Source organism: Astatotilapia calliptera, chromosome 22, assembly GCF_964374335.1.
Source record: "Astatotilapia calliptera chromosome 22, fAstCal68.1, whole genome shotgun sequence".
Taxonomy (NCBI): Eukaryota; Metazoa; Chordata; class Actinopteri; order Cichliformes; family Cichlidae; genus Astatotilapia; species Astatotilapia calliptera.
Genome location: NC_137442.1, coordinates 10,258,356 through 10,400,719, shown reverse-complemented (window position 1 = coordinate 10,400,719; position 142,364 = coordinate 10,258,356). Strand labels below are relative to the sequence as shown.

The following is a 142,364-nucleotide window of genomic DNA, read 5'->3' as shown; positions in this document are numbered from 1 at the left end:
TCAAAATTACACATTGGCACTCAAATGACATTTCGGAGCCAAAATCTTTCACTGTGTAAGTTGTTGAGAACATGAGGATGTAACAGTCAGTGAAAAATATAATTTATTCCCTTTAAGGGCTTAGATAGATCAAATATAAGATTTTCAAAGTGTTCCCTTAATTTTCTTTATCCACATCCTTTGACCTCAGAGGGTTAACACACAGCTGAACATGCCTGTAAACACTGTACATTGGCTAGGAACACTGTACAAGTGTTAAAAGGCTTAAATGTTTGATACCTCAATACCAGTTTTACCATTGCTTATAGAGGGAGGGAGGGAGGGAGGGGGGGGGGGGGGGAGTGTTAACACATGACATTTATTTTGGCATCACCAGACTTGTGTAAGAAAAAAAAAGTCTCAGTTTTGAAGGCTGCAGTCAACCGAACAAAGTCCTGGCCGACTGAAGTATACCTACTCTTCAACCAAGTGTTTGGGGCAGTGGGTGTGGTGGGATACGCTTTACCTCTACATTTAGTAAGTCTGCCACAGCTGCTTGCATTTTATCCTAAATGAATTTGAAACAGACATAGAAAGTCATTATTTGCAACATATTCACTCTGTAATGGTTCACTTTTAGCTAAAATCTGGGAAACTGTCAGTTTAGATAGGAGCAGGAAGCCCATCCAAATTGGTCTGGGTCCATCCTTGCTGCCTCTGACAGATGATGGGGCTGTTGAAACAGTGGTCAAGTACAGATACATAGTTAAATATCTTCCTTCTTTTATGCTAAAGCTCAATGTGTTAAAGGCAAATGTTGAGACACTGTAGTACAGACTAGTTAACCATTTCTAAAGATATCATGCTGTTGAGCTGTGACATGCAAATTACTGACAAATTTAATGAGTTTAACTTAATGTGGCTACAACTGTAACAACATCAGTTGGTTTGCTGCCAATTCTGAGTACAAGTTCAACAAGTTGATTCACCAATTAAAGCTAGCAGTATCTAGGTTTGCCTTGAAGTCACCAGGGCTGGGTGAGTCCATAGTTGTGGTGTGGGGGGTGTTTCCGAGGTAGATTGTTACCCTGCTGCCAAAAATAATGACTTGGTCCCTCAAAGGCTAGTGCCAATTTGGTCAGTCATGTAAACGTATTGCGCGCAAAAAAATATAAATAGATTTAAAAAAAATAATAAAATCAGAACTTGATTCTTTTTAAATTGCCAAGAAATAACCGGTTTTCTTATATTGCTTCATGTCAGGGGTCCTAATGAGTAATATGAGTATAATGAGTATTGCATCCACTTAAAGAGACACCGAGCACTTCCAGTTTCAGTTGGGTTGTGACTGGAAATTCAAAGGGAAGCTTTCAATTAAGTTAATAAGATTTGCCAAAGGCCATTAGGAGCTTTGTTCTTCAAACTGAGTGGCCACATGGAACTTCAGTCGAATGCCAAAAGTTTAGTGGTTCTCCATCTCTTTTCAACACAACCTGAAAAATGTATTTAAAAAAAAAAAAAAAAAAAAAGATAAAAATACATATTTACAGGTTGTTCAGACTAATAAAAACTTCAGCGCATATTACACAGAAAAAAGGCGGCACGATTATATCACATTGAATAGAATGAAATGTGCGCATTTCATTCATACAAAGTGATCACAGAAATTGGAAAAAAGCTTTCTGTATGCATTAAGGGCACTTATGCTAGAAGCTGATTAGACTCAATATCCCAGCAGGCAAATGGCCAAATCATTCAGTGTTCTTTCAGGATCTTGGGTTTATGACGCAGTGTATAGTTGAGGCAGTCAGAAGTGGATTTAAGCTTGGCACAGGTACTCCCCCCCTCCCAAATGAGAATATGCCTCTTTTTTTTTTTTTATAAAAAGTTTAAAAAAGGCGCCAGAGAACTCTACGAGAAAGCTGGCCAAAGACTGAGCCAATATTTCCCCACAGGGATGATTAAAATTTAATCTTATCTTAGCAGAATCATTGCACACTGCCAGTGAGTGGCGAGTTTTAATCCAGCCCCTGTAGTATTTATATTAACCTTCTAATTTTCATATGAAAAATAGATTCACATTCACTCCACAGGCACAAACAGTGGAAGTGAAGACTAATTTTACTTTATTCCTGCATGGATAAGAGTCTTATCGTCTTCCGGTTGGCAGCATTTCCATTACCCCCCACCTTTACACACAATCCTTGAATCCCAATTCAGCCTCACATGCCTTCCCAGGCAATAGTCAAGATATTGAAGGCGAATAACTTATTGCTATATGGCTATTTATTAAATTCCTTATTTTAGCTAGGTAGATGCAAATGATGCCATCTAGCATCACAGATCCTAACAGAGCGGTAAACAAATTGAACATATCCAGGCTTTCATTGCATTAGCTGACTTGACACAACCTAAAACACCAGTCAGAGATAACAAATATCCCGACGGTGGGTATCAACTTTGTTAACTCAGGGTTTTTGCGCCTCACATAAAAGGGGTCGTTTGATGGGTCATTTGACTCTTCCTCTGCACAAAGTGGATCAGCTGAAGCACTGTCTGAAATCTATAAAGAACAAAAGAAATAAGTGAAATGACACACTTGCTACACATGACAGTAATGTGGGAGAAAACTGCTAACCTTGTGATGTGATCACCACAAGTGCACAGAGTGCTAAAATGTATAACCTCAAGTTGATTATTTTAACCACTCAGTGCATTGTTACTGCAGCCATTTACTTCTAAAAAGGCAGCTGCACATTAGAGTTCAGAAACTTTAACATGCATACATCTAAACAGCCACATTTGACTGTCTTAACCTTTAAAAAAAAAAAAAAGAAAAGAACAAAAAAAAGATGTGGAAAAATCACTTTGATTTGTGAAATCAAAGTGAAATTGAAACAGCTGAATGTTCTGTGATTAACAGCCTACAAATGTGGCTGATTATTTTAACTACTCCAATAGCAGCTAATGGAACAGATTCATTCAGTGGTGTTGGTTAAGGCACAACTTAAAGCATAATTTATGGTCGAGCAAATATGTCCGTCTGTGTAGACGTTACCACTCGTACAGCGGGGGAGAGGGGCTTTCACTCACTGCAGATGGGCTCCCATGCAGTTCTCCAAAATTCAACTGCACGTCGCTGGAAGCAGATGCTGTATGCCACTGCCAATGCCGACTGCTTGACAAGTGAGCCGGAATAGAGAAGTGAGCGACAGCGGAGTTCACTGGGAAAAACCGCAAAACAACAACATTTTGCTCTATATTCATGCTGTACTTTTTTTAATTAAAGACAAAGCATGAAGAGTACCGACAGTGGCTGCAGTGGAAACTTCATGTTTAACACTCCGTTTCACTTTAGCAGTTTGTATGTTGTAACTTCGCTCTTCTCCACTACTGGCTGACGGACCAACAACAGCACAAGCAAGAGTGGCCCGCAGACCGGCTGTACCACATACTTTGTACACTGCTTCCATACACAGAGCCCTCTGCAGGCAGATGGGCCATCCCCAGACCGCCCGCTGTCTGTGAACACGCTCTCCCTGCTGAACCATAAATTCTGCTTCAGTTGCTTATATACACTGTGTTCCTCCAGGAAACAATCAGTTACAGGATACAGCAAAAAGATGACAAAATGAAGATTTAAAACCAAAACTAAATGCTTCTAGCCAGGTCAAAAGAGCCACCTTCGTGACACTAAAAACTGACTTTAGGCTTCTCAACTTTAGATCCTCAAATGGCTGATTTGAAATTCAGTGGGCATATCTCAGTGGTCCACAGGCTCCTCATCTCATTTCTTCCACTTACAAAAGCAGTCAATGCAATATCATTTAGATCTTTACATCCTGAAGCTGTCTTAATGAGGGGAAGAATATGCAAAAGGAGACACTTAATAGACATCTGAGATGCACCACAGGATTATAACATGGGAAAGGTCCAGGTCTTACAAGTGTGCATATGTTAAAGCCGACTACTGTATCACCTATACTTCCAGTTTAATGTATATGTAATGGGTATACTATTCAGCATGTACTCAAGTCATTAATCACTTTGGATATTTTAATTTAACTGTATTTACAAGATTATAAGCATCTCAATCCTTAGCTGTAAAACCTCTGCAAACCTGGAACATCCCCATGTCACAGCATTCACTCTGAAGCCCCGTCCCACGCCCACCCTGTGCATTCCCAACGGGCTTGCGCCCTGAGAATGCAGTCCCCTGCCCAGTACTCACCCTGCCACAGTCCCTCCCTGTGTCTGTACTCACCCGGCCCCCATACTGTAGCATGGGTGCTGGGAGGACACGCCCTGTCACCTCTGTCATGTCATTATGCACAACAATGCCAAATTCCTTCAGGTAAGGGTCGGGGCCCCCGACCATGCTGTTACTTTTGACCTGAGAAAGAGAAAGGAAGACCAGTTCAAAGGAATCACAATACAATCAACCTGCCAGGGACTGGCATTTGAAAATGTACAGATAAATCTAGTATACTGACAATGACAACTGTGTTCATTGTCCCTTTTAAATAAATACACTCAAGTCAGACACTCAAATTTCTAATTTTCCTTTAGACATGGTTGGGTTTGAAGCAGTTGCTATAACTAAGCAAACAATTAAAAATACAGCATGATGATCCAGCCCCCAATGCCTCCTCAAACAGGGAACCAACTCTCACCAATCTGCTGATCTCTTCCTGTCTGTCGGGGGCTGAACGAGCTGTAGCTTTAATCATGGTTGATGTCTGGTTGTCGGTCAGTTTCTTGATACAGCGCTGGCCTGCTACTATGTTACAGACCTGCAGGAGGAGGAATGGGCATTTCATTAATTAAACAAAAATCAGATAAGAGGAGCAGCAGTGGGCAATCTGAAAAGGAAAAAATGTCACAACTTTTTATTAATTTTATTATTATTATGGGGCAGGGATAGCTCAGTAGGTAAAGTGGTCGCCCCATGATCGGAAGGTCGGCGGTTCAAATCCACTTAACGGCTACCCTGAGGTACCCCTGAGCAAGGTACCGTCCCTACACACTGCTCCCCGGGCGCCTGCTTAGTGGGCTGCCCACTGCTTCACTGAGTGAATGGGTCAAATGCAGAGAAAAACAAGTAATTTCCCCATGGGGATCAATAAAGTATCCATTAATATTATTATTATTATTATTATTATTATTATTATTATTATTATTATTATTATTATTATTATTATTATTATTATTATTAAAGGTATACTGCGTGAGAACATTTTCCATCTCCCCCCCCCTCCAAACAAAAAAAAAAAAAAAAAGGGGGGGTTTCTCACCTCTAGGGGAAGGTAGGTGTGCTTCTGTTCCTGTCCTACTTGCAAACAGGGTAAGTGTGGATACTTGAGCTGTAGATTGTACTTCTGCTTGAAATACTGAGCTACTGTGCACTCCATGGCCTGGCCGTTCTCAAGCTGTAAGGGGAACCTGTGCATAAATGGAAAATGTGTGCAAGCCACATTGAAGTCTCCGTGAGTATGAATAAATAAGAAAATGTTTGCCTAGTTTAATTCTACATTTACAACACTTATATGACTTTGGTACACTTTACTACAGTGCCTTTGCTGATGAGTGCAGGATTGCTACTTACGTCTGATGGCTGGCAGGTCGGCGCGTGACATTGCAAACTCGATACTTCCTCTTCATCTGACCACAGTGTGTGACCTCAACTTTCAAACCTGTTTAACAACACACCAAGAATAATTGCAATGTCTGGATAAAAAAAATAAAATAAAATGTAAAACACATTACTGTGTTTGCCTTTAGCAGGTTTAGCAGTCTGGTTTTTTGAGGCCATAATATCAATGCTGACACTCCAGCTAGCTATGCCTTTTCTTTAGACAGAAAAGTGTGCTTATACAAGCCCCACAGAGGCTAGAGAAGTGAAGAACAAAAAAAAAAAAAAAGTTTAATTTCAAGTTTAACTATCTGGTTCTGAATTTCAACAAAAACATGTCAGCAGCTTCTGCTCTTTGTTGTGCAACTACCAGTTACAACATGTGAGGCTAAAGAAAGATCAAAACTGGTCAAAGAAATGTTTCTGTATTTTTGCTTAAAGAGAAAGTACTTTGATTTCCGCCAGTTGATTTAGATATAGCAGGACTGCATGACCCAGTTACCAGAGTGGATTTCTTTGTAACTTTTTATGGAGTGCGGAAGAGTTAAAGAGTCTAAAGTCATTCATAACGTGATAATGTGTGTCACTGACCTCCCCGGTCTGGCAGATTCTAAGCTCTTAATTCAGTTGGTGGTTGTGAGTGCTCACCTCTTATTTCCTTGGTGAACTTGACACGTTGTGAGTCAGTCAGTGGTTTGGTCTGTTCATTGATGTTTTGTATATCAAGCACCTCGCACATGAACTCGATCACAGGCTGAGCACGGTAGAAAGCAGTAGCTGATACTGTTAAGGAAAAAAGAAAGTTATTCAACTGGTTTTATAAATCAGTAACTGAGGAAAAATGAATAGCAGTCAATACAGAAAAGCAAAGCTGAACGAACCAATTAAAAATCCAGACCCGACAGAAATTTCTTTGTCAACTTCGCTATTTAAAGACCAAACACATAACAGCCTTGTGTGCTTCTGTGAACCAATACCTTGAGCTGTACTTTACAGGTGCAAAAGTTCAATGGAGATACTTGTGTTTAGGGCACCTTTCACTTTTACCCTTAATTATCTACCTTTATTTACCTTTTCAGATTCATATTATAAACACAACATGATTTGTAATGCATCTTATAAAGCAATATATTATGATGCTTTGCTAACATACTGAAACTTCATATGAATTGCATTGTAATACTTACGACTGTTTCCGCCCAATCATTTCTTTACAAGTTTTTACTAAAGAAAGTCAGTGTTTCTAGTCTAATGGGAGTCATGACACTGTACGAAATATTAAAGAAAGTATTCTAGTTGTAAGCACTTTCTTATTTCATTAGGCACATCTTGCTAGTACTGTGGTGGACCCCGTTTTTAATTCAGAACTGTTAATTCTTGGTGGCAAAGATTCAACAAGGTGCTGGAAATATTCCTGCAGCATTTTCATCCATAGTGACATGATAGCATTGCACAGTTGCAATTTGTCACTGCATCACATCTTTCTATTGGGGATTGGACTGAGACCCACTAACTGAGGCCATTTGAGTACAGTCAACTCATTGTCATGTTCAAGAAATCAGTTTAATGCAAGATTCGAACTCTCATTCAACTGTCACGGCAGAAATTAAGATTGATTGATCAAAGCAACATTTTTCCAATCTTTTGTACAGCTTCAGCAAACCTGTGTGAACTGCAACCTCAGTTTCCTGCTCTCAGCTGACAAGAGTGGCACGGTGTGGGTTTTTTTGGCTGCTGTAGCCCATCAGCTTCAAACTTTGAAGTGCACTTCCTGCTCTTGTTTGATAACAAGTGGTTATTTGAGTTACTGTTGCCTTCCTCAGCTCAAAGTAGTCTGGCAATTTTCCTTTTACCTCTGGTATCAACAAGACATTTTCACCCAGAGAACTGCCATTCGCTGGATATTTTCTCTTTCAGACCATTTGCTGTAAAACTAGAGATGGTTGTGTGGGAACATCACAGTAGATGAGCAGTTTCAGAAATACTCAGATCAACCCGTCAGGCACCAATAACCATGCCACGTTCACTCATGCTTGTCACTTTTCTCCATTCAGACACTGAACTTCAAGAGGTACTCTTGACCATGTGTACATGCCTAACTGCAGTGATATGCTGTCAAGATTGGCCAGTTAGATATTTGCTTCAATTGGCAGTTAACTGGGTGGCCAGTGAGCATCCTTACATCACAGAAAAATCTCATTTTGGATGTTTTCAAATCAATAAAATTTCAAATCATAGCTGCAGAAAAATCTGTTTGTACCATCGATGTTGAGCATCATGTTCCACATGGCAGGACGGACAGACTGATGGAAACCAAACCACACCTCCCTGCCTCCACCAAGAGGATGGTAGTAACCCTCCGGAGGAGAGAAAAACGATCGCCCCACTGGAGTGTACCTGTGTGTAACCGAAAAACAAATTTTAGGTTTTATATTATCTAATTTTTGTATTTATTAACAAACCAGATGTTCACTTAACCATTAAGGTATATTTTTAAAACATGCAATAAAAAAAAAAAATCCAGACGCATTAGTCTGAAAGGCAAAAGTGGGCATATGAGCATGCTAATAACTGCTCTATTGATCTGGATATTTGTAGTACAATGAATTCTTGATATGTTTAAGTCCTTCTCTTCTAAATACATCTGTGTTTACATTACTAAGTTATAACAGCTTTCAGGGAAAATTTAAGCCATTATTCTGACATTAGATTACATCAACAACACTGCAGAAAAGACGTGAATAAGCTGGTGATGCGTTTGTAAGTCATGGGTGAAAAGCCGTACCTCATGGAAGGCAGATGCCTTGTGATGACATCCAGAGCCTGAACGGAGTCCTCTGGCACCTCGTTAAGGTGACCCGACAGGGCTTCCAGCAGCATCTGAAGACTCACCACAGAAACCCACTGCAAGGACACCTTGAACGTCTGATCTTTCCCCTCACCAGGTAGGGTGACCTCCAGATCCACCTGAGGGCAGAAGAGGGCCAAGAATGATGAAAACAAAAGCTCAGCGAAGGGACATTGGTTGTAGAATGTGTGACAAGGGGTGATCAAAAAACCCAGAAATGCAAAACAAAGAATGTAATCATTTTTTGGATTACAAATAGATGAGCTAGAGTCACCAATGAAGAATCAAGGGGTATAAACCAGACAAAAACTGAAGGAAAGGACTTTAAGTTACCAAAATAAAGCAAATGAAATGTCAGTAAGTCATAAAAATGGCACCAAAACACTTTAACTGGTCATGCAGATATTAGTAACCCACTTTGTATTACTGAGATCTCATTTCCACATATACTGGCCAGATACAAACAGATTAAATTATTGGAGTGAAATTTATTGTTTCCTTTAAACATAAATTTTCATCATCAGGCTTTTTTGTCAGCTTAAATTACATAGTCGATGAAATATGAATGCCTGCATACTGCATTTTCTATTAGAGGTCCTATCTAAAAGACCCCTCAGACCAGCACAGATCGCATTCCTGTTCCAGACTTTCCTAGAAATCCAGTTGGAAACCTTTCACTCAATTATGTAGTCTGCCTCCTTAAGCTGAGCCAGTAACCCATTTAATACGCCTGCCATTTCCTTCTTAAAATATGATCTACAATCACTGAGGTATGCCATTAAATACAAAACTTATCCCTTTATGGTGCATTAGAGCTGACAGTTTATGTGCCTGAAATACCAACCCTGTCCCTCCCTATTGGCAGTGGATGTGCTGTGTACATGTTCCTCTTCCCATCATAGCCAGGCTGTCGGTCACCAAAAATCTGCATCTTGAAATGCCGGACCATGGTATCCACCACCTCCCTACAGAAGCGAGGTCCAACAGGATAGTCAGGGCACATAATCAACATTCAGAGACATTTAGGCAGTCTGGTTGCAAAAGCAACAGATCAAAACGATCAGTATCTTCATGAATCTTTACCTGTTAACCCTTCGTGGTCGTTTCTCAGGCTTGATCTCAATATCATAGTGATAGACATCAATCTTGGGAATCTGCACCTGGAAGTGGTTGGCAAGGAGCCGGATGGGTTTCCCCACCGTGCCAAGGCCGGGACGCCGTGGAGGCTGAAACAGAGAGGTAGGGGCGGGCGGGCCTGAAAGGAAAAGAGTAATAATTTGCAACACAATAACAATAAATTGATTCCCTAACGTCCACATTTGAGACAAGTCTCATTTTAAACTTCGCATAAAGCACATTTGGCATTTAACTGTTTATAAAAGGTGGTGACAGCTTGTTTAGCTTGCCATTAAATGTCATGTCTGATGGATGAATGTGCACTGCGCAACGCCAAGCTCATTGGAAACTGTCATTAGTGACACCTGCTTGAATGCACTAAAATGGTCTCGAACCCTGAAGGGCACATGCATGCTTTGATTGATCCGTAACTCTGGCCCCTGACCTACATGGGTCAACAAGGGGCTGGCGAAACAATGACCTCCAATTATCCTTCAACCCGCCCACTGCTCCACCCAGACACACAGGGTGCCCACCCTTTACGCCGAGACAAAGACAGCGCTCTTCTCAGACAAACAGCAGTGGGACCATATGGAGGGGTGCCATGCGGACAGTCTGGGATTACCGTTACAGTCCGCATCCAACTCCCATACATACAGAAACGTACATATACACAATTTACGCTAGTACATGAGCCTCAATTTTAATCATAAAAGCCGCAAGTACCGAGGAACACAATATATGCACATATACGTGCACAAGACCTCAAGCTTCCTGTTACAGTGAACCCAATAATGATTCATCTCTCAAATATCAACACTACTGATTTGCATCAACACGGGAGGAAGGAGGGAATGTGGTGCTTATTCTGTCAAAATCATCAGCTGATATGGCTAGCCAAGCATTACTTGGCACAAGAGCGCCTAAAAGGCTTAAAAATCAAATATCCTAATACAACTCTCTACAGGAGGGGAAAAAAGCTTTTGAATGCTTTAGCCAAACTAAAGCATGCACAAAATTTAAGCACTTAAAAGGAAATATATATACTTATGTGTAAATATAATAAGTGCTGGTAGCACCAAATGTTGCCTAATGCTTTTGTCAACTGCCAGCTAAGGGACTGCGGGGGTCCTCCTAAACTCCGTGCACCCACACGCTCCAGTTAACAACTGAAGCGTGAGAGCACAGACAACTGAGACCCTCCCCATCGCTTCCTAAAAACACGCTTCCCAACATGCCCTCATCTAGCCTGCGCACCCCAGATCACCCTCCTCCCTCCTCTATTCTACCCACTCCTCCTCCATCACATGAACAAGCCATTAGTTCTTATGAAACATTATGTTTGACGATACGTGCTCAAGTAAGAAGCCATTTGTTGCACGTCTGCTTTTCTCTGCCACGATCTGGAAATACTCTGATGAGTCATTTAAATTTGTCCTACTGGCCTTGTTACAGATAGCAACAAAAGGCATACCAAATGTTCCACATTATGCTTGAAGCTACACGTCTCTGCATATGTTGTACTCATCATTTGTGTTGGTGTATGTCACAACTTACAGGCAGGATAATTTGCTTATGTAACATTTTGTCTCCAACGTGGGATTTTGTCACACTTGATCCTTCAGTTCTGCAAAACCAACACCTTTGATGCAGCTGTGTTTTACTAGGGAAGGAATAGTCCTCATTGAGGTACTTTTATTCATTGCTGCCTTATACTATCATTTGGCAGCTCCAGCTTTTCAGATTTGTTGATGCATATATTCTAAAGTCAAACCAATGTAATAAAGTACAACTTTTGTAATTTAAAACAGAAAAATATGAATGACTTGGCAGAAGTAAAAATGGATTCGGTGAATCTTATATAGCACTTTTCTACTCTGACTAACCCAAAAACTCTATGCTCTATATAAACTCTAACAATCACACACATTCACTGTCCGATGGACACATTGGAGAGCAACTTGGGTTAGCATTTTGCCCAAGGACATTTGGCATGCAGACTGGAGGGATCGAACCAACAACCTTCCAATTAGCAGATGACCTGCTCTAACACCTAAGCTACAGCCAACCCAAAGACATTGTAAGGCATGTACAATAATTCCTTTAATGCAACAAGTAATAATGACACATTATAACAAACACAGCAATAGAAAATGGGCCCATTTGCCAAATTATTTTAGTGCAGGCTTAGCATGGACTAAATTTCAGCATTCAGCCATCTGCATAAATAATCCACTTTGTGTCTATGCAGCTAACAGACGACCTGCAGTCAACTGCAAAAACAACTTCTATTTCGTCTACCTTTGTGCATATGCGCAGATACCTTTGCACACAGATTTCTTTTGTTTTCAGCCCACTGTGTGAAAGTAGCAGAAAGTGTTTTTAGTATAGACATGATGCACAGCAACTTTGAGGGCTTCCTCTTCCACCAAAAACAGAGCTGTGCCTATATTTAGCCTCCTCAGCTGCTACATTACTACACTTAGAAATGTGTCTCAATGTGAAATGCCTAAAGTCATCCTTCCTCCACAACCACTCTTCTCTCCACTAACACCCCCCCCCCAACTTGACCCAACATGAACTTTAAAATTGTAAAATATGAAAAGCACCCAGCACGAGATAGAAACTGATAGTTTTGTCTGACCAACTGTCTAAAGCGCAGCTATTTTCCAAGTACTTGTAATCCAATAACTAACAACTTATAGCAAATCTGAGTGTAACTGCTGGCTTTGCTGCCACAGGCAAGAAAAATATAGATCTACTTTTAAATTTAAACATAAATAATTAAGTTGGTATTGGATGACAATCCTAAAGTAAATCCGTTGGGCATGTTTCTTTGCCTTTAGACAATAATTCTGATGGCAAAGGAACCAAGCGGGACAGGCAAACAAAAAAAACAAAAAAAAAAACAAAAAACAAGTATTGGATGACAATCCAGGCGACTGAACATTATACAAAACTTAAGCCACACATGTGGATAACACATTTCACTTTAAAGAACTTCTAAGTAAACATGGTCTTGTATTTTGTGAATGTCACAAGCTCATTCTCAGTAACAGCACTTTCAACTGCACAAGGGGTCGCCACAGTGGGCAGCTCCAAATGTTTGATTTGGCAGTTTTTACACCAGACGCCCATCCTGACACAACCCCGACGGGATCCGTCTTTCCTCCTGGGATCACACTGGGGTATCTCTCTCTTGTCTGGCAAATATGTAAACCACTACACTATGGAGCTACGAGGCACAGTTTCAATTAAAAAAAAAACAAAAAAAAAAACAACCCAATATTTAATACAGAGCCTACATATTTTAGCAAACCTGTCAGCTGCACTAACACAAGACAGCAGTGACAATCTGCACAGGTCTTTTAATTCATTTTTTCAACCAGAACATTAATGAAGTACTTAAACAGTGCTGAATACCATATAAATAGCAGCTCTCACATTTACAGCGAGCTTCCTCCATAATTTGTGCTTCTGCTCCAAATGAGACAGAGTTGCATCTACTTTGAGTCACAGAGGAAGTGAAATTAACTTTCCCCCCTTACACACAAAATGACAGATGCACTAATGGCAAACAAGCCTTCCTTTTCAAAACTTAAATCCAAACTGACCATAAACATTTCGGCCTCCCTATCTTACTGTAACACCCCACCCCCAACTCTTCACTGATCTAATTTAGACAAACCATTAGATCGTGTGCAGTGTACTCACACTTTCTGAGTAGGGTTTCCTACTAATGCACTGTAGAGCCTACTAATGCTATGCATGTCCCTGGTAACCACAGTGGAGCATAGACAGCTGGGCTTAAAGCTAAGCACGAGGATGATGGCTTGGCCCTGCGATGAGTCAGAGACTAAGAGCACCGAACAGGGAGTACACTGACGCCCACACCTGAAAATCACCCGGATTAAGGTACTACACCGAACAGGAGAAAGAGGAGATACATTAAGAAAGGCTTAGTGACCATTCACAATGTAGAAATATCCACACATCAGTGTAGAGATGTGCAGAAGAATCAGGCGAGCTGACTTAGATGATTTTAAATGTAACACAGGATGTCTTACTGACCATGTTTACCATTACGAATTAATGCATTTTCCAAATGGGATCTTATACTTCTACACTTCCTCTCAGTTTCACTCAGTGTCCTCCAGGCTTTTGTCTTTTCACTCATCTCTGCATACTCATGTTGTGTGACTCCACCACAATTTCGAGACAACAACAACCCAATTCAGAATTCTGTCACTGAATAGGCCACTCACTGCTGCATTTCACACCTCTAAGAACAGACAGTTGACCGTCTGCTTTACATCTTTCCTGTGTTTGAAGACATCCCCACCACTGAACAAGAGTATTGTTGAAGCACGACTAAACGGGAGACAGCAGACACACAGACTGGGCTACAAGACATTACTGTAACTGTAATTTAGAAGAGTTAAAAACTGCAACTAAGGCCGTCACAATATTAAAGCTTTGCGTTTATTTTGGTCATAAAGAAAAGAACGCGATTAGATATTAAGCATGTATAGAAATTTTGAAAAAGAGTCAAACTTATTTCTAATACATTCAGATTTACTTCACACCTGCACCGTGGCCAGTTTGCATTATATTATTATATTATTATTAATAATTCAATATTAATAAAGATTAAGCACTGCCTTTGAAAAGGGCAGCAAAGCTTTACAAACATGCCAAAAAGAGAAATTCTAGAGCAGTGTTCACAGATCATATTTATATTCATCACAAAAAATCTCATTGTTACGTCTGCATCTATGAACGTGTAAACAAAGGCTTTGATAGAAAATCTCAATTCAAACTCCACAACCTAAACACTTGCTGTAGCAAAGTACACACAGCAGGCACAATAAGCAATCACTAATGTATAATAATAAATGCTGATTACTTGGGAGTCATTATTTCATTTCATTATGTGCAGCAATGATCCAAACACACCCCTGAAGGATAGATAGGATGCATTGTCCCCAATAAGCCTGGACCCTCACAGCTTCTTGCATCCATTTAACATTTTCTGCAGGAGCACATTTCCTGTTTAAATAACACATCTAGTGCTTCCTAATGCCACTACCTTTCTTCTGATTCTTGCGGGGAAATGTGTGGTCATTTAGAAAGTCAATAAATAAATAATAATAATAAACCATGTCAATGCTGTCGCATGAAGACTTTTCTGTTGAAAGATGCTTCGTTTATGAAAAGGCGCGTTTCCCACACACAAAAAAAGAACACAATGTCTCCAGTGGGGTGGGGGGGAATATGACCTAAACATATTTTGCAGCTTTGTGACAATAACACTGCATATTGGACTGATGACCGCACAGGTGCATGATTTGACTTCCCACTGCATGCCTTTATTGCATCAAAATACGTGCCTTTGTTATCATATAGGAGACTATAATGGAGCTGGCCTGCAGATCTGATCGATAAGAGCGCCATCCATCCCTGCTGTGCTCTCACGGGCGCATGGCTGCTGCCCAAGGAGAGGCGCGCAAACCGATGACCACCTCACATTAAAAAACCCACAAAATCACCACATCTGCAGAGTAAACGTGTTTTGTTGGCATTCATTTTGTCTTCCCAAACCATCGCTGTCATCTTGGACGGGCGGGGAGGGGGGTGTAAGAGACGAGCTTGCCTGCTCCTGATGGCGATGCAGGCAGATTTATATGATTTAACTGAGAGGGGGATTTTGCAAAAACACGTTACATTCCGCCGTATTTCGACGCAAACGCGCAGTCCCCTTGAAACAATCGGGTCGTAAAGGCGTGAAACGCCGAATAAACACAGCGAAACCAAACAACGTAAACATAGCACGACGCGGAAGGAAGGAAGGTCCCAGTTAAATCCCCACTCACACAATGCCAGCCCCGACACGACGAGTAGAGCGTGCCTGACATAAATATAACCCTCGGACACGGCGGGAGAGTGGATAAAAACAACCCCCTCCGGTACTAACAGGAAGAGGAGCCCCCCTTGGTTCGATGTAATTAACGTACTACGAGTACGTACACAAACACGGGCTTGGGCCTCGGCTTGTTTTCCCGTCACAGCGAGGCCTCGCTGCAGCCACGGCCCCCAGTGAAGCGACGCATTTGCGCACACGCGCCCCACACACGGCTCGCGCTCACAGCTCCTCGCTCCGCTCTCGCTTTCTTAAAAATCCTTACCGGGTCCGAGCGCTTCCATGGCCGAGGCCTCTCTCTCCGTCTCTGTCCCGGCCTGGCGGCTCCGTACCGACGCTGAAATTGGGGGCGGTATCTCGAAGCTTGAAAGTGGCTAAATTTAAGAAACGGGAGTATAGATAGACGCGTGGACGACTGCTGACTGGGCTGACCTGAACTGAGCTACCGCCGCTGCCGATGCTGCTGACGGTTTAGATATGCGCATGCGTCGGTTACAAGTGGCAAAATACACCGTAGGCTACCGCAGAGATGCAAGCAATTGTTTTTACTAGTTATACTCAAAATTTCTTTGTTTGGGAGTTAAAATTAAATACAGCTTAAACAATATAGCATCAATAAGTATAATAGCATTTTTACACTATACAAATTACCCTTGTATTCATTCATTTTTCTATTATATCTTCAATTCATTTTCTCATTCATTCGACGCCTGAACGTCTCCAGTGTGGGATTAATAAAGTTTCTGTCTGTAAGCAGAGTATATACTAAATATTTGTTACACCAAATAAAAAAGATCAAAATTTCTTAATGCTTAATTGTGCTGTGAGACATCAAAACATTTAAAGCAAATCTTGTGTAAGTTTTTTTGTTTTGTTTTTTTCAAACTGAGAAACTTTTTAAGTGATACTTTCCAAGCAAGGTGCACATGCCCTGCTTTATTTTATCTGAATAAAGCAGAATAAAAGGTAGCAGCTTTTCATCAGTTTGTGTTTTTGTTATTTACTTGGATTATATCATAAGAAATCTTATTTTTTGAGAAGGGGTTAAGACCCCCAAACAGGTTGCTGTTCGAGTTTAAGATTTAAATTTGAATGTTTTTGTTTTTCCTTTGAAGATTTAGTTTGGACTTGTAGAAACATGGTCACAAAATAAAAATAAAGAAGAGAAACCCAAGGCAAGATATAAAATCTGGGCATCCTTACCTCTTCTAAATCCAAACCGGTCTTCATACCTCCTCCCTTTTCCGTTGCCTTGCTTTGGTAGTACATAACGCTCCAGGAACCGCCTTAAAATATAACCGTATTTTTTCTGCAACAACTCCCAGTTCATGGTTTCTGCTGTCAAGACGCTATAATTGGACGATACGCTCAATAACAGCCCCACACGATTCTCGCTCCGTGGTACCAGCTCGTTGCTCTTGGGCAGTACCATTGTTGCTACTCTACCTCCTCCAGTAGGATACCTCCACACTGAAATAAAAACCTGCGCTTAAACCCCTGCTATATACCTTTTTTCACCTGGACACGCATGCGCAGTTGTCTTAAGAAGTCACATCTGAAAAACTTTGTGTCAATAAAACTGAAACAATATTAGAATGATAAAATGTTTTTTTAAATGCTGTAAATTGGAAATAAAAACCTAATGGCCAAGTATGTGCATTCAAGAAGTAGGACTCCAGTTTGGTTCTTGCTCTCTGTGCAGTGGTTCAGAGTGCAAGATGTCGAAATAAATTCGCTTATTGGTAAGTACATTTGGAGTGGAACATTGTGTTAGTGTCAGTTGTTGATTGATCATTACGAATCATCTGTTCAACTATATAGCAGAGCTGAAAAAACTGATTAAAGAATCAATGTCGCTTGTTGATTAACCTGGAGTATCAGCCTTTGGGTGGGGATGTGGGGGTGGGGGTGTCAGTTTCGGGGGTTATTGTTTGGTCTAACAAATGAAACTGTGGGATACTGCTAAAAATCCAAATGTTTCATTCAACCTTGCAAAAGACACAAATGTATTAAGCTGCAAAAACCTGGAAAAAATACTAATTAACAGAAGTCAAGGTTATGCAACTAATTTTGAGAAACAGACAACTCTTGGATTGGATTAATTAGTATCAACAAAGCGCCGACTTTAACACTTGATTGGGGAATAGTGGGTTTGTAAGTAGAATTGCACAGAAAAATCTGTGTAGATGGACAAAAATGTGGAGAAATTTAATGGTTTTGAAATGTCTGGGTAGTAGGTCTTTAAAGAACAAATAAGCGATAAATGATTAAATAAAGATATCACTCCATTATGCAATGCCATTTTCCTTGCAACGGGACAATGGAATAGTTGCAAAACGGTGCATTTTCAATAACTGTGCTTTATGATTAATTACCATTACAATAAGTGTTAAAGTTGTTCTGATATTTGGAATTTTTTCCTTTTTGTTTCTTCTCCAGCAACAACCCCCACCCGCCGGAGAGGTCCCGGGGATTAAGCAAACGCTTTTGCATTGCAGCGTAGTCAAATTAGGCGGGACAGCTGCGCCAAACAGACCAATAGGAAATCGAGAACACTGTGATTGACGTTCCGGTGACGAAAAACTGTGGGCCAGCTGTCACGGCGCGCGAAACATCAAAATTTCTATTCGGTGTGTATGGAACAGGCGGGAGGAAGATAACTTTTCCGGCTAAACGCTAACTAAATGTCAATTAAAATACAGAAGCACCACTGGTCGCTTTGACTTGTCCACGTTTTTCTGTGGCTAACACGAGAGTACGAGGTACCGTCTGAGCCTGTTTATTTTGCAAAAAAAGAACGTAAACTAGCCAGCGGACAAAGATGAGCTTGCTTTCTCAACAACAGGTCAGGCAATGCTTTGGTTTGTCAGTGATTATCTTGAACATCTGCCTAACCTTTCTAGACTTGCATATATCGCTCTGTTTGATTGGGTCGTTTTTGTTTGGTGGAGATTGGCAAGATCGAAAGAAATATGCTAACTGCACATTTCGTTAGCCACCTAGCTTCCTGGCTAGGTTAGGTTTAGCTCAGCTCTTTTGGATAGTGATAACTGGCCTGGGCCTTTAAAGCGTGTCAATTTGACATTTTAATTTTAAATCCTTTTGTTAAAGTAAGACCTAGGTGACGGACAGCCTTATCTGTTGCCTGAATGGTGATAATTAGAAACATCGAAAGGCAGACATGCTGCTCATTGTTTGGTTTACTTCAAGGCGCCAGTCCTGTCAACGAACAAGCGTTTCGCTGCTCAAAGTGACAAAAGTGACACCCATCCTCTGTGTAAACACCCTCTCCTCTGTGTTTTTGTCAAATGCAGAAACATGCTATCCTGGGGTACTTTTTTTTTTTTAAATTAGCTATGCAGCAATTTGGGTTGCCCTCCATTTGAAACGAATTCCTAGTGTTACTAGATTTAACAAAAGCAGTCCCACACTACATGGATCTCAATCAAGTAGCCTAAACTGAACTTCTACCCTTGCCTTAGATGAACTGTTTTTCAGTTGATACTTAACCTCAAGTTTTTTTCCACTAAATACCTTTTACTCCCCCCATGCAGCAACAATTCATGTGTATTGTCTGCTACTGTATGCAGGCTGAGGCACTCCCAGTTGTGGCCCAGACTGCAACAGAGAGTGATTCAGACAGCGGGGTGGGCTCACCAGCAGAGGAGATGGCTACAGACACCTCTAACAAAAGAGAAGGTCGTTCAGGTAAAGCAGCATAACAATGAGCCACTCTGGCTGTGTAAATGAGGTATGCATTTATGCAACTGCCTGTGACACCAGAGTAGGCAGAGAAACACTAGTTATCATAATGAGCCAGTCTGACCAAAGAATCAAAGCTGCAGTGCTTTAGAAAATATACATTCAAAGGTTATAAATGAAAGCAAACCAGTATCTAAAAGATGTCCAGTTTCCAAAGGACCAAATTTATTTGAAAAATAATAAAGGCAAAGAGTAACGTATCAGTCCAAGGGAAATTCTGTAGGAAATAGTATAAATACTTTAATAATGAAGTATTTCACTCTCCCTGGACTCATATTTGTTTTTCTTCAGAAGGGTTTATATCAAGGTGTTCTGTATATAATTGTCCTGCATATAAGAACTCTTGGTGCTCACTGAAGATGTTTTTCTCTTCCATCAAAGAAATTTCATCAGGGCTGTGAGCCAAACCACTCTCTGAGGACATATGTTGTTTTTGACTTCTGCTTTTTCTCCTGCCTTGAAGCTCCATTTCCCCCTTTTTTATTTTGTGACCAATATGTCCACTCTCCCACTTTAACCACATTAAGTTTGCTTTACCTGTCTCTTAACTTTGTCTCCAAACTACTCAACTTGCAGCTTATCTGTTTAGTCACTCCCAGAGGCCTGTTTCATGTTGAAAATCTCTTATTTAAATTACAAAAAGACATTACCGGTACATTTTTAAAAATACCTTTTATGTTTTGGTCTTCCTTTTTTATTTTTATTTCATTTATTTATTTATTTTGGTTAAACAAAAATATGCATTAGAATAAAATTCTACTTGAATTTATTTTTCTCACTGTTTAGTGCAAACTCGAGTATTTTGTTTCATTACACATTGATATGAGCTGGGATTACCACTCTACCATTTTCTACCATTTTCATTCTACTCTATTCTAATTTTCTAAATTGGTTGGTTTTGCTGTCTTATTTATCAGATTCTGATGACGACGAAGACATCACGGTGCACAGAAAGCCTCACCGTAATGCCATTAGAGACAGTGACAGCGAGGAAGAGGCGGCAGCTGCAGACAGCAGCGTACACATGGCAGAAGCACTAGTCTTATCTGCTCCCAGTGGAGAGGAAATGGAGACTAAGAAGGAAAAGGGACGACAGAAGTGCAAGAGAATAAGCCGAGCTCCTGTTGATAGCGAGGACAGTGAGCCTGAGGAGGAGAAAAGTGGAAAAATGGAGGAGGAAGAGGGGAAAGTGGTGAAGAGGAAAGTGAAATCCACAAAAGAAGTGAAGGAAAGAGAGAAGAGCAGGAGACATCATGAGAAAAAGGAAAAGCGCAGCAAAGCGGTGGAAAAGCTGAAGAAGAAGGAGAGGTTCTCTGAAAGGGATGAGGTGAGTTCTTTAGTGTCTGAACTCTTTTTGGCTGGTGTTTGATACATCAAGGGTTCTCACACACATGGGCAATAATCCGTCCTGTGGACTGTCTCAGCCCGGTCTATAACATATTATTAAAACTAATAAAATCAATAAAAGGTAGAATTATGTTTTTGAACCGCAAAGTGAATGATTGTCAGCAAAGTGGACTACGCTTACATAGGTGAAGAAAGATTTTATGTCAAGTACATGTTAAAAGTTATATACCATTTAAGTAGATTTTTTTAATGTAATCATGTGGCCTTTCGATCACTTTATTTAAGTCAGTGTGACCAGAAAAAAGACAAAGATGGCGCACTCACAAATCCTCAAATGATTGTATTAAATGTGTTGTCAAAATTAGTTTTTCAAACATTATTTTATCTCAAAATTGGAAACCTTTGACATTTAAAAAAAAAAGTATTTATTTTTTTTATGTCCCAGTCAGATGATGCTTTTCAGTGCATGTCCAACTACTAGGCCAAGTAAACAGATCTGCTTCTGGAAGAACTTTGTTGTCAGGAAGAAAGGGGGGAAAAACACTTCCTACCACATCAGTGTGATGATCAAACTACTGTTGTGGAAGCATTTGTGTTTTGGTTCCCCGAGCACTATAATAAGGTTTAAACTGCAGATCAAACTGAACAAAGTTTTAAAATTTAGATCTTGTGTGTTGTGCAAAATGTTGAAGCCATAAAAACAGCATACAATTTGGGTAATGTGTGTGCAACTAAAATCAGCTTTACTCCCATTTCCTCAGGAAATGCCTCATCCTGGGACCCTGAATGACAGTGGATGTCCGCTCGGTGACACAGAACTTTTTGACAATGGTCTGGATGATGAGGAAGAAGAGTCTCTGGATGCGATCCGTGCTGCGGTCAAGCAAAAGATGAAAAAACATAAGGTGCAAAAACATCAAGTAGTTTAAAAGAGGGGCTCTCCACCCATTTTCCATCACTATAAAAGATAAACATTTGGAATTGGTATCATTTATGTTTGGCCTTTGACTTATTTCCTTAAGAAAAATTAAAACAGCTGTTGAATTTATGTCAGTGACTTGAGATAAATTTAAATCCTTCAATTTTATTGTAACACTTTGATTTAATGTTGTGGTGAGAATAGTTGGACCATGTTGGGCATTGTGTCCTTTTGTTTCTATGTTACTACAGGATCCCCTCTCCAATGAGGAGGAGGATGAAGAGGTGCCAGAGAAGCCCCAGCGTGCGGTATGCAAAATCAGAAAATAAATAAATAATTACTTTAAATTGTAAGCAGTTTGTCATTGCCACTATGTGACTCTTTCAGGAGAGAAAGGCTGCACGTGCCAGCAAAGAGGCGATGAAGCAGCTCCACAGTGAGTCTCAGAGGCTGATCAGAGGTCAGTTGATAAGACACGTTTATTTAACCCATAAAGTTTTATTGTGGGTAATAATTTGAATAGAGGATGGTATTCTAGTTTTCTTTCCATACTTGCAAACATTTCTGGTTTTTCTGGTTTTCCCGTACTTTAAAATCTTCTCATGGTGCCCATCTTGCTGTTTCTCCTGTGTATTTACACTGCAGTGCAGACTTTATTATAAATAACTGAAGTAGATGCATCTTTAAGGTTTTAGTTTATTCTAAACCTTAATTGCTAATTTCATTTAAAGAAAATGGAATGAATTTCACCATCTGATGTTGACTTTGGTAAAGGTGGATAATTTTTCACTTATTCAAGCCACTAGAATCAATAACAAGTGAAACATTGTAAATATTTTCTGTGGAGATTATTGCATAGATGTTGACAGGTGTAATTTAATGACTTATCTGCTACTAAAACTGCATTCTTCTGCCTTTTTAGAGTCTTCTCTTGGCCTGCCCTACCACATCCCCGAGCCAAAGACCATCGACCAGTTCTTTAAGAAGAGAGCAAGGCCAGAGGGTCCTGTCATGGCATTGTTGAAGTAAATACTAACATGACATTTAACACATTTCAGGTCAGACACAAGTCATGTAAGGATGGCCGCTGGACCTGCTCATTTCACACAAGTGCAGATTTAAGTAACTGTACTTTGATTCTGTCAAAGTAAAATCTTTACATTTATAAAACTCTTTCTGCTTTTAGATCTGCAAAGTACTCAGAAATGATGTTGGAGACACCGTCAGCTCCTCCACCTTCTGTAAACCCACCCAGCAAACTGCCATCCACTGAGCAGGACTGTAACTCTTCTTTGGATATGTCGCCCAATCAAATCCAGCCTTTACTTCAGCCAGCAGCAACCTCATCCCCGCAAAAGCAGAACCTCAACCAGGCCGGAGAAACTTCGGTTACCTCGGATCCTGAGCAGGAGTCAGGCCCAATGCTTTACCTCTCTGAGAGTCTGCAGGACTCGGTCACAGCTGATGCTGAAGACAAGCCTGCATCTGACTCAGGAGAGGAAACCTCAGCTGCTCCTTTACCACAAAATCCAACTGCAGCAACATCTGACTCTGAAACCCTGCAGAAAGAGACTGTATCTAGGGCTGTGGTTGATCCTGCAGCTCCTCAGTGTTTGAGTGCTGATTCAGCTACAACAGAGCCCTCGGTACATCAGCCTACCAAACCGAAGAAAGACAAATTGACCAGACTAAAGGAGTTGGGACTGGATCCGCCTCCTATTGCAAAATTGTGTCCAGATGATGGAGCTTTTGTACAGCTCGACCCTCCACAGCTTAATCCTGGTGAGTCACAAATATTTCCCAATCTCAGCAAGAAGACATGGAGAATCAAGCCTTTTGATCCTTTGCCATGGTCACTGTGATAAATTAGGTGATTTGACTTCAAAATGTGCATAATCTCACGGGGGAAAGAAGTACTAGCAGGCAACTTTTCCCAGGAAAAATATGTGCACGATGTTACTTCATTTCATCTAGCTACACTGGCAACATCCTTCCTCTTTGTTTTTATCATGTTTATTGTTCTGAGCAGCAGAAATCTGAACACATGGCTGAGCGCTCTATGGTTTGGGAAGGCAGAAAACAATTAGAACATACTGTCCTTCTCTCAGGACCTCATAACATGTCCCAGATGCAGTTTTAAATCCTTTGAAACATGATGTGAGATCAAACGAAGTGTTGTGCACTACAAAATTTTTGTCCTCATCAAAAGCAAGGCCCGATGTCTTCTGTGCCAAAGAAAACCTCTCTTACCTCTCCTCTTCTTCAACTAGGTGTGGAGGCTCTGAAGGAGCGTTATCTGCGTCACATTATTGCACCCACACGACCCCAAGGGGAGCGCACTTTGCAGCTTGACATCATCCGTAAGGACAGCACCCCATCTGGCCAGGAGGAGCTGCACACGGAGTCTCTCACTGTGACTGTCAAAGAAGGAGCAGAGGAGCCTGTGACCACTAAACCAGGTCTGGATATGTAGAAGAGATAGAAATTATACAATTTTAAATTGTTTAGCATTTCTGTGAGTGTCATCATTTCACTTTAGATTATATAATTGATTGAATATAAGTAGTTATGATGGGCTTACGTTCATTAACCACAACTACACGTGGATCAGCTGGAAATGATATGACTCCCTTGCTCATCTCTGTGTAGGAGAGAAGCTGCTGACTCTGAAGCAGCGCCTGCAGCTCGCCATGGCCCAACGGAGAAAAGAGGAGAGGGTGCGCAAGGCCGAGCTGAATCGCCTAGACAACGAAGACTGTGGGGAGGATGAAGAGGAGGAGGAAGACATGACGGATGAGTCAGAGGAGGAAGAAGTACGTGGATGATTTTGTTACGCTGCACAAATTTTTGCTTTTACCCTCTTTGCACTTGCATCAAGCTGTTCTTCTGTTCCTCAGGGTGTCGATGACTTATTGGGAGGTGGTGATGGTGAAGAAGACGATGTGAAGGACAATGAAGATGAAGAGGAAGAAGGCAGCATGGCTCAGAGTATGAGGAGCCCTTCTCCAGTGGCACTGATCGGACCCTCGCCAACTCCCGACCTCATTAACACAGATGGCACTCTCATGCTGTTCCCTGGAAACTCTTCCTCGCGCACCGGGTATGTTTGCAGTTTTGTAGAAGCACTTTTAAAGTCTCTTATATTTGGCTGCAAGATGTCACCTGCAGCAGCTTGTTTAATGGATAAAATTAAAAATATTTTTGGTTTTTCTTTTTTTAGTGATGGTGTAAGAAGGTCTGGGCCTTCTGGACATGACAGTGGCAGTAAGATGGGTGGGTAAAGTGGAAGAGCTCCATTTAGTTTGACCGTATTTCCTCTTTTTTTTGTTTTGTTATTGAGAGAAATTGAAAGTACACTCTTTTCCTCTCCTCTCCCGCTCGTCTCCAGAAGAGGATGACTCCCTGTCCCTGGTGAAGGACAACAGCCACAACAGCAGCTTTGAGCTCCCAGGGTCCATGATTACATCATACCAACCAGTGAATAACCAGCGTGGCACAGGACGAAGTGTCCTCAACTCGTCCATTTTCCGCTCCCCTTCACCGTGCCTCTTCAGGCCGAGCTTCCTCGGCTCCGCCTCAAAGGTGAGAAGAAATGTTTTTCATTCACTCTAATTATTGCAGCATCAGACAGATTTCACGAGGGGTTTGAATTTGGGCCAAACATGCCCTTGGTTACATACATGCATATGTAGTTAAGTCCAAAAAAATTGACGAATCAATAAGGCTCAGAGAAAATCCACGAATAAGACTGTATCTGCAAATAACCAAGAGCTCATCTGCAAGTGCATTTTATACAAATAGAATAAAAGAAAATAGAAACCAAACTACACATTCAACATTAGAATGAGTACTTATATTTTACTTTTAAAAAATTCTCTTTCAGAGTTCAGGCAAGCTCTCCGAGCGTTCTCTTTGCCTCCCTGTTGAAGACTCCCAAGACCTGTACGCACCTTCTTCTCCCAGTGCAGATTCAGGCCCCCTGGATGGAGCTGCTTCTGGTCCTGGTCTAGCAGGTGACTCTCAGGGTCGTTTTTCGCTTGAAGATGATGCTCAGTCCCAGTTACTTGACGCAGATGGTTTTCTAAATGTGGGGCCGCGCCCCGGTGCACCCACCTCTCACAAGAGGCAGCTGATCTTGGGCAGCCTGGATGAAAATGCAATGGATGCACACATGGGGGAGCTGTTGGGGTTGTGTTCAGGTGGTTTTGGATCAGGGAAGAGCAACTCCATAGGGGGAGAGGGCGTTGGAGCAACACAGGAGGATGAGCTGCTTGGGCTGTGCTCAGGAGCGTTTCCACCGACACAAGCTGAAGGGGAGCAGACAAAGAAAAGGAAAGAGGGAGAAGACGATGAAGACTCTGAAAATACTATGGATCAGCTGCTGGGTCTATGTTCAGGCAAATTTTCGAGTCCAGGTAAGAGTGGTGTGCATTTCTGCTTTTTTATAAATGACATTGCATCATTGCAATTTTTTTTGTCACTTCCTCTACAGCTCATGTTTTTACACAATCCTTTTTCATTTGCTGCCAAATTTAGGTTCTACTCACACAGCTTCACCATCACAAGACAGGTACGGTACAAATATCGTCAGTATCATTTTCTGGTTTTGTTAATAATCTCTAAAGTTTGATTAGTTTCCGTGATCCTTTAAGCTGCTCCTCTCCCTCATTACCCCCAAACTGCTTTGATTAGAGGATTATAGGAATAATAACTGAAATATTTACTTGCAATGTAAGATTTTCACTTTGATTTTACACTATTAAGTAGAAAGAAGTTAGAGGCTAGAGAGCAGCAGGAGGAGGAGGAGGAAGAAGAGGAGGACTGCGAGTTCCGGCTCCTATCAGATGTTGAGAGTGAGCAGGTAAACAAAGAAACAAACAAAAAACACTTCAAGTGCTTTGGATTTTTTTTTTGGGTTAAATATATAATGCAATTACTAAAGTATTAAAAATGTCTTGTGGGTGTAAAGGACGACAACGAAGATGATGATGGTAATGATGGAGAGGAGGAGGAAAATGATGAGGAAGATGAAGCAGATGCCAGCGAAGAGGAAAACAATGAGGTGGAAGAGGAGGAACTGGAGGGTGTGTTCGCGCCACGGGCGAAAAAAAAGAAGAAAATGTAAGTGAAAGTGCTTTCATGCAACGTGATCGATGGAAAGTGGCAGAGTGTTGTGGCCAAATCCTGCTGTGGGAAGATTTTTGGTGGCAGTAAAATACGTCTGTATTTGGATGTAATCCAGCAAACATGATGCTTTGTTGAATAAAGCAGCCCTTCTTATAAATAAGTACAGAATTGAATAATACTTTTCATTGTGGCCTAACTAAATGTCTGTGCAAAATTGATCTGAGCAGCAGGCCTTTTTATGCAGTTTAGAGACCAACAGATAAATGTGTTGGATGTTGTTTCTGGCTTTGAAAGTTGTTTAAACTTCACTGACTGATGGAAAAGAGTGCTTTTTTTTTTTAAGTTAATGCAAAGATTCTCACTTAAAAACTATTAGATTTTATTTTTGCCATTTGAATTAGGTCATTGGCCGCTAACCATCAATTTGCAAACTGTAGAAATGCTTAATTTTCACTGCTAATCCACACCTGCGACACAGCTTGAATGGTTTCTTGGATCTCCTTGGCAGGCGACTGACCGACTATGTGGACTCGGAGGCCGAGCTGTCTGGTAGTGATCTAGGCAGCGATGATGAGGACGGCGACAGAGGGAGCGAGTATGAGGAAGAGGAGCTTCTGGAAGACCTTCCCTCTGACGAAGAGCTGCAAAACCAAGTCAACAAGATCCACATGTGAGCAAAGACTAATTGATTTATAAAATGTCTTTTGTGTGAAGTACATCAAGCTGGAGATGAACCTGTGGCACAAAAACGATGTAAAAGTTGTTAAAATGCGTCTCTTGTTCTTACAGGAAGCAGATTTTGGATGATGACAAGCGTCGCCTGAGGCTGTATCAGGAGCGCTACCTGGCTGATGGAGACTTGCACTCTGACGGTCCTGGACGAGCGCGTCGCTTCCGATGGAAGAACATTGGTGAGTTTACAGGATGAACGATTAGATGCCTGGATTACCAAATACCGATAATGAGTGTTGGTAGGACTCAATTGGAGTAACAGCAGTAATAAAATGCACAAATCTAAATGAATAAAAACATTATTAGCTATTTGTTTCAGGTTTTATAAGAATTTAGCAGCATTATCTGTATTCAGTTAATTGCAACTTTAATACTGTCAGGACAAAATATTTTTTTAGCATCTAGCACAAGACAGTGGATGCAATATAGAAGAAAAGATAAAGTAAAAGATAACTAAATTACTTATTTTAATCAAAGCATCCTAAATATGACAAGTGATGATTTCTTCTGATTATTGGGTCTAACTGTACACATTTGTCATTGAGAGATTTTAATTGTAATTTTTGGTCCAGATGATGGTTTCAGCATGGAGAGAACTGGAGCCGAGGGCGAGGAAGACTGGGAGGAAGAGGATGATGTGGACCAGGCTGAGGTCCAAAGACGGATAGAGAGACTGGAGAGAGAGCAGTGGCTCAGGGAACAGGTGGGTTTTATGGTTTGCAGTTTTTTTGCACACACACATGAAGGAGGTGGCACTAATGGAAAAATATACATTTGAAGAAAAAAAAGTGTGATGGTTTTCGCCAAGTTCTGTTAAAAAGATTTCTTAGAAATGGGCTGTGTGCGCCTTATGAATTGGCCTCCTCTGTGAGGGCTGCTGCTGTTTTGTGTTCATTCTTTTGTCACTCTTCTCACAGTCTGAACAGAAAGCCAAAAAAGGAGAGGATTTGGAATTGGATCCAGATGATGAGAAGATTGGAGAAGAAGACAGTCAATTCATGAAACTTGCCAAAAAACTGACTGCCAAGACTCTGCAAAGAAAAGGTTAGTTTGATAAAAGTCCCCATGAGTAGAATCCCATCTACTTAAAAACACCCAGAGGAGCTTTTGTCCAGCAGTTATTGGCACAACTGTCTTGCATAGCAGGAAAAATAAAAGATTAAAAAAGAAAAATATGTGAATTAATTAATGGTAGTAGTTAAGACACACAGTCAAACTGTAGAATAAAGCCAAACAACAAGAAGCCAATCTGAGGACTTTAGGACCTATGAAGAATACAGAGGGTTTAAATCATAAAGTCAAGAAAGGTTTTAAAGTTGGTATTTTAAACTATTTCAAAAAGGATAATTTAATGACCCCCAAGATTAGTGTAGTTTTTCAGTTTGTTTCTGAATTGTTAATAGAAAATATAAGAAACATACATTTTCATCTACTCAGTGTTGAAAGTTGGGAGTACAGTTGGATAGATGGGTAGATTCAGATAATGTGCTACATGGCTGTAGTAACGACGGCACTAAAAACACCAACATGTGTCCCAGCAAACAAAACTTGACCATTCGCAGAAACAGCTACAGAAATTCACGTTCTGTAAAAGAAAAAAAAAGGAATGTAATCAGTAGCTAGATCTTTTATTTATTTAACTGGCTGCTTCGTATCGTCACAAAACAAAGTTCTACATTGAGATATGAATCATATTTAAAGGGTGTTTGAACTGTTTGCACTTAAAAGTATGAAGTTTTTCTGTACTTAATTCAACATGAAAACACTTAAGGAATTCATATGCAACACATGCACAACCACGTCATTCTTGTTAAATAAACTGGTGCTTTACTTACCGGTAAGCTAACTGTGTAACTGTTTAAACCAGAGCCGCCTGTGGCACCACAACCAGAGAAGAAGACAGCAGCAGCTCTCAATCCCTTCCAGAGGCCCTCTCAGCCTTTACAGGTAATTCAAACACCCTGTGAATAACTTTTCTTTCTTTTAATTTTTTTTTAAAAGTCTAAATAATACCTGCTTTTTGTTGTCTGTGTAACAATGTACAAAGAATTCAACATTAATCACGGCGTGAACAGTGTTGGAGTCTGCCCCACTCTGTCACTGCTTTCTTCTCTTCTCCATGCTGTCCTATAAAGAAAAGGCTAAATGGCAAAAAGATGTTTAGTTATTGCTTTTTACTAAATAAAACAAATATTTTAAACTGTCACACAGTGGGTGTTTGCAAGACTTCATCATGTGTTCGTCCATAATCTGCACAAGGCCGGTCTAAGATCTGTGTTTCTCCCAGGTGAGGAGAGGTTCTCTCCTGAGTCAGCCTCAGTCCGTCCTCCAGAAGCTGGCTTCCATCTCAGAGGGAAATCCTCTGGCCCCCAGAAACAGCCGTGGATTCCTCTTCCAAACACTCTCTCCTGAGAAGGTTAACTCATCAGAGGCTCCACAGAAACAGGTGAGTCAGAATTATGATGCTAAAAAAAACCCCAACTATTAATAAAACCCATTTCATGAGTACACGTGACAGAAGTTCAGCAGAATGTTCAAAGAGTACTTCATTTTACACTCCCAAACACTCAGCCCCACTCTTCATGTACACTGAATAGGCTCAGTTGTGTTATGTAAGTTAATATGGCTGCAGTTTTACTGCTGTAGTTATTTTTAGTTTTTTTTTTTTTTTTAAATAATCATGGATCAGTCATGAATAAAATTTTCTGTAAAATTCCCCCAAAACTGTTAAAATGAGAATCTGTAGCCTGCGGTGAAGCCTTCAAACTGCTTGTTTTGTTTGATTTTTAATCAGGTTTAAACAAAACCGGAGAGGTCAGTACATGAATAAAAATAACTGTTTAAATAGTTGAAAATTCAGGTTGAACCAAGGTTATACTTGTAAATTAGCAGAACTAGAGCTGAACTCAAAATCTCACTTAACAAAAGGAACTAATTTTTAAATGGATAAAAAAAGCAAAATGTAAAGTACTTATTCAGATTAAGTATAAAAGTGCATGTCTCCACTATATGCACTGTTATGAAGTGTTGCTGCAAAAACAATGAAACTCTGGGAACCAGTCCTGTCCTGTGTGACCATTTAATGAGCATATGTCCTACTGATGAATATTCTGCCTGACGTCAAGGATCAGTGGCCCACAGCAGCAGCATGCAATGACCCTCACTGCTAATTTGTAAAACAATAGTCCAGCATTCCTGCAGGCCCCTCTGGCTTCAATCGGTTCAGTCTTAAAATGCAAAATAAGGCTTGAATTGCTCTTTGCAATGATTAAGTACTTAAATCAACCCTTAAACTGCCTTTAAAAATAAAACAAATGAAACACAGAAGACACTTTTTCTTGCATTGTGAAATCTTGTTAATAACCATGAAAGTCACATGACCTCCAATCGATGTCTTTTTCATGAGACATTAGTGACTCCCGAGGAAAAATGTTGTAAATGTACTAAGTGGAAACTGGAAAAACAGTCGATTAACCTCTCCAAAAGTTGATTCTGTTCATCTGGACGTAGCGTTTTGTGGGAGAAACGTTTCGTCACTCATCCAAGTGACTTCTTCAGCCTCAGCTGACTGCAGGTTTCCCCAATCTTATAAACAGTACATTTGCATAATGACTGAAACCAGCCCACTGAGGAAATAATAGGCTGGGAGGTCAGTTCCTTGATCTTAACTCTATCAAGATTAAGGAACTGACTCAATAGTTGAACAGAATCAACTTTTGGAGATTTACTTACCTGGATGATATAGCATGCATCAAGAAGTCGATTAACCTCTTTAAACCACTTTAACTCACAGGCTGATTAATGTAACATACAACTAATTATAACAATAACAAAGGTGGTTTTAAAAAAAATTAGTATTAAATATAACTGACATCGTGCATTTCAATTTCCAGAGTCCAGAAAACTTTATATTCAGTTTGGGAACTGCAGGGTTTAGATCTCACCCTGGGTCAACACAACTGAATCAAATGATTAGTTCATTACCAGTCCTCTGGAGAACTTCAACACATGTTGAGGAGCTAATTTAGCCATTTATATCAGCTGTGTTGGGTCAAGGATCTAAAATCTGCATGACACCCCACCTTGATTTGACAAAAATCTCTACAATTTCCTGTAAATTCTGACCATTTGATAAGCAGAGATGTCTGTTACAGTTGAAGCCACCATGAATAAAAATATGGTCAAATTCAGGGGGAATGTTTACTCAGCCTTTAGAAGCTTTGGGGAGGCCACCAAAGGTTTAGATGGATGGACAGGAAATTGTATTGCAGCAGGAATCACATCACTGTGGAGGAATTTTGTCCCACTCTTCTTTGCAAGATTGTTTTAATTCAAGAAATCGGGAAAGGCAGCAAATGCGTTATTACCTCAAGGAGTTCAAAAGATTTCACAATAAGTGCGACTGGTCTAAAGTCGTTGGCGCCTGAAAGTCTAGGGGAACTTCAGAAGAGGAACAATTATGGACATATTTCAAATAATTCTTATTGTGTGATGGTTTAAAAAAAAATCTAGAAATTTCAGTTTTTTAAAAAGATACTTTTGTCTTCTTTTAATAGTCACACAACAGCAAACTTTCCCATCTCCTAACAAGCACAGGTGGCCTTAGAAATCAGGCTGCTCTCCTTAAAGTGTCATTTCCCAACTCTGTCTGCTTGTCTCTTTAGTGAGGTCTCGCTATTCTAAAATAAATGCAGAAACGAAATGTTTTCCACAGAGCTCGGGGCTTCTCTTAAGTATGAGAGTCATGTGAATGTGCTGGGTGAAGTCATGGTATCTGGTGTATTCTCAATATTGGACACTATGTGGCGGCAAAGCCCACATTTCTAACAGTAGATTAAAGGCTGACTTTTACACTGTCAGTCCCAGTGCACATGCAGTCACTAGCCGGTATATTGTTTTATTTTGTACGGCAGTTTTGTAAAAAGACAAACTGATGTTTGTTCCTCAGACGATGAAGAAGAGGGGGCAGATGGGGGCAGCGAATCCAGCAGCAAAGAGGGTCTGCAGAGAGAACAAACCTGCAGGACAGACCAAAGGGTCTCAGAGGAGCATCTTCAACTTCCTGGACCACTGATGATGCAGCGCACTAACTGAATGAAGATGAAAAGCTGGCTGGGAGTCCAAGTTTTTCTCCCAGCTGCTACAGAGGCAGTGAGGAGGCAGAACTGACCTTTAACTTTCAGTGTTTCACTTCACAATAAGACTGAGAAAAACGAAGCTAGTGGCAAAACTCTGGGTGGTTTCAGGATTATGAGACGTCTCCCCACCTGTGCCCATTTTGTGGTTGAGCATAAATCACCAGCAAAACACACCACTGAAGATCCTGCTACTCTTTTACTCGATGACTTGCACACTTAATCTTCCCTTGTTCAGCTCGTGTGTTCAAATATTTAATCCGTTACGCCACTAGCGACATTCATCTGATCTGACTTGACCTAATTTGGACCACATGATTGAGGTCTATCTAGAAATGTTTTATCATGTACATATGGTTTTTCTTTTTAAGAAGTAGGGAATTTATTTGTGTGATGTTTTAAATGTATTTGTTTTACAGTGTAAATAAAATATTTTAAGACATAAATCTGATTCTTTTCTTGTCTCGTTAGACCAGATTCTTGTTTTCAGTATGTTTTGAACGTCCTAAGAAGATTAAAGGAATTGCAAAGATGTGCATGTTAGGTTACTTGATTTATCTAAACAGAAATCAATGCATGGCCCCATGATAGACTGCCCACTTGTCCAGATTGTACCCCACATCTTGCTCTACAACAGCTTGGATAGACTCCAAAATTGGAGGAGCTGATTCTGATCTGCGGGGGCCAAACCTTGGTAAATTTCTTGGAGAAGCCCCTCCAGTGTGCTAATATCAGTGCCAACAACTTTGGACCAATCGGCTTCATTGTAGCATGCTGTTTCCAGCTTTTTAAATGTATCTATGTAGTGGAAATCAGTTCTCCTTGGATATTGACACTGTCTGAGATATGTGCTCCGAATTTCAGAATTTGGGAGGCCTTTTTTTTTTTTTTTTTAGTCTTGTGCTACATAAAGTTGTTAGTAGGACTTGTCTGGGTTTAAATATTTACAAAAATGTTTCATGATTTTTTTTTTTAAAATGTGTCCATGCACAGCATCAGTTGTCTAAAAACAGCAGCTAATTTATCATCTCGCAAGAGTACTGGCCGGAGATGCGTAAGACGCAGGGTGGGTGATAAAGGCTCTCTTCTACTTTATAAAACATTTACTTACAACACTGAATTCCTTACACAATAAACCCATGATTTTGGCAGCAAATATGATTGCCCTTCCTCGAATGTTCAAATCCATTTAAGCTGAACATTGAACTAAAAGGTGGAACACACTGTCAGTCATATCTATCTGTGACAGATTTCCAGTCTTTCAAGGACTCTTTTTGACTCTTCTTTTCACTTTTTCCTCCTATTTTAAAGCATAATTGCAATTTGGAGACTAATGATTTGGTAAGTGGCTAATAATAGGCTGGCATTAAAGGGATGGTCTTCTAACGAGCCCTTTCATGTCTCTCCATCTCATTAGTAGCCACGGTGATTAGCAGGAGGTCCTGGGGTTAGGATCGGTCGCAGGAGGCCCCATTACACATCATTAGGGGCCAACGCCAGGAGGGTCTGGAATGAGCCCCATGGAGGGCCCCCGCCTGCAAAGAGCTGCTGTATACCTGCAGGCAGGCTGGCTTAATCCTGGTGTTGTTATGGCAGAGAAGGCATCTTTTCTCTTTTTTTAGCTTTTGTCAAAACATTAATGGTAAGTTTGAATGTTAAAATGTAAAGGGCAGAGAATCACTGGATATATTTTCAGCAGTGAGCAGCATCCATCATCATTTCCGTGTCATTTATATGCAATTAACTGACATAAAGACTTGACTCCAAGTCCTGAGGCCCGATGAGCGGGGGTCAAGAAATCAATTTTAATTAGAATTTAATAGGAATAATGTCTGCAAGTCCTTTCTTCTTTTGCATCAACACCATAGCCTCCTCTCCAAACTGAATTTCACAACTTTGTTTAACCCCCGAGAGGGAATTACGAGGTCAGCGCAGTGAAGCCAACCCCCCCCCCCCCCCCCCCTCTCCACCCTGAACTCCACATTCACTCTACACTTGAAAGAGGAGGAAGGTTACATGTTTTGGCATGGAGGCCCAGCTTCTAAATATCTAGAGGACACGGATCTGGCGTTATTCAGATTATGAGGAGGAGAAAGGGCAGAGGGTGGAATAATTGAAGAGAAACATGAGCTGTAGCACCCAAGGGTTTGTGTGCTTGTGTCAGCACTGTACGTGTATATGTGCGTACTCGTATTTAAAGTAAAAGTGTATAATTAGAGTGCAAAGCGACCTCTGTGCTGGATTAGTGGTTCAATTTAGCACGTCTTGGGTGATTTGGCTGATTTTAAAGAGTGCTGGCTGTGAGCTGGAGGTCCAGCGAGCTTCTCTTTGCAGATTCTCTTTGCATCTCAGGACCAGGGATCTGACAGCGTAGCCCATGGGTGCTGCCGGCTGCCCTCGGCCACTGTCACAGCCGAGACTGGTGCCGGAGCAGATGTGGAGCTGAACTGAGGGAAGTGGGTCATGGTGCTGCAGGCTGTGTACAATTCAAACAAGGCCTTATTATGCACAAGGTAAGTCACGCTCCTTTTTTACTCTTTTCGTGTGTTTGTCTGTGTGTGTGTGTCAAATGAAGGCATGGCTGCTGTGTTAACATTACAATAATCTTTCTTCCCCCAGGAGGCCTCGCAGACGACCCTCAGTCAGCCGAGTTCAGTCTATCGCTCTTTCCATCAGTGTCCTCTGCAGTTGTCTTTTGTAACTTGGGTTTTTTCTTTCTTTTCGAGAGAGGGGAGATGGAAAAAGAGATGATTTTGCGTGTGACGAGGCCTTGGGCGCACGGCTGTGTTTGATGTATTTTTTATGTGCTTAGGCTACTGGTGAACGATGGGGAGGGCGAGGGATGGGGAAGGAGTGAGAGAGGATGCCTGGAGCTGATGCAGTTGAATGGGAATGTTGTTGAAGGAGAAAAGGGAGGGAGGAAAGAGATAGAAGTGTGCGTGCGTGCGTGTGTGTGTGTGTGTGTGTGTGTGTGTAGGGGAGGGAGGGAGGTTGAGTTCTTTTTTATTTTATTTCTGCCGGCAGCAACATTATGTCAGGGGGATGAGTGCAGGGAGGAGAGAGACAGCGAACACTTGTTAAGTCTGTCTGATGTAGCCTCTCTATACCAGACACACACCTCCAGAAAACACACTTACACATGCACGCACACACACACACACACACACATATTCAGACACACAGAAACCACTGCCATGCCCCTCTGATCTGACAGTTCCAAAAACATTCAGTCACCAGCTTGGAGAAAATATCACATTGCAACAAATCCTGCAGTCCTCCCTTTTGTGAGGACCGGGGGTATGATGCCGCCTGTCGGTGTTGCATTCTCCGTAACATTTTGCCTTAAACACACCTGAGACTGTAAATGATGAAGTGTGTTGTCCTAAGACTAAAACATCCCCTGTTAGCTTTATATAATATGCACTCTTATCAGCCCTGATGATGACGGTGTGTTCGGTGACTAACTGGAGGATTTGGGATTTACTGACGTGATTCTACTTACCTTAAATTCGCTTGAGTGATTTCCTCCATTTCCCAGAAAGTATTTTAACAACCACCAGAAGATGGGCATGGCTTTTTTCTTGTTGAATCCAACAAAAGGGAGATAAACTGATTATACAGTTATCACAGTGAAAGCATCACATGATGATTTGTGTGTGTTTTTGGTGAATTTAAATTCCCCAAAGCCACGCAGGGAAAAAAGTTGTGATTGTGTTGATATGCACGGTCACAAGTAAAAGTAATTAGCACTAAAATATACTCAATAAATCAGCTTCGTCATAGTATATTCAAGATAATTGTGATTTATGCACATTATTGTTGTTGCAGTGGGTGGTTTTGGTGTAGCTGATTACATCATATTGACACTCATCTGGGGAAAACCAACCACAGCATATCAGCACATATACCTCATACCAGCTGTCAAACACGGTGGAGGAGGGATGATGATTTAGACTCGTTTTAAAGCCACAGATTTGGGCACTTTGGACTCATGATGAACTCCTCTGTATACTAGAGTATTCTAGGCTCCAGCGTGTCTGCCAGTAAAAGCTAAACCCAAACTGGGTCGTGCAACAGGACAATGACACCAAGCAGAGCAGCAAACCTACAACAGAATGGCTGAAAAAGAAGAATCAAAGAGTTGCTATAATCCAGGTAAAGTCCAGACCTCAACCCAGTTGCCGTGTGGCAGGACCTTAAGAAAACTATGCATAAATCAATTCCAAAAAACTTCAATAAACTGAAAAAGAGTAGTCCAAAAAGTGTTTTTTCAGATGGTGAAAGGTCAGCCCTGCAGGTCAGTTTAGCACCCAGACTCTTCTACTACAAAGTCCTGCTGTTGTAATAGCCATAGGTCTTGCATATTTTGCTGAAATATGCAAGACCTTCCCTGGAAATGTCATCTAATGGAAGTATGTGAGATGTATATGTGATGATGTCTTTCCAGATGTACAAGCTGCCAATTCCAATAGGCGCTAATACCATCAGAGATGCAGGCTGTTGAACTAAGCACCGATAAAAAGCCAGATAGTCCCTCTCATCTGTAGTCCAGAGGATGCAGGGTCCATTGTATTTTCAAAAACAGTGTCAAATATTACAATTATACTGTTTTGAGATTCCCACATGACCCTTCAAAGGATAGCAGCAAGTGCCTGAGTCTGTGGGAAGCTGAGTAAATGTGTTGGTGACAGAGTTCTCATGACGTTATCAAGGTTCCCCTTGACTTCTGTTACCACAAACTTCTTCGTTTCCCTTAAAATGAATCTAAAATCTATCTCAGTAGATATCATATCGTTATATCTGACAGAGAACAGAATGTGTGCACAAACATTTAAACAAAAGTATAAAATTTTCATTTTTGTGTGTTTTATGCATTTCTGGCAACGCATCAGGGAAAAAAGAATAACATTTATGGTAATTTTAATGCTGTCCGATGTCAAAAGAGGTAAAAATGTGACCTTAACGCTGTGCAAAGGTTATGTATGAGTGCAATTTTGGTGTCAGTCACTGATCCAGTTTGCATCTGTCCTGCAAAACAAGACAATATGGAAACTTAGAACATCCAGCATGTGGAGAACTGACTTTTTTAAGTTTGGTATGAGACACAGATTTGTCACGGGGAGAGATTAAATGTATTTGCAAGACTTAATGAATACATAACTGTTATACCGTGAAATTCCACCAGGCCTACAACTGTAAATTACATCAATGTTAAGCTTTTTACACACTTTATTGTTTTTGTGGTTTTAATTTTGACTGAATAAAACTGTCCCTTTCTCATATACTAAAAAACTAAATATAAAACAGTGAAAGAGAGTTAGATGTTCTCTAACAATTAAAACCCCCATATCTCTTATTTTATATCTCACATATGCATAGCTATATATTGTGACTCATGTAGTTATTATGTATTTGCTGGGTGACCTCCCCCACCGCCCCACCCCACCAGCCAACCTGGAAAAAGTAAAGTGACATCATAACATAAGGGAGTTTAAACCATGATCTAAAACAGTTATAGCATGTAGCATAATACTATTTCAGCTGATAGTGCAGTTTGACCAGCTTCACATTGACATGATGTCAACAAAATGTCATTTTAACAAGAGTAAAACCACCCCCTCCAAACTCCAGCTGCAGCCAGATGTAGAAAGAGGGAGTGAATGGCACTACAGTAAAACCGTGTTGGTTATATTAAAGAGATCCTATGGATGGATTATAAACCACTTTTTAAACTTCTACATTGTGTTTATGAATGAGGATTCCCATAAAGGTACCCAAGAATTATTATTCTTTTTTGCCCATTTTGAGATGCTTTTATTTCTTTTTATTTGTTCATTTATTTTACTTGCTGGATTTCCTCTATGGAAATAAGTTTGGTAGCTACCACCCACAGAGTTACAATCCATTGTAATAAAAAGACGCTCGTTTCTGGGAATTCAGACCCATTGTTGAATAAACAACAAACACAACAGGCTTTCTGTCCGCGCACCGATTCATTCTCCACTGTTTCCTTTTTCCTTTTTCAGCCGCAGCCCAGTTTAGGAAATGCTTTTAGTCACCCAGCCTTTTCTTTTTTCTAGAGCTACCGCGTTAGACTGAGAGGAGGAGGAGAGAGGAAGAGGAAGATAAACATCACACAGAGGAGGGTCAGAGGAGGGGAAAAATTGGGAGGGCGCAGTGTCCAGCTTGTCTATCGAGCAACAAACCGGCAAAATAGGTAAGAAAAAACTGGAACCTCGTGCAAATAGATTCACATGTCTGACTTATGCAAGCGGTGAAAGGGAGATGAAGGGCAGGCTCTGAGGTTGTTTTATATGAGAAGGGCTAGAGTGGAGACTGCACAGATATGGGGTGAGCGTTACATAACGCAGCGCAGATTAAATATCCCTGCTTTTTCCTCTACATTTCTGAGTATATTTTTATTATTATTATTGTTTGAGGATGAAACTCTGAGGCGTTTTTGAGCTTTAGCAAAGAGCAGTGCTCGGATGAGGAAGAAGAACTGTCGCGTTTTAGGCTTTATCATCCTGATATTCTCCAATAAGCCGTAAAATGCAGCCACTGGGCGGCATTGGACGCCTTTTTCACGTTTTCTACAGAGCCAGGCGTCCTCATTTCAAGATTATAGGCATCCACCCAGCAGCAGGACTGCTTAGGTATTATTTTCCTTTATTTCCATCGCGCTTACGGCAACAAATATGGTGTTTTTGCACTCAGAGCGAAAAAAATACAAACCACTCGTTATCAACATGAGAATTATTTTATTCTCCCATTTCAAGCGCCAGCACTGCGGCCAAAAACGCGTCGATTTCGGGCGGTTTGTCCCCGTTCCTCTCGCCGTGGTTAGAGCTTCAGCATGCGCGCTCGCGACACCGCCACCATCGCTGTCCTTCAGCACCACGTGAGCGCGCGTGCATAGGAAGAGGAGAGGGGACTGATTGACAGCAGCCTGGAGTCAGGATTAGAGAGATTTCCATTCTGAGGAGACATGTAAATATTTGACGCTAATAGAAATGGAGTGCGCAGACCAGCCTGTAGTTATAGACGTTATAAACAAGGAAAGTGTGTGTGTGTGTGTGTGTGTGTGTGTGTGTGTGTGTGTGTGTGTGTGTGTGTGTGTGTGTGTGTGTGTGTGTGTGTGTGTGTGTTTGGCCCCAGTGGGCTAGGCATTGAATTTTCCTGTTTTTGTTTTTGTTGCTTTAGCTCATGACTGCATTTTAGCTGTTTTGATCTTTTTTAATCCTCCTCCTTTCGCCCATGAAGAACTTTTCTTTGTTGCTTTGTTCTGCTGCCATGTGATGACAGGTTTAAGCAGCTACACACTGTGCAGGCCTGCGACACAGATTTTATTTATTGTTTCACTGTGATTTGGCTTGACTTTCTTTTGTTAGAGCATACTGCACATTTCTCAATGCAACTTCTGATTGATGTTCTGTTTCTTTAACACACTAAGATGTTTTTCTGCAAAGGAAGCCAAAAACCTTAAATGTTATAGACTGAAGCTATAAGCACTAGAAACTTAACTATGGATCTCAAGTAAGTCATGTCAAGTAGATTTTCATCTTCTATCTAAATTTTTGGCTCCAGGAAGTTGGGAAACATTCAAAGTGATGTACACGGTGGGCAAATGTCCAGCGGTGCTGTGTGTAGAGGTTATTTGAAGTAAAGAATGGCACTACCAGTACTTTGATGTTATGTTCTTTGTCATTTCAGTGAGAATCAGTCGAGGCCAGTGATGCTTCATCATCAGGACCAGCCTCTGAACTCAGCCTATGGAAGCTCCAACAGTAGTTCCTCGTTCCAAAACAGGAAGTGCGACAAAGACGGCAACTTCAACTTCCTGCCAAGGAAAGATGATGAGGACTACACGGGCAATGTAGAAGGAGGAGGAGATGAGAACCGAAACCAGGTGCGGCCCCGAAACTTGGGCCCACTTGGGCGTGACCCCCCAAACTCAGGGGTTCTGTCGCCGCGCTCCCGCATGTCCTGCTGGAGCCGCCTTGAGCCTCTGCCTGAAATCGAAGGTGGGGACGATGGTTATGGTAGAGTGCCCCCTGATGGAGCGGAGGAGAGGAGGATGGAGGAAGAGGAGGGAAGGATGATGATGAACCAGGATGATGAGAAGCAAAGAGAGAAGAGGGAGCAGCAGAGGAGGAAGGGCAGCACAGACTTCAGAGGAAGACAGGAAGAGGATTATGATGCACTGCTGGACGACGAATGGGGAGACAGTGACTCCGAGTCGGAGTACAGCTACCGGTCTGGCGGCAGCATGTCTTCCCTCAACATGGAAAGCGGGGGAGAAGGGATGCTCATGGGAGGCCTGGACCGCATCGGTGTCGGGGAACCAAAATCGAGTCATCCGGAAAGTGGCCCAGCAGGAAACAGAGACCCAGCCACGAGACAAAGAAGCTTTAGCCGCAAGTCCCTCCCAGGAAGCAACCTGGGAAATCTGGAGGAAAGAGCGGAAGATCAAGACGATGATGACGATCAGTCCTCCGACTCAGACGGCGAGATGCCAGAGCTGATGGACACCGTATGGACGCTGCGGGACCGTGAGCGCTTCAAGGCTCAGGAAATGGAGAAGCACCAGGTGCAGCTGACCATGTATCGCCGCCTGGCGCTGATTCGCTGGGTCCGCACCCTTCAGGGCCGCGTCCAGGAACAGCAGAACCGCCTTCAGTCCAGCTTTGATGTCATCCTCACTCACAGGAAGGAGTTGCTGCGAATGGGCGCCGCCGCTGCCATAGCCAACACTGCTCCCGCTGCTGCTGTCAGCCAATCGTGAGAGGAAACAAGTGTTTATAAAACTGCACTTTTGCTCATAAATTTCCCCTGGAAAAAGGAAAAAAAATCTCCCATCATCCCGTCAGACATTTTTAAGCTTTATGTTGCTTATTGTTGCTCATCTTCCCCGTTTTCCCATACAGAGCATCAATTACTGTATCAAACTCATCTTTGGGCTGCTGAAGACTGGTTTTAACTTCAGCTTCTACACAAAAACCAAAATGTCACATGACTTAGGATATATTCTCATTAAAGCAATGACTGTATGAACTCTTGAGTGTTGTTATAATATGATGTTTATATCAGAAATGTCCTACATGCTGTTGTTACCTGTCTTGACCTCTGCGTAAAAAAAAATCCCTAAAAGTGTTGGAAAACATCCATGTGTTAGAGATGATTTCTACCAGGAGATGCTGTATATAATTATGATCGATTAAAAGAATAAAGTATCCTTCTATCTAATGTTTTGTGTGGATGTTTTTTTAATTTAACTTTTAAACAGCTTAATCTAGATTGAGCTCATTTCTAATAGACACATCTGAGAGAAAGACTAAGGCTGATAACTCCACTTCAAGAGCACAGAGGCTTCTTTTGATTCCTGAGGAACATTTTAAGAAGCTGGTTTATCAAAGTTCCCTCAGAACAGATATGACTAAAGAAGGCCAGTTTTTATCTTCTGTAGCTGTACTTGCTGTACTTGAAGCCTTGGGCCAATGCCCTTTGAGCTCACAATTGCCTCTTTGTCAGCTGAACAAAGTTGTTTTGTATCTGCTCATCACACGGGGCTGGGAGCCTGTGTTCTGCAGGCAGTGTGATAGCCGTGTGAGGGCTCAAGCCTCAATCTTTACGGGCTGGGCTTCCGCCGCAGGCTTTCCGAGATCATCTCACCTCTTTCTAAGTGCGTGTATGTGTGTGTGTGTGTTCAGAAAGATACCAGCCACGCTGCCACCCTGTAATCTCCGTCCTGGGCGAGTCGATGGGAGTCGCTGGAAGCCCTCGGGGAGCTTCAGTCTGCGCCCCGGGCCGCTGCGGGTCCTATCCGGCCTCGGTGAACAGACGCCGGTCCGGTTGCGCGCAGGAGCCAAACCCCGGGGCAAGTTTGGGATAATCCCCAGCTATGCCTCCAAACCAATTCCAGTTTATTTATTTTTTTCCTAGCTTATCGCTTTTCTTGGACGCGCAGGCACCGCACAGAAAGTCTGAGTCCATTTCCATATTGATCCGCTGTTCGTTGTGTTTGCGAGGCGACAAATCTGAGCGGATAACATGTTTACAGCAGAGCAGTGACTTGTATACAACGTGATACAGAAAACATCCTCAAAAAAGGGACATCTGGGAACAAACGTGCCTTTGATGGGGATTTTGTAAACCGCGGAGACTTGATTTCAAGGTAGTTAGAGGTTATAAATGAAGTGAGACAAAGCTCACGAAGATAAATGAAGCTGCAGGGGCGCGAAGGGGAAAAAAACACGGCTGATCAGTTTTACCTCGGGATAAAGGAGGGTTCCAATATCTTTAGAGCATATGACAATATTTTAGATGTGTGGTTCAGTATTAAAATATCCGCTGGTGCTAAGCTTATTAACTGTTTCCTCCATTTAAAAAAGAAGGAGGCTTTGTGTAGATTAAATGTAACTAGTGACTTTATTAATGGTTAATAAATGACTTATTATGCTTTTATTAATGCGTTGTAAGCAGTGATTAGCACGAGACAGGTTTATCTTGTCGGCCTATATAACGTTTCAATAACAACTCAAAGACGTTAAGGATTAATACAAACATTATTTAATGACGTCATTTTAACAGTAAGTTAACCAATAAAGATTTGTAAACAGTTTTTAATAGTTAGTGTTAAAATCTATCTATGACTTGTTTTTATTGTTAAACTGCTGAAAATTTGATTTTAAAAAAAAACTGCTAAAAAAGTTTGTAACAAATAGACTCACATGTTCTCATTCAGTATTTTTCCAGAAGTTCAGAGGTCAAAGTGTTCAATGAGATCTCCAATGAGACCATTAGAGTGTCCACGGCTGGAGGAGAATAAAGGCCACGAAGGGACCTGGAAAACTCAGTAAATTGTTTATTAGAGACAATGAGGGCTTTATTTTCGAGTTTCCACCGCTGTAAATAGTGGCATCATGCAATATTTCCAGGATAACGACTATTTATATCCGACTTTCATGAAAAACACTATGTAAAGTATGCAGGGTTATTATTATTATTTTTTAACTTACATTCCTTAGACTAAATACGTTCTTCGGCGTGACCGTCGGGGCCCTGCTGCGGGCGCATTGCGCACATCTTCTGCAAACTCGGTAAATCAGTCGGTTACTAAAAATAAAAAATAAATAAGTAAATAAATAAAAAAACCCTACAACAAAAACGAAACCCTGGAATGACAGGTATGGCGTTAGATGACTTTTTTTCAGAGCAAAGCTTCCCGGGGAGCAGAGAGGTGCGCACAGCTGGGCCTTGTGGCACATCCCCAAGGCGAGTGGGAGCGCCAAGAGGCTCATCTGCATTTTTCTGTTTTGTAACACACTTCACTTTTTTTTCAAACAACCAGAGCACCCAAATCCAAATGTTTTAATGTCTGATGGAAGGTTTCAGGGTCTTTGCTTTGCGATATATTTAACCCACAGAGAAAGGGTTGTAACACTTCTCCTTGAAGTTTAAGACGCTTAATCGCGAGTGTTGTTAAAAGAATTATACTGTTTTCTTCTAAATTGTATTTTGGTGGTATCATCATGTATTCTAATAGCAGACATGTGGTTACCTATAAAATACTGACTGTGAAAACAGATTTTTTTTAAATGAGCTTTTTTACGCTTACATTTAAAGACGAATGTGCACTAAAAGAAAATCTATCGATTGTTAAAATATATATTTAAAATATCAATTTTGCGGCCTGATTTTCATGCCCTTTGGTGATATATTCTTTCTCGTGTAGATTTTGGTAGCTGTGCATGTTGTGCCATCGATCAGTGGTTGCAAACCTGGAATTAACTGATGTATTTGTTGATACTTGTGTATTTTTTTTTTAATCGATGCTTTGCAGAAAACATATCCAAGGTTGCCAGGTTTGCTACACTACCTTGTGACGTTTTTTCCCTTCGAGCAACGGGCACTCAAAGTCTTTATAGCTTCCACAGCGAGATTCTTCACACCTGCATATTTTTTTGTGATGAATCATTTACAGGAAACAGAGCCGCATGTAACCATTCACAAATGTATTAGATTAGCCAACTTCTCAGCACAAAACGCGTTAGAACCTGTTAAAAATAGTATCTAATCATCAAGATGGCGCAGGGACGGAGGAAAACATCCTCCCTACCAGACTATGAAAGAAAATAGAGCTACATATACTGGGGGGGGGGGGGGGGGGGGGGGATAATTTTTGAAGGTCAGTTTAAAGATGCTCTCTAATGTGATTAACTTCAGCTTTGAGGGAAGATTATTTTAATGAAGTACAGCAGATAAAAGATGTGTGATGATGAGTCATCAGCCAGTATTAGGATAACCGGAACACTACAGACTAAATGTAGGGATAATGTGAGACACATTACTAATAAATGTGCAACTTTACAAACAATCTATGTGGGCTAAATGTTCGACATGTTTTATTGTTGTCTGTGTGTCTTTATATGTTGTGTGTTCATCGTTTCTATCCTAATAATTGTTAAGACTGTTTTTTCAGGTTCAGCTAAACATCTTTGGGTTTCACTAACGATCTTTCTTGAAGGTGTTAACTTCATTTTTCTTTTAAGGAGGGGACACAGGGGACAATATTAATACTTAAACCCCAAACTAAGTGTACATGCTACTGTGTGGTGTGAGGGAGTGATGGAAACTGTGCATCATTCTATTAAATCCAGAAGTAATTAGAAGGAAGAAATGGAACAGCAGAAGATGGGGAAACAGTACATGTAGTACAAGACAGAATTCACCACAGGGGACCATGGCAGGTCACGAGGGCAAGGTTTCACAGGCCTGCTTTAATATCCACCATTACTGTTGTCCATTTTATTTGTTTAGACTGGTAGCAAACCCACGGCATGACCCCCTGCAAAGAACAGCCTCAAGACTCTAAGGAGGGAGATTTTTTGTATTGAGATCACGAGTCTCAGGACCTTGATGTTAACTAGCAATTCAAAGAGTGGAGATAATAACCCAGCTGTCCTCGTATCATGCTGACCATTCATGAGGAACACAAAGTGTTTCGTATATGTGTTCCACTTGTCTCACAGAGGGGGATTGTGAACAGAAAGGAAGGGGGGAGAGAAAAGTATTTAAATATGTGTTCAGTTTTTTTCATCTTGAGCCAGTTACAATGTGAGACAAGGGCTAAAAATGCTGTGCAGTCCCACAAGAAGTGGGACACCTGATCACCCTGGTGGGATGTTATTAAAGGAGACCTGAATGGACTGACTTTAGATTGCCTGAGCAGGAACAAGGAGGCTCCAGCATCCACTAGGGGGGGATACTCCATCACACACCCACTCGGTTCAGACCGTCACCTCCTTTTGTTTCTGTGTTCTGACACCAGAGGTCAGCAGCGTGCACATGGATGGCTCATCCAGCAGTGTGTGCAGCAGTGGTGCACTTAATGGGGGACCACCAGGGATCTGCAAAGGAGGGTTTCTATTGGGACATATTTTCAAACAACCCCCATTTTTTATTCTTTTTTGTGGAACAACAACAAAATAAATAAATAATTAAGATTAAAAGCTCTCTTTCTAACCTTTCTACAGTTTGGGTTTAAGTTTACTTAAAAAGAAAGAAAAGAAAAAGCACTAAAATTATTTTGTAGCCAGTGCTGAATTTAACGTGTTTGCTCAGGAGGTCATGGGCTCAAATGTGGAGAGCCACACAGGAAATGCAATACCAAAAATAAAAACATTTGTGACTTCTTCTTCATCAAAATCATACGTGTAGCACAATCTTCTACTGTGTGTTTTTTGTGTTTCAGCTTTATTTTAAACATTTTGGAATCTCGAGCTGAATAAAGTTACAGGATCTGAGCCACACTCACTCGACACACAGAAACAATGTAACACCAAAGTTTGACCCAGGATTTTGTGTCATTATTTGAACACTGTTGTTCCGTCACTTATCCAAACTGATGCTCTCGTGCAGATATTTTTTGGAACTTACTTATCTCTGCTTGTTGTTGTTCGTTAACACATATTTGTTTTGGCCCTTCTTCATAAATCTGCCACGCGCTTTAAAGTAAAACTGCATGGATGTACCCAACAAAAGGTCAAACTCATCATATCTGATCTTGAATAAAAAGTCAGTCCAAAAAAAAAAAAGGATGTCAAAAGTGAAATGATGAATTAAACCAAGATGTACTAACCAAGTGTAGAGCTATTAATTGAAGCACTGCCTGGGTTATTAATCCCATTTTAGATCAATAGGCTGTTTTGGTGCTATCATCTGTGCCACTGTTGGTTGTTTACTCAAGAATATGATATGGATTTGCTCTTTTTTATTATTATTTATTTAAATAATCTCTTATATGTTATACTTTTTTAACTGGTTGTTGTCTAGAAGGTTCATATCCTAAAACATACCATTTTTTCTTTCTTTAAATAATAAAAACAAACAAACTGTGGATCCAAGATTTTTTTTTTTAAGGAAATAAAAGCCAACACAACAGCATTTGTCCCCCTTGTTGTCCTCATCAGGCCTGCAGTGGATCTGCGCCCCACAGTTTGAAAACCACTTGTTTACCATCTCTTACGAATTTACTATTGTTGCATTTTATAAATTGAAATGTAATTTTTACACAAGCAAATATTAAATTGTATCATGTTTAAAGGGAACCTGAGCTTGTTTTGTTTGTCCATTCGGTTAAATAAAAAGTTATATAAAATTAAACAAATACCAGTGCTCTTGAATACAGTTACATTATAACACTGATCCAAACTATCTCAATTTAGAGCCAGTGACGTTAGTGTGCTGTATTAGTTAAACAGTCCTTGTGATTTATTATCTGATGGTTACAAAATCTCTGTCAATACAAGAGCTTGTCAAATATCAACAAGACACTGATAAAAACAAGTAAAACACTGTGTCTTTTGCCTGGATTCACTTTATTTCTGGACTCTACTGACAGCAGCCCCCTGATGTTTTGTTCATTCATGTCTGTGTAAAGCTGTAAATCCTTTCCTGCTGTCACATTTACCTCCCTGTGTACGGTAGCTACAGAGACTCATATCTCTCTTTCCCGACACTAAAATTCCCCACAGATTAAGATTCCTCAGGACAGGATCTGCAGTCTTGTATCCAGATGCCCTTGACATGCAAAAGTTCGGGAGTCCCTGCTGCAGCCACGGCTTTAGCTGTTGCATCGGGCTTTTTTTGAACACAGAAATACATATATACCCTATCATACTCTCTCTCCCCTTCTTCCCTCTGCCTGATGTAGTGTGACAGTGTGTTCGCCCGCAGCACTCTGCTGGCGTGGAAACAATCAGCTTTGACAGAAAGGGGGTGGCGGTGGAGGGGATAGAGGGAGGCAGAGGAAGAGGGAGGGATGGTGGGTGAGGAAGGGTGGAGGGGAGGCTGCGGCCTGAGGCCTGTGTATGATGAACTGGATAGAAAGACCCGTCATGAGAAGAGAAACAACACACAAACATAATAGATAGATAGATAGATAGATAGATAGATAGATAGATAGATAGATAGATAGATAGATAGATAGATAGATAGATAGATAGATAGATACTTCCTGTTTTTGTCTTTTCCTCTGTCCTCACTGTTGCCTTGATTGAATTCACCTGTGCCTTGTTATCCCTCTTTGTGTGTTTTTGTTCTGGTAGGTAACTTTAGTTAGTCTTCTGTTTTTGCTGTTTCTCTGTATTAAATAAAGTGTCTTCTTCTTTTTGTCAACACTTGGGTCTCCATTATGGACCTTATTGCCACCTTGATATTGATATAAAGAAAAAAGATACACTCCTGAGTCCAGCTTATTTAAGACATAAAAATACTTGTTTTATGTTTGTCCCTTTTATAATCCCTTCATCTCTTTTCTGAATGTTTATGTTGTCCCAGCCTTTTCTGTTAATTCGTTCATATGGGTACTTTCAAAGCAATATTACTCTCAAGAGACCCACACCTATGCGTAAATTATCAAATACCCTAAAATGTGTTAAGTATAATTTAATGAGTGTGGAGAAACTCTCTGTATGAATTACAGCAGAAGTTTAATTAAATGTCTCAGTGTGTTTAACTATCAGTTATCATTACTTTACTCATTCCTGCAGAGCCCAATTATTAAATTTAAATAATTTACAGTCTCATTAACAATAGATTTACTACATCTAAATGTTCCTGGCTAAGTTCACACTGCAAACCTTTGTGCTCATTTCTGATTTATTGCTCATATACGTTTTTTTCCCCCCCTTTTGCTTTGCTCTTAATGTTGTTCTTGTCCTGAACTATTCTGCAATGTGCAAATGAGCAATACTGTCACAGAGATCATGCTGCTTTGCAGAAGTCAGTGTGCAGCGCTGTGTTTGTAAGAAGCCAGTGAATTTGTGAGAAGGTGACAACGAAGATGTTAATTATGGCTTGGTGTTCCGGTAAGCAGGTGAGTGGGATCATCACATGAATGGCTGCCACGGCCAATCAAAATTGTGGATTTGATCCAAAATTTTAGGATGTGACTTTCAACAAGATTCAAAGGAAAACTGTCCATTCAGACTTTCCCTCGGCGATGATGGAGGACACAACAAAGAACGTAAGTAAACTGAAGGTTTACATACACAAGGAGATGAGGGCGGAGTGGAGACACATAGGGAGAAACACACAGCAGAACTGAATCTAACTGAGGCAAGGGATACACAACTAAACATAATGCACATTAGCGGCTCTCAAAAGCAGGAAGTCTCAACACTGAGACAGACAGCGACACAAAATTGACATCAGTAAACAGACATGGCTGACTACACACAGGGGACGCTGGGGAGGACACACAGAGAGGAGAATTAAACAAACTGGACACGAAAGGGAACAAAATTAAACAGAGAAATGAGATCTAGAAACATGAATAACTAAACTAGGAAACAGTGGAAATACTGAACCAGGAGACTAAACAATGAAAACTAGAATGCAATCATAATAACTCAGAAACAGGAGAGAAAAAACATAGGAATCATAAAAATTCACAGAGGTGATTCAAAGTGGTTACCATTCATCTGTTTTATAAAATATAAAATATATTGAATACACAGTGATAACAGTGAATACAAAGGACAAAAAATATTCTAAAGAAGAATATTCTTTATCCACTGCTTCAACAGTGTCAAAGTCCGGGCACTGGGGAGGCCAATTCATGACTGATAATGTTCCACTGTGTGTTTTTCCATCCAGATATGCTTTTACTACAATCGCAGTGTGTTTGGCATCTCTTTCATGCTAGAAAATGAAGCTGATGTCAATCAGAGACTTCCCAGATGGCATTTCATGCTGGAAATCTGATAATACACTTTTGCTTTTACAATTCCATCAGTTCCAACAGATCCCCAACACCACTGACTGAAACATAGCCTCAAACCATGATAGATCGTCCACCGTGTTTTACAGATGGCTGTATCTTTCTCTAACGATTGAAACCAAAATGTTCCAAATTGGATTTATCACACCGAGAGACCTGTTACCACTGATTTTCAGTTCAGTTCTTGTGTAATTTCGCATACCCCAGCTTTTCGCCCTCTTTCCCTTCCTGTTTCCCTTCCTCTTGACAGCCACCCTTTTTTTTCCTATTTCTTAAAGACATGACTTTCAGATACTGTTTACCTGCTGTAGGTAGTTTTTAAAGGCTGTGTAGACACAACACTGGGTTCCTTTTTACACTTGAATGAATCACAGCTACACATTCCTCCGAAAATGGTGACCAAGGACTGGACTGAAAATAAGTGATAAAGCAGCCAATGTCTAAGAAAACCTTAAAAACTTTTGCTCAAGACCACTTAAAAACATTATAAGAATGCCTGCCTCTGTAAAAGCAAAACACATAGAAATGAGGGGTGGCTTAAGACTTTTGCACAGTACTATAGCTGGATGGATTGACGAGTTAAGTTTAAATATACAAATAAAGCATGATCTAAATCCTCTGCACTACATATTAGCAAACAGTAAACATCTACTGATGTGTTGTAACAACCTGTTGAAAGGCGCAAAAAACTTCAGATCATTTAAGGCCTTCCTGACCTGAGTGTCGCTCTCCCACTTGACTCTCTTTTCTGATTTAGTTAAAGCCATCAGGTCCTTTAAGAGGGTCTCTCTCAACCTCTTCAAACATCTTGTCAGGCTCTGATTCCAGGACTTGAAGCTTGTGTGTGAAGAGGGGTGTGTGCGTGTGTTGATGGTTCAGCTGCCTCGTCTGCTATAACCAGCTAATAAATATGAAAACAGCAGGTTAAAACTTTTTTATTCGTCCCGTGCCTGAAAGGATTATACCCTTCTATAGAGTCCCGTGAAAAATCCCCCAAACCTCATAATGCCCAATGTTGTCCCATAAAACTGTGTTGAACAAAAGATGGAGAAAGGGGGCTTTTTCACGCATAAGGGGTTTTCTCAAGAGCGCATTGAGAGGAGCCCCGGCCGGGATCCGCCCATAGATTATCTGGCTGTCGGTGAAAGCCCGGCTGGGAGAGGCAGGTGCGTGTGCCAGGCACAGGGGGGTCGTGGGGGCCCGGTGACCGAGCAGAGGGTGGTGAACTGTGGGGAGTGCTGCGCAGCTGCCAGCAGGAATGTTTGCAGATTGTCACTTCCATTTAACTTGCTCTTTTTCTCTCCTCTCCACCCACCCACCCCAGCCTAGAGATGGAGCTGGTCTCCCAGGTTTCCCTCCCACCTCCGAGCCGCAGAGATCGGACTAAACGGTGACACCACGGCCACAAAAGCGACAACCGGCGCGGGTCGTCTCCGCCCCTGCAGCGTGAAATTGTGGATTAAACTGATAAGGAGGAAGAATGATACTGATCCCACATTTTTTGAGGGCGCTTTAGAAGGCTAAGCGAGTGCGATGTAACTGGTAAAGCAGGGTTAACACACTGTAGTCCCCAGAGGCTTCTTTCATACAGGTTATTGGATTTTAGGCTTCTTTTTTTTTTGAAGTGCAATCTTCAACATATGGTGGCCTGTAGACAGAACTGAGGCTCTTTAATAATGCAGCTCATAAATTTATCTCTGCAACTTTGCCAGAATTTACCAAAATAAAATAAAAGATGCAAATTGCATGTCCCCTGAACTCAGAGAGCATTCATTTGTCACGTGGAAGCATCACCTCTTATCTTTACTTTCATGCATTCGCAGGAAAAGCCTATATGCAAAATTAGGAAAATGCATTTATCACAGAGGATAGTCGTCCGCCATGTTGACCCACACAGGCTGCATCTTTGCCTGGAAATGGCCCTCTTTGCACCCTACCTTAGTCTCTAATCTCTTCAGTCCAAACTGTGTCCTCTTTCCAAACTGTGGCCTGAGGCTACGTGTGGGTCCTCAACATAATCCCCTTCAAAACTCTGCAGTCCCTGTTATTCCACTGGGGTTTGGCAAAAGTGCTTCATGTCAGAGCAGCACAAAGCTCAATGCTTTTTCACACCATCTTCCAGCAAAAAGGGATTAATGTCCTCACCATTATGAATAATGAGAATGAATAACAAACAGCTCCCTATTTATCCCACTCGATTAAATAAAGGAAAGAGTGTCCTTGTGCTTTTTTATTGAACTGTCTTGAGGGTGCGTATGGAGGTCGCATATAAATAAAAGAAAAGCCTAAAAGCCATAAATTTAGTCAGCATGTGATGCTTCAAAGTGTTTGCACTGATTTCATCTAGTGACTAATGTCTCAGCCAAGAAATTTGATTTCTCCATATTTCTGTACACAAAGAGCTCAAGAAAATGTTACGTAATTCATTGTATTTAATTTGATAATTTGACCCTGAATTGGATAAGTGATGGAGAATGGATGGATGGATAATTTGACCTTGCTGTGTATGGCTTTTAAAATAAAAAAATAAAAAAATGAAATTACTGATGATTATACTCGTATTTTTTTTTAACTTGTGTTGTTTAATTTTGAGTCTAGCAAAGTGGCAATATGAAAAAAAAAATGCTGGGCGCATGAGTGCGCATGAGAATTTTTCAAATTAGTATCAAATAATCAGGTCAGTGTATGCTGAAGTAATCTACCTGAACCAAAAGCTCAGGCTCAGACATCCTTTCTGCTCCTGACTCTGTTTGGTGTCAGAACGATGTGAAAGGAGATATCCCTAATATAGATATCACTGCAGTAATGCAGATATCACTCAGGCACAGCGGCTCCACCTGTTCAAACCTTCTGTTTGTGAGGAGCAGCCAATCAGGAAAAAAGTTCTCTTAAAGGCAGAGTAGTTTAACTGAGGGCATATCTCAGAAATAAATAATAATCAATAAGATGACAACCCATAAAACTAAAAAAAATCCCTAATTTTAGTGTCAACATTTGCCGTTTGTTTTTCCTTAAAGTGTCTCTTCTGTATCATACTTATATTACATTTATTTTTCACTTATGGTCTCAGATTATCCAACAAGCACAACTCTGCACCAACATCTGCCAAACAGACAGTGATTCATGGAATAATGAATGAGAGAAGCATTTCTCTTAGGAGACATAAACGATGATCAATGTGACAAATCAGCTTTAATACCCCCCCACCCCACCCAAAAAAAGGTGGAATAATGAACACTTTGAGCCGTGAGTGACAAAACATCTCCTCTGCATCTCCTTAAAGTGCCCCCTGTGCATCGTGACCTTAACATTTCGCTTCTTCGCATCTGTTCCTCCTCTTCTCCTCCGCACGCACTGGATCACAGCTCCTTTACCACAGCTGCCAGAGCGGACAATGGCGGCTCAGAATGAGAATATGAAAATGAAATATGAAACAGTGGTGTGATAAACTGGTAGATAATCATCTTTTCATTAAACTTTCATCCCCAGTGACTTAAAAATTCAAGAGCCCAATTACAGAGCTTGTATCTCTCTTTCTCTCTCTCCCTCTCATTTCTCCCTCACTCTTGCTTTTCTTAACAAGAGCAGTCAGGGAGAGGGGGTGAGTGGCTTAAGGGATGAGTGAGAGCATCATTATGAAGCGGTCACGGGGAGGATGGGAAGGCGGGGGGTGGGGTGGGGTGGTGGGGTGAGATGACCCATCGTCCTGAGTGGAGGACAGGGAGCAGCAGGCCTGATTTTAGCCTGTCCAAACATGGAGGAAGAGGAAGAAGAGATGGTGAGAGAAAGACAGACAGACATGTGGAGCGTACAGCCATGCGGGTCTGATGGATGGATGGATGGATGGATGGATGGATGGATGGATGGATGGATGGATGGATGGATGGATGGATGGATGGGTGGTGGTGGTGGGAGGCAGACAGGCACACAGACGAGCTAAGAGGAGTATAGATTTTCCAGGCAGATAGTGGAAAGATGTGTGCATCCTGATGAGTGCCACAAACAGGGCGCATGACTCTCTCGTCTGCCTGTTTCTGTGTTGTGTGTGTGTGTGTTGTGTTTATGTGTATATCTGTGTGTGTCAGTGTATTAGCAGTCAGAGCACTGAAGCCCACGGGCGATTCCTGTGTGTGCTTGCGATAAAGGGAAAAAGGGAGGAAGTATAACGGGGGGGAAAGCGGGGCGTAGAGGCGGGGGTGAGGGGTGGGTGGGTGAGAGTAGAGATGAGGAAGTTGGATGGGGGCATGGGAGGAGGTGGGGGGGGGGGGGGGGGATAGAGAAAGAGAGAGAGAAAGAGAGCATCTAGCAGAGCATTGAGCTTCCTCTGTGCTGTCAAAGCCTCTGGATCATGTCCCCATCGGTCTCTCGCTCTCTCTCTCTCTCACACACACACACACTTTCCCTCACCCAATTGCTCTCTTTCCCTCAAACCAACCCCTCCTCCCCTCCCTCTCATGAAAAGAGTGTCTTGGCAGGGTAATTAAGAATGGCCTCTAAACACAGGAGTATGGCAGGAAAGCTCCAGATGAAAGTAAATGATTAAAATAATTACAGGCTGAGAGCTGACGAGCCGGAGTGTGGGGTGGCCGCCGGACATTTGTCGGTAATTAGATAATTAATCTGAATGCAAATGATGAGCCCTAACGAAGCAGTCAAGCTGAACCAGCGACAACTGCCGTGAGTGAAATGTAAGGTGGGGGGGAGAAGAGAGAGGGAAAAGCAGGGGAAGAGATTTGGGCTGGGTGGAGAAAAAAAACAAAAAGAAAAATATGAATTTTAGTATAAAACCTCCTGAAAGTCAGCATGAGCAGACTCAACTGCAAGAAGAAGAAGCAGCAGCAGAATTGCAAATCAATAAGTGTTTCTGGCAGTGACGGCGGAAAAACACCCCCCACACCTCGCCTCACTCTGTTTGTAACTTTCACTCCTAATGACAAGTAGACATGAATATCTTGTTAAAAATATACAAAAAGGCACAAGCCATGTGTTGTGCAAAAAATAAATAAATAAAAAATGTCTGCACTGAAACACCAAATGAAGGGTACGAACATGAAATGGCACCTGAGGAAGAAAACAGAGCGCGCTTTGCACACCCTAAAATGCGTGAGCAAATTGTGGATTTACTCACTCGCTGCAACACATCCAAACACACACTCGTTATATCTCCGCACCTCTTCCTCATACACACTCTCAAATACTATCAGCAAGTGTATGTGCTCTAAGCGGAGGTAAACACTGAACTTCAGAGCTTATTCGGAGGCAGGGTTGTGTTTTTTTTCTCTCTCCAAGGTTGGTATCTGTGCAAGAGTGTGGATCACATCTTTAAATTTAAATAAAGATCTTCGGGGTTTATTCATCGCGATTCTGAGCAATAAAGCTGAAAGTCTTACAGAATACAGCAAATATTATATATTGCTAAAGATGTGGCAATTCTGTCTTCATTAACAGCAGTGGGCATTAAAGCACCCCACAGTATTATAATAAATAACTTCCTGAGTGGGCAAGAAAAGAGCTTGAAAAGGTAAAGCTGTGATTATTTTAATGGTATTAAGAATCTCATTTGAAATCAAATAAATAAAACAACTCATGTGATGCAAGTGATGGTGATGGTTTCACATTTTGCAAATTCCACCACCAAGAAGAACACAAACACGCCTTCCTGCAAAACCTTTAACTGTCATAACTTGCAGGTTTTACATAAAATATAAATACAAACAAATCTTTATTAAGGCTATACAGGTGAATCAAGAAGCAGCAAGAGATAGCATAAATTTATAGGGTACACACACACACACAAGTGGGAAACAGGCACACAGTTGGAACTATTTAAGATGATAACAAAAGAAGAAAAGCACACAGCAAAGCTACAGAGACAGATTACTAACAAACTAAAACAGCAACTAACTAAATGGAGAAATTACATGGCACAGTTGAATACTTGACATACTTGAGATGCTAAAAGAGCCTAATAAATTAAAGCACGAGGGATTAAATATCTAGAACTAAAGAGAACTAAACTAACCAAGCAATTCAAAAACTAAAGCATAAGAACAATTGAGAAATAGAAGACTCAAATTAACAACAAAATAACCAGAAAAGCACAGACCATGGTGTGAATTTAACTGAAAAAGCCAAATTTGTCTTTTATTAATGGTTTTCTAAACTCAGTGAGCACAACAAGGGCAAAAAATGACTCCAAAATTGTGGCTAAATTGTGGTTCACATTGAAATCTAATGAAATAAAGAACTTTCAATCCCAACTGTTAGTGTTCAGCATCTATCAGTAATCAAGGTTTCGGTGCTAGGTTAATTCTAATACCTAAACACCAAAACATTTCAATTGCCATCATGTAGAAGGGGACATGGGGGAGACAGAGAGACATGTTAAAATAACAAATAACATCCACATGAATACTAAGACTCTTTGAATGGTAAGTTTCCCATCAGACTCCATTTGGAATTTTAAAAAATAAGATACTGTTTGGATTATAACATTATACAGAATACTTTTGTGTTTTCCGACAGTCCTTAAATTACATATTTGGCCTGCTGTATGTGTCTAACACAACTACACAATATAAGTCATCCACCAACTCACCTGCTTGATCTTCTGTAGAAGCCACACAATCTCTGTCTCCTGCAAACAACCAGGTCTCCAGTCTTCACTGTCGTCTGATGTCCAAGGGAGGAGCCGCATTTACCTATGCATTCATATCTGCTTTACTAAATAAACTGGAAGCAATATCTATTGATATCCTTCATTATTCTAGATTCACCAATTAACCTGAAACGAATGTATTTGCACTGTGGAAGGAAGCCAGAGTACCTGGTGAGACCCCACCCATGCACAGGAAGAACATGCAAACTCAACACAGAAAGGCCCGAGCCAGCCAGAACCTGAACTTGCTGTGAGGCGACAACGCTAACCAATGCACTAACTTACATATAACCTAAAAACAAACCCTAACTTGGCAACCCTCATATTAAAAACTTCAGCTTCTCTTTGTGGGTTCCTTTCCTGACTGCCTTGACAATACTACTTTTTTCTCCTCCGATATTTAACTAAAAGAACTGTTGATGGGTTTTCTTGCTATTTTGGGGTACAGAGTGGTACTAAATGAGAGCATGGGTATGTGCCAATTTTTTAGCATCTAAAATCAGTAGCTATCACTGCAACATAGCAACAGATATCTTGGAAATTTATATTTCACATTTTGGACAATATCATTAATGTTTTAACCTGAAAGTCTCACATGTTGGATCTGTATGCAGCAGTAGGCTGATGTGTTGGGGTAGTGGGTAGAACAGTGGTTAACAGAGTTGCCTCACAGCAGATATATCCTGGTTTGACTTTTTTGACTTACTTGGCTGTGTGAAGATTGCATATTCTCTCTGTAATCCTAAGACTGGTGATTCTAACTTGTCTTGTCTGTCTCTCTGTGATAGGCTGGCGCCCGGTTAAGGGTGTACTTCACTTTTGAAAATGTGGATGAGGATACTCATCTATTCAAAATCTCTCATTGGTCAGCTGTTAAATGTAAATATATGGACTTAGATCGGTTTAATACCAGATGAATCAACTTGGTGATCTTTTGTGTCCTCTATTCAAACGAGTGTGTCTGTCAGCAACAAATGTGTCATTTTGTAAGTCAGATCTTCTTATTTTAGCTGCTCCCTTTAGGGGTCACTACAGCAGATAGTCTAATGCCATCTTGTCCTATCCCTAGCATCTGTCACACCAACCCTTAACTCACAGCCATACCACCTTGAACATGCCTGGTCTCATGGCAGGTCCTGGTTAGTACTTAGATGGGAGACTGCCTGGAAATACTATGTCCTGTAAGTTTGTGGGGTGACTATAACTCAGGAAGTAGAGCAGGGTCATCCACATATTGGAATGTTGTCACATGGATCCCTGGCTGCTCCAGTCTGCATACCAAATTATGCTTGGGGAAGATACGTAACTCCAGTGGCTTTCTGATGTGCTCATTGGAGTGTGAATGTTAACTAGAAAGTATTTTTCACACATTGGCTCATGTGATGAGGCACACGATCAATAGTCAGTCAGTGACCTTCTTAAGATACAACTCCCACTAGGGCTTAAAGACCTGGGACTCTCCAATATTTGGTTTTAGAAGTGAAGAAGCTTCTTGGATGAAACGTCTTCACAAATCTTAAGGAAATCCAGTTGCTTTTCTTTCTGAGCTCCATGACCTAGATGACAGAGAAACCTACACAGACAGCTCCTTCTAACCTTTTTTATACTTCTCTAAAGCAAGCATCTCACATATATTGCTCTTTCTCAGCATGAGGCTGCTGCTCACCAATCATAGCTTCAACAACTCTTTCCCATATCTTCATGGTGTGGCTCACCACCTTGATCCCTCTGAAGTTACTACAGCTCCTCACGTCACCCTTCTTCATTTTTAAGTGATAAATAAATCAACAAATCCTGACATGTTTTCAAGAAGCACTGGTTACTCACAACATAGCTCCTTGTTAGTGCAAATTATCCTCTCTATCCACTCCTTTAAAAGACTCTGGAGGAAAAATGTCCACCACTCTCATTAAATAGAGACAGTTTGCCCACTCAGTCATTCAGTTCACCTCATCATAACCACTGGAGACCACCTCTTTGCTGTCAGCATGCTTGGTTGGCACCTTGTTAGTCTGTTCTGGCTAATCCTGAGTGCCATCATCAGGCAATAACTTCAAAACACAAAATACTAGTGACAGATTAAATAAACAGATTTCTGTGAAATATTCATTTTACAGCTGGAATAAGATGAAAATACCATTTATAATGTTGCTAGTCTGTGATGGTCATCTTTGTTATTTTTTATTTCTTCTTTTGTTTTATAAATTAAGATATTGTGTGTAATTTGGGGAAAATAAAGGATAAAACACTATACTTTGACTCAGACGTCAGATCTGGCATTAGCATTTATTTACATGAAAATTTCCAAGAAAAGACACATAAGAAAACAGTTCAGGACAAGAGTATTGGCAACTGCTATTGAACCTTTGTGTCAATAAATGTGGATTCAAACACTCTATAAAAGAGAAAATACCCTGGTTTTAGATATAGAAAATAATACCAAAATCTTTTGTTTGCAGCCTCTATTAAAAACATTAAAAGAAACAAAATGTACTCTACAGGGTAGAAAACTGGCCCTTTGAAGGCTACAACTCCCCCCGTATTATGCGTCCAGGGTGACACAAGATTATTTTTGTCTTTGTTTTATTCTTATTTATTCAACCCTTATGACAGGGGAGATAATGAAATATTCATAATAAGATTAAAATAAGAACACAACTGTTTTAAAAGCCTTTAAGATCCCGCCAGAGTAAAAGCGATGGTCACACACCAGATAAAAATCAGTGAAAGGCATCTTATTTGAAAAATACCAGCACCAGTCAACAATCCTGATATATTTGTGCATCCTGACTGATTATGCTACAGGTGAATGTATCTAAACATTTTAATTTTGGTCTTGTTTATGTAACTATGGGGCCATTATAACATCAAAAACTATCCTGTCTGTAAGCATCCACAAAATGACTAGCAATCACATTAAGAGCAAACTCCAAAATGATCAAACTTTACAATAAGAACAAATAGAAACAGATAAAACTTTAATGTTTTGAGTAAGAAAAGCACATTTTCAGCAGAGTCCTCCCAGAGTCAGTGTTTGTATGCATGTCTGTGACAAACACAAGCATGCTGCCAAGTCTTTCTTTTTTCCCTTGAATATTTACTCCACGACCAGTTCAAACTCCTCAGCCTGGTCAAACTCTGCATTCATCTTTGCAGCCAGAGCGTCCAGTTCCGTGGTGTCTATCTGCTGGACCTTCTTCTTCCTCCTCCTCCTCCTCTCCTTCACCACAGCCACTCCGGGGATGTCTGGGTCCGGCTCGGGGAAAGCTGAACCACCGCAGTCATCAGCCTCAAGCAAAGACGTGAATGAGTTCAGTCCTGTAAAGGATCCTGCAGAAACCTCCAGGCCAAACTTGGACACCCCGGCTCTCCGGACCTCTGGGGTTTTCAGCTTCTCAAAGCCGAATAAAGTCTCACGAGACTCGGGGCTGTTGAATGAATTCTCGCTGAGCCTGCTGTAAGATCGGCGTACCTTCTGCGACCACACCGCGTCCTCTGGATCCATCTGCGGGGTGTGAGAAGCGGGCGGCGGTGATGAGGGGAGGATCGGTGAAGGCATAGTGGCCTTTTTCTTCTTAGCCGAGGAAGAGCTGCTCTCTCGGCCCGGGACGGGACCGGGCGTGGAGACCTTCGGCTTTTTCTGCTGGATGCCCTCAGAGCTGGACGGCCTCGGCGTGTTCTCCTTGTTCTGTTCCGATAACGCGACTGTTTTTCTGGGCGCTATTTTTCTTACGGTGATTGAGCGTTTAACAGCGAGAGACGGCAGCGCCATTTTGTTGTCACTTTGAGCTTGCGGAGAGCTCAGCCGCGGGGAGCGTCTCCGCTGCGAGCTGTCAATGCTATTAGAGTCCGTCATTATGCTCCGAGGAGTCCCTTCGTTCATCCCAACAGTCTCTTGAAGAAACTCCAGATACTTTCCCCTTCTTACAGCAGATCAGACTGTAACTCAACCAACACAGGGCACACAACAACAGCGAACGTTCAAATTGCCCGCCCGCGTCGCGTGAAAAATATGAGCTTCCTTTGCTGTGACGTAAACACTGTGCGCCGGCTATCACAAACTTTTGCTGTGTAATCCATACAGGCGAGGCTAAGAGACTGCTCATAATTTAATCTGTTTTATATAAATACTCCAACTTGTATCAGGTCAACAGAATGGAATATTTAATCGGGATACAGGGACCGGATTTTGTCCTCGTCGCCGCTGATAATGTTGCAGCAAGCAGCATCATTCAGATGAAACACGGTATGACAACGCGTTAGCTTATAGCGTTAGCCGCATAGCCGGTTATTTTAGACAGATTTGCTAACATAGCTACATTTTAGAGTCTCTAAATGCATTAAATCGGCTTTCTGCTTCTAATAAGTACTACTTGAACCAATTTTTTATTCATTTTGCTAAATATTTACATGTAACTACACACTGAATGTGACTAAAGCTAGCCAAGCTAACAGTAAGGTAGCAAATAATATCTTCTATCGCAGTTTGATGTTTTTTCTCAGCATTATCATAACCTTTTCCTAGCTAATAGATCAACTCTACATTTCATTCGTAACTAAAGTTGGCAACCTTAGCATGAGTTGCCATAAGAAGGTTACTGACAACGAAAGTGAAAGTCACTGTATCACTGTGGAAATGGAAGTTTACTTACACTCACCATGGATAATTTTAGCCTATTAATGATTTGTTTGATCTGTTCTTTTTGCAGAGTGAAATGATTGTACAGCATGTGTCTTTAATGAATATAAAAATGAGAGTTGGGAGAACAAGTTTGAATTTACTTCGTATTTGGTTCACTTAGCAAGTTGTACCTTGATCTTATATTTTTGGAAGGCATCAACAGACTTCTGGCATAATTCTGACTGAGTTTTGACCACAATTCTTGATGCTTGAACCTGCAAGCTGTTAAATTGGGTTGAGGTTGAAGAATTTGGAGGTAGTCCTTCATTATTATTCTGTGCACTTTGTTTAAAGTACCAGCACCACTGCCAGCAAACTGCCCCAGAGCATGATGCTACCACCAGGCTTAACAGGTCATGCAGTGTTTTTACATCTGAAAGCCTCACCTTTACTCCTCCAAACAACATCTTGTCATTGTGGCCATATACTTAAATTATTGTCTTGTCTGGCCGTAATACTTTGATCGTTGAGTGATCCATGTGGTCAGCAATTTTGGAGCACGGGCTTCTTTTCTGGTGGGCACCCTCTCAGTCCATGGTGATGCAAACACCCTTCGCTGTGCATTGTGCCACCAGCAGTTTTAATTTCAAGGTTGGCTTGAGCCTTGGTGGTTCCTGAACAGCCTAATTAGTTTCCTCTCATCTGAAAGTGACTATTTGGGTCTTTCCCCAGGTGTTTGCAAAGTGGTGACACATCCATACAACTTGTACTTGCATTCATTTGTTTCAACTGATGATCTTGGAATCTGTAGTTGTTCTGAGATGGCTCCAAGAGATCTTCCTAACTTGTGTAAATCTATAGTTTCTTGGGCTTTTTCATTGTTCTGAGTATTTGCCAATCCAAATAGTGGTGTCAGTCAAATCCTTTTTATGCTGGAAAAAGAACAGTTCAAAGAAATCATCAATAGCCCAAAGTTACCATGGTCATGATTAGTGTGTGTGTATAAAGGTTTGACTACAAACTATAAGACAATTTAGGAACAGACTAATGAATTTGTGTTCTTCCTTATATTTTTTCAGACTATGACAAGATGTTCAAGCTCAGTGAGAAGATTTTGCTGCTGTGTGTGGGAGAAGCTGGAGACACAGTGCAGTTTGCAGAGTACATCCAGAAGAATGTGCAGCTCTACAAAATGAGGAACGGTAAGAACCTCAGACATGATTGTTGTGATGCTGCTGGTGCTTATAGGTTTTAAGTTTAACTCTAAAATGTTTTTGGGAAACCAGTTTGCTTGCTAAAAACATTTATATTCAAAGCTTTGTGCCTTCTTTTTCTTAGGTTATGAGCTCAGTCCATCAGCAGCAGCAAACTTCACGCGAAAGAACCTGGCAGACTATCTTCGGAGCAGGGTAAATGTCCTGATATATTTATTAAAAAAAAGAATAATATAGTAAGGCTACACAGATATAAAGTCAAAGTGATCAATTTTATTTTAATCTTTGTGTCTCATTAATTTTTGCACCGGCTAATCGAAGACGGTGTGGTAAAGAGTTGGAAAACTGTAAAGTATTTAAGTTTTGTTTTTTTGTTTTTTCGTTATAATGAAGTTTTCTTTATTTCTTTCGCACTGAAGAAGTTTGGAGGTAGCACATAACAGAAACCAGATAAGTAAGAACAAACTTTTGACAGATTTTACACATCAACATTGACCTTGAGTGGAATGGAGATGATCTGTACATCCCCAGATACTACAGTCCATTTTACTGTGTGCTTTTTTTCTTTTTTTTTTAATTGAAGAAGAATGGCTTCAAGCATTGTCTTTTAATATAAGAATTAGCTTGAAATTATAGGTGTATTCGTTATTTCGCCAAGTAAAAAACTTTGTCTGAGTTGTTAATTTGTTGGCACAGTGAAGATTACCTGATATATATAGTCATTCAATGCTGAAAACAATAGGGTTGCGCTTGAATCCAAGTTATATCAGTAGAATCAGATTTGATCATAATATTCTCGCGTCTTTTTTTGTTTTTGTTTAGTCGGTTTTAGTTAATTGTATTTCTTTTGCAGTGACCAGTCATTCTTCTTTAGTTTGTGGTTCCTTGTCCATCCACTTATTAGTTGTTTGTTATAAGTAATACTTTAGGAAGATATTTTTTCTTAAATGTACAAATCAGTTAATATATTACCTAAATGTCAAAGGAAGCTAAACATTTTTAAGCACTGACTTGACTAAGTCAACACCTTTATGTTTATCTGTGGAGGAAAGTGTTGAGTTTCCAGCAGTATATGCCACACCATCAGGACCCCACTCTCTATTTTGGGTCCATTAATGTGCCAATTTAGACTTGTGAAAAAAGAGATCCTTAGAAAAGTGAAATTCACAAACAAGTTCATAAGTTTGGATAGAAAAAAGATTTTAAAAAAACAATTAACAAAGTGGAAAAAAAATTTTTTACTTTACCTTGTGTATCAGAAATCCACACGTTTTTTATTATTATTATTATTATTATTATTATTATTATTATTATTATATGTTTGATATTGTAAAAAATTATTTGTCCCTGTTGAATGCGGCCTCACCTAAGTGCTATTTTTTTTTTTAACTGTCACAGCCACGAGCTTGATGTAAAGCAGTGGTCGTAACCTGTGTTTTGTGAGAGCTGCTTTCTCTTGCCCCGGGGAAAATGTGGTCTGTTGAGACTAGAGAGCAGAGACTACAATCATAACCAGCATAATTGTTTGACTTCAGGTGCCTCATACACACTATGCAGACATAAAGAAGTGATATCTTTTGTAGATGAAAAAATTTCTCCACTCTGCTTATTCAGAGTTTGATCATTGTAACTGATCCTTCGCAGTGAGTCTCCACAAGTCCGTTAAGTTTTGTCTTAATGAGTGAAATCATAATTGGTGTAAGGGTTTAACGTTTCAAAAATGAGTGCAGATAAAACAAAATAAAGAAATCAGCAAAATAATGCAACGTATATCATATTTGGTCTTTTGCTAAACATTTTTTTGTCACTAGTTTCAGATGTGATTGAGCCCAAATGACTATCATGTCTAACAGAAAACAACCTGCGCTTGCTTAGTTTGCCCACACATATGTCATCTTGCAAAGATGCATTTGTTCTGCCTTGGACTCTCTGTCTTCCTCCATATTTTACTTTTTGCTTCAAGTATACTTCTACCCTTTTGCCCATTTTCAAATCATCTCAACACTAGTATCCTTGTATATTTTCTCTGTTAACAAAACAGTTGCTAATTAATCCCAAGTTCTAGTGGTCACCGTCTGAATTAAGCATATTCATCCTGGAGTAATGAATGAACATACCTATAAATATTTTAATTTCTATTTTAAATTAATTACACTCTTCTGCCAGTATTTGCAATCTCATTTGGCTTAAGGGAACAAATGATAAAATCACCAACTAATTCAAGTAAGACTAACCATATAAGGTAGGTTTACTCATCCAATTTAAAAATGTATTTTAGTTTCTACTTGAAATTCATTTTCTTTGCTCAAAATGAAAACATAGTAACAGAAGCCCTAAGTGTGTTGATGACACGGCAGTGCTGTGGTGGTGCTGAAGAGGTGGTATTACCAAGGAGCTCAGGTGGGAATGAACTCCCACTTGAGTTGGCACATGTGTTTGTATCATTGTCAGCTTGAGAAACTCATGTTAAACCAGCAGATGCATTTTGACAGAGCCAGGTACATTTGTCAGCTTGTTGTGAAAGGTGACTGAGGGTTCTCCCTCTGAGATTTCCTGTAACACCTGAGCCTGCAGGCCTGTCTCTCACCCTCACTACGCAGATCTGCTGAATGTCTTATCAAAAAATTCTGGTTTTGACCTTTAGTTCTTTATTACATCTTTTACACAACAAGACAGCCAAGCCTGAGAATGAGAAACACGCAAATTACTGCTACTTTATCTGTGTTATTTCATGCAGATGTTATATTGCAATATATAGAGCTGGGGGGGGGGGGGTCAGTACCTTAACACTTTAATGTTAATTAACCATTTTATTTGTCTTTATTAAAAATGTTCCTGGTGACTAATTTACTAGTAGCTAAAATATTTTAAAAAAGACTAGCCGAGTAGTGACTGTTCATGCACAGTGCAAGCTATTGGAAGAATGAACACTTGAGCTCAGTCAGGGTTAAATGCAGTCTGTAGAAAGATTGCATGTGTTTTTAAGAGTCCTGAGAAACTATTTATCACTTTCTTCTGTAGTCAGTTTATCTTTTCACATTCTTCAATTATCAAGTTCAATTTTAAATTCCAATGACATATGTGGCACTTCGGGCCATATATAATGAACCAATCCCAAGTTCAGTCTCCTGATAGCCTTATGAGTAAAGCGGGGATTACAGGGCAATACTTAACGCAAGTGCACTAAGGTCCATTTGGGTTCCAGTGACATAAATTTCATCAGTCAGTTTTTGCAAATGTCCCTCCAACATCCATTTGTCTGCTTTTTTTTTTTTCTTGACTGCACAGACTCATCTGCAGAAAATTTACATTACAGTGCACCAACTATGCGGACTTTAAAGAAATATAAGAGGAATGACCGCTGAGCCATCAGGTCTCCAGCTGACCTAAGCTTAAAGCTGTTCAGCAGTCTAACACCTGGTTTCACTTCTTTTCACTTCACAACTTAAACCAGTTGTGGAACATGGTTGACAACCCCTGAGCCTGATTCTGTTGGAGGTTTCTTCCTGTTAAAAGGGTTTTTTCCTTCTCACTGTCACAAAGTGCTTGATCATAGTGAGGGGGTTTCGTATATCATATCTTCTCTGTGGCTAGGCGATGGACCAACAACAGCACAAGCATGACTAGCCCACAGATTGGTTGTGTTTTGGCATGGCCCCCCCATCTTGACAACAGACACTCTAAAGGTAGACGAACGGTCTACACGTTACCACACCCGAATCATCATTTCCCCATATGCACCAGATCTTCCTCATGCAGGTTGTAATACCAAATTGACTAAAACAAAATACCTTTACTACCCTTTTTTTTTTTTTTTTTTAAATTACAGTTTTGTATTTTTATGTATTTTCTTGCATATACAATATGATGTCAGTTAGTTCTGGTTTTCTAGTTTTATTTTTAGTTCTGTTACCTGAAATTTTATTCCGCACATAGCCAAAACTAAATATTAACACTAACCATAATAATCCTGCTTGTTCATTATTAAGTCAAGAATGATTAGTTTAACTAACTGTGAGGGCAGCATCCCACACTCTTACTTTTGTGTTGGGGGGGCGTTTATTTCTCATTTTAAGAAGTTGACAAACATCTCTCTGATTGGCCTTAAGAGCTTTACAGTTTATCGTGCACACAGCCTTCCCTGTCCTTAAAGCCTTAATACTGATGTAGGAAAACTTTTTGACAAGAACAAAATATGCCAAAGGGTTTAACTCATCAATGTTACAGACTTTGGCCTAAAGTTAAAATAGTGTCCTGATCGGGAAATCGTGAAATCAAAATATGTCTGTTTCGATACTTGATGCGTGGAAACTTCTCTAACTCTTCACAGAAATGTTTGGATTTATAAAACCTGATATTTTTTTTTCCCCTGTCTCTCCAAAGGGGAATTTCTGACATCCCCCTAAAGAAGTTTTAGTCAGAGCTAAAAAGTTTTATAAATAAAGTAACATATTCTTGAGCATACTTTACATTTTTGTTCTCAGAAAGTCAGAAATGACAGGCAAATTAATAGGTGCTCATCAGATAAGGTCACACGTTGCTCTCATGAGTTACTGCGACTTTTTTGATTTTACAAAAACAAAATCATTTTTCTTTATCGAGTTTTGATTGTTTTTCTAAAAACATGCTATTATCTCATAGCATTTAATAGATTGAGATTTCATTCATGGTTGTTCGTTTGTAGCCCATTCAACCAAAGTACAGTTGAGCTCATGCCATTCGCCTGTCCTTCCATAGTTCACAAGAATCACTCCTACAGTACTGGTCAGAACTTAATCGAACTATAGCCTGCTGTAGGTAGGAGGAGGTAGAGAAGGTCATGTATAAGGTTGGTGGTTCGATACCTGGAGTCTTTAATCTGCATGTTGGACAAGAAACTGAACCGAGTTTTCCCATCCATTGATCTGTGAATGTTATAAAAGTGCTTAGGCAGAGAAAGTGTGGGTACGAATGGCTGAATGAGGTGTTTTGAGTGCTCATATGGAGTAGAAAAGCGCTATACAAGTACCGCTCCATTTACAGTTGGGTCTTCAGCCAAACTGCTCATATTTATTTTCAGTGTTGCCAGATTTTATTTGTCCTAGAGATGACTGTCTGTGATGTGATGAGAGTCGTGGACTACTCATTGGAGTTTAATTCTCCTTTGTTTTTGCAATACAGCCAAATGATAACAGCAAAACTTTTCACTTTCTTTCTGTACTTCACATATTACAATAACATGTGAATTGCAATATCTTTCCTGAGAATGTTTTAATCTATGTGTCAAGTTCTTTTAGCACAGTAAGAGGAGATGCTGAAGGTTTCTTCCTGTTAAAATGGAGTTTTTCCTCCCACTGTTGCCAAAATGTGTTTTGTAGGCTCCCGACCTTGTAATATAAAGCACTTTGGGGCAACAGTTTTTGTGATTTGGCGCTATATAAATAAAATTGAATTGAGTCAAATTACAGTTTATTTTTCTGCAGAGATTGCAATGTCTGAATCTTTGTTTTATGCATTTAGCTTATAATGTGAATTTTCCTATGAAACCAAAGCATTATACTTGAGTAGTTGGAACTAGAACTGCATAACATTTGGATCTTTGGTTTGAACAGTTGCTTTGAAGTTCAAACTAGTCTAAAAACTAATGATTTAATTTGTTTTAACCTGCAGTACACATGCACAGCTTCGTTCTTTTTCTTTTTTCTTTTTTTAAACTCTCTACTGAAGACATCTGTATGGTCCTCGATGCATCTCATGCAGTAATTTGTTAAGAGTAGTGTAGCTGCTGCCTGTCACAATAGCAGGAGGGTGAAAATAATTACAAAAAACAATTAGTGTGGCAGAGAAGGGAATGTGGGACACATCGAACGGGGGATAGGGGCAGAGGAGCAGCAGCAGGAGGAGTAGAAGAAGTGGAGGTCTCGAGGGAAACTGCTAAACCCAGTAGACAACAGCACACTGACTGGAGTGCGAGAAGGAGTAGGAGTCAACATACTCACAAAATACAATATACATGCACACAGAGGGACCTATAGGATCGAGATGGTTTTATTCAGTCAAGGTTGTGCATGTTGTGGGATAACATTTATATTCATGTCTTGCCATAAGCTGCAAGTGTATCGTTATTTTTGTGCCTCACGGATATGAATTTGGCTTTATGAGTGCAGGATTTAGTAATGCTGCGTTCTCAGGAGTGCTCAGAAACTGAAGCAATAGCACTTTCTCTTCTGCATCCCACACCTTCCTCCAGCTATGCTCTCCTCACATTCATCAACCTCCAGAGTACACGGACATTTGCAAATTATGTTGTATAAACAAGTTTTTTTTTCATGCCGCTACCCACCCCCCACCCCCCGCAGAACATCTTGTATATGTAGAATAACTAATGTGTCTTGTCTTTTTGAGAGTGAAACCGAGAAAGAGATCCTTGGCTGAAGTCTTGAACAGTCTACTGGGTGGATGTTATGATACATATTGCCATTCTGTGTTGGCCCTGAAGTTTATTTTTGGGTCAGTAATCGCTACCTAAAATAAATCTGAGCAATGCAATTAATGCAGCGTTTATGTCAAGACTTTAGGACTTCAGGTCATTGATTATTTGTAAACAATTTTTCTGTTTAATCTGCCTTTTTTATTTTTTTATTTTTTTTTTAAGATGAACAAAAAATCAACAGTGATATACAGAGGAAAGGTCAAGTTTCACAGAGGTATAGGTATAAACAAATGATTCGGGTTATTAAGAAAGAAAAGGAAATTTGAATATCATTTGACTATATGAAATCAGGGAATTTGGGATCATTTACCTGAAAAAATAAAACAAAATAAACAGATTTTTTCCTTCAGTAAATTTGGCTGATATTTCTGCCCACTATAATTATTAGTCAGGATTGTTAATCTGGTATTTTTGCTTTGATTTGATTTGACTAATGTGTTAACTCAGTGCCGACAGATGACCAGTTGTGTGTCTCTGTTTGGTCATTAACGTCCACAAAACCATATGAAGATAGACATTATTTTGATCCTACAGGCCAATTTCTCATATGTGGTTTGAGAACCCATTTGTTGACTAAATCTAAATTAGATGTAGATTAAGGTGAAAAATGCCAGGAGTCCAAGGGAATATGCTGCATATGTTGAAATATATTTTAATTAATATGATTAAATCATGTATAGCTATTTTTTTTCTCGTTATGCCATCTTTAAATTATCTTTTTACCCTCCTAAAAAATTTGTGATCCCACTTCCATGTCCAGAGCCCTAGGTTAAAAACCAGTGGCTGATAAATTAATCAGTGGTATATTGTTAATTCACATGGCTTTATTCCTGCAGGATAAATTAGAGATGAGTCCTTGAGTCTGAAAGATGTCATTCCCCAGTGGCCGCAGACCTCCGGGAGGTATAGTTAGCTAAAGTCAGCAGAGCATGTCGGCGCAGAGACATTGAAACCCTGCTCATATACGACTATGTGCTTACCAACCCGTTGCATAGAAAAAAAACAACCCTGGTAACCTCTAGAGTACTGCGTTCACTCAAGCTATAGAGAGGAGACAAAGGAGGGGGGGAAAGCAGCATAATCACCTGAGGCCTCGGTCTGCTGCATGCATATTAGCAATGATATGTGTGAAACTCACCGTAGAGCAAAGATCCAGGGCTGAATGCTTTGCCTCTGTTTGTTTTGCTGTTCCTCTTCATGTGCTGTGATGCACAGACAGGTCTCAAATTAAAGGAAAAAACCTGACACAGTGAGAGGATCCAATGGCTCTGCCTTGATATGAGGAGTGGTTTACAGTCCACTTGTGCCTTTTATCAGCAGTTTATACTCACTTTTGTCATCCTGTTTTGATGTTGTGTATCAATCACAAATTAATCACCAGGATTGTTCTGGATGGACATGGACACTGTGATGTCACTCACTGATTTCGGTTTCTGTGTTTTGGCACATCACAATTAATGAATGTAAAGGAGAGTCAGGCTTGGTGAGATTTAGCTTAAATAGTTTCTAGATTGCTTTTAATATTTACAGCTATGTGTGATCCCGGCTGTTCAGATCTTTTGTAAATAAGAATTTTCCCATTTTTGTTTGCAGTAAAAGTGACTAAAAATGATAAAGTTAGAAGGAAATATGGTTGATCTATTGCTTTATAGAAACAAAAGGCAGGCTTATTTGACAAAAGCAAACTAAGTTAAGGAGGAACATGTTTTTAGTCCCAGGACAAAATAGAAGGAAATTCCTCAATCATGGATAAAGACACTGCAGATTGGGATTTTTGATACTGGTAGCTACAACAGGCCAAGACATGATGTTAATTTAATGGAGGGAACATCAAAAGGTTTGTAAATACAGCATTAAGCTGTTTTGAGGCTGATGAGGAACCTTAAATGTCCCATTTGAACAAGTAGGTGACATTCAGTCTGTTAATTTTTTTTACCATTTTCTATAAGACTGCTGCAACAGTTAGATCGCTGCAGTGCAGTGGTGATCTACAGCTCACCCCGTATGGGTTTGTAAAATATTTTTAAGCATGGGCACACAGTGGGTACAAATAATTACTGGCACCATATTGCACGCGGCTCCCCTGCTCCTGCACAGATGAACAATTAATACAGCAGATTGAGGAGAAATGCCAATAAAGAGAACATGCCCCAGGGCAGGGTGCAAAAATAAGGGGAAGGGAGGGAGGGGGGAGAGATGGCAGGAAGGGAAGTGCTGGAACGTGGCAGAGGAGTGTTTAGGGATGACTTTGTGATGATTTTTTAGAAGCCTGACCTTAATTTGTGTTCACAACTACAGAGAAGTTTCTTCGTGGTTTAGACGAGAAGACGGATGCCTCTCTCCTGCCTACAAAAAATAGTTTGCTACGTTTAAATCGCACAAAGACTGGAAATTGGTAGGAAGAGCCAGATTAGGGCTTTGGAGTATTTATAAAAATGCAGATATCTGTAGGCAAGCTACCAGAAGTTTCCTGGTTTGTGTGTCTAGAGCAATATCAACCAGTCAAAAAAAGTTAAGTGTTTCTACATTTGTAAATAACCACTGCCACAGGATTAGGAAGTTTAGGGTCAGATATATGATGCCTAACCCTGGGAACTCACAAAGGGTGTTTCTATTAGGCCGTGTGACCAACAAAAATTTGGTCGATCATCTTCTAATCACACCAGGAGTGTTTCAGAAGTTATTTTACTACAGGTGAGCAGATCTACCCAATATTCATAGTATCAAAACGAAACATGCACTATGAAAGATGTCTGAACCTTTTTGTGCTGACTGTCACGTCTATTTTATTCATAGGCTAAAGAACATTTACATGAAAGGTGTGCTTTGTTGGTTAATAAGTTGTGGAAAGTAAAAATCACATTGGTTTAGTGGTGATTGAAGTGTCCAGAATTTCAAAATTGACGATGATTCATCTCATAAATCGTGACACACTGTTCTCCCCTCACTATCGGTAATACTGGCCCTCTATGTACTTGGTATCAAATTGATACTGGTCGTGTTCGTGTGGTTGTTGCGGGCTGATTATTAGACCTTGCGTTGTTTAGAGTGAAGTACACCTTCTGAAGTGCTCTGCAGCACTTTTGGTAGAAATGCAAACATTGTCTTGAGTGGTGACTGATTGGTTGGAGAAACGTAACACTGCCCAGGCTGTTCTCCGGATTTGTCTTCAGGTTATAGCCAGCTGGTACCCACTTGGTTCTATGTGAGCAAAAACCATTTTAAAGCTCACTGAGAAACACTAGAGCTGTTGATTATTTTATTTTTTTTAGTAAGGTGGTGGACACATTGGGGAACATGCTGTCGAGTCTGCTGACTTGGCCTGACTTGGGGAAAACACCCAATATTTTACGACTTCCTGAACAGCCGCCTTTAAATAGCAGATAAGAGATATAAGCACTTTGTTTTAATGGTTTGTTTGCCGTTGTTGTTAAGGAACACACATAAATTCTTAAAACCAAAAACACTGAGCGAGAGACTAAAAATTATAATTACCAGATAGCCTGTGGCATTTCCAGATATGGATTAAGCCCATTTGTTGACTAAGGCTGAATTAGAAGTAGAAAAGGTGAAAAATGACAGTCGTTTGAGGGAACTACCTCCATATGTTAAAATTTATTCTAATTAACTAGATTCAATCGTCACAAATTAAAGACCAGTTAATGATCTGCTATGACAAATACTCATGGTTTTGAGACTGAAGTTCAGCAAACACGTGGACTCGTTACCTCAAAGCAGGTAAAGACCGCTCAAACATGATTGGTCAGTAGAACTTGGATTACAAGCAGGAACCCGAAAACGTATCCCTTGACTACAGACCTGAATATTATTACAGTTACAGTAAAATCCACCATAAGTTTGTAAAGTCTGTGTTGAAGCCTCGAGCTGAGTGTGTTCAAAGAGCGAGGGACAGATGTGACCGTTAGATCAACTTCACGTGTTAGTCAGTATGACCTGAAACTATCAACTGAGCCCTTAAACTCTGAGGTCACAGGACAGCCGTTTTACCACAGATTTTTACATAAATAAGTGTTTGCAGTCAGAGGAGTCGCCCCCTACTGGCCAGTAGATAGAACGTAAGTTTAAAGCACATTCACATTTGTTTACTTTTCACTTTCAGAACTAAAAGCTACATGTGTCTTTTATACTCTCTGATGATACTTACAGGGTTTGTTTGTTTGTTTGTTTGTTTGTTTGTTTGTTTGTTTTTAATTATTGCCTCTTGAAATTTTTGTGCATGCTTTAGCCTGTAGGTCACACACTTAAATTGGTCCTGCAAATGAAAATGTGCAGTTTCCATGTTACTGTGTCACTCGCAAAAGCCAAATTTGTAAAGTTACACATTGGAGCTATGAAAGGAGGGGCAGTGTTGGAGTAATTCTTGGCTAGCTGTTCCTCCATCTAAAGCAGGTTTGTGTCTGCTTAAGGCGATGGCATGGGTTACGGGTGAAGCCTTTTGTCTCATGGCCCAACAGTCGCCTTGCTTGGCTGTGAGCAGGAGTCACGGCAGGGAGGATTAAAACATATGATGTGTATTGTTTGCGTATTAACTGAGGTGTGAGTTCAGGTGGTAGGGTTAACAAGGTGCCTGTTCCCTCCGAGGTGACATGGGAAAGGGAAGGTTATTTTGATGCCAAGACTGTATCATTGTTACATGTAACCAGTGAGACAGCTGTCTGGTGGGCGGGGGTGACGCCACTGGGGCGTTTGCAAGCTCACATAGGAGTTAAAACACACACATAAACACACACACATTAAGATATTCATCCTGAGATTCACGCTCATTGTGCACTCCTGCAAACACCATTTCTCTGTGTGTGTGTGTGTGTGTGTGCGCATTCGAAACCATCGTTAAAATACACCCACATTAAAGCCTGCTCCCACAGGGAGCGCAGCGATCATCGTTGCCCTCATGGCACACGCAGCGCCAACCCACAAGTCACAGAAACAAGCAGGTTGTCTCAGACATGAATTAAAGCACGAGGGCAGGTGCCTGGCGTAATGCGAGTCTTATTGTCGTTAAGACTCCCCATTTTCCTCCTCGTGCGACACATTACCCTTCTGCTTCTACTTCAGTCAAGAATTTAGGCCACAAGTTGTTTTAACCCCCTCCCAAAAAAATTAGTCCTGGTTTAAAGGGATTTTTTTTTTTCTATTGAAAATGAGAAACAAGAGCTTGCAACAGCGAAGATAGAAAGTTGGTGTTTTGGAGGAAGAGAAGGGAGACGAGGCTGGGAGCGTTAAAGATGTAATTTGAAAAGAGAGAGGGGGTAGGGGCAAGAGAAACGACTTTAGAAGTTTTTAATGAGCCCTGGCGCTACTCCAGGGCACAGGGTGAAGGCAGCAGAGAGAGGAGGAGGAGTGGGGGGGCAAGGGAAAGAAGGGATGAAGACAGAGGGAGGGGGTAGGGATGGGGGGCGCTGGCTCCCAGCAGATGTCACACTGCCGATGACACCCTGATTCCTTTTCCCCCCCCTAAACACACAAAACACTCACCTCCTCTGTCCTGTGACCCACTATCACCTTTTCCGCTCCCTCCGTTGCACAGCCGCTCTCTGACTCCTCCGCTAGCGTGTCTCTCTGTCACACTGCTGCTTATGTTTTCTTAATGTTGCCGCTGTGTGCAGCACGCCACGTCTCTGCTAAGTGGAAAAATCAAAGTCGATAATTAGGAGCAATTTATTTGGGATAAGTTGAGAAAGAGAAGTTGCACTTTTCAAGTGCCGTCTTAATCTTGTGAGCTGGCTCCTGGAGTAAAATCATCTATGGAAGTGTTAGCACCTCTAATTGGAGCAGAGAAGTAAACTTTTTAAATGGAGACAATAAACATAGCACCGTCTTTAAAATCGTACCACATGTGATGCCCGATGAGAGTAGAGGCCTGCAGCTGGTGGATCCAAAATTCACTCCTCAAAAAATATCCGAAAGCTTCTTAAGACACTTGTATCGTGTCTTCAGTGTTTCTGGAGCAGCTTTCCAGTATCTGAATAAATGCATCCAGTTGGCTTGTCAGAGGATTTCGATGGATGAGCAATAAAAGCAAGGATTAAATGCAGTAACCACTCAGTCGCCCTTTTGATGCTTTGGTTTTAAGCACTTTAAGCAATAAAGTTAAAAAAGGAGGAACAAATATGATAGAAATATTAAAACTCATATCATATGATATCATATCTCATATCTGTCTTCCAGACTTACCCATAAATCTTTTAACAATCAGGCAGTCTAAACGAATCATAAAGTGTCCTTGACAGAGGTAACTGAGCTTATAGTCTCTGCATTGGTTTCTGACAACTTTGAGCTGCACGCGGGTGAATGTGAATGTGAAGTCTTCCTACAGGTGTTCATGAGCACTGATTTATGACATTTCTGATCCCGCAGCTCTGAACTAAATCGCACGTAGGAACCTGTTTCTAGAGGTGTTGCGTTTAAAACTGAACACATTTAGTTTGTTTTGTTCACGGTTATAAACTTGAATATTAATCCTCGGCTGCCTCCTCCTCCTCCTCCTGCGTCTCCAGACTCCATACCACGTGAACCTGTTGCTGGCGGGCTATGATGACACAGACGGCCCGGGTCTCTACTACATGGACTACCTGTCTTCCCTGGCCAAGGCCCCCTTCGCTGCCCACGGCTACGGAGCCTACCTCACTCTTTCCATTCTTGACCGATACTACAGACCAGGTCAGTGCATACGGACGCCTCGTATCTTGTTGTTTTCTCTTCTTCTCATTGTTCCTGTGAGACAGAGAAATGGAGAGGATGATGAAATCACCGCAGAGGTTATAGAGTTTGTTCACACTCGGGTCAGGAGATTGGCTCGAGGCGTGGTGATAAACGACTTTTTCCTGGTGGTGATAAATGACTTTTTTTTTTTTCCTCAGTCTTACAGCTCAAACTTTTTATGTTAATTCCAGCGTTTGTTAAAGTAACCTGTGACCCCTGTATAATGCACCACAAACTGTATTTTCTTTTTTTTGTTCTAGATCTGAGTCGGGATGAAGCGGTAGATCTGCTGAAGAAGTGTGTTGAAGAAGTGAGTTGAAGCAGTTTCTTTTTTCATTCGCATAAATGAAAGCCGATATTTATTCAAATATTTATTATGTCAAGACTAACGTCTGACAGTTCCACACATACTCTTGGGTATTTAATAGCCATACATGTATCTCCGCAGTATTTACAGCATCCATTTCCTGTCAGAGTTATAATACTTTTGTGAAGTTATTTCTTATTTCTTCTTCTTATTTCTTAGATTTTTCTTGTTTCCAGAGTAGATATACTTGTTAGTTTTTTGTTTCATTTCACATTTTTACTTATTTCACTCTGTTTTTGGTGATTATTTAAGTGATGTGGGAGTACTACAGTACAACCTCTTGACTCACAGTCATGTAGCTGTCTCAGCCTCGTACTGATGGTTGTGTTGAAAAAGACTGAATACAAGGACAGATGTTTTTGAGTTGACTGTAATACCTCTGATGTGGATTACACCTGAGAAAGGACAGCTGTGGAAAGTGTCCCGATCTAATTTCTGTGTGAAAAACATTTAAAGTAGCATTAGACAACTTCTACTACCCCCTGTGCTAATGTCCCAAAGCTCACACTGTTGGCCATTTTTAAAACACTTAAAACATTTTTAGTTACTTCGATTGTTCCAGTGTCCACAATTTCAGCGAGCTCGGTAACCTGGAAAGGCCAAAGCTCTGTCCACCTCCTGATTTGATTGGTTGAGATTTCTTACATGATCACAGACTGATTTTTTTTAAGATGTCAGTATTGTTTCACAAAGGTAAATCAGAAACACCTGATAATAATGTATTCTTACTTTTGATCACTCTTATGATCATAATCCAGTTTTTACATGAGAAAGCTGTTTCTGTTCTACTTATTATTGATTATTTTGCCTCTGTGGCCTCTAAGTGTTGCACCTGGAATTAAGATTCCAGGTTATCCGCCCATCCCAATCTTGTGGTGGTGATATCTTAGGATATAAATGGACTGATAGCGCTATTCTACTCTCCTGGAGTACTCAAAGCGCTTAATACAACATGCCACATTCACCCATTTAAACAAGCACTTTGTTGTACAATTTTAAGTTCTCACTAACATTCACACACATTCATATTCTGATGGACGCATCAGAGAGCAACTTAGGGTTAATATCTTGCCCAAGGATATTTGGCCTGCAGACTGGGGGGAGCCAGGGATCGAACCACCAACCTTCCGATCAGTAGATGACCTGCTCTACTGACTTAAGAGAAACTATTCAAATATTCCACAAGCTTACTGTCAGTTTAGCCTGTCATATTTTGGGGATGACTTATGAGTCGCACATTTATGAGTCAAGTCTTTTTCCTTCGGGAAGTCTGTGCATTTACTTATAATTTCTGGACATCTGATCGACGGTTATATTTTATGCATGAATAAATTAAACATAGTAATAAACTGGTTGGGAATCATTTTATTACAATCCTCCTAACTGTCTTATGTGACCGCACTTGTTCTCGTCCATAAATGAAGAAGAGATGAAAATATTGTGTGTTGTATTTACACTATAACTCAACAACAGAAGAGGCTTCTGACCATATTATTACATCTGCATAGGTTTAGATTAGATCTGGTAACCCATGTTTTGGTGCCCACGCTCGAAGCTGTGACGCAGCGTCCCCATTTTAAAACTCTCTTTGCAGAAACATTCATATTTAAAGCTTTGCATATTTTCGTGGCTACAGATCAGAATAAAAGAGGAAATGCACTTAACACCTTTTACTGAAATCCTTTGAAACGTTCGCGTCACGTGTAATGGCAACTTGGGAGCTTTGATCAGTCTTGACACATTAATAGGTTCACATCATACAAACAGCAGGATATTTGAGTTTTTTGAACAGTGGCATGTATAGATTATTAAATATAACAGAGGTAAAAAATAGCTGGAGTGTAAATTATGTCACTTTTCACCTCTTTTCTTACCCTGCTTCTCTGCATCTATTTTTTTTTTTTTTTTTTTAATAAAGTTTGATTTTCTGTAACTTCACCCCAAATCCTTTCATCTTATTTTGTTGTTAAATTTCCTCCTGTGTCTGCTCTCTCTCCCTCTCACAGCTCAACAAACGCTTCATCCTGAATCTCCCCTCCTTTACCGTCCGTTTGATTGACAAGGAGGGCATCCATGACCTGGAGAAGCTCACCCTCGGCGCCAAGTGACCGCACTGCAAAACTACCCACCATCACAATCGCTTCTCTCTCGTTCTCTCTCTCTCTCTCTCTTTTTTTTTTTTTTTTGTACCAGTGACCTCCCTGCTTTTTCTGTTCCAATAAAAAGTGACACACAGTTGAGATACAAGCTCTTTGTCCCTGTGGTGCTTTCTCGTTTTCTCGTGTGCTCATCTGCACATTGAATGAGAACAGCCTTCTGGCTGTGTACTTTGCACTTGTACTCAGTGAGAGGGCATGTGGGTAATGTACACTTGCTTACGCTCCTCGTACACGTGTATTAAAACACGCGTGCACATGTAAAGAGAAAAGCAGCTTTCTTTTGATTGTGAGATTTATGGTAAAGACAAACACGTGTAGCACAAGCGAGAAGTAGTACGATCACACAAGCTGTGTGCAGGGTGACCACATGTCCTGCTTTATGTGGTGCTACACGGCATTTTTTATTCCTCGTTCGACTTTTTCACATCTCGAGACAATGTCGTACATTTTCACTGATTATGCAAGAGTCTGGCTTTTACCCAGAACATGTGAAGGGAAAGCTTTTTATTATTATCACCTAGCACCCTGCCCTTTAAAGCGCCAAGAAGTCACAAGCTTTGCAGATTTTGTTGGACGTGATGAAAATGAAGCAACAGTATTTTCTGAGAAATAGATGGGTTATCTATTTTGTTGTTAGACATATTATGAACAGAAAAAGTGTAAAATAAATAAATGCATTTGGCAGTCTGGGTGCATCCTCTATTACTGTTGCCAGGCTAGAAAGCAGCTAAGCTTCCTTTTAGTTTTAATGCATTCACTTAGCAAAAGAGTTGCAAAAGTTGCATTTAGATCAAATAGATGTGCCTTCCTCCCACCACTGTTAACGTGTCCCACACAAACACTCGGTTTGTCCCACATGTTTTTCACCCCCCAAAAAGACTTTCAGGGCAGGGGGAAAAGGTCAACAGCAAAAATGGATGGTTACAATTATGTTTTTATTATTATTATTTCCCTAATTGCAAGCTTTTAAGAAGAATTAAACACACACACAGGACATATTCTATTATTATAGGGTTCAGTTGACCACCAATGATCAATTTGACTTCACATGTTTAAGAGAATGAAATGAACAAGAGCCCAGCACAGACATACAAACAACAAACTGCTCCTTCATTTCCACACGTTACAGTCCACATACCAGAAAACAAAAGAAAGAAAGAAACAACAACCTGCAGGGTTACAGCAAACTATTCTGACACTCAATAAAATCCAAAACATTCACTTCTTTAATAAACCTTCACAATCATGCACTGTTTGTCTGTCGCTGTCCTAAATTTCATTGAGTTTTTCTTTTCTTTTTTTAAGTAATGGTATTAACCTTTAAAAAATGCTTATTTTGTGGTAATTCTTTCTTCTGGATACAAATACATTAAAAGTAGTCTTTTTAAATAATCTTCTCTTTCTGCCAAACACAAACTTTTCCTTTATCTGCACACTTGTGTTCATATCTCCAGTATATATTTTTATTTTAACAGCTTAACTTGGCAGATGTTAAATGTGCTCAGCCAGTTATGGTGTGTTAATCTCAGGTGTGTCTACACAATCCGAGCTGCAGCACAAGCTGATTTCCAATCCTCTGCTGAGATTTCACTCAAACATTATTCACTGATTTAATTATGTATGTCGGTAAATGTATCGCCGCGCGCATCTGTTAAATGATATTTACCTTTGAACAAGCTGAAATTGTTTGCTAGTGAGCCCTGTGTGTGGTTTGTTAAATATGAGCTGCCACATTTTGATTTACCTGTCAGGAAGAGATTAAACATTAATTATCAGTCAGGTTACATTTTACAGGTGTCCTGATTGATCACGTGAGCAGGTATTTCAAAGCTAGCACAAAAACACAACTTCCCCTGAATCTGATTCCATTTAAGATGATATAACAAGGTTATACCAGGGCAGCTACTCTGGTGTTAACAGAGAGACCAGTCAAACCAGTCAATGGGCTTTCAAAATAAAGTGTTCATATTGTAATCAGAAGAAGGGTTAACAACAAAGAACAACTGACTTCACAACCTCACATACAAATAAATTATAAACTACATTTTCACTTGAAATTTGAGAAGATTGCATACGGCTGATTGGTTCAGTTTGATATATACACCCTGAGATTGTCATTTCAAATTTTAAAGAGAAGTATTCTCATCCAAAGTCAATTTCGTGCATTTGTATAAAATAGTTATGAAGTTTTTTAGCTATAAATTTCCATAAGAGGACTTAAATTTAACCAATTCAGTCTACATCAAGGTCCGAACAGTAGATAAAGTTTGGGTTTGTTTTTTTTTAAAGAGGGGCACAAAGAAAAAAAAAGAAGTAGATGAACCTCGTAAACTTTTGCTACAATAGCTAAAACAGTTTCAGATCGATGTTGGTCTGCTCAGTCTCAGTTTTTTCTCTCCCTAAATATTCAAAGATGGTGTTTAGAAAGGCTAAAAAAAAGCAGTTTATCTGCTCAGAGGACGGTGGTTTATGTTGCTAATTATCTCCACTGTCCTGGTTTTTAGTTTTTCACTGGTATTGAGGAAGTGGTTACTTTTCTGGACATCAGCTGAGTTTTTAAATACTTTTTTCTATTTTTTTGGCAAAAATACTAAAGAGAAATACATCCTTGGATCATTCTGTGCCGCTGCAAAAGTATAAAATATCCTTCATTTACACCAAAAGTTTAAGAATTTCTGTTACAGTAGCCAAACCCCCAAACACAGCCTTAAATATAAAAGCTTAAAGAATAGCTCAATAACAGCAAAGTTTGGCAACATAAATACCTCAATGAGGAAAAACTAAATCATGAAATGCATTTAACTAATTAGAGACAACAAAATACAGTAGAAGGCTTTATCAAGTGAAACAGCTCAAATTTATATAAAGAAAAACAGATTAAAAATGGATTTCTAACTGTAAAAGTTTAATATAAACTGAGAATGAATCAAGTGTATTCAGGCTTGCGTTCAGTAAGCATTAAATGGTTTAGAGGGCCACCACTGGACCACGGTCCACACTTTAAACCCTGGATATGTTTATTTTTACCTTTTTATATCTAATTTAAATCCTTTTATTGCTAAAAATTTGTCCAGTACTGAACCTTTAAGTGGAAATAAAAGAAAGGAATCTTTGTGATTCACTAACAAGAAGCTGAAACAAGAAGTTCATCGGTTTTGTCTGCGTATCAGAAGCATTACAGTAAACGAGCACACTTGCATGCAGCTGGAAATAAGAAAACCAGGCCAACCTCACAGCTGAGCTGGTGTGTGTTAGAGCGACTGTAAACCCATGTGTATGAGAGAGGGAGAGGCAGCGTGTGTGTGGCTCCATCATCCCATCTCCTCTCTCCGCCACAGACAGGTGATTAATAAACATTAAACAATCCCTCCTCTCTCAAACACACCGGAATCTGACGGGAAGAGCAGCATATGTTTGCCTGGAGGCACAGAGAGAGATGGAGAGCGGCCCTGCTGAGTGTCAGATAGAGGGAGAGAAAAGGCGTGGTGGGGTGGGGGGGAGTTAGGTTACAGAGACGGAGATGAAGGGATGGGGTGGGAGGGGTGAGGGCGCTCACACAAGAGGGTAATGAGATGGGAGGAGAGAAGGGGAGATACGGCAGGTAGAGATGTTTGAGAATGTATGAGCAGGCGACATGTATGTGTGCGTTCCCTGGAAAGCAGTAATTGTGCTTAGCGTCTCATTCTGGTTAAATAAAGTGAAGGACTGAGCATGAGCGGTGGTCTGTGGGAGACGCGTGGAACAGACAGATGGGTTGAGGGGAAGCTGAGGTGTGCCTAGTTGGGCGCTGGAGGTCGTACTACTCCCAGGTACAGCGCTCAGGGCTGCAGCTGTGACACTGCTGTCTCCACAGGGGCCTCTGATGGAGGCCTGCATGCAAAAGAGGGTCACTGACGGTTTTTGGGGCCTTTGGGGAGCCATAGAAAGTATAAAAGATGGACATAGCTTCCAGGTCCGAAAGTTATTCCAAGGTATAAGTGCCTTAAATCTGAATTTTATTGAACCTCCACCAGAGGCTGAATCCTCTTGAAAGGCTTGGAAGTCTTTTTGTTGGAACGGTCTTTGGCTTCCTCTCTCTGTGATCTCAGTAAACAATTTTTCGATTAGTTTATATTCTCATTTAGGAGATTATGTACATGTACAATTGGGGAAAAAAAAGACATTTATTTTGGAAATTACTGTCATTTTTAGAATCAGAAAGGAAAATGATCCAGAATGTGGTTTTAGAACAAAAGCTTCGAGGATTCAGATCAAGGATTTAAAACATGGCTTCACTAACCAAAAGCTCTCTCTGGCTTTTATTAATAATAATAATAATAATAATAATAATAATAATAATAATAATAATAATAATGGTCAGAGACAGTCACAACAGTGCTGCTGGAGGCCATTTTTTAGGTCTGGCAATTCAAATCAATTCAATTCAATTTTGTTTATTTTGTGCCAAATCACAACAACAGCTGCCGGAAGCCACTTGTAAATTATAAACTCGAAAATAATACAAAGAAAATCCCAACAATTAAACAACCCCCTTTGAGCAAGCACTTGGCAAGAGTGGGAAGGAAAAACGCCCTTTTAACAGGAAGAAAAACCTGGCAGAACCAGGCACAGAGAGGGGCAGCTATCTTTTGAGACCGGTTGAGGTGAGGGGAGGAAAACAGGTGCAGTGCTCATCATTTTCCTCTTTGGACAAAGGAGCAGATTCCGGTGCTGCTAATGGGTTAACAACATTTCCCTCCCCTCTCCAGCTCTCTTGGGTAACTGTCCTTCTTTTGAGACTGTGGTGAGACACAGCTAAACTTGTGGAAATGACCTCTATTTATGTGCCATCCCAGAGGAGCCAGATTACCTAACACACACTCTGTAGGGTCCAAGTATCGCCTCGTGCTATAGGTACGCTGACCCCTAGCCACTGTTTTGGGGGTTGTCTAATTGTTGCCCCTCAAGTGCACCTGTTTTTAATTTCATTAACACCGAAGCAGCTGAAACTGATTAACAACCCCCTCGTCTACTTAGCTGACCACATCAATATCCCAGAATATTTACTGACTTGATACTCTGATTAAAATGTTTTCCTTTCATTTTCTTTTTTTTTTTTTAGCAGTATCTGGCTGCTGTTGAAATTTGTCAGTGACAGACTGATCCTAACATCTACTGATTTTCTGTTTAATAATGTAAATGTAACTTTTCTTTTGGGTTTGGGCTTTTGGTCCTAACGGCGTCACTTTGGGCTCGGGGTGATTGCTTTGTGACATTTTTTCTGAGAGTGAAGTAGACTCCTGCATCTCCTCTGGGCTCTGCTTTCAAGCTTTAGAAAAACCAGCCTGTAACTGAAGATTTTAGCCAATTTGGTTTGACACTCTGAAGACTTTCACCTCTGAGAGCAGGGTCTAAGTCATGCTTGAAGCCAGGAGTCAGTATGCTCTTATGCGTTACCTCTTATAAAGCACATACATTGTCCCTGTGCTCATCTGGTGGGAGGTAGAGGAGCACAGGCTGGTTTTTTTTCTTTGTTTCTTCCTCAAATTTAGGATTTATTGTGCCTCGTGCAAATTTTTGCCTACTGCAGCTTTAGGTGTTGGATGCAGTCCTTGCTATGACATTTCTGTTGGAACTTTGCCATGGGGATCAATAAAAATAAAAGGCACAGAGATTTACAATCAAAGCAAATAAAAGCAGTGGCCAGTACCATTCAGCTGCACCTCAAGGTGCTGTTGTTGTTTTTTTTATACTGTATCAAAAACGAGAAACTCCACCACTCAGTTCTTAATTCTTTAATAATATATTACATTTATGCTGTAATACAATAATAATAACAACAGTAATAACATTAATAATAAACATACACAGAAAGTACAAAATGATTTGTGTTATTTTCTTAAGTTACCAACACGCAGTACTTCAAAATAAAAGAAAACAAATCTTCTTTAGCTGCCTCTCGTGCCTTCCTTCACCCTTGCTGCTAGAGAATCCAGAGAACTCGATTTCCCATGACCACCCACCATGAAGGACTACAAATGGAAGCTGGGTTTGTCCAATCGGATGGATCAAAAAGGCTTCCAAAGTTCCAGAGAGGGGCAAAGAGCAGGTTTTTGTCTCGGATATGGCTTATGGCGCTTCCCAGATGAGTTCAGTTAAAACTTTCTTTGTGTGTGTGTGTGTGTGTGTGTGTGTGTGTGTGTGTGTGTGTGTGTGTGTGTGTGTGTGTGTGTGTGTGTGTGTGATGACAGCGGGGGCTTCTAACACACACATAATAGTGGCATGTTTACCAAAGTAAATAAAAGGCAGGGGGAAATAACCAAAAGCATACTGCCATAAGTGAAAATCCTGAAAAGACGCCATCGTGACACCAACCAGCTACTGAGAAGAGAGGTCCATGCGTCATTTTGAGCGAGGTGGCTGTGGACACACATTACAGTACAGATATCATCATAAGCCCCGCCTCCTCAGTGAGAGGGGAGGGGCTATAGAGGTTTCGAGGAGGTAAAAGTCTCAGTTTGTATCCTGAGGGCAAAGGTAAAGATGCAGAGGGTGTCAGTCAAGTCTTTTCTCCCTCTTTTCTCTTCCCTTCTGCCTCTCATCCATCCATCCATGCATTCATCCACACATGTGTTCCCCTCCCTCTATTTGCGGTGCTTCATCTCCTTGTCGTGGTGGCTCTTCCCTCCACCCTCTCCTTTGTCCAGCAATTTGATCGCCTCCATCAGGTAGCTCTGGAAGGCGGAGAGCGCCGCGCAGATGGCGGGTGTACCGAAGCCATGGGTGAGCAGGCTGAAGTGGGTGAGGCTTCCCTGGACGCCTGGCTCCAGGCAGGGGGTGGGTCGACTGGCACCTAGCGGGGAGCGGTCCTGGGACATGAGGTCCACAAACTCTTTACAGATTTCCCTGAGAAGAAACAAGATCAGCCTTTTAGAAGCATTCGACCGTGATCTGTTAGACCTTCATACCTAACAGGAGTTCTCTTTAAATGGCAACTATAATGATCTCATCATTCTTCTTGCAGTCCACAAACAACACACAAACTAACTTTTTAAATCTTCATGTCTGACCACTTCTGAGAAACAGAATGGCGCTGGTTTTTGTTAGTTGAAAGCAAGAAGAAACGCTGAATATCACCAGCCTCATGCTTTAAAAGCTATTTCATGCAAGATTAATTCAAGAGTGAAATGAGCAGAAGAAGAGACCAGCCACTCACTTGGTGGCGAGCAGCATGCTGCGTCGCGTTGGGAGCTGGTCCGGCTCGCTCTGCCTGCACAGATACTCGGCCGTGGCTCTGGCTGGGAACTCTGTTTCACACACGTAACCGAAATCGCGCGCCAGATGGACGGCCTCACCTGAACGAGGAGAATAGAGAGTTTGGATTAAAAAGAAGCTCGAGCTGAAATTTGCACATGGATTTATGGGTTGTTTTTTTTTTCACGTTCAGGGCTTCAGTTTAGTTTAAATCAAGTAATTATTCAGATAAAGACTTTTAAATATACACAACTGACTGTTCGGGTCAGGTCAAGATAAACTCACTAACCACTTCGCTCACTTTCACCACTCAAACAGTTCACTGCTCTCTGGCTACAGCTGCAGTTTTTTAAAGGACACCCTCCATGTCTGTGTGTGTGTGTGTGTGTGTGTTTGTGTGTGTTTGTGTGTGTGTATGTGCGTGCACTTGTGCGCACGCATGCAGCCATCCATGCTGTGGCTGTTTATTCATGTGTGCTCACGCAGGGATTTTGCTGTGTGAATATGTGTCTCTATCTGTCAGGATGTATGCAGGTCACTGTATATGTGTACGTGCCTCTGTGTATATATGTGTGCGTGTGTGTTTGCATGTGTGTTTTTCCTACCCTCCACTAGAGATGTTAGCAGAGTGACGTTGGCTGCCTTGCGTCGCCCGGCGGGCAGGTTGAGGCCAATCTTCTCCAGACGCTCTCTCAGACAGCGGCCACCATTCTTTGACTTCGCCCTGAGGGGGGGACAGGGAAACAGAGGGAGCAGTTTTAGGAGATGCTTCTTGTGTATTTGTGTGTGTGCGTGCGTGCGAGTGTGTTTGTCTTTATGACTTTTGTTGTGGTGTGCTTCTTTGTGTCCCTCTGTACGTGTGTGTGTGCACGAAGCTAAACTCTCCCTATGTTCCCTGTCAGCTCTGATGCTATCCAGTTTTCTTCTCAATGTTTTTCTGCTTTGCCTCTTTATATTCAAGTAAAATTTAAAGCCAATGAATCCTGCTCATTGTTGATTTACTAAAGCTCTTCAGACCTCAACACATAATTCATATAGACTTTATGTTTGGAGACACATACGATTTTCTTTGCAATAACCTTTAAATTTAAGGTAGATGATGGGCAGTAATATATGAAATAAGTAATTCTACAGTGTAAAAAGATATTTTGCATTAAAAATACTACTTTAGAAGAAGCATAGTAAGGCAGTGTTATCAAAAAATCCCTTAAATATTTCTACATTTCATATTAATATGAAATAGGGACTGATTTATGCATCATATGCGAGTTTAAGCCACTTTACAAACTGTAATGTTTTACACGTTAAAATATTCATTTCTCATAAATTCATTTATTCATAAAAATGAACCAAATCATAACAAACATACAGAATAAAACAAATATCTTCAAAATCTGCAACACTGCACCAATTTCCAAAGTAACCAGGTACCAAATAATTGGAATAGGGTTCATTTCTTAATCTGCAAAAGCATAAAGTGGATTAAGCAGCGGTACCTCAAAGTGATAGGCAGCGATGTATTGTTATCACTGGGGTATCTGTATCTCTCTGCAGGGGAGGCACTGGGTTTTTACGGCCCTTTAGATCTTTTAATTATGTCCTCTCAAAGTATTTCAGCCTGCAACTCAAATCATGAAGTTGTTCTCTCGCCCCGAGGCCGTAGTTCATTAAACCGCATTGCTTCTCTTGTGATTTAGTCTCATGACCCATTTTGGGTCCTCGGCGCTGGTCCTGTAGTTAGACTAAAATCAATCTTATTCTGAAAAGCTGAAAGCAGAAACGTCCTAATGTATGGCGTGTATTGTAAAGAGTGAGACCGTTACAATAACTAACGCGACATGATTAATGTGGCCAAAAAGAATTCACAATAGAGATATTAATGAAGTGCAGAAGAGAGAACTGAAATGACAGCTGTGTGATTCATAATTCATAATATCATAATATTAAACATTATTAGACTCTGTTTATTATTGCCATTATATAAATATTTCATTTTTAAATATCATGGTCATTGTTGGTCCTCGTTTATTATTTCTCCTCTATTTGATGATAAAAGAGCCTGACTGGAGTGGTAACTTGATCCCACGCTCAAAGGTCAAAAATACGGAAAATGTAGTTCCTGTGTAGTTTTCTTGTGCTGTTGTGTTTCTAGACTACATTTCCCATAAATCCTGGTTATTGTTTGGTTTTTTATACCTCTCTGAAGAAGATAAACAAGTCACATGTGCATTTTCCTGCTTTGTGTTGTGTCATAAAGCAGCACCTAGAAGGTAAAGCGTATTATATAGCAGGGGTACCAAACATAAGGCCCAGGGGCGAGAATGGGTCCAGCAAAGACTTCAATCCGGCACAAAGGGCGGCCCATGAAAATTTAGAGAAGAGCAAATATTTTGGACTTTAAACTGTATTTTGTATCATGTTTTAGAGCTTTTTCCTACAGATGAAGATCTCCTCCATGGACACTCATACTATACCAAAGAAATTTATTAATTATAAACATTTAAATGACAGAATAGTTCTTGTTTTTTCACCGTCAAATGCAGAAATTTATTATTATATACAGATTTTTTATTTTTATTTTTTTACATTTTCTGTGAATTAACAAAAACTTTCTGTTTTATAATTACCTAACAGTCTTGGACTTGAAAGCTACCAAAATCTTTTCTGTAATTTTACATATTAATTTCTTACAAATTAAGTCCAAAGAGTCGGGCTGTCGGAGCTTCTTCTTATCTCTGGGATTAAATGTGTAGTTGAACTTCTTTACACTGACAGAAAGAAGAGTTTCACTGGCCTGACTTAAGATCAAACTAGGTTTCATGTAGCCCATGATGTAAAATTAGTGTGACATCCCTGTTACAGAAGATCAAATTCAACCAGTTCAACCAGTAACAGATGCTCCTGCTGGGGACTGCTCCGTTTTACCGCATTTTTGGGTCCTAATGAGGTAAAGTTAGCATTTTTCCATTCATTAAAAAAAGAAAAGGTTTGTATTTTTCTTGTGCTTTAATCTTTAAAGCCCAACTAAATAAAAACATCTTTACATCTAAGTCGCACCCTCTCGTTCCCCGTCTGCTTCTCACCTGCGGAGGACTCCTCCCAGCAGAGAAGCGTTGAGGCACTCAGGTGGGGAGAGGCGTCTCTGCACCTCCCCAACTGTCACCTTGTACTTGGAGGTGGAGCTGAGCAGCGACAGGCGACCCGGGACTGAACAGAAGACCTCTGCCGGGTTGGAGACACACCCCACTCCGAGACCCTCCTTACCGATGGACAAGGCGGACAGGGACGAGCCGTTCAGCTTGGACGGGATGGGAACTGTGGGGCAAAAGGGGGATGAAAGGTGATTATTAAAGCAACAAAGACTGGATGAGGAGGGATAAAAGGATACAGATCATCAATCTTAACATATGTCATGTGTGGCGACGATTGTGTTGTGTGAATGACTGTGTGACAGCGTGCTCCTCCCCTCCTGATTAATCTATTCAGTGCAATGTTCTCCCCTGCGTCGACAGCTCTAATTCTGGAGCGCTGCTTGTTGATTCTGTTCCTTAAGCTGCAGGTGGTTGCATTTTAACTGCGCATTCTTAAATAGCTTCGCTTCGCACCTCGAAGAGCTCAATTTGCACTTAACTATTTTAAATCGAGCTAAGAAGTTACACAGAGAAACCTTCAGGTGACTGGCCAGAGTCAGCAATCGAAGGCTACTCGGGTGTAACACTCAGTGTACCTGTTGCTACCTGAGCAGCAGGGGCAGATTTTGTTTTCTCCAATGTTTATGTTGGGCGATGATGAAATTACTTTCTATTTGAGCAGAAATCCTCTGAATTGAGAAGAGTGAAGGAAGTCAGACGATTTGCTTTAAGACTGCATTTCCTTGGAAGGATACAAAGAGTCCTTAGATCTGCTCCTCGTCTGTTTAATGTGTTCTCATTGTGCTTTAATCTTTAGTGTTTTCAGATTTATATGTCTATAATTTTCGCCTCCTGCCACAGATTCAGTTTTCTCCGTATTCACACACTGTGGCCAAATGACTTTTAAAACATCAGCATGCTCCTTTAGAAACGATTTATGTGCACAGTAATAAAAACTGCTAACTATATGTCATCCAGAGTTATGAAGAGACTGTCTTTGTTGAATTATTTTGCTTTTAAATTTGAATATAAGCAGCACAGACATATTTCCATCCTCCTTCACTGCAATGTTGTGCGTGCAAAATCAACAATAAACTCAAACTGTTGGGATTTAGTGAAGCGATGTGAGAGAGATAGACATGTTTATATAGAGTTAACGGTAGAGAGAGGACAGGAAATGAAGACAGAGAGAGCGAAATGAGGGCTGACAGGCTATAAAGGTCCCTGGATAGTCTCAAAATGGGGATTATGTGGTTTGTGATGAGCGCTTTAAGTGACCAAAGAACATGGAAATATGTTGTTTTATTTTATTTATTTTAATTTAGGAGATCCAGTCCTTTAAGGTGAGATACACACAGTTAAATCTCTAGTCTGAGTATCACCGATGACGATGATGATGACGAGAAACTTTAAATCCTAAGCCAATATTTTTGTGGAGGGGAGCATAAATAGATTTTGATGCTCATCATTTTGAGTCTTATAATTATTAATAATTATTCAAAAATCTCATATTCAGATACCAAGGACATGCAGAGGGTTGGTGTGACAGAGGATGAGATGGATGCAAATCAGTCAAGCAGGCAATCCCTGAAGGGAACATCCGAAGGAGGAGAAGAAGAAGGCATACTGCGATAACACACAGTGTTAGGCTTAGCTGTCCTCAATGATCAGGACTCAAAATTTTGAAGGTTAAGGAATAAAATGAAGCAGTCAAAGATCTTAGAAATCCAAAAGAATCTCTGGTTAAAGAAACCTTGAATCAATCTGCACGTATGTCTCTTTCATGTGAAAGAATCAGATCTTTTAGTTGAAGGTTGAAGTTGAGGACTTATTTAACTCATGTAATAATAATTCCCTCAGCCTCACTTCCTGTGGTCGTTCCATGCCTCATGGCTCTGCAATCTATCTTCTCCTTTCAGTCTTTTGAAAGAAACATTGTCTGTAAAACTGTACTAACGCTGGCGTGCCAGCTCCCTCGTTGCACTGAGAGGGTGCGCAACGGCGGGTGGCCTCTTTGCAACTCCCTGCTGTGCAGCGCAGATTCCCCCAAACTGCACACAATCTCTAAAATCGCCTCATTCACAACGAGCCGATTAGCCAGGCGACGAGGCCGCAGAGCAGCAGAGTTTTTCTCCAAAGCTCCCCTCCTTTGTCATCTCCCTGCCCCTCCCTCTCTTTCTCTTATCATCTTTCACTCTCTTGCTTGACTCTTTCGTGTGCCTCCCACTTGTCGTACCCCCCCCCCCCTTCTCCCTCCTTGCTTGTCTTCTTCCCCCCTTATACTCTATCTCATTTTTTTCTCCCCCATGGATTTTCTTATTCATGAGGGCTCTAGGTTTGCTCTGCTATCTGCTGCGAGTGCTCGCCGTGGAGAGTCTCGCTGCGGTAATTGATCAATTCTAAGCGTTTGGCAAACAAGTGGAATCACTGTCACTTCATCAGATGACTGCAGCAGAGAGATTCAGGCAGTCTGAATGAAACCAGAAATGTGTAAAGCCGCTCCCAGGGCTTGATTTGGAGAATTACACCAAATCAAGCAGCAGTTTCGGGGGAAACTTTAAGGTGTGGACGGCCAGACCAGTTAGGATTTTTAAGGTTTTGTGCAGTAAAAGAAGCACAGAATGTTTTTGTTTTGTTTTTTTATTGTGCATGCATGTTTAAATTTGAAGTTTTTCTCGTTCTAAAGAAATACAACAAAGAACCAATGTTGCTTAGTGTTATTTCTCTTATTCTGTCAGTCATTTCATAACACAGTGGGTGCCATCTTTAGCCTGTTTTTGTGCAAAACCTCCCTTTTTTTAAAAATGCACCTGAGCAGGGCGTCTATCTGTTTTCAAAGCATCGCGCTCGACACCAGCTACAAATCCAACATGAATTTTCTAATCGCGCCCCTGTGTCTTCTGCCACTCGGAGTCGGTAATATTAGTGTGATCGTACTCTGCAAATTTCTCCACAACTCCTCTTTTATCATGTTCCCCTCCCTTTTCTTCCTTGCCCCACTTCTCTCTGCTCCTCACTCTAAGCCTAACACACACACACTCACAGACACACACGTACACACTCTCATATGACCATGAACAGTTCATTAAGAATGTGTGCCTTTGGGGTGAAGTCTGCAGCTGAGTATTAGAGGACTTCTTGACTTCAAATGAAATAGCAAAACAGAATTATTTATAGTGTGTGAGAGAGTGTGTGTTCATGTGTGCGTGTGTGTGTGTGTGTAAGAGAGAGAGAGAGAGTACAAGAGAGTGAGAGAGGCTGGTGTTGGAGTGCCCCTAAACACAAAATCCCCTTCAGCGTGTATGGCACAATTATATAGGTGCACACTTAGACACAAATGCACACATACACAATTGATCTTTTCTCTCTTGCTCTCTGACACACACACACACGCACACGTGCACACACAGACGCACACGCAGCTCTTCTACCTCTTACCTTTTTTAATGACAGAGTGGTCGAGGATGCCCAAGGCTGATCCTTCCTCCATTCCCTGTGTCAGACAGACAGACAGTCACTATCATTTATCCACCGGCCTCAGAGCCACCACACACTCACACACAGAGACACACACAGAGATATACAGCTTGTCTCTCTCAGGCCAAAGCAAGATGGAAGGTCCAACATTTACTTTCCCCTCACAGCACATATGAGCACCATCAATATCGAAGTAAATAATAAAAGCAAATTTGATTTAGTGCAGGTTGTTTTGTGCAACAGAGAAAGTAAATGAGTTGAAGTTGTGACGCACAAAGCAGTTTACATTTCTGTTTAATCAAAAAGAAGACATGTCACTTCATTTCAATTCTTTTAAGCCTAAAGCAATAAAACGTTTGGAACAAAGGCTATTTTTTGGACAGAAAAAGCAACATAAAGCAACATAAAAATCATTAATACATCTGCATAATATGTGTTAGGTAAAAATAAATAAATATATCTTTTTAAATCTTAAGAAAATGCGATTTACTGATAAGTGAAGTGTGGCTCAGCGATTCAAAGACTAAATTAGAAACATTTGGAGTTTTCTCTGATTGAAAGTAAAATCATGTTGCAGGGCCCGAGTCTCATGTTGCCTCCTTTGTGCTGACACTATGAGAGGGTTCAAACGCGGAGGATATAATCCATTAATCAAATAAAAGTCCCTGTCAAGTGGGAGCGTTTAACAGCAACATGCCCGGGTTGACTCCTCGCCCGGCGCTCCTCTCAGACGTTTCTTTTCTATTAATGACCGTGCAGATCAATTGGTCTCGGTGTGTGTGTGTGTGTCTGTGTGTGTGTTTTTTTTTTCTTCTGCGAGGAGGCAACAAACAGCGTCTGCAGCTGCACCTGCTGCAGGGAAGCTGACTGCTCAATAAACCATAGAAACTATTCTTCTCCCCCTAAAAACCTGCAGAAGGCAAAAAGGCTGCAGAATCACTTTGTGTCTGCGCGAGACGGAGGATAATGCTGGAGTGGATAATAAAATGGAGTGAGGCCAAATTGCTATCATTCATTTAACGAATGCAGTTTTTTATATTCATATTTTAGGGTATCGTTTTTATTGTGGATAATCCATTAAAAAAAGCTTAGAAAAAAAACGTATATACAAAAAGATTTCAAGTAATAAAACTGAAACATTAACTGATATAAAAACCATCTAAGACATGTCGTTATTGATCATGTCCAGCACAAACGGATAAAGCAGGAAAACAGACAACTGTAAGATGTAGAGATTTAGAAATTTAAAGAATATTTTTCTCTTGTCTTGAGAAATCAGCGTGCTGCTGTTTCCTTTGCTGTTTCTGTGTCAGACGCTAAAATTAAAGTATCAATTTTTAGGGAAAAATATAAAACTGCAGCTCTGAAGGTGTTTTAAAAAATAAAAAAACAAAGAAATAACATAAAAAATAATTTTAAATTAATTACCAGAGTTGTAAATTACACGTTTCGCTTTTTATGTAGATGTTTTAGTGTGGCCTGCATCTTTATAAACTCTTATTTGGAATTAAAGATAAATTGCCCTGAGGCCTTTTCGCCGCACTGCGCGTTTTCTAGTATTCAGTAGAATTTAGTAGTATTTATTTACATAAGCTAATTTTAAAATATTTCATTGTCGTAAAGGATAATTATTGAAGCACAACAAATACGAGCGTTTTAAGAAAAAATGCGTGCGTCTTTATCGTGTGCCGATTGACTTTTACGCACGGACTTCTCGAGCAGCAGTGCCAACGCAACACAAGCGGAAAAACAAAAAAGTCACCTGAAGATCATCCAGGCCGTGATGTCCCAGGTGCATCCCGAGAGGACCGTCTCCGAGAGCTGCAGCCCCTTCCCCGAGACCGTGCAGCAGCCGCGGGACAGCTGGATACTCCCGACGGGGGTCCAGGCTCAAAGCCCGGTGAGACTGTGATAGTAGCCCCCCTTCCTCGGAGCGCGACCTCTGCGAGTGCCACGCTGCTTGCTGGTGCTGATGGATGGAGTTGATGGAGGGGTAGGGGTCTGACAGGTGGGAATAAGCAGAGTCCTGGCTCTGAGAGTATGGCAGTGAAGACTGTGGATAGGGGGGTGGAAAGTAGGGAGGCTGGAAGTCTGAGGCCGGAGTGTGGCAGAGCGGGGGAGCCGAGGAGTAGGCGGCCTGGTTCAGGGAGGACAGCTGGGAAAGGCGCCCGCTCGGCGAAGAGCCGCTTAGTCCGTCTGCGCGGTCCTGCAGAGAATCAGAAAGTTTGTTTCATATCAGGAGCTCAACGTGCTCAGAGTTTCAGGGTTAAAAACATTGAGCTCAGAGAAAAAATATTTTAAACCAAAGCGTTATTTCCATAAAGGAATCGAGATTTTAAAAAGGAAAAATAAAAGAAACAAATAAGTCACAAAAACGCAAAATTAAAATATGAAAAAAAGTTTTAATGTGTCCAAAATAAAAGTCGTGAATCCATAAATAAATATTTCCATTTCATTAGGGAGGGATGGAAATAGCAGCTGCGCTTGAAGTGATGCGCCGTGGCAGAAGACGCCCTTGGCATCGCTGTTGAAAAGTGTCAGAAAGGTCACTGCCACCAAGGAACTGCACAAAGGACAGGTAACGCACAGCAACAATAACAACAGCAGCACGTCGCTCCGGGAGGAGGCTCCATCTGTAAATAATCAGGGACTGCGTCAACAAACACAAACTGACCCCACGAGTGAAAATTAAAGCAAAAGAGGGGTTCATTCAGGCTGGCAAGGCGCGCGAAACCAAACGATAATTCAATGTGACTTCACAAGTTTGACCTCTCTTATTAAAAGAGATGCCAGTATGTTCACGCTGTGTGTGTGTGTGTGTGTGTGTGTGTGTGTGTGTGTGTGTGTGTGTGTGTGTGTGTGTGTGTGTGTGTGTGTGTGTGTGTGCGCGCAAACATGTAGTCCCCTAGCCTACATTTGGGCTCACACACACACGCATCCCGGTGAAATTTGATTTTTTTCTCAAAGCTGGGTCAACCTGATCGATGCTGTTGTGGTGGAAACAATGTCCATTATCTCCCTGCCAAAAATGCCGCCTTAAAAGCAGATATCGGTCAGCCCGGCACAGCTTTATTCGTGCACCGCCTTTCACCCACAGATGAATGAAAAAGTGCATTTCGGGCAACAAGGAAAGAATGGGCAAAACAATTAACAGACAAACAGATATTTGCAAAAGTTTTATAACAACAAACAGCAAAATGTTTTTTTTAAATTAAAAAATACACTGTAAATATCGAAAATGTCAACAAACGAGAGTCATAAATAATAAAGAAAAAATAAAGAAAGAGAAGAAAGGTAAGATTATAAGGTAACTGATGGGCCACAAATGAGAAGACACCTTAAGTAAAAGTGAAAATAATTATGTCTTCGGGTTTCTTCTTCTTCTTTCTTTTTCTTTTTTTTAAATCTCCACTGAGGTGCAGTCCACCATTCCCTGAGGCAGACTGTTCCTGAGACTGGGACCACAGTGGCTCAGGGATGGTTCCCCATGCGTTTTTATTAAGATCCTTGGGAGAACCCGGAGGCCGGCTGCACAGAATGTAAGCCGGGATCCGCTTTGGTACATAACTATAAAACATGTCAGAGAGACTGACTGCTGCCAGGCCATTAAAACCCACTCAAATCATCTCTCAAAGAAATGCAACCTAATAACTTTAAATTAATATTATTATGGGCTTTCATATTTGTGATCAAGGTCGATATTCAGTACTACAATTACTCATACTGATTGTGCGTACTTGTGCATTTCAAATTTTATTCCCCAAATTCTCTCTATATAAAAAAACTGCAAAACACAGAAAAAGATGAGCATCTTTCCACCGTGTGGACTCCTCATGGTCACTGTCTCAGCTGCTGTGACCGTGTGCAGACAGACAAAGAGCATCTCTGGGACAGATGCGCGGCGCAGTGTCAGTAAAGTCAAATTTTTGAAGTATCTGTGATTCTTTGGAACCACTTCTACAGGAAACCGAATTAACAGCAACGGTTGAACCACAAATCTTATATGATTTAGAAAACAATAAACATGAATTACTATTACTCTGTAAGCTGACAGCTGCTGTAAAGAATTCAACGCACTGTTTAAGTCTTTTTCTGTATCTTAATATACTCCAATTTTGTTAATTTGTTTTACCGCCAGCTGCAATTGTTTTACGCCCGTTCTATAAGGTTTACTGACATTTCTAATGCAAAAAACAAAATCCTTGTAAATTTGTGTTACAGTAACGACTAACAGACACCAGCAGCCCTGAAAATACTAAAAAAACAAACAAAAAAAAAACAACCCAGAACGACTCTGTCTAACTTACCATAGCTGAATAGGTGTGGATTAACATCTGGACCAGTCTGGACAGATCCCCAAAATTTAAAATTCAACGGGAGTCGAAGGCTTCCCACGGCTCATAAGGTGTCACAAAAAATGTTCCCAGATGTAATCCAGGCCTTTATTAAAGGTCCATTCAATTCAGAGGTGCTGATATTTACTTTTCCTTATCTCTCTGTCTGCCGGAGCTCTTTACGCGCAGATGAAAAGCAGCTGCCAGATACGAACACGCGCGTACAACACAACACAGAGTCCTGCAGCCTCTCCATGAGCGCACTACTTATAGGTTTTGCGCGCACCCGGCAGAATAAGGGGAGGGGTCGAGAGGAGCCACTTCTCTTAAAGAGATATATTCCTTCGCTTGCTTGTTTTGCCCCACGCTGATTGTACCGTTAGCTTTATTGTTGCCTTTTAAAATAGCATCATGCAGGCTTTGCGCACGAAGTAAGACCCCAGATGGGTTTTATTAGTAGTAAATATCCCTCAAAAATTCACATTTTCAACAAGGAAATCATCTCCCGTGATTCTTTTAACGTCTACGTTAAAAAGTTAGTCTTTTTACGCACGAAATTTTAGAGGGATGGTTTAAAAATCTAAATTATTTTAATTGTTTCAACTTTTTTAATACACCTTGAGTATTTCACGGTTTGAACCGACTTAAATTATCTTCTGACATAAAAAAAAATAAATACATTTTAAAAAGACGTGTGCACCTTTTTACGCGCTTCTATATAAAACATAACAGACTCACAGAGCCCACCAATGAAAATAAAACTTTACCTGCGCGTTGTCAGTTTTAGTTCGGGATTTCCAGAGCATGATGGCGCTCGGGCTGTACGTCAAGCTGCAGCTGAGGGGTTAGAGATGGATGGAGAGAAGAGAGGAGACAGGCTGAAGGTGCAGAGGGGAGTGAGTTACTTTGAGAGACGATGCAGTAGTTTGTATGGATGAGTCAGAGAATAGAGCCGGGTGTGAGGAGGGGGGGTGTTAGAAAAAACACAAAAGAGGGCGGTAGGTGACACGAGTCGAGGAGGGGGGCAACTGAAAACTTTTGTCACGGTTGGTGTGAGGACCATAGGATCAGCGGTGGAGAGGTTAAACATAGCTGATTGGTGATAATGGCCTGACAAATTATCAACCTAATCAAAAATTCACTTTAATACTTAGAAATATTCCAGAACTCAAATAAAAATAAAATTTTCCCCGCATTTCTGAGTAAGTCTAACATCCGCTACAGCATTTAATTCTTGTTGCTAGATGACTGATATGCGCCAATTTAAGACTTTCAGCGTCCAGTAAAACGATGTCATAACTAAACACTTTGTTCTCTGTGCTGAGGGTTTTTTTTCCCACCACATATTGTTTTATTAATAGCTTCACTATAATTTAATTACCAGCCTAATAATTGAAACAACTAAAACTCTGGAAATGTGGATAACGGAAGAAGTTTGCCAGTAAACAAGAACTTCACCACACATTAAGTGTCATTGCGCCATCTAGTGGAAACCGACTGAATGCCTGTTCAGTGATATAAGGAAAATGTGCTTGGTATAAATGTACACCAGCCCAGTTCGCATTACACTGAACGTTTGACATAATACTTAAATTACAAGATTCTAATCAAATGATTTAAATTTAGCATTATTTTAAGTTCATGTAATGGCCAATGCAATAATATGACCTTTGAACAGGAAATTTAAATGTTCACATCCAACCTCATAATGCAGACCTGCATCATATTTAATTTATGATGCAATTACAGCACAAAACTGTCCTCAAAGCAGCAGCTAGTAACAGACAAAGCTGTAAAAACAAAAAAAGCAAACCCAAAACACAGCGTTCTCTAACAAAAATAGTTCTTTATTAAAGGCATTTACATTTTCAACAGTTGCATTTAAGAAACAGCTTGTGTGCATTTTCAGCTCCTTGTGACAGGTATAGCCGTCTCTGTAAGGATTTACCTGCAGAGCTCTCAGATGTTTTCAATGATTTATGATGAAAACAATAAAGTAGGTCAGTCAAACGGGGCACATTCAGAGAAATGTGCACAGAAATGCATGATCCTCCTCATTCCTATTAAAACTAGACATTTCGGCAGACATCCCCAATTTATTAATAAAAAAAAAAAAAAAAAAAACCATCAGAGCAAACACATTTATAATACGAGTTTGGTTTCAGCAGTTTCCCTGGTTTATTGGTTTCATTGTGCGGTTTCACTAAAAGTTAAAAGTACTCGATTAGAGAGTACACCATTTCTCCAGAGCAGCTGGTTTTACTTCACTCCCACCGACTTCTTCAGCTTCTTCATACTGCTCAAAGCTCCTTCGCTGGATCTCGTCATCATGTCTCCGATTTCTTGTTTGCACACCGGGCACCGCTCTGCCAGGGCACACAGAGCCTCCTGCAGCGCATCCTGGGTCAGCTGGTCAGGCAGAGCGCTACACTGATGAAGCATGGCGAGCATGTGTCTGAGCCAACCCTCCTCTCTGATCAGGGTGGTGATTGAGGGTTGGGCACGGGCACAGCCTCCCAGGGCCTGCAAACTCAACCTCCAGAGCTCTGCAGCGTCGTCCCAACTGTCCTCCCAGCTCAGGCTCACCTTCGCTGGACCTGGACTAGAGCTCGAGTCCAGGGCGCTGCGAAGGAACCGGAGAGCTGAAGAAAGGAAACGCCGCTGGCCCGCTTCCACTGAGCCTGCAGAGAAGAGCTTTGTTGAAAACTATTTAACAAATAACTAAACCATTAATTTATTTGTTCATATCTAAATGGGTCACATTCGTCATGTTTCACATCCTAGACCAACATTGTGCAAGGCTTAGGAATCTTGCAGGACCACTACGAGAAAGACTGCAGCTAGATTCTTGCAAGTTTTCCTTCTTGTAAATTTCCAGCAGAACTGCTGAGCAGAAGCAGAAGGAGCTTTGGGCCACATCTGCCTGTGTGTGCAAGAGTTTGTTCTGTGGGTGGTGGTTCAAAACAAAGAAAACTGCACAATGTCAACAACTCAAGGTTACTTAAGTTTGTGATCACCTTATCGCAAAGGATTGAGATGGGAACATTTGTTGGCTAGCTTGCTAGCATTATGGTGACACAGCTTTGCCAGTCAGTGCAGGGTAATCTCTATAAACTGGTTCTGTGTATAAATAAATACAAACTGTAGGGAAGGGAAAATTTACCATCTTTAGCCTTTTAAATACATTTACACTTGTAAACTATGAGCAGTTTGAGCCAACACTAAGTGGAGGAAAACCGAGGTCATGGCATAGATTCCCGTGGTTACACTGGAAAGCCCTGAAAAACTAGCTGTTGTTCCAGTAGCTAATAGCTTTAAGCAGTGTGCAGATATGTCAATGGAGAATCTCTATACAGAGCGTTTCTAGATTAAATGACTTGAAGGTTATGCAAAAATAAATTACACCCCCCCCTCCTCCAAACCTAAGAGTATAAAGAACCAAAAACCACTTTCACCTCCTTCCTTTAATCTGCCAATCATGAGTCCCAGAGTGCAGCAATTTGCTGTTAGGACCAGGAGGCGGGGCTTATTCACCAAGAGGGGGAGTGCTTCACTCAGAAGGACCTCAAGGCTTCTGAAACACGAGTCCTTTCTAGAAGACAATAAGTTTACAGGTTTGCATTTTTAAACACAGATTGTGTGATAAGTACTGCTCATAAACATTTGGCAGACACTCAGAAACAGACGGTTTGCTTGTCACATTGATGATTATGATGATAAACCAGCTACCTGACTCTCTCTGGCTCTGTAACAGTGAAGTTGAGCAAAGCAGAGCAGGCTGTCTCCATGCTGGGATCCCTTGTGGATGCGACACTGGCTTTTCCCCTGAGGAAAGTCCAGCTCTGAGACAGGAAGTCCACCAGCAGGGCCGGGGTGTCGACATCGAGCAACACCTTCCTGGGAACTTCCTCTGCTGACAGGTGGCACAGAGCTGGGAGGAGATACCTAGGGAGGAGGGAAAAGGAAAAGAGGCAGTGCAACATAAAACCAGCAGATTTTCTCTAAATGTTACCAATCTCCTCTCAGACTTCATCTTTACCTGAGAGCCTCTCTGCCCGTCCACGCGCCCCTGTCCTCACCAATAGACATCTTGACCATCCAGTCAGCGAGGCTATGCTCTAAGATCCCACCCTGCAGGTGGCTTCGGGTGTAGTTTATCAGAAATGGCAGGAGTTTAGTCACTTCCTCCTTAAGACAGGAAGTCTCCTCAGCCAACCACGAGCACAGAGAGCGGAATGTGGCGAAAACGAAAGGGTCGCCATAGCGGCTCGGCTCCACCTTTAATATCATGAATAAACGAGTCATTTATTCACATTTACATTTTCTCTTTACTCCTAGGCTCTACACGTCAGCACAACAGAAATAATTTTGTGCACAATAAATGATCATATTTCTAGTATCACCAACAGATAGCTTGTTATGTTAGTTTTCTCATCATCTCTTTACCTGCTGCAAGAAGTACATCAAGCCAGAGAAGGCCTCCTCCAGGACCCCGAGGACCTGCCTGCTCTGCTGCAGACTGAGGGTAGCAATTGAGCTCTGAGAAGGTGCAGCAGCCTGCGGGACTCCCGGACTGCAGGCCTGCTCTATGGCCGCCTCCATGATTCGGTAACAGCCTACGAGGAGCACAGTTCAGATTAAATGACTGAGGTGGTTAACTTTGATTAGATCTCAATACCTAGAAAATGACTTAAGGAGTCAGATGATGCCTGTTTATTTAATTAAACTTCAATTGTACTTGCTCCCAACAAGAAACACTGTTACATGACAACCAAAACATGCAAATGAGGACACCAAGATGACTACTTTAAATCAGCTGAGTGAACAGTTACATGCAAATCATACAGCAGAAATGAGATTCCAAGTCAACTTCAGCTCTAAGATTAAACTGAAGTAAGAAAGCTTTACAGCAAGATTTAATCAACCTTTTTCCTTTTTTATGAAGTGTCATCCTGGAAAATAATAAACTTAAAGTTCCAATCAACATACTATTATGAGTAAGTACACTACCTGTTATTGTGTGTTGCACCTCAGGGGTCAAATCATTACCAGGCAGTTCTTCCAAACCCATTCTGACCTCCACGCAGGCCCGGTTCACCAGTAAGCAACAGAACTTTGGAGGTCCCGCCATCTCCCAGCCATATAAATCCAGCAGGCAAGCACTGAGGACCAGGATTGATCCGATATGTCTCGGTGTCAATTTAGCCTGCACCATAGGTCTCAGTATCTCCCATAAACTGCCCACGACTGCCTTCAGCTCCTCACTCTCCACTGCCACGCCTGCTGGGGGCAGAAACTGCGCCAACTGACCACACATGCCTAACCTGGTTTCGTCTGTGGACTCGCAGAAATCTTTGGAGAGTCTGACCAGCAGCGAGAGGAGCTCTGGAGTGTGTTTGCTCCATGCTTTGTCCTTGTTTTTACCAGAGAGGAGCGAGCCCAGCAAGGTGAGCCCTTTCTCGTGGCTCAGAGTCTGGTTCAGTTCCACCGCTTGGCACAAAGCCGAGATGGCGCCCCTGCTCAGGAGCTGCTCCGGGCCTCTGGGTAAGGCACACACAACTGTCAAAACCAGGTAGCAGTCAGCAGCCAAGGCCGCATCAAGGCTAGACGAGGGAGGGTTCTCCTGAGACGTTGACACTCTGTTTGCTTCACTGCCATCATCGCCTTTTTTCCTGCTGCTCTCAGTCTCTTCTGCAGATTGTGCCACACTGGCAGGATTACAGTCTGGGTTTGAAATGATTGCTGACTGGACTTCACCGTCTGGACTCTGCCCTACTTGGTGCTGCTCCCGGTCTTCCCGTTTCTGCTGGTTAAATACAGGACCATTTGCTAAGATGCCCAGCAGGAGGGGGATGGTGGTGAGGAGCTGGGGACTGGAGGCCATGTCTGGCTCTGTGCTCAGGGCAGCCAGCAAAGCCGTGCCCAGCGAAAGGAGCTCATCTGGGGGTAAGCCAGAGTTCTCGTCCCCTCTGACTGCTGTGACCAGAAGCCGAGCTGGAAGATTGAGGCCCACCGCCTCAAAGATGCGCCTCAACGTGGGTTTGTCCAGTTCACTGGCTGGGCACAAGCGACTTATCTGAGGATGTGAAGATAGAGTAGAATTAGTCTTTGTTGAGGCACAATTTAAAATATAACATCAGTAAAATCTGTCTACTTAAAAAAAACAAATAAAACAGTGTTATAGCGCGCAATTTTTAATGATACTTTGATCTGTTTGCAATTCCTTGTTGTCCATTCATCCATCTGGCATGCCAGCTGTTCCAGTGCAACCTAAAGGTGTTTGATGGTGAAGGCTTTGTTCCAACCAGTCAAGTTCTTGCCCACCAAACTAATCCAACCATGCCTTTATGAGACCTTGCTTTCTGCACTGGGGCAGACATGCTGGAACAGAGGAACCTCGATGCTAACTAGTCCCACAAAGCTAGAAGCGTAGTTGTCCAAACCTTCTTGGTGAGCTTAACCATGAAGATCTCATTCACTGGAACCAAATACTCCAAAGCAACAGCCGTCCAAACTTTACAGTTAGCACAATGCAGTCAGGCAAGTAACTGCTGTGGCATTTGCAAACCTAGACCCGTCCATTAGATTACTCACCACTTCTCCAGAGCAAGATTCCTGATTTCCTTGGAGTAACAACAAATATAAATGTCTTGTTTCTGTTCAGTTCTATAAAATAATATCTAGACATCCAGCAGTTAATCTCATCAGTGCAGCTCAGTGTGTGAACAGGGGCTAGATTAGAGGGAAAAGATAAGTACAACTGTGTACCATCTGTATAAGAATGAAAGGTATTATAATTCTTTATGACAGTACCAAACAGAAGCTTTAAATTCAATCCAAGAAAAGACCCTTGAGAAAACACTGTTTCAGCTTTTAAATTGGCTGGTTCCTTGATTTTACACACCTGTGACGATGAGACTGAAAACCCCAAAATTCAAAGATTAAGAGGTGTGATCCAATACTTCTGCCCATTCCTCTGCTGCAGAGGTAGTTTTAAGGGGAAAAAAAACAACAAAACCCCCCCCACAATGTTTGCAAATAACCATTAGTTTGGTAAACGCAACTGTATTTATAAAAATAAATAAATTTAAAAAAAAAAAAAAAAAAAAAAAAAAAAAAAAAGGGAACATGCAAAAAGCTCCCATAATTTCTTAGTTTTATTTTGGGGAAGCTTAACCCCCAAATAGTTGAAAATCAATTTTAAAACAGTTTTATATGAACTCCTTTAACAATATTTTTGTTTTTATCTCGATTCTTAAATTAAACGAATACTTACCAGAAGAAGAGCAGCCAACGTTTGACTGTCGTTTTTAGCGTGCTTCAGCGCATGCACACACTTCTCCAAGACGCCTCTTTGGGCATCAGTCAATCCGTCTTTTACATCCCCTTCTGAGCCTCCTCCACCTTCACCTCCTCCCTGCTCCTCTTTAGCAGGAGACTGGCTGTTCACGGTGGGTGTAAAGGCAGCACTGTCAGCCATTATGAGCCCGGTAACTATGCGACCGAGAGAGATGTAAAGAGGAGAAAAACTTTTTCAATGAATTTCCAATCAGTCTTTCGAGCACTGATTGCAAGAAACAGCGCCACATCGCTGGGCCAACTTACCAATTTACTGGCTGTCAGCTGTCCCGCTAACGGCTGACAAAAATGTATATGTATATCAATTTAACATTTGAACAGGTGAACGTTAACAATGGAACTTACTTTGTTGACAACCCTCTTGCACGCCGCAACTGCTCGTGCTCACTCCCCCCGGAAACACACTGTCAAGCTAAAGATGTCACGAGCCAATAAAAAGGCTCGAAGAAAATCAGGCAACCAATCATCAGGCGGATTGTTGGAAGGCGACACCGCCATTTTAGCCCGTGTCATAACGTCAGATAAACGAGGTTATCCAGATTTATCGTTTTAATTTTATTTTTTTAAAATGTTATTATTTTTTTAATATAAAAGAGAAAAAGTTTATTAGCACTCGTTGAGTTGAGCATTTACCTTTTTAAACGGCTCCTCGTTAGGGGGCGTAAACCGGAACTAGCTGGATGAACGTTGAACGTTTTCAGCTTAAGACAACAAATTAATTTAATTTGTATTGTGTTTTCATTATGTACCAAAAATCCACGTGTAAATAAATAAATAGATTAAAAAATAGAAAATGATAAAGAAATGCCAACTGGTTAAAAAAGAAAAATTAAGAATAACCTGTATCGCAAGAAATAAAATGAGCTCATATCCAGGTTATTAAAACTATATAGCTATTTAGTTAGGACTTTCGGTTTTACTTACAGATGTACCACGTAACTGCTCTAGCTAACCATCGCATAACTGCTGTTTTCACTGCCTACTTTGTTTTGAAAATCTCATCACCGGAACCTTGCGTAAAACGTATTGCATTGACAGTCAAGCACTCACTCACGGCATATCAGCTGTATCAGCGAGAGGAGTACTGACCTAATTTGGAGAGCAGGGGACAACAAGAGACAAGGCTACACATCGGAACGAGCAGCTGAAGAGAAACTCTACCATTTTTTGTTTGTGTAAGTCCGTGCACGCATTCTCTCTCTTGTGTTACTGGGGGCAGTTGCCGTTAAAACGCATTGTGTAGGGTCCGATGAGAGATGTCAGCAGCTGTTAGCCTCAAGGTGCCTTGGATGCGAGTGATCCCGGGATTAAACAGGTGAAATACCTTACGGTGCACTACTTCAACCTTCCCGTGTCAGTGCTTGGACGTCGACATGCCTTGTAAAAACATAACATCTGCTAAATGCGCGCAAGTGGCACTTGGGTTTATACATCAACCCCCCACACAGTTGTTTATAATATTATGACAGTGCAGCAGACTGTGCTGTGGGCAGATACCGGCCTGTATTGAATTATCTGACAGCTGAACACGTCTTGTCCTGTCTTGAGTAAATCTGAGTGATTTGTCAGTTTCGCAAGATACATAATGCACGAGCCCACCATTTTGTCTTAGTAGTGTGAGGGTTTTTTTTGTTTCTTTGTTTTTGTTTTTTTCAGTGCGTTTACTCACGCGTCTCATTTGACTTGACAGACTTTCATTCATATAGTCAAACATGCACCAATTTGCGCTTTAAGCAGTCCATTACGCGCTGCACGGGAATAGGAACAGACAAGAGTGGAGCTTAGTCAGCAAATCAGGGTTATTTTGTTTGTTTTATCAGTCATTTAGTTGACAAAATAAAATAGGCCAGCAGAGGCTGAAGTAATGTTCTTTATTTAGTCCCTCTACGTTTCATCTCTGATATGAAGCTGGCAGTTACTGAACGTCTTTTATTCAGTGAGGCAAATACTTGGTGTTATGAAATTACTAAGAATGACTTTTAGTTGTTGTTGTTGTTGTTGTTGTTGTTGTTATCATATGATTAAAATGTGTACACATGTCAATAAAAAACCTAGAACAGGCAAAATAGACCATAAACAAAATAACTGAAAGCAGATAAACGGACAGTAAAAAGATATCACTGATGACAAGACATAAAAGGCCAATTTAAAAGTATGAAAAGGACTTTTTAAGGAGATTAGCAAGCATTCTCTCCTCAGGCTGGTCACTCCAAAGCCAAGGGGACTTGATGGCAAAACCATTAGATTTAAATCTAAGGAGCAACCAAGAGCTCAAACGGGGGTCAACATTTCTGCTATGTAACTTGAGACCCAGACCCAGATGTACTTTAGAAGTGAATCCAGTTTCAGTTGCTCCGTTTAAAATACATGATAATTTCACGGAAATCATATGAGTGCTTGCAAATGGCACACGTTTGTTACCCAAGCTTAACTTGAACTAGAATGATGTGAAGAGAAAATTATGGAATATGATCCAAAGCATACATTATCTGTCTAACATGATAGAGGCAGTGTTGTGGCATTGGTGTGTATGGCTGTGGAACAAAGTCACTAGTGTTACCTGAAGATGTGACTGCTGATAGAAGTAGCACCCTAACTTGATCTAAACCCAACAGAGTGCGCTTTTTCCATTGTCAAACACAAACAAGCAGCAAGTGAAGGTGGCTATAATAGAGATCTGATGGAGTAACTCAAGCAAGGAAACTCAACATTTGGTGTTGCCCACGGGTTTAGACCTCAGGTGAAGTTTTTCTTTTCATAAAGGTATTAAAAAGAGTGTTTAAATTTATGTTCATTAATTTTGAATCTCAGAATTTGGGGGACTGTGTATAGCAATCGCTGTAATTCTTAAAAAGTGCATGTAAAATTGTTATAAAGCTCCTTGAATTAAAGCTGAACGTCAGCACTTCAGTCACATATTGATTGATTTGCAATCCGCTGTGATTGGGGCAGAACTACAAACTGTCTTTGTCCCAAACATTATGGAAGGCGCTGTATATGCAATAAGTGAGAAAACCCTAAAGCCAAGATCTTGGCAAAGAGTAAAGTTTAAAGTGAGTTAAAGACTAATGTGATGTACTCGTACTTTCTGTTGGGTCTTTGATTTGTAATCTTATTTTAGGATTAGTGTAGTTATTGCTCTAAGGATATTTGTAGAGTTGTCACAACAAAATAAGCAGTTTGTCATGATTATTCATTTTATTAAATGTTTTCCTGGGTATGCTGCCTGAAAGAGACATAAAAACTTGATTTTCCTTCCCTGTGGCAGCCGGAGGAAGCTGTGCGTGGGACAGAGAAAAGCTACATCAGCCTGTCTGCGGAGAAGCCGATGCAGAGCTGACTGCTCCTGCTGAGAGAGGAGGAGGAGGAGGAAGAAACAAGTCAAAGGGAGAGAATTTGCCAGATGTAAGAGGAGGAAAGCGAGAGAAGGTGGGCGAGGGTTTCGGTGACAGAGATCATTGTTCTGCAACAAACCCCTCATGGGTGAACTGGCCATTAAAAAGTCAGTAATGGCCAAGCTGTCATCAGCCCAGGTGACCGTGTGCACCTGAGCGTTACTGCTGCAGCACAGTGAAAGTCACCACGTGCCTCGGGGCAGCTGCTGCATGGTTAAAAAAAAAATCCAGGCTGCCGGATCCTAACTGATTCCTGCACGTTTTCTGCACTGGATCATTTTCACCTGGAGCTTTTTCCCCTTTTGGGAGTTCACTAGGGAGAGAAAAATAAGCAAAAGCGGGATACGGAGCAGTTTGGATATTTGGACAGACTGAGCCAGTGACTACAGCAGAGAAAGAGACTGCTCGGTGCTCCAGTGTCACGTGCAGGAATGCAGATTTGAATAAGGAATCGGACCAGCAATCCAGGTTTGATACTACCACGTTTTCCTTTTAAAAAATACAGTAAGTAACATAGTTGTAGGTTTGTCTCAAGAAAACAGTGCTGCTTAAGCTTTTAATGCTTGCCTTTGTTTAAATAAGATCATTATCAGTTTAGTAAAAGCATCAGGACATTTGTAACAGTGCCTTACACAAACATGACTTCTTTCTCTCAAACTATATTTTCTGTTTATTCAATTTTTGCAGAGGCTGGCACCGATGGCACAGGGTAATTACTAATGTGGAAGATTAGGGATGTGCTTCCAGCCATATGGATACAGCATCTAGCTAACCTCTTTAGAGTGTGATCATAACAGATAGATATGAAAGCTTGATTTATTACTATATTGCCCCACAGTAGTTTCCTGGTGAGGCCATGTTGAGAAGAGGCCTGGCCGTGCCTTAAACATTGTGTTTCAGGAGCTTTGGTATTTATTTGACAGGGACCATGCACAAAAACACTGACCTCACAAAACAAAGCATGCTTCATACCTAATTTCCATATACAGTCCCCAGAGGATGGCAAACACAATATTAACTAATCCAGCAGTTGAGGTGGGCTCGAGTCCAACTTGGAAGGGACCTTAGGGCACACCCAGGACACACTGGAGTGATTATATCTCGGCTGGCATGCAAACTGTTATCTGGGTATCTCTGCTTAGACTTTTGCCAGCCGTTTCCTGCTGCTTATCCAGCAGAAGGAAGTAGGTGGATGTTTGTATACATGGACAGACTTATCCAACTTAACAGTGAGGATGAACCTAGCCGAGCCGTCACAAGGCAAGAGACGTGGTACAGCCTGTCTCCTAGAACGTTGAATTAAACTAAAGAATGCTCAGGACCGGCCAGGAGGTTTAAACTTCTAACCTTCTTCCTGTGGGACACCAGATACAACTTAAAAATGTATATACATACGTACCTCCAGCCCACTCCCACTCCCACACACAAACACATACACACTGTAAAACCTTCCTATATACACCCCCCTCATTCAATATTCAGGATGTTCCATCAGTGTATATAAACCTATCATAAAATGAGGGTATTATAAGGAAATCTTAGCTTCACCGGTTACCTACAAGCTTTTTTTGGATCATGAGAAAACATACAAATCTGCACCAAACTGTAAGGGAGCGTTTCCCATTGATTTCTTAAATGAAAACCATTTTTCCATAGCAGAACGTCTTTTAGGAACTTCACGTCCACGTTTCCCTTGAAGCTCTGCTCATCTGTAATCATCTGATATGCACACAGAGGTCTTTGCAGTGGTGGAGTACATCAGAGTACAAGATTAGGCTTTCGTAACTGAACATTTTGTACCTACTCAGGATATCACAGTGGTGATAATGCTGTGGTTTCCTTGTAGAAATGTTAAGGAAATTAGTTTTAAAGTTGTCACACCTTCTTGACACTAGCAATAGACACAATAGTGTCAAGACTATTGACACTAGTCTATTGACACTATGTTCCCAACATATCTGAAGATAACTGTTTAGTGTTTCAGTGTGCTACCACTCATGCTTAACCCTACTTTTATGATTTCTGCTGCAATAACCTAAAGGGAACCATGTGTACCAACACAGCGGTTAAATATTGCGCATTCTCAGATTTTTATCTTTGCATCAGACGAAAACCACAGAAGCTGAACAACATGAGGATTACACCTTCCCTTCAAGCAGCACAGTAATCTGAGTCTTGCCTCTTTTTTGGTGACTCATTTAGTCATTATTCTGCAGGTAAACATGAAACTAAAGGCTTCCTCCTCACACTTCCTGCACAACGGGATATTAAAGATGAGGAAGTTACTCGGGGTCCCGAAGGCCTGTGACTAAGGGTATTTGTAGCTTGAATTTTGGGTCATGGTTTTGTTCTTTTTACAACAGAAGGGCGTACTATGAAGCAAGATTATTGGGTTAGCAAGCTCCGTCAAGTTTAAAGTCAGAGTTGTCTCTCTCCTTTTACCTGGTTAAATCACCATGGTAACTTACGCTGAACACATGACCTAGCCAGAAGCAGGTTATGCTTTGACTTTCACTTTAGAATCCGGTTGAAGTGCCACATTTATGCTTTTATTTGCAGCATGTTGTAAAAGCAGTACAGATTCTCTGCTGGGGCGAATGTGTTTTATATGTGCACCATTTTAAGATGTACCTTACTGACACCACTGAATCAAACTCATATTGTCACAGGAAGGTGCATGTATTAAATGTTTTCATTCTCGATTCTAATCTGCCGTTAAGTCTCTGTTACACTTCTGTAACCGCAGTTACTAGAACAACAGCGCACACACCAAGAATACCTATCCAGTCAGTAACATTAATTTGAATTAATGTTCAATGAATTTCTTTGCTCCACCAACAAAACAAAGCAATTTCCACATCTCCTTCCTTATGCTGTGGGACAGGAGCACATAATGTTTATCTCTAACCAGTTTAAAGCAAAGCAGAGAGAGCACTCAGTGATCAAATAATTAACTTGAATTAAAATGTTGAGTTTACTACTCTAATATTAGTGATTTTCTGCAGCATTAAGCTATTGCCGTCAATGCAACTTTGTTGCTTAATCTTTAATGTTCTTTATAGAGTTTAATCCCCCTTTTATCACTATCTTCATCTGAGAAATTGTCTGAATGGAGTAGGTGGCACTCAGGGATCTCATTTTGTGTGGAAGAAGAATCCAGAATCTTACATCATTATTGGAAATAAATAAATAATGTGCTTAGTACCAGTTTAGTCAGAACCTGAAGGATTTTTAAATATTACAACTTCCACTAGACTGGCTGAATTTAGCCAGGCTTTGGGAGTGCTACATGACGTCACAGTACGAGATGATGCAACAGCAATTTGTCTCTCTTTAAAGAATTGTTTTAGCCCTTACGTGTTTCTGTGTCCCAATCATAGATTACCATACGATACATTGTTTTTATATATCTGGTGTTAATACCTTTTAATATATTGTACTGATGAAATTGTCTCTCAGAAAAGGTCAATGTGATTTCTGCAAGTTGTTCGTTTAGACGGGTCCTAAATGAAGAAAGGACAGAAAACAAAAAATGTCTGTTGTTCCCAATAACAAAACCTTTTATCACTTACAATCCTCTTTGGTTAACAAACTGGATTCTTTGAGTTTTTTCTTCAAAAAGTATAAATAAGAATCTGTATAGTTCAGCATGATTCGGGCCTCTGTAGCCTCCCTGGAATTGAGCAACCTTTTCTTGGCCTGAGCTGAAAAACAAATGAACAGTGAGAGGGTCAGTGAAGACTCTAGTCATGTACTAAACTTTTCCCCCCTTTTGGCATGTAGAAATTCTCTAGTTATTGCCAGATATTAACCAGTGTCTACTTTCATGTTCACATAGGCTAAAGATTTGCATAACTCATAATGTTATCAAGTTTGCCTTTAGGCATACAGAAGGAGTAAAGAACTGTTGTATAACTTCAGAAATTTGCTTATGATTAATTTTCCTGTTTCAGTTCTGCATAGTTACAAGGACATAGCCCAAAACTGTGTGAATCATTTTACACCTCCTTAGGTGTTGCTGTCAACAGGATATTGACAGAATTGCTGTGTTAGTTACACCCTCAAACCGATGACAGATTATAGAGGCAGACAGAAAATTCCTAGTAAGTGAAATCTGCTGTGTATTTATGGTAATAGAATTTGTGGCTTGTTTGTTCTCTTTTGCAGAAAAGGCCAAAAACAATGAAAGGTCCCTACAGTTTCAGTGAAGGTGCCTTTTCTTTAGTTTCTCAGCACAGTATCTCCCGGTAAAGAGTCTCATTTTCATTAGCTTTTCTTATCAGATTTAGAAATTACAGACTTAAAATTCTTCTCCTCTAAAAAGCTGAGGCAGCGTTGGACATAAGCAATCAAAGAAGAGAAGGCACAAGACCTGAATAATTTAGAATACAGATGAAATTTCAGAATATATAATCGTGTATGTCCACATCCATGTGATGTGAATGATATTGAATGATCAACAGCTGAATTCATTTCTCTCTCTAGCTTAGTGTTGGAGCAGCTGAGCCTGTGAAGGCCCCTGAGGCGGCCATGTTGGATCTCTTCGTCAGAGTGCTGGTGTTGGCCCGTCTTCACCTGTCACCTCACAGCACCTTCCTGCCAACCTAACTCCTCACTCCTTTCTTCCTTCACCTTTCTTCCACTGCTGGATTAGGGGAAAGGTAAATCTGACAGTTTTTGGTTTCTTTTGGTTTTTTTTGTTTTTTTTGTAGCTATACTTTTTTTGTTTGTTTGCTGTTTTGTTTTTTGTTTTTCTCAGATAATAGTTGACTATATCTGTGATTCTGGTTCTGTATTGATTTGGGTAAACATAGTGAGTCAGACATCAGCTCTTGTCTAAAGATAAGAAACAAGAAACTTGGGAAATTACTGTGCTACAGTAGCAAATTAAATAGAAAACACCAAAAATGTGGAGTCCAGTGAATCAAAATCTTTGTAGGTGTATTGTCAGCAGAGCTGAAACAGATGTTGGAGTAAGCATTCAGCTGCATGTGCAGTTAGTGGCGCAGAGGGCAGTCTGAATCCATTAAATAGCTGATGCAGAGGTCATCCAAATGACCTCTGCTTAGAAGAAGCCAAACAGTGAGTTGCACTTAATTGATAATTATACAATGATTAATTCTCTTGTCAAATAAAACAGATGCATAGTAACAACTGTTTGCAGTTCAGTATTTAGGCCACAGAACTTTAGACAAATGTGCAGGATTATACCACAAACAAGTATTTCACCTTTGCAATATCACAAAGAACCACAACAAAATCAATGTGATAAGGTGATAAAGTCATTTAAAATAGCAACAGCATCAGCATTGGATTTGGGAAGTAAAAAAGTTGGGGTATATCCAATGGATACACTGAAAAGGCTATAATCTACCTTTTTAAAATAAAAGAGTGGTTTTATTTATCCCACACTGTCTGACAAATCCAGTTTACTCTTTCAACGTAAACCATAGACATTTGACCAAAATTCAGTGTTTTGTGGGAGTCAACCATGTTAGCGTATGCAATGACTGAGCTGCATTTAATTCTTCCTCTGTCTGCTTCCCAGGTCCTTGTACAAAATGTCCTATGCACACCACAAGCTGCTCACCTGGTGCTTACCTCACCTCCTCCTCCTACCGCTGACCTACCTCTGGCTCCTGGCTCTTCCCACAGGTAAAGTAAACCAAACATCACCCTGGACTCAAAATACACATGGCGTGAAACTGATAAAGAAAAACATGTGTGCGTGTTTTGCTTCCAGCACTCATCTTTACACGCCTTTGATTACTCAGGGTGGGTCTACATCCTTCTTAGTGTTATTATGATGCTAGGGTACTTTTAGCTTGGTTGGTGTTTACTGTCCCTGTAATCTTAGGCTGAGAGATGGACGACTGTTGGCATCCCTGCTGTGTGAGTTCTTTCTGATGCCACTCTGCTCAGTGGGTTACAGTGTGAAAGAGGACAATAAAGGCTCTGTGAGTAGACATAGTGTGTGTGTGTGTTGAGTGGTGGGAGACAGAAGAAAAGAGGACAAGGGGTAGGATGACTAAACAGAGGCCAAAGGGGGGTCCTTCCTTTCTCAGACAAACCACAGAGCCTTTGTGTGTTGTCATATGAGGTAAAATCCGTTTTTTCCAGACTTGAGTTACACTGATGCACCACAAAGTCACCCTTGCCTCTCGTGTTGCTATGGTAGCAGTAGTTGCCGGTTGCTGTAGCAGGGTCTAATATGATCTGATGAACTGTGTTTTTGTTTGGTTTTGCTTTTGATGCTACCGTAATATATTAATAGATATGCCAAGCTTTCACTCAGTCAGTGCACACTCAGCTGAATGTTATCTTATAAACATCTAGAAACATTGTTTTTCCTGTTTTTGCACAACACCGGATTTTAGAAAAGGGTACTATTATACTTCTGATCATTTTATGAATGTGCTTTATTTTTTTCATGAAAGGTCCTGTTACCTTTAGGTATTTTGCATTCTTTAATTACCTCTATATATTACACTTTTTATTGTAAGTGGTGGAGTAAAAAAAATGGCATCTAACTCAAATGATCAAACAGTGTTATTTGCACATAGTGGGCATTCTTGGCAAAGAACCAAATTTAAATTGTCTCAACAATATATCACTTTGTTACTAGATAATTAAATGGATACTTTGATCCCACAAAGGGAAATGTTTTGTTACAGCAGCATGATAAAGAGTAAAAATAGTACAGTCTACTGTAAACTGTGAATAATAAAGATAAAATAGTGCCACTAGCACCTGGTAAGGACCTTATAATATGAGATAATACAAATACAACAGTGATTAAAAACAAAAAATATATAGTATAAATGAAGTTAGTTAAAATAGAAAAAGTAAGACTGACATTGTGTAAGAGAGAAGTGGAAATTGCATTAATAAATAATATGCAGCCTGATGCAACAACACTTAATTTTTTGCCCATTTCTTCAGTTGAACCTATGAAATTCTACAAACCTATAATAATTCTACAAACTGACAGGCATTAAAATTGTGTTTTTACCTCAACAAGGTGATTCCCAAAAACTATTAGGTGATAACTTGGCACATGTCGACATGATGTGCAGTGTGTTCTACAAAGTTTGAGGAAACTGGAGAAGCAGAGAACAAAAGAAGAATCGGCAGACCTAAAGATCTATCTACAACAGATTACCAGTATTTGAAAGTCATGTACTTAAGAAATACTACTGTTTCTTAAGTACTGTAAGAGTGGCTGTCAAAAAAACATTCTTCAGTAATGGAAACTGTGGAAAAAAGGGCCAAGGCATGCCAAATGACACAAAAACTAAACTGTAAATCAGTGGCAACAAGTCTCATGGAGTGATAAATCCAAATTTGACTTCTTTGGTTCAAATTGCCATCAGGATTTACAACATGGGTCAAGAGAGAGGTACAACAGCCATCTGTGGAACACAAGGGTGTGTCATGATTTGTGGCTGCATTTCTGCCAGTGGTGCTGGGGATCTAGATTTTGTTCTGACATACAGTACCATCTGGAATGCATCTGATTGACAACTGCTTCATTTTTCAGCATGACAAGGATCGTAAACACACTGCTAATGTTGTCAAATGCATAGACCGGCCTACCCAATGCAATTGAACAACAGGCAGCCAAAATAAGACAAGTTAAAGACATTACGAGAAAACCTGCCTAACAGAGTTCATGCTGTGTTGAAGAATAAATGTGGGCATTCTAAATATTGACTTTCAAGCTCAAAAGAATTGTACAAACTGTTTTTGCCTCATATACTTCATTTTCATACTTTTGCACAGTACTGTAGATTCTCTGCTGAAAGAATCCATTAAGGTGTAGCATACTAACACCACCGATGGAAGCCTGGTCATCACAAACTGTATGTGTTGCATTTTTCCACTGGAAATTGCAGTTAGTAATGGAGATTGCATATCCACATGCTTTTATTCTTGGCCCTAATCAACCATTTGAAAATTGGTCAGTCTATTTGAAAGCTGATTACCAGGAATATTCAATCACTAAAAATGATTTCACTTTAATCTGGCTGCAAACTAAAGTGATTTCCATGTCTTCGTCATTGGGCTGTGGGACTGTGCAAGTCCTGAGCACACAGCATAATCTGTAATACTTAAAAAATGATCTAGTTTAAATTTTCAGACCTCTAATGTGCACCTGGCTGTCACGTTAGAAGTACATGGCAGCATCTTTTACGTAAGCACACACAGCCTGAAGCGGAAATACTGGCTTAACAAAGAAAGTTGATTAGCTTAAGCCATCCACTGCAAAGAGAGCCTGACTGTGTTGAACTTGCAGCTTAGTGCACTGCTCAGAAACCAAATCTTGTAGACCGTAACTTTCAAAATGCTAGCTGGTGTGAACATGAGCCTTAAAAGCATCAGAGAAGATAGCATTAAACACAGCATTTAACAAAAGTGAATTTAATGATATGGACATTCACATTAAGTGTGCGCAGTTGGCCTCAGTAAATAGGAGCATGTTTGAGTTATGTCTGTGAGTGGTGTGCCTCGGAATATTTCTTGTATATCACAAATATATTTTGGCATGGCACGGACCTGCTCATGAGCGTTTACTGAATAAGATCAGTAACAGAAAAATATTTAGTTGTCTCTTCATCGTGTGTTGTACTCTGCAGGCGGAGGCTTATAAACAGAGGCCACTAAGCATAGTACAGTAACCAGTTCTTGTGCTGTATTCATTAACAAACCTTTGCAGAGGAATGCTGTGGGTTTCAGATAAATTACACTGGCGTGTATGTGTGTGTTTGATCTGCTGCAGCAGTGAAGAACTTACAAGACAAGATTTAAAAAGCATTTTTATTATGTTGTAATGCCGCTTAGTTCACAGTGACTTGGCTGTACCATTTTCGTTGCTCGTTTGGCCTCTTTGTGCTGGTGACATATAAATTCCCTTCGCTCCCTCTCTTACTTTAACAGTCTGTGGTATTTTAAGGGTTGTGCCCTTTTACTGTACCTGGCTGCAGAGTAAATCGCTTGTCAATGATAATGGATGGATTGACCTGAACCCATTTGAGACTATAAAAGGTGTAGGACAGTAATGTAATGCTCTTGAAAACAAATGCGCGCACGCACACACACACACACACACACACACACACAGGGCAGCTAATCAGCTCACTGCGTTGCTGATATTAGTCTGATAATGTCTGGCTCAGAGGGCAGACTTTAGTTTGTACTGAACACTGTGCTTTGGTTTTTAATCAGCGTCCTGTTTTCTCAGGGAAAAGCTGCACTTCCTCTCTCCGCTGTAGCCTTGGTTGGCTCCTCAAACTGCTGCCTGTCGACTTTTCTAAGAAATGTTCAGTCAAAGCTGAATCTGAAAGTCTCAGTAGCTGTGGCTGGAAGCCACTACCCTTTTCCCTTTTTTAACAATGTTGTTGTAGTCATAAACATGTGAAATGGTGAAAAGAGTAGAGGTAGCCCTATGATGTCACCTTCGATGCCGTTGATTTATTTAATAAATTTTTTTAATGAAACAATCCATCAAGGACTAGATGTCCATGAAGGTTGTTTTTTCCAGGCTAAATTCAGTCAGCTAGGCATGGCCTTTATTAGCCCCAAACTACTTTTCCTGATCTCTTAGCAACTTTTAAAGGTGAGAAGTCGGCTTTTCTTGTTCTTTAAGAGATGCTGTTGTTCACCTATATTGTACTGAAAGGTGAAGTGATTTCATCATTTCTGCTGTCCCTGTTGGTTGTATAATAATGTTTGGGCTTAAACAAAGCTTTCTTCAGCCTTCATTTCTGTCTTTCAAGAAATCGGGTTCAGATTTACATATTCAGTTTCTCTGTGGTATTTTCGATTGGCATAGTGGTGTAATGATTAGCACAGTTGCTTCAGAGAGGTCTTTTTCCCTGAAGCTTGCAGAAAGGTATGGACACGTTGAATGATTTCTGTCTCTCCAGGTTAAAACTGTGATATATCAATCCAGGTTCAATCGGGACAGGATAAGTGGTGAAGAAAATTAGGGACGTCCTTTCAATTTGCTGTCCAATATAGATGTAAGAGAGAGGTGTTGTTTTTCTATGTTACGAGAGGTTGTCTTATTACCTTTCCTTTTTAAACCAAATGTCATCTTCTTTTCTGCTAAGTCCTTTCCAGAATGTATCTGCAGTGAAACCTTCAGTTGGTATTTCAGAAGAATTTATCTTCTTTCCTCAGTCTGATTTTGAACATGGATACAGTCCATCATAGATCTTGACTTCCTTCTGTCCTGGTCCAGGTGTGTCAGCAAATCACTGCCGGGTCACCGGTGGAGTTCTGGGCATCCATTGGAGCAGCATCATAAGCCTGGGTTGGTACCCTCTAGCAGATGGGAGAGCCGGAGCGAGGTGTTGGGAGTTCTGCTGCCTGGAGCCAAAGTGCAATGCTGTTTGGAGTCTCGGCGGTCGCTGTGTGTTTCTTAGCTGCTCGCGTGAAGGAGGCTGCCCCATCTCCATCCTGCCTCAGCCCCACGAGGAGTCCCTCGGTCTCCTACAGCTGCTCTCCAAGGTATGGTTGTAAAAGAAGAGATTGTCTGTTCTAAGAAAACAGCATCTGTCTGCCTTTTTTGGATGATACAGTCATTGATTGTGATACTGCTATCAGATGAGAATTTTTTTTATTTATTTATTTATTTATTTTAAAGACAGATTAGGGAACTTTTGTCTAAATGCCACTGTTTTTGTAACTTCACTTTAAGGTCCCTGTCAGTGTGAGGCGGAGAGCGATTCGCCGTGCACCACCTACAGGAAGCCACAGAATACACAAAAGACCCCATATCCGCTCGGTAACGTGACAGAAAACTGTTGTGAAACTCATGTTAAAAAGTTTTCATATGACTCAATGCAGTTCTGTACAGCTGCATTTTCTGATTTCAGTAGAACATTTTCAAATTTCATAATACATTTGGAGATGCTTTTCCTATTCTGTGATAGCATTTAGTATGTCCTACTCGTAAACTGTATAAGTTATTTGTACACAGGTACAATTTCAATGAGACAAAATGTTAAAATAAAGTACGTAGTTTTTTTTTTCCTCCATTAAAATTACTAGCTAATGCACTCTCAGTTTTATAAAGCAGGCCATTCCTCCTACTCTTTTTGACTTGTCACATTTCTACCCTCTTCCCTGCAGTCACACTTATTGGTTAATTTGAATGATACATACATATCTGCAGATATGAACCCATACATTTCTGATGTGATTCCTCAAATCTCCCCAATTCCAGACACAGATCTGCTCTGATTTCTGACTTTATAGCCTGAGGTTTTTACTTTCTGCCTACAGGGAAGCTCCAACACAGAGGCAGCTCAGCCAACATCAGCAGCACCCAGCACCATCGCTCTCATCCAACTCTCCCAAAAGAACATAAGCCAAATAACGAATGGGAGTTCAGGCACGCCTCCTGCTCCATCGCCGCAGAACTCAACGATCAACGTCGCCCTTGATGCTGCTGCGTCGTCTTCCAATGACAGCGATGTCAGCACGCCCACAGCAGCTTCTTCGACCATCAACACAACCCCGACACAGGCCGGTAAGTGAGGAATCTGTGGGTAGCAGTGGGTGTCACGTCCCCTGACAGCCATCGCCTATTTTTGGCTTGTTCAGTAATATGTCTTCATGTATTAACTATGAATTAATTAATAATGTAACAGTACTGAACTGGTGTGAAGTCAGATGAAAATTCCTCTTCTAAATTTGGTTTAAGCTTTCAGCTTGTATATTTCAGGCTCACATACTCATAATGTACAGAAGACGCTTCACCGTCCTGTTTGAAATAGTTTAACAGAATGCAACTGTTTACTTTGCCCACACATTTTATGGTAGACTGCTCACATGTTATTTTTCCCAGATGAAATCAGTGTGCTCTGTGGGTGTGTAGCTGAATGAGAGTAAGCTGGAGGAATGTGTTTTGAGAGAAAGCGGCTGGGCTTCTACAGACAGGACTAACTAGTATGATCAGTCTGTCCTCACTTACAGAACCGTCTCTGTAGAGAAACTGGAAAAAGAGCAACAAACCAATCTCTGCATGTCCACACTGAAAAAGCCTTTTGACTTTAACAATAGAATTGCTACACTTTAAATGCGGCTTGTGGTTTTATAGCCACAGTCAGTTTATTTGAAATTCATAGTAGTTACACTTTTACACAGTCAGTGTATTATTCCTGGAGAAAACTAGCAAAACATTTTTGAAAATTGATATTATAAACTCTCCAGTTTCCCTGGAGGAGCTTTAAAACATCTGAAGAAATCATCTTGATGATGCCACCAGAGTTTTAAAAAAATAGTGTTTTAAATACAAAGCCTGTTGTGTAAACTGGGCCGGTGGATTGAAGGGCAGAGGTGTTTACCAGGCAGGGAACATCTAGCACTAGGGTTCGTAATGCTTGGCCTGGGGGCAAATGGCAGCTTTTGGTAAATTTGTGTGCCCCGCGGGGATAACAAGGAAACATTTCACTGCTGATCATTAATTAGGGTTTCTCCTGGTGTCTTATTTCCTTGTATTTTAAATAGGGCATAAAAAATATGACTAATTCATTTACTCAAAATTGACCCTGATTCTTCAGAAAAGATTCTCTGTGCAAATGTTGTGTATCCATATAGTGAGTGTGCCACAAAGAAATTACAGTTTTTCCTCAAATGCTAAAACACATGTCACAAACGTTACCACCAGGTCCCCCAATGTCCAAACACAACACCCTTCTCTAAAGCTACATAAACACAACCACACCTTCCCACTGCAAAACTCAAACTCCCACACCAAGAGAGCAGCTCGAAGCTGTCAAAACTGTAAACACTATACACAGCATTACACACTACAGCAAAACAATTGAAAACACAATGCTCAATTTGTGAGAAGGTTCTTTGGTTCATAACTGCCAATGCATATTTTTATAAACTGTACAGTAACAGATCGTCATAGAACCCTGCAGAGGATTAGGCATTTAGATTTGTGAGTTTCACATGAAGACTATAAATCTATAAAAACATCCTGCATGTACGTACACTACTGTAACACAACTCAATGCAAAAACAGAATCTATCGCACACAACAGTACTCTCGGAAACATGATCAGAGTGTGAAGTCTTTTTTATTGTCTACACGGTCTTTTTACAGTATTACACACAGTCACTGTGCGGCATCATGTCGCCGAGCTGCATTGGGCCACATCACCTCATCCACATCACAGGCTATATTGTCCCTTGCTAGGCACCGCGGGAAAAACGCCCTGGAATGGCGAATCCATCCCTGGAAGGCCTCCACTGGGATGTCAGCACAGGCCAGCTCCATTGCCCGTACGAGGTTCTCTCTTGTGTATGGCTGTCTGTCATACACCTTCCATCTCCATGATGAGAAGAACTCCTCTATAGGGTTCAGGAAAGGGGAGTAGGGTGGCAGACAGACGTTTAAAAAGTGGTCACTGTTGGTGGTGAACCACTCTCTGATTTGGTGTGTTTTGTGGAAGCGGACGTTGTCCCAAATGATCACATACATGTGATGTGCTAGCCTAGGATGGTGTTGTTGACGGTCCAGGAGGATGTCTTTTAGCTCCTCTAGGAAGGTGAGGAGACGTTGGGTGTTGTAAGACCCAAGGACAGCATGCCGGTGGACAAGCCCCTCCGTACCCATAGCTGCACAAAGAGTAATATTACCCCCCCGTTGGCCAGGAACCTCAGTGATGGCTCTTTGGCCAATGATGTTACGGCCTCTTCGCCTTCGTTTCTGGAGGTTGAAGCCAGCCTCATCCAGGAAGAGGTACTCATGGGGTCTGGCCATCGCGTCCAACTGCATTATCCTCTGTGAACATGGAAAAGCGTACAGGTGTTCAGAACGGTCAATCAGGTAGCACAGTATTGTCCAGAAGTAATGTAGGCCACTAAGCAACACAGTATGTCCACTAACTGTACTGTGGACATGGATGTATACGTACTTGCACATACTCGTAACGTTGTTCTATGTGTCGCGCAGAGTTGAGCTCAAAGGGAACCCTGTAGACCTGTTTCATCCTCATCTGTTGGCGCCGGAGAACTCGGTCTATTGTGGACACGCTGACAGCATCAATGTTCTCAAAGTTTACATTATCTGCAATTAGAGCAGGGCGATATGGCCAAAAATATTTATCACGATATATATTTGAAAATTTGCGATAACGATATAACCGACGATATAATTGATGTGAGACAAAATACAACTCCACAACATTACTAGCGCAAAAAGACAACCTTCCATTTATTTTCACTTAAACAAGAAGCTGGTTTTTATGTACATTAAAGCTTTATAAAAATGTAACAGTGCAAATGCAAATTCCTTGCTGAAAGTTTAACCAAAAGGCATTTCCAGTAGAAATGGGCTGACATATCCTGAGCATAACCATGTATAATATCCACTGAAGTTAAAAAGAGGTGCTTTGCAACATTAAACTGCAGTGTGCAGTACGCATTTTTCGGACCATAAGGTGCACGGGATTATAAGGCACATTAAGCGAAACAAAGCAGTCAGATAAATCAAACTTTATTAAACTCATTCTTCTTGCTTCCTCCACTTCTGTACCATTGATTCATTAATGTTGAATTCTCTGGTAGCTGCTCTATTCCCATGTTGTTGCAGTATATTAATGACTAACCTCGTATTGTGGATGGATTATCTCAGTTGTTCTCCTGACTGAAGTTTGGTCCGTTTACAGCATCCTGCCATGCGATTGCATTTGTCTCTAACCATGAAGAACCTTCACGTTAACTTTTATAAGTGGAAAAGTGTTAGTGTTCGTCCTCCAGCTTCACTGTTTATGTTATGCTAACATAGCTGTGTCGCTAGCGATCACGTAGCACATCATTATATACCAGCTAGCCCAACTTCAGTAACCCTACAAACGTCACTGCTGTTTAGTTTCCTGTCTTCATTTATGTTGGAAGTGATAGCAGAGCTGTACGTTTGAATTTTTTCAGAAATCTCTTAGTCAGAACATGCAATATCATGCTTAGGTAACTAGCGAAACTAGCGAGCTAACTTCCGCTAGCTTCCTGCTAACTTCTAACTCCGTTAAATGCAATACATTTTGTTTTCATGGATGCCTGGAAGTTAAACTTTATAGTTACACCTGGTAAAGCAGCAATGCTGATCGTTTTATTAAAGATGAAAGAATTTAGACAGTTTTTAACTCTAAGTGATGCTGCAGTGTTGTTTGACCTGAAGTTACGGAGTTTAGGACCCAGATTACTCCCAGATTTAAGAGCATCTTAGAACGGCCGCTTGCATGTTCTGCAAAAAAATGTGCTTTGTTGTGTATCTGACGGACAAACACCAAACCAATTCCACATCACGGAAGTTGCACCATTTTTACAAACCAATTCTGGTTCATCTGTTTCACTCAACAATCGGCCATGTGCGTATGAAAACAAAGGCACTGCGCATGCGCGTTTTACTCATATTCTATCGCGATATTTCATTTTCCTATCGTTGCCTAACATTATACCGGTATTACCGTGAACGGTATAATATGGCCCAGCCCTATCTGCAATGACTTTGTCTCTGATCTCTCGGAGTCTAATGCAGTTGTTCTCACGGACCATATCCGCAATGAGGATTTCTTGTGCCGCTGTGAATATGGCAACCCTCCCACCTCTATGTGGCATTCTTTCAGCTCTAAAGAAAGAAACATGTGTTGTCAATTGACTGATTTATATGTAAAACTACATGTAAAGTAACAGACCACTTTCACAGGCCTGTAAAACTGTAGTGTGACAAAGAAAGCAATAGCGTACTATACCTGTTGTGTTGTCTAAATGCCTTGATAATGGTGGCCACGGTGAACCTACTCAGGTTTGGATGTACTCTTCGTCCCGCTTCAGCCATTGTCATGCCATGGACAATGACATGATCAATTACTGTTGCTCGCATATCATCTGTTATGATGGTGCGAGGTTGTCTTCTTCTCCCACCTGGACCTTCTCCTCTCTCTTGTTGGCCTCCTTCTCTTCCTCCTCTACTCCGAACTCCTCTTCTTCTTAGGCCTTCACCTCTTCCTCCTCTGATCTCAACCCCTCTTCCTCTTTGGCCTGCAGCTCTTCTCCTTCCGCACGCTCGAATGCCTTCATCCATTGTGATTGTTTGGCATCTTCACCAAACTATGCTTTTATAGGTGGGGTCACATCATTAGCAACAGGTGTCTTCAATTTTGTGTGTAGTGACTGACGCCAGGTGTGTTCCCTGTGTTCAAAGATTGGTGACTGTGGCAAGCATTTTGCATCACATGGGCTTTCATTTGAGAATATGAGCAGAGTTGTTTTGCAACATGTGTTTTAGCAAGGAAAAATGTGTTTAGATTTATGAGTACAGAGGGTTGTGTTTTGTGAATTGTGTCTTCATGTGACATGTGTTTATGGTACTGGAATATGGTGGCTACATTTAATAAATGTGTTTAGACTACTGGTCATTTGGGTCACAGGATTGGCTTTTGTGTTTTAACATTTGAGAAAAACTGTAAGCAGGTTTTTTGGGGGAAAAAGGGCAAATTTGCAAGAACAGAACTCTAAAAAAAAGAGTCCAGGAGCAATATATTTGAACATCTTCGATCAGAAAACCAAAATCACCCATTTTTACGTACATCACTACGACAGGAACAAACTACAGGCTTGATTTCATTGAAATGAGTCATCCTCAGGGTGTGCAGGAACTGTCAGCATTTCACAAAGTTGGACCTTTTTTCCTTTACTCGTTAGATTAACAGCTTTTAGCTCATCTGGTTAAAGGATCGATGAGCTTGTGGAATGGTGATGCATCTTCCACAGTTCACAAAATCTGTCCACAGTTCACAAAAATTGCAGGCCTAAAACCTAATGGGTCTTCACACAGATGTGTGTGACTCAGGGTCAATAGATGTTCATTCGTTTGTTCCTTAAAACTAACCACTGTTTTATGCCACTGTATCAGACTAAATGCAGCATACAATAATTAATTTTCTTCGGGAAAGAAAGTTTCAGAGTCAGTTTTTAGTCTTTAGAGTCAACAGATGTAACAAACTGACAGTTGTTGAGTTAAAATGGCAAACAGTTGCCGACATGCACATTAAGTTCAAATATTACAACTGATTTTGAATCTAATGTTTCTATTTGTCATGCTTAACTCCAATATTCACCCTCCTTTTAGTTCTTTATGTGGTCTCCATCTGCTCTCGGGGAAATCTTTGTATCTTAAACTGCTAAATGCTCCAGTCTGTTCAGCAGCGAGTTAATCGGCTCGTTAATCTTTGTGCACTTGGTGTTTTGTGTACAGTTTGTGTACACAGTTTTTGTCTCTGCCTGCTGCTTCTGCAGCAGTTACTGCTGTCAGCATTAAGAGCAAATCGAAATGAAGACAAAGACACTGAAATGATTAATAAAGCTGTCAGAAGCTGCGCAGTCTGTGTATCGCTGTGAGTTGTGCCTGTCACATCTGTTTATTGCCTTCATTGTAGATATCTGATTACTGATAATAGCAGTTTTAACCATTGCAAACAGTAGATAACACTCGTTTATGTCGTCTATGGTACATGTGTAAACTCATATATATTCATCTCTTCCTTGAAGTGACTGAGTGCTGTCCAAATCACTCAGAAAGGAACAAAGGAGGGAAGTTCATCTATATTTGATCTATATTTTGGTGTTAAACTGTCTAATATATGGCCACGTTACAGTACTCTGTGCCCTGTTTGAGCTGTTAGCAAATTTATTTAGTTAATCACATTGAGAATATTTTAATGTATTTGTTTTTTTAGGGGGGGTTAATGTAAAAATGTATTATTTAAAAAAAAAAAAAAGAAAAGAAAAAAAAAAAGAAGGTAATTTTACCCCATTGCCAGGTGGTTTCTAGGCAATGTGATGAAAACTTGTCATGCGCAGTTTTTTGTGTGGATTTTGTGAATATAAATATGATTCTGTTGTCGGGAAATAAAAATGATCCTGTCCTTTTTATCAAGTGTTACAGGCACATCATGTCATAATATCTGTTACATATAAGAACCTCCAGGGTTCTACGGTGTGCCCGAGTGCCAGTTCAGGTTGCTTAACCACTGGTTAGAGGGGTTCACAGTCAAAGAAACAAACCAACACATACACAAAGTTTGTTTTGCAAGAAAGAACAGATAAGGATTGTGTAAACAAAGGCAGTGTTGTTTACACAATTTATTTTTTTAACTCCTTTTTGCATGAAAAAATGTTTGGAAACCATAATTAATGACGTTATAACATTATTAGAATATTTGTTACAACACAGAAAGAGCCAATGGAAAAAAACGTTCCTGTGTAAGATAAAACTGACCCTACTTGGGCATTTCTGTCACCAGTACTGGTTGGTTGCTTGAGGGTTAATTCTATCCATTTCAGTATTCATTTTCTAATTAAATATAAGGTTTTCGATTAAGTGACTGTTTTTTGGGGGTTTTTTTAATGTTAAATGTTCTGTTTTTTATCACAGTGAGGGAGCTGGTGGTATCAGCAGGAAAGAGTGTGGAGGTAACGCTGCCCCTCAACGAGGTCAAACTTTACGCCTATGTGGTCCCAAATGGTGAGACCAATGGAACGCTGTATGAAATAATGCAGTCTTTTCATCAGTTTCCTGACACCTGAGGAAAAATGAGTGTGTAGGAGGAGCTAATTATGCATGGAGTGGATTTTTCTATGTGTACCAGTTACTAATTATTATTAAACTGTGCGTTATTTGTGCTGTTCAGTAATGCATGGACTAAACTGCGCTTGACATGAGTCTTAATCATTTTGTACGTCATGCTGAACGCTTGTCAGAGAATTTCAAATCTATGCTGAAAAAGATTATAGAGTTCAGAAGAGTAACACACATCATGAGTCTGTTAATCCCTTGAGCCCTCCTTAACATGCTGCAGTGTAAAAACATTGTATCTAGTAGATTTTATTTGAATGCGTACATTTTTATTACACTTGGGTATTTATTTTTATGTATTTTTCTCTACAGGGACAAACTATGCATTTGACTGGCGTCTAAAAACTCATCCCAAAGATTACAGCGGGGAGATGGAGGGGAAGCACAGCAAGACTCTGAAACTCAGCAAGGTGCAGATCACAGTTTCATATTCATGTTTGCTATAAATAAAATCATGCAGGTGGCACTCTGTTGACCATGTAACCAAAAAGGATCACTTCTTCTTTCTGGTTGACTCGATTCCTTCTCTTTGGGTCTCCTCAGCTGACCGTGGGCCTGTACGAGTTTGAGGTGACAGTGGACGGGGAGGGCGCCCACGGAGAAGGTTACGTTAATGTTACAGTCAAACCAGGTATGAAAACTCTTTAGTTCCTGTCATGGCTCCTGATTTAGCTTCTTTTTACACTTGTTCTCAGTGGAATATTTATGATTTACATTTTTTTTCCCCTCAATAATATGATTTTGTAAGACTTTTGGGGTCTCTTCCTCCAGTTTATGAAGTGACTGTTTGTCTGTGAAGGTTCTCAGTCATCCAGGTCATCGTAGTCAAAGGAGCTTGCAAAGAAAAGCGTCTGGACTTCTTTAAAAAGAAGTCCAGACGCTTTTCTTTGCAAGCTCCTTTGACTACGAAGTGACTGTTTATTCTACTTTTGAAACCACCTTATAAAATCAAGGTCACGTGAGGACTGTAGCCAACTGTCACAGAGTAAAAGGCAGGGTGAATGTAGTGTTCACACCCACGGGCAGGTCAGATTTACCAGTTAAGCTAACGAGCATGTCGCAGACACTGGAAGAACGTGGCACCGCCACGCCGGCTCATCACTGTGCAGCTGCTGTAAATCACAAATGAGAAACGGTGTCAAATAAAGCTACACAGGAGAGCGATGTTTTAATGCTGAAGCTTTTATATATTAGTTGCAAAATTATGTAGTACTGTTAAAGGGTGTGGAAAATTAACTCTCTTCTGTAGCACCAAAACATCTCAAAACAGCTCTAAGCAAGTGATAATTCACAGCAGGCGCGTTCTCACTCCTGTAAATTAATCCTTTGTGTGTGGTGCTGCGTAGCTGCAGAGCAGTCAGTGTGGGGTTTGGGTGGGCGAGTGTGACTACACCAATCAGGACAATTCACTTTTACCTGTGCTACCCCCACACATCATCAGCAGGTTAATGTTACTGTTAATGTAATTGTTTAATGTGTCAGACGCATGCTCACGGGCACCTCCATGTGGTGACGTGTAGAAAGTTCGTGGTGTGAAACCCATAGACCGTATACAAAGTTGAGCAGTTAGAAGCAGGAAAAAATGGAAAGCGTAATAATTTGAGAGAGTTTGACAAGGATCAGAGCATCTCCAAAATGGCAGCACTTCCTGGGTCTTCCCGGTCTGCAGTGGTCAATATCTATATGGTTCTGATAGAAAGGTGTCAGAAAAACCTGTGCAAAGCAGATTTATGGGCCTGCATAGCTTCAGACCAGTCAGGGTTCCTATGCAGACCCCTGTCAATCGCAGAAAGCCCAAAAAATATGAGACATTTGAGCATTAGAACTGGACTTTAAACAATGGAAGGAGGTGGTTTAGTCTGATGGACCATGTCTTGATGTGGATGGCCAGGGTGTGTGCGCTGATTACTTGTGCCACAGCACATGTTTGGGTCTAGTGGGTCCAATGGAGCTTTTGCACATCTGCATTCGCTTAATTTTGCAAAAGTGGACATCAGGACTTGGTGGAAAAACACTGGCGTGAGAGATGTAAATGACTGTTCGTGTGTGTAGTAAGATTATAATGTTGATGCTGCTTTACATAGCCATATTTGATTTGCAAATTACATGTGCTTTTGAATTATGCCAGGACTATTTTAATGTAACCTGTTTAGTTTATTTTAATTCATATCCATAAATCTTCATTGTGTTTGTTTCTTTTATAAAGATTTGCAGTTGTAATGATCTGCATGTTGCATCTAATGAAGCTAAGCAGTCATGTAAGGTGGTTAATCTTCTGCAGTGTTTTGAATGTACTGGTCCCCCCCCCCCCCCCCTTGAATTAATACAATTGCCCGCTAAAAAGCACTCATTAACCACTTATAAGGAAAAAAAACCCTTATTGCTGGAAGACAGCCCGGCTTTTCTCCCACACATGGTTGTATTTCTGTATTTGCCAGGGTATCCTCTAACCTGTTCTTACTGCCTCAGTCACTAATGCCTAATGTGCAGCTCAGTAAGCGAGTTAATTCCTTATTTTCCACCTGACAGAGCCACGGGTAAACAAGCCTCCTGTTGCCGTAGTTTCCCCAAAGTTCCAGGAGATCTCCTTGCCAACCAGCTCTACGGTGATAGACGGCAGCCGTGAGTCTCCCACATGGTACACACACAGTCATTTAGCACCAGTTAAAGAAAGAAAACCAAATCCTTGTCTTCCCTTTACAGAGAGCACTGATGATGACAAGGTGGTGGCGTGGCACTGGGAAGAGGTCAAAGGTCCTCTGAGGGAGGAGAAGGTCTCTGCTGACACCCCTGTACTCACCCTCACCAGCCTTGTGCCTGGGAACTACACATTTAGGTAAACAGAAATCACACTTATCTCAATGAGATTAGTTGTGAAGTCTGAAAACGCACACCTGTTTTGTTGAAGTGTTGGCCTGCAGACAAATGCAGCTGAGTAAAACTGACTTTACAGATGTTACAGAGGTGTTGGGAAGCTGGAGGAAGTAATTATGCACAACCCGTGTAAGTGAACAGGAAAATCCGTAGTTTGATGTGAAAACATTTGGATACTGTAGCACATCTCTAAATACACTGGGCAACTAAAGGAAATCCTTTTTGTGATGTTCTTTTATTTAGCATGGACATAAAAAAGAAAAAGAAAATTCTCTCCTTGTTAAATAAATAACAGAAAAAGCAGTCCCTTTTGAAAATATCTGATTGATTCTTTGGTACTCAGCTTAACAAGTGCATTTTAGTTTCTCTAATATGGCCTCATTATGTGGGCAAGTGCGTGTCTTCATGACCTACTCGTATTTTTGAAGTGCCTCCATCTGGATCATTTTCAGAGAGAGATTTATGATTTACTTGACAAAGTGTTCTTCTTTTGATATGCTGGCAGCAGCAAATAATAACAGTGAGCTTTCTTTAAAACAAATTAAGAAATATAGACCCGGAGCACAGCTTTTAAGTTATGGAAGTCCGCTAGAAACCTCTGTGTCTTCTAAATTTATACAGTGGGAAGGTTAAATGTGATGCGACCAGTAAGTATAACCTCAGAGATCAGTTTTGTTAAATTGCTATTTATTTGGGTTTATATTTGAGTAGCATATTACAAATTGTGATATTTTTTTAAAATATAGTTCAAAAAGCAAAGAATAAATACTAAATACTTGTTGTGTAATTGACCTAAAAGCTAAAACAAAAAAAACAACAACCCCAAAATAGTGATGCGCTGGTTCTGAGTTAACGTCCATCATTTCACTGCTTGGCTTATCTGGGTTGACATCATAAATTTGTAGGTTTATATTTGTGCTATTTCAAATAAGGCTTGAATAAGGGCTGAAAGTCTTCAAACAACGTTGTTATTTATTTATGGTAAATAATGTTTTCCTGGCAGAAAAGTCGAGATGAATCAGAAAAGAAATGCAAAACTAAGCATCTTCTATGAAATTTTGGCAAAAAGATTTTAATTTCTGCAGCACACATGTCTATGGTTGTCCCATAAATGCATCTCCATCTTCCTTTTGTATCAGTTTGACAGTAACTGACTCGGACGGAGCTACAAACTCGACACAGGCCACTCTCTCCGTTAACAAAGCCAAGGACTATCGACCTGTGGCCAACGCCGGCCCAAACCAGGTTTGTCCTCTCTGTTGTATGATGCCCCAACCTGCAGGTGCTGCTATCACATGAAAATAAAGTAAGTTATTTACGCCAAACTGCGGCAATCCTAATAACTTTTCTCTTGCCTCTTCCAGGTCATCCAGTTACCACGCAACTCCATCACTCTGTATGGCAACCAAAGCACCGACGACCACGGTTCTCTGTCCTATGAGTGGTCCCTCAGCCCAGAGAGCAAAGACAAAGTGGTGGAGATGCAGGTACAATACTCCACACAGCTGAATTCACGTGTTTTGGGTTATTTTTCTGTGGATAAGATCATCGTAGCTAACAGTGGCGTATACTGTGCTTTTCAGGGTGTACGGACTCCCATCCTACAGTTGTCAGCAATGCAAGAGGGAGACTACACCTTCCAGCTGACTGTGACGGACTCAGCTGGACAGCAGGACACTTCTCAGGTCACCGTCATCGTGCAGCCAGGTAAACAGCTGGAGAGTTCATGCCACCTCAGCAGATATCACTTCCCAGCCATCACAGATGTCACACATTAGCTCAGGATTTTTCAGTGTTTGTTCAACTCTGAGCTATTGTTCACCATATGGAGCGAATAAATCTCTTTAACTTGACATTTAAGAGATGCCGTATCTGAACACAGTGTACCCTGTGTGGCTTCTTGCTCGCCCCTTGTCTCTTCCAAATTTACACATCAAAGAGCAAATTGAGCCAGTGTGTAAGTCGCCATTAATTTGTGACCTTTCATGACGTGTGAGGAGAATGTCGGCACTTAAACTGCTCCTGTTTAGCAAACAGTGACGGGTAATCATATGAGGGAGCAGAGTGCACTCAAGGTGATAAGCACTTTGTAGACTGGAAATGTACTGTTTTATGTTGGACCTCGAATGCGAACACACAACAAGGTCAAGGTCTGCTAGGTTTAGACCGAGGCTATCTTGTGAGTCATCGCACCTGAAAGATATGACGATGTTATTAGTCAGAATCTAATTCCAGGTACTTCAGAACATAACTGCTGTGCTTTAGTTACTGTCAGAAAGACACTGGTCCTTTATATCATAGAAGGGTTTTCATTACAGTGATGTTATTAGCTGTGTTATACAAATATTGGGTTTGCTTTCGTCTCAAGCTAGCTCGGCTTGAAATACTGGTCAGTCTCTCCAAATCACTGAAAATTTTAATATTGACCCCCCTGAACGCCCAGAGCTTCCTAGTTTGAGGAGGCCTGCTCCCCAATCCAGGTTTTTCGGACAGTAATTGTAGCTCTGTGCTTTAGTAGTTTTCTCATAGTCTCATTATATACAACTGGACTTCTTTTTGTAACCAATGGAACCGGACTCTTCTGGTCATTAGAGAGATTGCAGATACAAAGCACTTTGTAATGCCTTCAGTTTTCTGATTTGGATTTCCATCTTCTACAACCTCAATTCGGAAAGAGTCGGAAGTCTGTGCAAAATGTAAATAAAAACAGAATTGAATCATTTGCAAATCTCATAAAACCAGACTGTTGTCACAATAGAACATAGAAAACACATAAAATGTTTAAACTGAGAAAATGAAATGTGATTTAGGCAAAACATCTAAAAACGAAATTGTGTCTTTGTTTAAATGTATTGCCTCTCTTCTATTAAGAGTCGGTGAACATTTGGGGACTTTCAGCATATCTTGATGGTGCCTTCCCAGATGTGCAAGCTACCAATTCGATTGGTACCGATACACCTCCGTACCACCAGACTTTTGAAAAGAGGGTTGATAATTTTCCTCTTTCGTCCAGAGGATGCAGTGTTTGTGTTTCCCAAAAAGAATTTCAAATTTGGATTTATCTGACCACAGAATAGTTTTCCACTTTGCCTCAGTCCATTTTAAATGAGCTTTGGTCTAGAGATGACAGCAGCATTTCTGGCTCATGCTCACACGTGGCATTACAGACCTTTAATCTGCAACCTTTGACCTGGCACACGATGATTTCTCCAAGTCTTCCTAAGTCCATGCAGTGATTTCATGACATAATCATGTCTGTTTTTGATGCAGCACTGAAGGCTCAAAGATCACAGAATTATAGATATATAGATAGAGCCTACACTTTTGATCATATTTTGTAATACATTAGATATTTTGCAGTCTTTGCAAATTTATGTTGAGAAAGATTATTGAAGTTTCACAGTTTGTAGATGTACCTTTTTGCCAGTTAACCTAATGAGCTGCAAAATGTTCCCCCAACTCTTACTTTTCAAATTCAAAACAAACTAAAAATTTTCATATAACACTACTGGTTTAAATAAATTCGCTTTGGGGATCTGCTGATACCAAGAGCAGATCCAATGTTAAGTCAACAAACTAAACAATTCACACATTTGCAAAATAACCAAAGCACTGCTACAGATGCATTGTAAACGTGGAACAACATAGATTTAAATAGAATGGTTTGACCCGTTGAGGCCTTGCCCAGTCAAGCTGATCCAAACACTAATATTGAATCTGTCCATCTATACTGTAATTTAGTGTGGTCCAAATAATGGAGTTGTGTGTGTCATTTTCACATTTCATTCAGAAAATAATAAACCACCAGTAGCAGATGCAGGACCTGAGAAAGAGCTGACGCTGCCCATGGATCACACCACACTGTATGGCAATAAGAGCCACGATGACCAGAAGATAGCCACCTATCAATGGACAAAGAACAGGTCAGATGAATATGGATTAATGCAGTTTGTATTTTTTGTTGTTAAAGTCTAGAATAATAGTTTACATGATACCTCAATCATAGTTACTGAGAGGTTTATAATATAAAACACTTGAATTCACAGGTTTCAGTCGCTGTCACTAACATTTCCACATCCTCTTTAATTCCCCTTGTCCCTCCCTTCATGTTTCGATCTTTTTTTGGTCCGTCTGTTCCTCTACCAGTGGTCCCGATGGTGTGAAGATTGAAAATGCAGACAGCGCCGTTGCCACGGTGACAGGTCTCAAGGTCGGCACATATGAGTTTACCCTGACAGTAACTGATGAGAGGAAGCTGGAGAGCAGCGACACTGTCACAGTCATCGTTAAGGAAGGTACGGAGTTGTGTGTTTGTGTGGGTGTGGAATAAGACTTTCCCTTTAAGCAAAATAGCTGCTTTATGTCAAAGTCAGACAGCTGAGTATTACGGATGTTTTGAAATTTACATGTTAATTACAGAAGCAAGAGCTCAGTTATTATCTGGAATAACATAAACACACTCGGATATGTAGACAAACGTATGGTTTAATGCATGCACATACACACAGAGATCGATATAAATATAAACTAATTCACTCTAGTGCGGTATTTAAAGTATTTGTGCTAATACATGCCTTATTGCATCAAATGCCTTAGCTTTATCATTATATTGAATTTTAAATTTTAAGCACTTGGTAACAGCAGAAAGGAAGAACTCCCTTTTAACAGGAAGAGACCTTCTGTAGGGCCAGTCGGTTACCCAATATGGGATAAATATGATCTCTCTCTTTCTAGTCCCTATCCAGCTCTCAGTGTAGCCTTTTGGATCTGCTGAAGGCTTTCTGTTTAGAACAGCCTGATTAAAATGGAATTACAAGAATGATTGTCCAATATTACTAAAATTAGGAGCAATCTGTTTATAAGCATTATCTTAGAATGCTTATTGGTCCTTCAAACGTAGGAGTGTTGTCCAACTATTACCTTAGGTGCCATTCAGAGGCCTGTTCTCTGTACATTTTTTTAAAAATAATCCCAGTAATCTGGATTTTGTTCAGATCTTTGAACCCATAAGAGAATTTGATTAGGAAAGCTGGAGATTATTGTGCACTCCCATTATCGGTGACCAGAGTATAAATATCAGTACTGGAAACCATAATCGGGTGGAGTAATGAGTGGAGGAAGCAACAAAGAGGGGGGAGTATATTCAGATGAAAGGTTAAAAGCAGCACAAATGTGACACACTCATTCATTCATTGCTTGGAGAACAATAGTAGGAAACTAAATGATGAGTTACTTTTGTCAGTTACTCCCTCTTGACTTATGCGCTAACTCTAATAATGACTCACAATATTCAGCAGTTTTTCCTGTCACCTGTGCACAAAATGGAACTGGTCCCCACCCTTCCTCCAACCTTGGTTGTGCAATATTTGCACAACCAAGGTTGGGCTGATTTCCGTTAAACAATTCTGGTAATTCTTGATCTTGTTTACAATGAACAGACCTGAGACAAGCAGGTTTGACCTCATGGATGTGTTGCAGTAAAATCCAATCCTATAGCTGAAGAACTGAAATATTCCACATCAAACCAAATCATCAGCAGTTTAAACCAAATAATGTGCCGATCTATGCGCTAGAACAATGAGAACAAGCCCTCTGTGAGCTCATCCTGTTATATTGTATAAACAAAAGACTGTGCTATTAATGGGAAACAGTCCAGAGGGAGTGACAGCTGCACAACAATCATAAACATGTGAAAATGGTCTGGCTGGAAACGTGCAGTGAAGTGGTGTAGTTGCATATAAGCTTTTGATTCTCTGAGTATTTAGAGGGAGAAGATATAAGGTCTCCTGTAGATCTGAGTGATCTGAATGTGCCTCAGTTTGAATGAGAAAAAGCATGATTGTGTTACTGAGATGCTGTTTTTGTTTGTGTGGTGCTTTCAGACAAACTGTAGGGGTTACAAAAAAGATGTATCCTGTGTCTTTGAAAGTGTGGGATTCTCTCTAAAATACTGTAGCGCATGTACCAGTGACCAGCAGGGGGCTCTAGCAGAGACACATTGTAAAGAAGTTTATGAAATTTTAATGTTTTTTCTCCAGAAAAGGACCAACCGCCAGTAGCTCGTGTTGTGTCGAGTCCACCCATCTCTTTGCCTGTCAGGACCGCCACTTTGGATGGATCTCAGTCCACTGATGACAAAGGTGGACTCAGCTACCTGTGGACCAGAGAAGACACCAGTCCTGCTGCTGGGGTGAGACGGACCTTTATAATCAGGCCTTTAACTGATGTTAGTTCTGGTTTAGTTTATTGCAGGGACCATGAGATTTATAAATAAATAAAAATGTATTGTTTTTTGTTTTGTTTTGTTCTGTTTAATAGGATGTGCTGAACAGCTCCGACCACCAGGCAGTGCTGTTTCTTGGAAACCTGGTGGAGGGCAAATACAGCTTCATCCTGACTGTAACTGACAGCAAAGGACAAAGCAGCAAGGGGAGGGGCACAGTGGAGGTCAAACCAGGTAAGCAGACCTACAAAAACATGCATATGAACACATCCCCAAGATATACTCATTATTTTTAACAATACGTTTCTTTATTTCATATAAAAATTACTCCTTATGTTCAACTAAAGAGAACACACATTCTCAAAAACAGTTCAGAAAACACATCGACATTCAAAAACGTCTCAAAATGGGCTCAGGTGTGACTACATGTCATTGGTCCACATATAGTTGAGTCAAGAAGCCTGTGCTAACTGAATAAACAGAAGGCTGCTGGATAGATGGACGGGCAGTCAGTCCATTTTAGACTTTAATAAGTTAAACAGCCAACTGTTAAAATATTCACACAGTGATGGTGATTTTTTTTTTTCCCTATGATGAAAGGAAAAAATTATATCAAAATTGATATGAAAATGGATTCATATCAACCAAAAACACCACTTCTTTCTTATCCAGTCTGTATCATTTGGTTTACTTTTGTTTAATCCAAAAACAATCCTATAAGCTACTTGTGTAGAAAAAAAAAAGAAAGAAAAAAAAAAAAAGAGGTTCATCAGTGTTTTATCACAACTTTGACCTTCCGGATCCAAACCAAGTAGAAAATGCTTTGAATGAAGTGAAATTTCTTTTGAAATAATCTTCTTATATGCCACTCTGACCCCTTCCTAAAACGTTTTAATCTTTTTCCACTAACTAAGCAACCTATGCATTTGTCTCTCGACATACAATTTGTCTGGTTTATTTCATACTGATTTAACTGTTTTACCAGGAGTGGATATCTAGGTATTAACCATTTATAGTGTTAGAGTGAAGGATGTTGAAGTGTAAAAGCTTAAACATTTAAAATATTTTAAAACTTCCCGGTTTGGGGAAAAACTATATATTTATTTGTATAGTGTAGCAACGTAACTTGATACTGATGCACTTAAAACCTAATAAAACTGCTGATTATTTTCCAGTGATCAGTTTTTTTGTGGTGCAGTGTCCCAATAAAAGACCTGTGGTTTCTATTCAGGCTTTTATTTTGTAGCCAGATAAAGATTCAAACGAGGGGAAAATAAATTCTTGTGATCGTTAAAAGACATTGTAGAAAAATATACTGAAACACAACTGCTGCATGGTTTATTTTTTCTTCAAACGACTCTGTGCATGCAAATGCTTTCCACACAGCAGGAGCCTCAACAACCAGCAGCAGAAGGTTGAGCAGGTCAGCACAGCATACGGTGCACAGACACACACTCGGCCAGAAACTAATCCGTCACTTGGCGCTCTGGACTCTCTCCCAGATTTCAGGGAGTCAGATGGATCCTGCAATCTGCCCGTTTTCCTCATGTCACTTTTTCCGTCTCACTGTCACCTCATGTGTCTTCCCTCTTCCCTATTTTTCCCATCTATCCATCAGACGTGCGGGAGCGGGACCTGGTGGAACTGGTGTTAGAGGTCTCCGTATCGCAGGTGTCCCAACGTCAGCGCGACATGCTGCTGCGACAGGTTGGGGTTTTACTGGGTGTGCTCGACAGCGACATCATTGTGCGAGAGATCAGTGCGTTTAATGAGCACAGGTGACTTTGTCTCCAGATTTTAGACAAGTGTGCAAACCTGATGATGAAAGTCATGAAACCAACTGTGAACAGAGCTGGAATTATCCTTTGACAGTTTGTTTGTTTGTTTTCCACCCTCTTCCTCCATTCTCAGTACTCGTTTGGTCTTCCTGGTGTCCGGAGGCCCAGGGCGCCCTCCGCTGTCGGGCCGTAACGTTGCACTCGGCCTGCGCAACAAACTGCGTAAACAGAAGAATGACTTCCTCATCTTCAAGGCCCGACGAGTGGATACAGTCAGTGAGTACCACATAAACGTTACGAAATGGAACAAGGAAAGGGGGAAAAGAGGTTTGATGCTTCTATGTTACAGCAGACTCTAAAAGCCTTGGTTTTTGGACATTCAAGGTCACAGTTGCATTGATTAATTTCTGATAAGCTCTTGAAATCATCAAGACAGTGTCTCCCAGTTTTGTTTTGTTTTTGCAAAAATGTAAAAATTTGTCCTATTATTAGATTCCTCCTAAAAATTCCTGGATCCATATTTTGATCTGCATTGACTCCTAAAATGAATCACTGCTAAGATGGGCCAGACCTCACTTCGGCTAAAAACTCCTCCTATGCCTGAATAGCTCTACAGCTTTGTCGCCAAATTGTAGCTGTGGGGAGGTTTCTCTCTTTAAGTTGATGAATTTTCTTTCATTAGCTGTCAACTGACTAAACCAATCAGTCGTTGCATGCTGTTTTTATGATGTAGATAAAGCATAGGTTTAATGCAGAAGAATAAATCTCACCGGATTCATCTTTGAAGACTAGATGTAACCCTGACCCATAATCTTATGTTTTGGGGGGTCGTTATTAGAAAAAGTATTTTGATGGGAGTCAGTTACAATGTCTATTCTTAAAATATCTATTCTTGTCTTTGATTTCCAATCTTTTGTCTTTTTTTTCAAAAGCCTAAAATCACAAATTTTGTCAGCAAAAGGTTAAAATAAGGCTTCATATCAGATCAATTTGATTGATCTCAAAAGTATGGAAATTACTTTTACAGCAGCTAAAATAATAAACACAGTCTGTAAAAAAACTAATGTAGCTCAATAAAACAGAATATAACAAAAAAGCTCAGTTTGATCAAACGGAAAGATTAAAGAGCTCCATTAAACAGAATTGAAACCAAAAATTCAAATAAGATTGATCAAAAAGTAAATAATTGAATACAAAATAACAAAATGGCTCTATAAGGTAAAACAAATGCACTAACACAAATAAAATAAAATAAATTAGAATGAAAATAAACTTACTAAATGTAGCAAAAATAACAACAGTAAAAATTTTCCTTGACATTAAAGTGTACACAGAGTGTAAAACATGGTGTATTGATCACAGAAAATGACTCAGTCCTCACAGGGTTATGTTTTTGAGTAATCCCACCTACAGACAAACTGAACTTATCACAGACACACTGTTTAATGCATAAACCATAAAAATCAGACTGCTATTATTCAGTCATGCTCGTGCAGTCTGCAGTCTTTGGCTCGGTTAATGATGCAAGGTCAAAGTTTTAGATTTCTTAGCTATTTCTAAGTCATATAAGTATTTCTTTAGCACTTTAAATCTGCTGTTTACCAAGTTTTAAAGCTCTGACGGTTTATTGAACATTGCTGTCGCTCTCCCTCCTCAGTCTGCCAGCTCAACTGCTCCGGCCACGGCGAGTGTGACTCATTCACGCGGCGCTGCGTCTGTCACCCTTTCTGGATGGAGAATTTTATCAGAGCTCAGTTCGGAGACGCAGAGAGCAACTGCGGTAAGAAGGGAGGCATTACAGTAAAATATAGAGTCGATAAACAAAAGTCAATAAATAATCAATTTTATTGTTGTGAAAATCTGACCCAGCAGATTATTATTTTAATTCTGTTTATAAGAATCAGAATAATCTCTGTCGCTGTATTCAGGGACGCACGGCGAGTCTTTTGTGAATTTGTTGTCGAAGCTGCATTACTTTAGAGCTGTTTTAATATTACACACTTTTTACCACATCATTTTTTCTGTTTTCAGAGTGGAGCGTGCTCTATGTGACGATAGCATCCTTTATGATTGTGGTTGCTGCGGCAACATTTGTATGGGGGATAGTTTGTTGCTGCAACAGGTGAGTTTTTTACCTAAATTCTTTTTTAATATTCTGTCAGGGTTATTGTTAAATAACTTTATGGGGGTAATGGTCATTGATTCCCTGTGTGTTTATTTTCCTGTAAGGCGTAAGAGCAAAGTGCGCAGGAGTAAAAGTCGATACAAAATGCTAGAAGCTGACGATCAGGACTGTTTGGAGCTGCAACTGCCAAGAGCTGGTAAGATGGACGAGTTCACGTAAACTCGCACCACCGCCTGCATTTAGCCTGTTAACACTCACAGAAACAGGCAGACAGTAAATTCTGCTGCGTCTGTATTTTGACTGGAACTTGAACATCTTGAATCAAATTTTATAGAGATAACAACGATACCAGTACTTCCTTACTTTGTAATATGATTGCATGCACAGCTATGGTTTTTCTTTTGTGTATTTTTCTAAGATTATTTGTTTGGGCCATTTTTTTTTCCTTTATTAGATTAGATTAGGAAAGTATATAGACATGAAAGCGAGGGAATATGCAGAGCAAAGGCCTGCAAGTTGACCCGAGTCGATGCTTTTGGCCTTTGTGGCACATTGCAGCATGAGCTAAACACTGTTTTCCAACATGAGCAAAACTTTTTTTTTTTAAATGATGAGTGTGAATGTTGTTAGGTTAGTTATATTTACAGTTAATTTACCCAATGGTCTTCAAAAATAACTGCCCAAATAAACACTGAAGGTGTTAACAAATGGTAAGACTCGACTTTTTTTCTTGTGAAGATTTCTTTTGATAATTAACACTGATGTAAATGTTTAGCCAATGTTTCTATTTTAGCCACAATACAAAAAACTTGATGTTTCAAAGACTGAGTTAAATTTTCTGCCTAGTCGATGTTTAGGACAGCTCCATCACACTGTTTCTTTCGCTTCTGTTCTCCTCTTTCTCGTTCAGCACGCCTGAAGCCTGTTCCTGCTCCCACTTCCTCTGCCCTCATGCACTCGGACTCTGACCTGGACAGTGACGAAGGGCAGGGCGGGATCCCGTGGACGGATCAGGAGCGCGGGCAGCTCCTGAGGCCTCAGAATGGCTCCCTGAGGAATGGCCAGGGGCCGGTGAGGGCCAAGAAGCAGAGAGAAGAGCAGCTATAGCAAGAGAGGAGGGGGGAGCTCACAGCTGCCCTCACACAGCTCTTCCCCTTCACGCCTCCTCTTTCCCCTTCGTTGGTCTTCAACACAAAAACCTCACACTTCTCCTCTGTGAAGACAGACTGGGAGATACCTGAGTTAGGAAGAGGGAGAGAGAAGGAGATGTTGGGACCGTGTTGTCCCACTGTCACAGAAAAAACACCACGATACTGAAGCTTCCCTGCACCCACACTGAGCCAGAACGACGTGAAAAAGAAACTGCCATTACACTGAGAACCAGGGGTGAGCACTGTGTTTTGAATGATATAAAATATTAATTAGACCCCTATTATTTAACACAGAGACATAAAGAATGTAGTGCTGCCCCTCTCCTGCTGCTGGCTTACAAAGGTTGGGAGACTGTGTGAGAGGAAGTAGCTCGAGTGACTTTTTAAGATGAGGAAAAACAAAACTGCTTCAATGACACGAAAACCAGCCACCTGGCACGCTAACACCTTGCCTCTTGTAGACACGCATGTACAAACACGTTGTATTCACGCCGTTTCAGGTCGACCTGATGCTACCAAACACTGCCATTTTTAAATTAATGGTTAACTTTGCTCTGATTGTTTCTGTTCATCTGAAGCATGACGGAGAGGAAAAGAAAAAAAAAAGACAACCAACCAACAACCAAAACTGATCTGAGCTGCCAACGGCTCAGAGAAACCACCTCAGAAAATATTTTAAATAATTTATGTGCATGAAGAGCGACAGATTGCAGCTCTGGTACAACCTGATACGATCGGCTGCATGTTTGTATGTCAGCTGTATGTGTGGATTTCTGTGGCTGCTGTGCCAAAAGATGTTTCCTCAGAGCAGTTTGTATGCTTCTTTTTTGTTTTTTGCTTTTTTTTATGTTTTTATGAACCCACAGAAGAGTCACAGTGTTGTAAGGTTTTATTCTCAAGGCTTCTCTGTGGATTAAATAACTGGAGTACACAACTGTAACAAAAGTGGTCTCAGTGAGGAAGGCAGTTGGGAGAAAGATGAAGAACAGGAGATTGAAGGACAGACCGCTGCTTCCTCATCACCTTTGGTAATGTGATGACTGCTTCAACCCTGAAGACCACAGAGTTTTTGTTACTGTTTTTACAAACAACCTTTTGGCTGTGATTAGACGTGGATGCACTTTGATTTTAATGTCTGCTGTCTCACTTTGTCTCTTGTTGGTTTAAAAAAAAGGGAGAGGTTCGTATGTGACGGTTGGAAGTTGGGAGGTTCAGCCATAAATGCAGGACTTTGCGGTACTGAATATGTAGGAAGAATGTCCATCAGTAATGTAATTCTCATGCTTTACACTCATCTCCATGATGCAAGCAGCTCTAAATTTTGCAGACTCGCAGCACACTTGGACAAGCATGCTCATTTTTTAACAAACTGAATGTTTAAATCCATCAAAAAGCCAAGTCACAATATCATTTTTCTGGATTTAATGGTATTCATCCTCTTCAGTCTGACCATTAAAAGATCTTCTTTTAAAGTGATTTTGATGTTATGGAGTTGGAGTAAAAATCCACAGGCCCTGTGCTGTGCAAAAACATAGAAACACAGTGGGGGTTTTTTTTAGCAAGGTTAAAACAGTTAAATCAGTTTATTTCTTCCAGAGTTTTAATTTTTTAATTATAGTCAACTCTGTGTTTTTTGAACAGTGTCATTATTAGGTATACAGAAACATTAAGAGTTTGTACTCTAATGGTTGTAAAATTAAGATATCTTAAAGTTGATGGAGTGTTAAAGTTGGCCGGGAGATGCAGATTTCAAGCTGACTCGGATGTGAGGAAAATCTTTGAAAAGGTAAAATATGTTTTCTATTTTCTAATGCAAACTTACTTTAAGTATACGAGTGAGCTGCGCATCCGATCGGAGATAAAACTGTACTAAATCCCGAAAACAAATTATTTCTTCCCACGGACAGGACATAAGCAGGAGGTTAATCTGAAGGATGTTTGCGTACGCTTTGAGCAGATTACCAGAAATAAACCACGAACGGGGCCCAGCAGGAAGGCTTTGTTTGTTCATCAGCAGTAATCTGAGGTGTTTCTTGGCTGGACCGTACCGACAGACAAACTTTAGCAGAACGACTCTCCCCGACGTATCATCTCACAGTGTGATTGCTTTGCATGCAGAATGTGAAACAGACACATGTAAGTCCTCATCTGGAGGCACACTTTTCTATGTTCGTTGTTGAATGTTAAAAGGGTACATCATTGATTCAGTTCAGCTTGTACTCTGTGCGAAATAAGCTGGGGTTTGTTTTTGGGTTGTTTTTTTTCTCAAATTACTGCAAAAAGTCATCTCATGCCGATGTTGGATCTGCTGCACTAAATGTGTTTTATTCGCACCTGCTGAATTTATCAGGCCATCTTTTTTTGACCTCCTGTGGGAGGCAAATTAAAATCAAGCACACCCAGGTGCCAGCAACGTCAAACCACTGAAAAAAATCTGTTGTCTTGTCTTGTTTTGGTTTTCGTTTTTTGGGTTTTTTTTTTTTTTTTTGGAATAACAGCCAAATTGTTCTGATGGACTCATCTTTTTTTTTTTTTTTTTTTTTTTTTTGTCTCCAAAGCTCCTTTTACAGTTAAAAGGAGGACACAAAAATGTTGCGTTGTCTGCTGTTACGTT

General features: G+C 40.7%; 8 protein-coding genes across 24 annotated transcripts in view; 4 read left to right on the top strand and 4 right to left on the bottom strand.

Annotated features, from left to right (window-relative positions):
* Positions 1 to 16,942, bottom strand: part of ago4 (argonaute RISC component 4) — a 20,553-nt gene extending 3,611 nt beyond the window's left edge. For 2 of the 11 annotated variants that reach the window (XM_026155862.2, XM_026155863.2), the window contains exons 1-10: positions 16,699 to 16,833; positions 9,543 to 9,714; positions 9,304 to 9,424; positions 8,397 to 8,578; positions 7,872 to 8,008; positions 6,260 to 6,394; positions 5,585 to 5,672; positions 5,274 to 5,421; positions 4,653 to 4,772; positions 4,211 to 4,372 (exon numbers count right to left, since the gene is read on the bottom strand). In XM_026155862.2, the coding sequence (XP_026011647.2) occupies positions 4,211 to 4,372; positions 4,653 to 4,772; positions 5,274 to 5,421; positions 5,585 to 5,672; positions 6,260 to 6,394; positions 7,872 to 8,008; positions 8,397 to 8,578; positions 9,304 to 9,424; positions 9,543 to 9,714; positions 16,699 to 16,825 (1,392 nt within the window). In that variant the 5' untranslated portion in view covers positions 16,826 to 16,833. Of the gene's footprint in view, positions 1 to 505; positions 548 to 2,467; positions 2,543 to 4,210; positions 4,373 to 4,652; positions 4,773 to 5,273; positions 5,422 to 5,584; positions 5,673 to 6,259; positions 6,395 to 7,871; positions 8,009 to 8,396; positions 8,579 to 9,303; positions 9,425 to 9,542; positions 9,715 to 15,760; positions 15,935 to 16,698 lie in introns of those variants that run through there. The other 9 variants (XM_026155864.2, XM_026155865.2, XM_026155866.2 and 6 more) reach the window with 6 other exon arrangements.
* A 1,045-nt stretch (positions 16,943 to 17,987) lies between these two features.
* On the top strand, positions 17,988 to 32,963 carry clspn (claspin). Of its 3 annotated transcripts, none has more exons than XM_026156888.2 (24): positions 17,988 to 18,125; positions 19,086 to 19,203; positions 20,175 to 20,584; positions 21,366 to 21,509; positions 21,775 to 21,831; positions 21,911 to 21,983; positions 22,446 to 22,548; positions 22,710 to 23,305; positions 23,794 to 23,982; positions 24,173 to 24,336; positions 24,421 to 24,623; positions 24,744 to 24,796; positions 24,912 to 25,105; positions 25,407 to 25,938; positions 26,060 to 26,093; positions 26,288 to 26,384; positions 26,493 to 26,644; positions 27,159 to 27,320; positions 27,440 to 27,561; positions 27,955 to 28,085; positions 28,300 to 28,426; positions 29,250 to 29,329; positions 29,670 to 29,828; positions 32,331 to 32,963. In XM_026156888.2, the coding sequence occupies exons 2-24, from the start codon at positions 19,164 to 19,166 to the stop codon at positions 32,454 to 32,456; spliced, it is 3,948 nt and encodes a 1,315-aa protein (XP_026012673.2). In that variant the 5' UTR covers positions 17,988 to 18,125; positions 19,086 to 19,163; the 3' UTR covers positions 32,457 to 32,963. The 3 variants fall into 3 exon arrangements, with proteins under 3 accessions (XP_026012673.2, XP_026012671.2, XP_026012670.2); XM_026156886.2 differs by having other exon boundaries at positions 18,102 to 18,340; positions 26,291 to 26,384; XM_026156885.2 differs by having other exon boundaries at positions 18,102 to 18,340.
* Positions 32,964 to 38,564: 5,601 nt separating this feature from the next.
* On the top strand, positions 38,565 to 41,763 carry c19h1orf216 (chromosome 19 C1orf216 homolog). 3 transcript variants are annotated; one of them, XM_080295879.1, is made up of 2 exons: positions 38,565 to 38,734; positions 40,231 to 41,763. In XM_080295879.1, exon 2 carries the CDS (start codon positions 40,253 to 40,255, stop codon positions 41,300 to 41,302), a length of 1,050 nt encoding a protein of 349 aa, XP_080152005.1. In that variant the 5' UTR covers positions 38,565 to 38,734; positions 40,231 to 40,252; the 3' UTR covers positions 41,303 to 41,763. The 3 variants fall into 3 exon arrangements, with proteins under 3 accessions (XP_080152005.1, XP_026012082.1, XP_026012081.1); XM_026156297.2 differs by having other exon boundaries at positions 38,730 to 38,868; XM_026156296.2 differs by lacking the exon at positions 38,565 to 38,734 and adding an exon at positions 39,015 to 39,173.
* A 16,963-nt stretch (positions 41,764 to 58,726) lies between these two features.
* On the bottom strand, positions 58,727 to 60,342 carry cdca5 (cell division cycle associated 5). The gene has a single exon (XM_026156318.2). The coding sequence runs from the start codon at positions 60,340 to 60,342 to the stop codon at positions 59,557 to 59,559; it is 786 nt and encodes a 261-aa protein (XP_026012103.1). The 3' UTR covers positions 58,727 to 59,556.
* A 107-nt stretch (positions 60,343 to 60,449) lies between these two features.
* On the top strand, positions 60,450 to 78,103 carry psmb2 (proteasome 20S subunit beta 2). Its single transcript, XM_026156319.2, has 6 exons — positions 60,450 to 60,705; positions 62,160 to 62,282; positions 62,419 to 62,489; positions 75,285 to 75,447; positions 75,750 to 75,799; positions 77,863 to 78,103. Exons 1-6 carry the CDS (start codon positions 60,615 to 60,617, stop codon positions 77,962 to 77,964), a joined length of 600 nt encoding a protein of 199 aa, XP_026012104.1. The 5' UTR covers positions 60,450 to 60,614; the 3' UTR covers positions 77,965 to 78,103.
* Positions 78,104 to 83,774: 5,671 nt separating this feature from the next.
* Positions 83,775 to 97,318, bottom strand: tfap2e (transcription factor AP-2 epsilon). 2 transcript variants are annotated; one of them, XM_026156924.2, is made up of 7 exons: positions 96,958 to 97,318; positions 93,619 to 94,062; positions 91,818 to 91,872; positions 88,332 to 88,563; positions 85,854 to 85,972; positions 85,211 to 85,349; positions 83,775 to 84,900 (listed from the first exon to the last, which is right to left on the bottom strand). In XM_026156924.2, exons 1-7 carry the CDS (start codon positions 96,994 to 96,996, stop codon positions 84,639 to 84,641), a joined length of 1,290 nt encoding a protein of 429 aa, XP_026012709.1. In that variant the 5' UTR covers positions 96,997 to 97,318; the 3' UTR covers positions 83,775 to 84,638. The 2 variants fall into 2 exon arrangements, with proteins under 2 accessions (XP_026012709.1, XP_026012710.1); XM_026156925.2 differs by lacking the exon at positions 96,958 to 97,318 and adding an exon at positions 96,164 to 96,457.
* A 698-nt stretch (positions 97,319 to 98,016) lies between these two features.
* On the bottom strand, positions 98,017 to 104,035 carry ncdn (neurochondrin). Of its 2 annotated transcripts, none has more exons than XM_026155505.2 (8): positions 103,895 to 104,035; positions 103,467 to 103,684; positions 101,201 to 102,266; positions 100,637 to 100,806; positions 100,230 to 100,468; positions 99,920 to 100,135; positions 99,646 to 99,782; positions 98,017 to 98,871 (listed from the first exon to the last, which is right to left on the bottom strand). In XM_026155505.2, the coding sequence occupies exons 2-8, from the start codon at positions 103,668 to 103,670 to the stop codon at positions 98,450 to 98,452; spliced, it is 2,454 nt and encodes an 817-aa protein (XP_026011290.1). In that variant the 5' UTR covers positions 103,671 to 103,684; positions 103,895 to 104,035; the 3' UTR covers positions 98,017 to 98,449. The 2 variants fall into 2 exon arrangements, with proteins under 2 accessions (XP_026011290.1, XP_080151997.1); XM_080295871.1 differs by having other exon boundaries at positions 103,796 to 103,937.
* Positions 104,036 to 104,585: 550 nt separating this feature from the next.
* kiaa0319l (KIAA0319-like ortholog) lies at positions 104,586 to 140,379 on the top strand. Its single transcript, XM_080295870.1, has 24 exons — positions 104,586 to 104,724; positions 111,430 to 111,605; positions 112,493 to 112,599; positions 117,188 to 117,456; positions 117,647 to 117,733; positions 118,234 to 118,480; positions 125,399 to 125,488; positions 125,912 to 126,009; positions 126,143 to 126,230; positions 128,129 to 128,221; positions 128,303 to 128,435; positions 129,613 to 129,718; positions 129,838 to 129,960; positions 130,057 to 130,180; positions 132,264 to 132,396; positions 132,620 to 132,768; positions 134,512 to 134,663; positions 134,792 to 134,930; positions 136,315 to 136,474; positions 136,608 to 136,750; positions 138,132 to 138,254; positions 138,506 to 138,596; positions 138,704 to 138,795; positions 139,510 to 140,379. Exons 3-24 carry the CDS (start codon positions 112,506 to 112,508, stop codon positions 139,704 to 139,706), a joined length of 2,931 nt encoding a protein of 976 aa, XP_080151996.1. The 5' UTR covers positions 104,586 to 104,724; positions 111,430 to 111,605; positions 112,493 to 112,505; the 3' UTR covers positions 139,707 to 140,379.
* Positions 140,380 to 142,364: the final 1,985 nt, after the last annotated feature.

Bases quoted from the DNA above. Each gene is read 5' to 3' on its own strand.
- tfap2e (XM_026156924.2), bottom strand. From the start codon at position 96,996: ATGCTCTGGAAATCCCGAACTAAAACTGACAACGCGCAG. The intron at 94,063-96,957 runs GTAAAGTTTTAT...GATTCTCTGCAG, and splicing joins CTAAAACTGACAACGCGCAG to GACCGCGCAGACGGACTAAG. The intron at 85,350-85,853 runs GTAGGAAAAACA...CTCCTCGTTCAG, and splicing joins GCTAACATCTCTAGTGGAGG to GTGAGGCCGTCCATCTGGCG.
- c19h1orf216 (XM_026156296.2), top strand. From the start codon at position 39,070: ATGCAGCCACTGGGCGGCATTGGACGCCTTTTTCACGTTTTCTACAGA. The intron at 39,174-40,230 runs GTATTATTTTCC...TTGTCATTTCAG, and splicing joins CCAGCAGCAGGACTGCTTAG to TGAGAATCAGTCGAGGCCAG.
- cdca5 (XM_026156318.2), bottom strand. From the start codon at position 60,342: ATGAACGAAGGGACTCCTCGGAGCATAATGACGGACTCTAATAGCATT.
- ncdn (XM_026155505.2), bottom strand. From the start codon at position 103,670: ATGGCTGACAGTGCTGCCTTTACACCCACCGTGAACAGCCAGTCTCCT. The intron at 100,807-101,200 runs GTAGTGTACTTA...TGCTCCTCGTAG, and splicing joins GGTGCAACACACAATAACAG to GCTGTTACCGAATCATGGAG. The intron at 100,469-100,636 runs GTAAAGAGATGA...ATGATATTAAAG, and splicing joins TGATGTACTTCTTGCAGCAG to GTGGAGCCGAGCCGCTATGG.
- psmb2 (XM_026156319.2), top strand. From the start codon at position 60,615: ATGGAATATTTAATCGGGATACAGGGACCGGATTTTGTCCTCGTCGCC. The intron at 62,283-62,418 runs GTAAGAACCTCA...TCTTTTTCTTAG, and splicing joins GCTCTACAAAATGAGGAACG to GTTATGAGCTCAGTCCATCA. The intron at 75,448-75,749 runs GTCAGTGCATAC...TTTTTGTTCTAG, and splicing joins TGACCGATACTACAGACCAG to ATCTGAGTCGGGATGAAGCG.
- clspn (XM_026156885.2), top strand. From the start codon at position 18,317: ATGAGCTTGCTTTCTCAACAACAG. The intron at 21,510-21,774 runs GTGCAAAAACAT...ATGTTACTACAG, and splicing joins AAAAGATGAAAAAACATAAG to GATCCCCTCTCCAATGAGGA. The intron at 23,306-23,793 runs GTGAGTCACAAA...TTCTTCAACTAG, and splicing joins CCCTCCACAGCTTAATCCTG to GTGTGGAGGCTCTGAAGGAG.
- kiaa0319l (XM_080295870.1), top strand. From the start codon at position 112,506: ATGTCCTATGCACACCACAAGCTGCTCACCTGGTGCTTACCTCACCTC. The intron at 128,436-129,612 runs GTAAACAGAAAT...CTTTTGTATCAG, and splicing joins CCTGGGAACTACACATTTAG to TTTGACAGTAACTGACTCGG. The intron at 134,931-136,314 runs GTAAGCAGACCT...TCTATCCATCAG, and splicing joins CACAGTGGAGGTCAAACCAG to ACGTGCGGGAGCGGGACCTG.